Here is a 144,179-nt window from a genome sequence, read left to right as displayed (position 1 = left end):
TTGCAACCTCTGCTTCATCCCGTACAGCAAGCTCACCATAAGAAGTCTCCCGCGCCTGTTTCCCCACTCTCCACATGCTCTGTAAGTTATTCAAATGGCTCCCCGTCAACTCCAGAAGTACCATCACTCAAGCACTATTTTCCAACTGCGCTCTATATAGGAATCACCTTGCACCTCCTGAAGAGACTGCAGACCATACATAATTTGACAGCCAGACTCATCCTCAACCTCCCAAGGGAGACCCACATCACCCCCCACTTCAAGTAGCTCCACTGGCTCCCCATTCAGAGAGATGTTAATTCAAGATACTGATCCACACCCACAAAGCCCAACACAACAAAGGACCAGCATATATGAACCAGCACCTGAACTTCTACTAACCCTCCAAGACACCTGCACTCTGTGTTACTCTACCTTGCTCACACCCACCCATCTGCCAAATCAACCCTGTCATACCTCACTGCAAAGTCCCGGAACAACCTCCCTTTCTCTGGAGCTCATCCTCTCTGCTGGCATTCAGTAGAGTATGTATATACGAAGGGTTCACCCAAATAAAGTCACTGGGACCTGGGTATTCAAGGTACTGAGAAGAGGGGGTCCCAGCAATAAGACAACAAATATATACCATGAGTAACTCAAAGACAATTTTTCACTGAATTCACAACCATTGTTATTTAGTCACAATGTTGTCATGTTTAAATTGCCAAGAAACATACGTTACATAATTCAAAATGTATTTACAGTGCCCCTGGAAAAGGGAGGGAGGTGGTAAGGTGAAGGGTAGTGAAGGTAAAGGATAGTGACATATAAAAACGGCCAAGCGGCTCACTGTACTATGTGTTGTACGTCAAACATAGACAAATACATCATGAATGAAGAAAAAACTTTAGAGAGACATCATGCTCCACATAAAATACAAATTATCAAGTCATGGAGTAGAGCTGAAAAGTACACAGAGCTGTCGACGTTTCGACCCCTATATAGTGACAGGTATTAATTATCTCCTTGTAGCGGGGTCTTCATCAGGACGGGGAAGGCGGGGCAATGACCAGTTTCAATGAGTAATAATGGGTATTACCATAAAATGAACTAATCGATTTTAATCTAAATAAACGGCACATGTTAGTATATGACAAAACATACCAATTGGTTGTTTGTCGGAGGAGAGAGATGAAAGCCCAATCAGGGAACTTCAAAACCTGAAGAGGAAAGTATAGTCTGTAATTACAGAGCCATCCTATACTCAAAGTTGTCACGGGAGTGGGTTTGAAATAATTAAGAAAACTCACATGCATCTGTAGAGATGTGTTACCCCTTGAATCTGAAAAAGGAGCGAAAACAGCATGCCATTACTCAAGTGTTCTCCCCCAAAATTGATGATGTTTATAATACAATTGGGGCATGGGATGCCTAGCTTACTTGAGTGGTAATGATAAAGTTCTAGCGTCCGCCCGTAGGTCGATCTGGTCAGCAAAGAGTAAACCACCATATTCCTGTCACCTTAGAATACCAGAGTTTGCAAGCATAGAGCAATTATCACAATTACATTGAAGCAGTTGTAGCTCTATCGCATATTCCATAGTATAAACCTAAAGCTATTAAAGACACAGAAATGGAAACGGCTGTCGTTTATATTAAGGCCAGATCAAGAATATGGAGTGTAAATTAATGACATGATCAGTAATATCAATTAAGTGAGTGTGGCCAAGTGGGTGAAAGAGCTGTCATTTTCATTAAGGCCAGTGTTGATCGAATCAAAAAAGAACATCCATTTTGATTCACGCACGTTGAGAATGTTGCTGATATTTCCACCACGAGGTCCCAACAATGCTTTCTCAAGGATCACCCATTTGAAACTGTCTGGGGGGTGTTGGGCAGATTTGAAATGTTCCACTAGGGGTGCACTGTGAACTTCACATCGTATTCTGCTGATGTGTTGTAGAATTCTGGCTTTAGCCTTTTGCTGTGTCTGACCAATATAGATCTGGTTGCTGGGGCATACTATTGCATAGGTGATGTTGGTGGTATTGCAATTGGTATGTGATTTAAGCTGGATTTTGCGTTGGTTATGTTGGAATTCTTTTGTTTGAATAGTGTTGACACAAGCCTTACAGTGTGATTTGACACGAATCCAGAGCACACTTCGTATATCAGATTGAATTTCAAACTTTAAGCGGGCAAAATGGTTTAAGCGATGGGATAGATCGAGAACGCATGAGTAAATCAAAACGAATTTTATTGTTCAACAGTGTTCTTTCCTCAGAATCACTGTGAGTATCACTCTAGCCTACACGTGTTTCAACACAGCATGTGGCTGTGAATCTTCAGGGCTAAAAAGGATGTATAAAAGAAATACATAAGGAACAAAAGGAAAAATCAAAATTACAAAAAATAATAAGTGTGGAGGGTGGGGACACCAGTGAAGTGGAAACCAAAAAAGGCGGGGATGGGGAAAAAGAGACAGAGGTGACTTATGGTACGAAAACTCACGAACAGTAATTTCTAAACGGGTCTATATTATTAGCGCGTGTAATAGGTTGTGTGTAGTGACATACGGCCTTACGATAGATTACTATATCTTGTGAACAAATGATTCATGAATTTAGTCAAAAGCATAAAAGTTGTGGCGTGCAGTGACTTCTCACGGTTAAGTATTGTCCATTTGGTGGTCTAAACCTTAAACATTCCTTCATTTGAACTGTTCCAAGCCTCAAAAAAGGCAAACAAATTACATCTGGTGTTAACTACGTATTTCAGTCATTGATTCCAACATTTTAAATCTTTAAATGACAGCGGAAAACCATTAGGTATATGACTGTGTACAGTTGCGAGACATATATCTAGTACCCCCTTGTCTAGACATAACCAACTTTTGTATATTATTGAGCCAAGTGTTCATGCATAACTAAGCGTATAAATTTCAAAAAAGCAGAAAAACCGTCTATCATTAACAAAAATCAACATAGTAGTAAAACTACACATGCTATTAGTCCAGATGTATTCCCTGTTTTACAGCGAGTACTATGCGTAGTTGATATTGTCAACATTCAAAACCCACAGTATTCAACCCAAACATACTGATTGTGCAGACATATTTTCTTTTATAAAAAGGGTGCATAGCGCGTTAGCATTCACCAAAGTACAAAAATGCCTCACTGCTAATCTTACTCATAATCATAAACACCTGAATGCATCATAAAGAATGGACAAAATTGAGATGTTCACTTATAGTTAGTTAGCCCAACAGATTTCTAGGGCATATTCGATTCTTCTAATCAGTGTAAGACGGTCTAAAAGGAAATAAATGACTATAGATTCCGTTCCAATATAGTATGCACTCGATTGGTTGAGAAAGTAAGGGCTAAATGTACCACGTTCTGAGATTAAGCTAAATTCCGGACAAAAATTATAACAGTTGAAGAAGGGGGGATTGGGAAATTACCTGATCTGAATGATCAAGGCGCGTTATCTGTTAAAGGAGGACAAAAATGTAATCAACAAGGATATAAAAAAGGCCGGTGTCAAATACTTCAAAGAGGCTACGAAGGAGAAATCAGGAATTTAATGAGGGAAAGAAACTCACCGGGAGACCGGTGATAATTCCGTCCCGGTCCTAATCGGGATGTTTGTGAGTAGTGGCAGAACGGTACCGTGAATAATCGGTTGCCGTTTCCTCCAACAATATGGATCGTGTGTTTACAGTTCACACAGCGTCGTTGCTAATCGGGCTACACATCGAAAGGAAGGGAAGAATTAATCAATTGACAATGGTTTGGTAAAGAAATGTGGCGCGAAGTGAAAATCTTCCTAAAGAAGCCGTTTACGTGGCTTACCTGTTAGCCCGTGGATTGAGCCGAAATGCAGCTCCTGTTTCCGAAATGCGGGAACAAGCACCACGCGGTTCACGCCCCTAAAGTAGGGTGGTTGCAAAAAAGACTAGACCGCTCAGGTCGATTAGTAGTGGGCAAATAATAGAAGAGTTACTATCTAAAAAAACCAGAATCAACCACAATTTGCACAAAGTGCCCGTGTACCGGTAGGGACCGCGAAAAAAAGTTGAAAAAAGGACCGGGTGAATTCTAAAGCTAATCATAAATACCCCACGGCAAAATGAACAGGGGAATGAGATATTAGTTTATAAACTGTGGATACGAAATGCAACGTATAATACACAGTTTTTAAGGGACCCAATTATAGTCCCAATGGGTACAATAATAGTACAGCGTATTGTCAATATTGAGCCTGTTTACCATTCTCACTCAAATATTTAAATAGTCCATACACCCTTTCACGTGGTGAGACACTCGAGCCATAGACGTGTTAAGGGTTGTTTCGAGGACGGTAAAACGGAGTGAAAACGGCTCTCCTTCGCAGCTAGCATAAAACAAGCTTCATAAGAGGGAATTCTTTTTACGGGGATGTGTTGGAGAATATTAAAAAGACCCAAGAAATACAATGGAGATATGAATCATTATCCTATTCTATAGGATGTTAACCTGCTTATCCTTGTGAACGGCAGAAAAAAGTGGAAAGCAACTCCCAACAGGGAGGAGAAGGAAAACATTACACTTAATGTCTTGGGAAAACTAATGGCTAGTTCCTTAGCGGGTGTACTTGGTGACATTATTTCTAGCAATTAGATACATTATATTCTTGTACAAATAATTATTCATAAATTTCAATCAGAGAAATTACATAAAGACTGTATGAATTCTTCGTGAATTTTGAATGTACAAAAATACTTATATATTACTCCTTGTTACATTTACCACTGCATATTATCCTCATATACAGTAGTGATACCTTATGGCTGTTTGCAAAAGCATTTCGAAAATCCTAGCCTAGGAAGAAATGTAGTTCATCATCTGTGTTTTGGCCTCTGTTGGTAGAATCCAAACGCATGATCCATAGTGCTTCTAGCCTTCTAAGACGAAGTTCCCTGTTTCCCCCTCTTACAGAGGGCTGTATCACATCAATGCCGTAGAACGTGAATGACTTGTTCTCACCTTGTGCAGGACAAGAGGCCATATGTATGGCCATGGGATATCGTGGGTCTTTATTGGCATAGGCTCTAGCATGTTCTCTGATGCGTTCCTTGAGTGCCCTGATCGTACTTCCCACATATCTGCTTTTACAAGCACATTCAATGATATATACAGTGAATTTGGTGTTACAGTTAATGTTGGTGTTGATTGTGTACTGTTTAGATCTGTGATCCTGAAATGTCTTAGTTCCATGTTTAGCCCACCTGCACATTGGACACATGCCGCATTTAAAGAAGCCTTTGGACTTTTGAGTTAGCCAGTCACAAGTTCTCGTAGCTTTGGGCACAGTAGGACTTAGTCTATTCTTAAGATTTCTCCCTTTACGAAAAGTAATTTGAGGATGATTGCCTATGGCCTCAGTCAGTGTTCTGTCAGCCCTAAGGATGCCCCAATGTTTCTGGAAACTTTTTCGTATTACAGGACTTAGTTCATTAAAGTCTGTCACAAGTCTCACTGGTTGTTTTCTGATATCAGTTTTTGGGCGTCTGGCTGCCAATGTTGATTCTCTGCTGGTTTTTATGATTTTTTGGCCAGCTTTCGAAATGATTTGAGGGTTATAGCCTCTATTGGAAAACCTAGACTGCATGTCTTTTATGCAAGTTTCAAATTCCTGATCTTCACTACAGTTCCGCCTCGCTCGTATGAATTCTCCATATGGGATTCCGTTTTTTTGATGGTCAGGATGACAACTTTTGTTGTGAAGTATTGAGTTGCATGCTGTTTCCTTGCGGAATAATCTACTTTGTAGGGTACCATCCTTGATGTATAATTCCAGATCCAAGAAAGAAACACATGTAGAGCTAATGTGTGTGGTGAAGCGCATGTTCATCTCATTGTCATTTAAGTACCTGCAGAATTCTTCAAGTGTAGTGTCCGAACCTGACCAGATTAAGAGGCAATCGTCTATGTAGCGACCCCAATAAACAATGTTATCAATCCATTTACAGCCCTTAATGCTCCAGATCAAGTCTGCCTCCAGAGCACCCATGTATATATTGGCAAAGGAAGGGGAAAACCTCGAGCCCATGGCTACTCCTCTAGTCTGTCTATACCATTTCTTATCGAAAACAAAGAAATTCTGATTTAAAATGATATCCATCATCGTTATCAACATTTTAGTATGTTCAAGCAAAGTAATTGGTCTGGTGTTCAATGCTCTCGTGACCGCCTGTAATCCAAGATCTGGTTCGATGGAAGTATAGAGCGAAACCACATCAAGGGTTGCCATAATCAGTCCAGGTTGCCATGTGATGTCCGTTAAGATACTTAATATATGTTTCGAATCCTGAATATAGGAAGGCAGGTTTTTTACCAGTGGACTCAGGAATTTGTCAACATACTGGGAAAGCCTCTCAGTTAGACCCCCGATCCCAGATACAATTGGTCTACCGGGGGGAAAGGGTGCGGTCTTGTGAACCTTTGGAAGGGTATACAGCCATGGATAAGAAGGACGTGTAACTTTTAGAAACATGTATTCTGCATCATTGATCAGACATGCCTCTTTCCATTCTCTCAGATGGTTATTGATTAATATTGTAACCGGGCCCATGGGATTACTAGGAATGGCTTCATAACAGGAATTGTCTGAGAGTTGAGAGAGGATTTCTGTGTTGTAGTCTACCTTGTTCATGACAACTACGTTACCTCCTTTATCAGCTTCACGAATGATAATGTCCTGGTTATCACTTAGAGTTTTTAGTGCTATTCGCTCTTCCCTAGTTAGATTGTCATTCATCATAGGACCACGTTTAGAGATTTTATCTTCGTACTTGTTAATGTCATCCAATACGAGTTTATAGAAGGTGTCAATGGTGTTGCCACTAGGAAGTGTTGGTGTCCACTTGGATTTATTTTTTAGGCCACTGTCTATTGTGTCATCAGTCTTCAGTTCTAAGTCTGTTAATAGGTCATTAAAAGAATTTGGGGGATCATCAAAATCCGTGATTGACAATAAGAGGTGTGATGCTAGAACCTCCTGTATACTGATGGGGTTAGTAGTGGTATCTTCTAGGTCATCCTCAGCAATTGTATGTTCAGTTGGGGCGCCCCAGAAGTATTTTTTAAGTTTAAGTCCTCTGATATACTTGAACAGATCAATCTTAATCCTACAGGGATCACCTAGGTCCATAGGATTAAAACTGAGACCCTTGCTTAATAATGAGATCATGTCCCTGTCTAGGTTCATCGATGAGAGGTTAATCACCTGTACATCCTGACCAAGTGCATTCTTCACTTCTTGGTGCCCGACCTCAGTTTCTCTCTGTAGTCGTCTCTGTCCTCCTCTCTGGCCTCTGCGGGTTTTACGTGTGTTGGGTTTACTCTTGTTCGGTTGGTAATTTTCATTGTCCTGACCTCCCGAGAAAAAGTTCTGCTGGTTCCAGAGGTTGTTGGGATCATTCTTGGATCTTGATTGGCGGTTGCGTTATCTTCAGGTTCGCTCTCAGTTTCCGGAACACTGCTAAGGGAGGTGTTACTTGAGGATATATTTGATGCCCCAGTTTTGGCAGCTTGTTGGTTGTCAGTTGCTCGTTGGTTGTTGGTAGGTTTGCGTATTTGTTGGTCATATTTCTTGGCAAAAGTGAACACCCTTCCCTCACGGTAGTCCGCTTCATCTCTTCGTATCTGTCTTGCCTTACGGTCTTTGAGATCATTTTGATGTTTGGTCAAGATGTCTTCCAGAATTTTATAGTTTTTCTCAGTCGCATCCTTGAGATTAAGTGCTTCTATTTCCTTCTCTAATTCCACAATTTCTGCCTGTAATTTGATTACTTTTCGGTCTGCATTTTCTATTAGAATTCTCATTAAGTTTGTTGAGTTCATGGTTACTGAATCCTCCCATTTGTCCAGGAGGTCATCATCAAGGTCATCAAAGGTCGGGAAGGTCTGTGATCGAAGACCTCTCGGGATTCTTTGTACTCTTAGATATTGTTTTAAAGTTGCGCCGTCCCACCAGCGCGAATTTTCGGTTTTTTTAAGTCTTTCTAGTTCAAATTACATTAGAGAGAGGTTTCTGAACCTCTTCTCTCACAGAGGTTAAGGTTTTCCTCCGCCAAGAAGCACCTAATTCTATACCACGAGACATTAATACTTACCGTGAGAAGCTGAGCGCCACACTCCTGAACACTTAAAAACCTGATCGCTGACTCCATAAAAACAAGCCTTACAGTGACCACACTTGTAATGGCCCACAATAGGTGGCAAATTCCACATAGTTGTTACAGATTGTTTATCGACAAACTGTAGGAAAGATCTTACAACATGATCTCTCACACTTTTCGCTTTTTAAAAGCATGAAGTGGTGCATTTTCTAGTCCAATATCGTCAGCGATCATTTTCCAATGTCTATTGATAGCCCGCTTGATTTTATTGCTTTTTGTGGAAAAGGTTGTGACGCATACAAGTCTTTGTTCCTGTTGTATCCTTTTCAGATAGCCACGTTGCTGGAGTCGACTGGAAAGGTCTGCAGATTCTTCCATGTAATCCTCCTTATTGGAACAGTTCCTACGAATACGTAGGAACTGCCCAAATGGGACATTGTCCCGCAGAGCTCTGGGGTGTGGCTGTTGTATTGTAACAACGAGTTTCTTTCCGCCTGCTTCCGATATAGTGTAGTCTTTAGACTTCCTTCACTCTCAAAGATGGTGATATCCAGAAAGTCGATTTTCTTACTGTCTGAGTGAATGGTGAATTTAAGATGAGGCGATTGTTGGTTGATGTATGACATGCGTGCCCTGTGGACACATGTTTAAGTTAACCTTAGTATGCATGCATGTGGCAAAAGACCAAGTACTCAACATGATGCATTATATTTTCAGACAAAGTTGTCCCCTGATGAAGAGCAGATGCTTGAAATGCATTGGGACTTAGCATAAAAATATGAAATCAAATGTATAAAATATGGAAAATTAAATATATTGATTGAAAAACTCGCTACAAAGCAAACGTTTGGAAATGATAATAAAATTTACAAACAGAGGTTTGAAACAATGGAGTAATAATTGAATGAAAGTAAAAAAGGAGTGCAAGGCAGGAGTGGTCCCTGTGTCCACAGGGCACGCATGTCATACATTGTATCTGTATACCCTAAAGGCTCAGTAGGGTACCTACCTATGCACCAACGATATATATGAAAAATATTACAAATAGTACTAAAATATACAAAGGATTGAACTGTGAGTGCATTACCACGCCCCTACAAATCAGAAATTTATTGCATACGGAGCATTGTGGTTCTCGCACCAATCTTAAACACCCACAAAAAACAAACATGCAATTTGCTGAAATAGCGCATACAACGGAACATAGAGCAGAAACATTAGTGTTTACAGAAGACGACACAAGCCGCATTTATTCGCTCATAGAGGAAACTGAAGCAATATGTCCGAGTACCGGGTCAAAGGAAGCCACCGTAAAACAACTCTTATACATATCAAAAAGGATCGTAAATCAAAAATTGCACGCAAGCACCCTAATTAAATATCATAAAGCGCAACGTATTCCACGTGGTCTAAGGATTGCTCTCAAATCCACATTATACAAAAACAATGCAAGGTTCACAGAGCGTTGGCAAGCAATATTAAATAAATGCTCATTAGATCTTATATTACCCATAGTTGAAGAGCTAGCGAAATTAATAGAAGATCTAACAAAGGAAATAAACCAACTCAAAGACGATCTACTAAAAACAACCACGAAGGAAGAATGGGATAAAATTCTGGATGACACAAATAAATAAATGCAAGGTTCACAGAGCGTTGGCAAGCAATATTAAATAAATGCTCATTAGATCTTATATTACTCATAGTTGAAGAGCTAGTGAAATTAATAGAAGATCTAACAAAGGAAATAAACCAACTCAAAGACGATCTACTAAAAACAACCACGAAGGAAGAATGGGATAAAATTCTGGATGACACAAATAAAAAACTAGATTAGTACACAAAGGAAATAAAAGATACGAAATTACGCAAGTTCAAAAGGGACACCACAGATTACCGCCTGGTTGAAGTTTATTCTTGGGCAGACATATATGCAAAAAGAAAACCTAATGCATCAACAGATGACACATCATCTGATGAGTCTCAACAAAAACGTCCTACATATGATAGGAGGCCCAAACCAGTTACATCAACTCAACCAAACACTCAAAATTTGGATAATAGACCTGATGCAAGTACATCTACACAATCTCAGGAGATTTTTTCAGGCACAGGCCCGGAACCACAAACAGAACCCGGAGGAGCAAAAAAACAAATAAGCTGAGAAGCGGTAGCTCAAAACACAATGAGTCAGATCCTGAAAATCTAGTAATAAATATATCATTAATTTCATGTCATGACATGTCATTAATTTACACTCCATATTCTTGATCTGGCCTAAGTATAAATGACAGCCGTTTCCATTTCTGTGTCTTTAATAGCTTTAGGTTTATACTATGGAATATGCGATAGAGCTACAACTGCTTCAATGTAATTGTGATATTTGCTCTATGCTTGCAAGGTCTGGTTTTCTAAGGTGACAGGAATATGCTCTGATGAATCATTGGTTGCTCTTTAGGCTTGATGACATAATGTGGCCTTTTGTGCATTGATGATTATTGTTTGGATACAAATGTGCTGTGCTCCATTTTAAAATGGGTTTACTTCTGTATCAGCGCCACTGTCAATGGTCTGTGCAAATTATATATGTATGAATAGGTTAGAACATGTAGGAATATGTCTCCTGCTTTGTTAGTATAACAAAGTTTAGCGTGTGCTAATTATAAACTCAGTTCCTTTTTTTCCGACGTAGTAGGCCGATGGAACATGTATCCAGTTTTGTCAATATAACTTAGCGTGTGCCAAGTAATAACCCCTCGGTCTCATGAAGTGGACCGATCGGCATCTGTAGTCTTTTTACCATCTCTAACCTCGAGATCGCGACCACGTGACACGATCTCCATGGTTACGTATACACCAGGAAGCAGCGGGTCTCCATTGCTGACCGCGCGCTGCGAAACTCAGACGGATTCATTCCCGTTTCTTCTCCGGTAAGCCCAGCCCGTATGCCCCAGGCTTGTAAAGCACTTTAGTCACGCTGACTCCCATATTTATAAAACCGGGTCTGTCGTACTTAGGTTGTACGGATTCCCGGCGACTTTTGCCAGAAGTGGTTTACTATTTGCTGACCAGATCGACCTACGGGCGGCGCTTGAACTTTATCATTACCATTCAAGTAAGCTACGCATCCCATGCCCCAATTGTATTATAAACATCATCAATTTTGGGGGAGAACACTTGAGTAATGGCATGCTGTTTTCGCTCCTTTTTCAGATTCAAGGGGTAACACATCTCCACAGATATATGTGAGTTTTCTAATTATTTCAAACCCCCTCCCTTGAAGACTTTGAGTATTGGATGGCTCTGTAATTACAGACTATACTTTCCTCTTCAGGTTTTGAAGTTCCATGATTGGGCATACATCTCTCTCCTCCGACAAACGACCAATTGGTATGTTTTGTCATATACTAACATGTGCCGTTTATTTAGATTAAAATCAATTGATTCATTTTATGGTAATACCCATTATTACTCATTCAAACAGGTCATTGCCCCGCCTTCCCCGTCCTGATGAAGACCCCGCTACAAGGAGATAATTAATACCTGTCACTATATAGGGGTCGAAACGTCGACAGCTCTGTGTACTTTTCAGCTCTACTCCATGACTTGATAATTTATATTCTATGTGGAGCATGATGTCTCTCTAAAGTTTTTTCTTCATTCATGATGTATATGTCTAGGTTTGACGTACAACACATAGTACAGCGAGGCCGCTTGGCTGTTTTTATATGTCACTATCCTTTACCTTCACTACCCTTCACCTTACCACCTCCCTCCCTTTTCCAGGGGCACTGTAAATACATTTTGAATTATCTAACGTATTGTTCTTGGCAATTTATACATGACAACATGGTGATTAAATAACAATGGTTGTGAATTCAGTGAAAAATTGTCTTTGAGTTACTCATGGTATATATTTGTTGTCTTATTGCTGGGACCCCCCTCTTCTCAGTACCTGCCATTCAGTAAAGGACACAAAACCTGGCTTTTCAACGAACCCCTCTCTGTATGGATTCTCAGCCCCTGGATACCCTCAAAGGTGATTAGCCATGCTTTATAATTCTTGATTGATTGATTGATTGATTGATTGATTGATTGATTGATTGATTGATTTCTGACAATCAGAATACCACTGTTACAGGTAACCTAATGCGTTTAGGAGTGGAATTGCTTTCAGTGTGCAACGGTAAAAGTAGACATACTGGTATTTGGCTTTCATGTATTTGCAAGATTTGCTGCTGATATGTGAATGATTTTGTAATGATAATGTTAGAGAAGTGTGTTAAGGTAAAGCTTGCGGAAGTGCAGTGGCACAGAATGTTAATAAAAGTCTTATTTCATGACCACATGCATTTTTTGAATCAAAAGGGTATTAGTCAGAGTGTGTATACAGATATTATCTGCAGACTATTGCTGCTGCTCAGTCTTCAAGGATTTATCAAGCAGATGTTTCTTAAGATTCTCAACAGAAGATAATTAATGATAATTGACCTTGTCATAGATATATATGATTTTCTTTACATCAAAAAGTACATTACAGTTTGACATTACAAATACCAAGATCTATATAGCTTCACCAGTAGTGATCTTTAGTCTGCTTTCAATACCGAGGGTATCTGAAAAATGCCCCCATGATTATTTGAGATGCATTGCTGCGCTCCAAGGCCACAGATCATAGTTAGCCTTGCACTCTGTCCTCCTTGACCTCTCCATTATGATTGAGACTTAGTGCTTCTCAGCCACTTGGAGTAGTTCTGACAGTGGAAGGTTGACTCTTGCAGTTGTTAATGCCTGTTCTATAGTCTAGTTATCTTTGAGGTCCAGGATGCCCATGATCCTCTTTATCCAATACATGTTATCACTCATGTCATTGACAGTTCCAACAAATTACTATTATATATATGGTGAAGACTTTAATGGACTCAACACAATAGGCCTGTTGTTCCAATAGGGCCTGTAACTAGACTAATTGGAAATCACAAAAGGTGTGGCGTTACTGCACAAAGTATCCCCTGGTGGCAAAAGTAAACTTAACAATTAATTGTTTACAGAGGGGACAAATATTCCGGCCATACCAAGAGGTTTTGACCCCAGTAAAAGAAACAGCGGTTCAACTTGACATGTGAAAATTGTTCCTTAAGCTTCAATTTCTTTATGTTATTTCTTTGCATAGGGGCCTATACAGTATTGCCTTGTGATAAACCTTTTATAAAGGGATCTATTATCACCAATGTCCCATGTATTGGTGATACTGGGTCCGGCATTACCTCCCCTAAACTACAGGTGACTTTTAATAAAAACCTAAGTGGTACAATAGAACTCCGATGCTTATGAGATTTATGGACACTTCACATACCACCTAATATGTGTTAGCTAGCACCCTAAATGTATACACATATAATATTTTTCAAAATGGACTTTTAAATGGTAACCCATCAGTTTTTAGAGTGAAATTAATTAAACAAATTTACACTTTGACATGTAGTTTGTTCCTTGCATGCTGCATTGTGATGTCTTATCTTTTCAGTTGAATTTCAATTCTCTATTCCATTATTTTTCACAGAAAAAACCTGTGGGTACAGTTGTTTTTTCCTGAGTGTCTTAATTCATCAGGGGGTAAAGGTATGAATTTGTATTTTTTATTTATTTATTTAAACTTGTATTGCGCACAGCTACCCTCAATGGGTTTCCCGGCACCAGAGATAGATAGAAGAAAGAAAACAAGCAGAAGACCCAAAACAGAACTGGCTGTGCAGGGAAATTAATTGAACAAAAGAGTCTTCATTTTTTTACGAAAAGGAAGGAGATCAGTATCAGCTTTCAAAGCCGGTGGGAGAGCATTCCACATCTTTGGGCCAAGATAAGAAAACGAGCGGCCGCCCATTTTGGCCAGTTTAATTCTGGGAACAAAAAAATTGCCACTAGTGGAAGATCTTAAAGTCCGACCACCCTTATAGTCTTGAACCAGGTTCTGCAAGTATTTAGGGGCAGAACCCTGCCTGATTTTAAAAAGGAGGCATAAGGTTTTAAATTTTACACGGTTCGGGACTTTAAGCCAATGAAGGTCACGCAGAGCCTGAACTGCGGAGGATCTCCGAGGTACGTTACACAATAAACGGGCTGCCGAGTTTTGCAACACTTGAAGCTTGTTTATAGTGGCCTTGTCGGCCCCAAGATAGAGCACATTCCCGTAATCAATACGGGAAATCACAAGAGCCTGAACGACAGTTCTCCGAGTAGAGCAAGGCAGCATCCACAGGATCTTCTGCAACCATCTTAGGGTGGAAAAACAGATTGCAGCAACCTTTGTTACCTGCTGTCTCATAGAGAGTGTATCGTCTATGAGGAAACCTAGGTTGCGGGCAACGGGGGCTGGCTTCGGCAGAGGACCCATATCTCTGGGCCTATGTCGAGGGCCCCACAGGTCTTTATTCTTGCCCAGGATAACAACCTCGGTCTTGTCACCGTTGAGCTTGAGCAGATGGTCGTGCATCCAAGCAGCAACGCGTGACTGGCCAGATTTCAAGGCCGAGATCTCATGGCCCTCACTGCTGGAAAGAGAGAACACGATCTGCGTGTCGTCGGCATACGAATAGATTGTCAACCCGGCGTCCTCCACGATGGTGGCAAGGGGTCTGATATAGATATTAAACAGCAAAGGGCTGAGAATCGACCCCTGGGGGACGCCGTGTGCCGATGGATAGACAGCAGATTCAGCTTCTGTCGAGAACACCTGAAAGGTGCGCTCACCTAAAAAGGAGGTAATCCAGGCCAGCGCAGATCCAGCAACACCAAGGGAGCGGAGAGAATCAAGAAGAATGGAATGAGGCACGGTATCGAACGCTGCACTCAAATCCAAAAGGATGAGTGCAAAGGTCTCCCCGCGGTCGATACAGTGCCGAAGCCTCTCCGTCACCCCGAGGAGAGCGGACTCAGTGGAATAGTGTGCGCGGAACCCGGATTGGGACGGATGAAGATATCCCACGTTCTCGACAAATGAATTAAGCTGAGTGTTCACATGTCGTTCCAAGATTTTAGAACATGCAGGCAGCAGGGAAATGGGCCTGAAATTGGCTAAATTAGAGCTGTCTGTACCGGTCTTTTTCAGCAGGGGAACAACCATGGCATGCTTCCACTCTTGCACCACCAGAGACTCTGTAAGAGATGAATTTAGGAGTCTCATTAGGACTCTCCGTGGCTCGAGGTCCAACAGTTTTAGAATTTTCATAGGAACAGGGTCCCGAGGGGAGCCTTACCTAATACTGTTCAGGCACGAGAGGAAAGTGCTGTCATCAAACAGAAGCCAGTCGTGAATGTACATTGAAGGGGGAGGGAGAGGACTGCTAAAAGTGGCCACCGGATGGGAGTCAGCAAGTGGCGGGGAAGTATTCAAGAATTCATGAATACGCTCCACCTTAGAGATAAAAAAATCTGCGATGGCATCACACTGTAATTTATCCAATGCCGGAGCAGAAGGTACTGTGTCTGCTCCCGTTAGCTTCTTCACCACAGCAAAAAGAGTCCATGGACAGTTCTGTGCCTGGGTAATCGTAGATGCGGTAAAGGTGGCCTTGGCCAATTTACAGTTAACATGGTAGCTTTTTAATGCAACTTTATAAGCCACCTTACTAGAGGTAGAATAGCAAAGTCTCCATTTTCTTTCCAACGCCTTGCACTTGGCTCGTTGTAGTTTTAGATCTTCAGAGAACCAAGGTGCAGGAGGATGACGGGATCTGTGGTTATTAGATAGAGGAGGAGAGGATGCAATTACAGCATCCATTAACCACTGGGAAACTGCAGCATTAGATTCTGGTCCAGAGCTTTCCAAAGTCTGAATAGATTCAGTAAGATGTTAATTGAATGCCACCATATTAAGCTTGTCCCACCGATAGGAAGGCTTGCTCTTACCAACACAGGGCTTAGGGTTGGGTAAGGAGAAAGGTAACATGAAGTGTACCGCAAAATGGTCAGACCATACTAATGGGCGGGCCCTTTGGGAGCAATCATAAGGCAAATTAGAAATGATTGGATCTAACAGGTGACCGGCCGAGTGAGTAGCCCCTGAGTTACGAAGTAAAAGATTAAAAACATCAAGTTTAGACAATAACGACTGACTGAGAGTACCTTCAACATCTTCAAGATGGATATTTAGATCACCAAGAATGGTGAAATTAGCCGTTTTGAGTAGCACAGGAGATATAGTGTAAGCCAACGATGATATACAAGGGCCAGCATTGCCCGGAGGGCGATATATTAAAAGACCGGAAAGCGTTAATTGAGGGCCAATCATTAATTTGAAGAGTGCGGCCTCACTTCCAGGGAGGGGGAACGACTCCAATTTACATTGGTAGATGGTTTTAAAAATAATAGCAATCCCCCCGCCCTTCCCAGAAACCCTGTCCTGGCGTACCATCGCATAATTGTTGGGAACGGCTATGGCAATGTCAGGTCCAGAGCTTTCGTGGAGCCAGGTCTCAGTCAGAAACAATGCATCTGGCGACTCTTCATTTATAAAGTCAAATAGATTGAATTTATTTTTAGGGAGCGATCTGCAGTTTATACTCCAAAATTGGAGAGGAAGGTAGGCTAAAAGTTTCTTAGTGGGCTTCCTTTTACCCCGGTGATGCGCCTTAGTAATTTGTGTCTTTGAAAGCAACATCTTACCGGTGGAAAAGCCACAGCCAGCACAGGTATAGTAATGGGTAGGCAGAGTGCACGACGTACAAGGGTCGGATATGTGGGGTCGCAAAGATCGTAAAGTAGAAGCGGAATACGTTAAACGATTGGCAGAGAGATCGTGGGGTAACCAACCTGAGCTAGAACACAAGGTGTCAGAGTGCTGCCCGTCCAGCAGCCCGTCCTCAGCGCGGACGGGCGCAGACGGGCTGAACTCAGGCGTAACTCCGGCGAAATTCAGGCGATCCCGCGTCACGTTGCCGCTGCGCGTCAGCATGGCTTGCTTTTATGCTGGTCTAGCCTCCTAGCGACGACTAGACCGCTGGGAGCATGAAGCACCGCCGGGCGTGTACCCCACCGAAGATGGCCGCCACACGAGACAGGGCGAGGGACCCGCGAAATGCGGTGTTTCTTCCCAATTACAGTGCAGGTAAGCGGGACAGAGGTGCAAGTATGCGAGGCCAGTTAAAAGCAGGGGAATAAGAAATAAAATCAAACTAATTAGACAAAAAGAGGTTGTTTTAAAAATATTCACGCGGAGCTGCACGAAGATGCATCGCTAGTCCTGTGATGCACCAGAGCTTGTGTGACTACAATAGGAGCTAAAGAGGTGCATGTACTCTATTGGATGTACTCCAAACTAACTAATCATTTAACTAATCACTAATCACTCGTCACTATGTCCTCCAAACTAACTTATCACTAAGCAGCCATGCTTCTTCTTACATTTCTGACTGCATGAGGGGAGCAGTTTATTAAATGATGTGATTGTGAGACTGCACCATGTGTAGTAAACTCACTACCTGTAGCTGTTGCTCTGAGCAAGTCAGGTTTTATCAAAGGGACTAGTATAAAGCATTAAGAAGTACCACAACAGTTGAATAAGATAGATAAAGATCCAAAATCAATTTATAAAAATAGGTTGTGTTTTTATCCTTCAAATGACACCTCAATGACAGACATCTGCTAGAGGGTTGCAGGGTTAGACATTTTTAAAAGAACAATAAATCATTGTAATGGACCTCGCTCAAGGTCAATCTTTGCAAACTTTGAAAACCGTTTGGGGGGCGTGGCTTGGGTGGCTGCAAGATGGCTGCACTTTAGTGGGCTCTGCCGGCCAAGCTCTTCAATCCGTCAGAATCCTGCAGGCTATCTCCACTTACCTGCACTTCATTATCGTTTCCTGCTTCCCCAGGCGAGGAGAATCGATAGCAGCTGCTCTTGCTTTCCTGCTCGGCCGGATGGCTGTGCTTCGCCGATGTGAGACGGTGCCTGGCCTGCGATCCGGCCCCCGAGTGGGCTGAGACTGCTTCCTCTGGATCGCGCAGCCTCCTTGTGCAGCCCGCTTAAGGCTGTGGAGGGAGACCCGACCGACGAGTCCCCGGTGAGTGGCGCCACCTCAGGGGGGGGCTATTGCTGGCGTGGTTGGGGATCTGCAGGCCACACCACCGGGTCAGGGACCCCGCAGTCTAGTTGCTGCCAGTTCGCCCCGTCTCTCTCTAGCCGTCTGTAATGGCGGCTGCTTCTGTCTGGACCCGGTGACGGGGCGGCAGTCCCCCGTGCTTCCTCGCCTGCTCTGCCCCCTGGGTGCTGCGTGCCCCCCTCCTGCTCGACTTCTGCTGGGGCCCTGCAGGGCTGGTACCTGAGCGTCGCTGCTGCCATGCCACAACCGATCCCTAGCTGCCAGCCCAACTTCTGCCTGAGGCCTGCTTGCTACTTGGGCCCGGGCTGGTGATGCTCTGGCACCTCACCGCTTTGCTCCTGTGACTGGTGGAGAGGCCCAGATGCCCATCTTGCGGGGCCTCCCTATCGTGGTATCTCCGCACCTGTCTTGTGCTGGTTCCTGCATCGGGTCCCCTGAGCCCCACTTCCTGGCTCCTGTGATTTGAAGAGGGGCCCCGGGCTGCATATCCTGCTAGGCCTTGCCCTTTTGGACTTCCGGCACGGGCCCTGTGCTGGTCCTTGCATTAGGCTCTCTGATACCACATCGCCTGGCTTCTGGTATTTGTGGTGGGGCCCCGGGTGCACAGCTTGCGGGGACTTGCCATTGTGGACCCCCGGCGCTGTCCTTGTGTTGGGCCCTGCATCTGGATCCTACTGCCCACTGCTGGATGCTGTGGCTTATGTGGGGGCCCCCCAATGTTGGGCACCTTCCTCCTCCTGTTGCTGGTGTGTGGTGCTTGAGGTACCCCCAGGTCATTGCCTGATTGGAGGGTCCTGCCTGTGCCTTGTCTCCCCTCATGGGGGCTCTCGGGTGAATGCTGCAAACATCGTGGGATCGGGGGAGTCCATGCCCGCCCATCTACTCCTGTGGTGTCTTCCCCTAGACCTGCTCTCCCGCGTCCTTTGTGCCTGGCTGGGGTGCGGGGGCCACCCTTCGAGTTGCTGCCCTCTTTCTACTGCGGGCAGTGGCTGTGGATGTAGATTCGCTGTTCACTGGACAGACCCACGGGCTCTGCTCTTTCCTGTCACCCTGGGGGTCTACCATCTGGGACACCGCTAATTCATTTGTGAGTGCTCTGCTGCACTATACCTCGCCCGTGATACCAGTTACTGGGGGGGCAATCTGCTCCTTTTCCTTCATTTGCGGCTCCCGTTGGCCTTCTTCCTGGTCTTCTGGGCCTCTTCTACATGAGGAAGTCTGACCCAAAGCACCCCAAGTTTGCTCTTGATCTTCGGAAGTCTTCCCGACAGGACGGTGCTGGCTCTGACGGTGCTGACTCTGCTCCCTCGATGGATTCCCCCCCCAGTCACGATGATGATCTCAAAGCCATAATGCTTGATGTCAAGTCGACTGTGACTGGTATTGCAACCCAACTGGACCAACTCTCTGCCCGTCTGGACACAGTTAGGGCCCGTGTTGAATCCCACGACAACCGCTTGCTCCACAGCAAGTCCAGGGTGTCAGACGTCCAGGATGGTACTACTCAAGACCGTCAGAAACTTCTTCAAATGGATAAAATCCTGGCGGTCACCCGGGAGAAGAACGAAGACTTGGAGGCCCGCTCCTGTCGGTGCAACCTCCGTAATACAGGCCTTCTGGAGTCCACCAACATAGCAAGAATGGAGGACTTTGTGGAGCAGCTGATAAAGGAGATTTTCGGGGATGCCCTCTCTCCAGTTTTCGTTGTGGAGCGTGCTCACCGCTCCCTTGGCCCGTGTCCAGGTCCCAGGCTCCCTCCACACCCCATCATTGTCAAAATTCAGAACTTTCGAGATCGGAACGCCATTCTTCCAGCAGCACGAGACAGGGGCACCATGTACCATCAGGGTAACAAACTCTCCTTCTACCCGGATTATACCCTGACTGTGCAGGCGGCCCGGAAGGAGTTCCTCCCGGCCAGGCATATTCTTCAGTAGCATGAGGTCTCTTACTCCCTGGCCTACCCTGCAAAACTGAGAGTTCTACAGGGAGCAACAACACTGGTCTTTCAGAATCCTAGGGAGGCCCTCTCCTTCGCCAAGAAACTTGACAAAGCTACCCACTCCTCTCCTCCCAAGTCTCAGACTGACAGTGTAGATCGCTTAAGTGACAACGATTAAAGTGTGCACATTGTTTCTCATTTATTCTTGTTTTTGTGTGATGCCTAATGCCATCTACGCTTGGCCACCCTGCTTTACTGCAGGGTTGTATGCCTAGCCCTGCCATGCCCTCACAGGATGATTCCCTATTCCAAAGTTGGATTTCCCTCTTCTAGTTGTAGGTTCCCCGGGTGGTGTGGGTGGGTTACTCAGTCTATTTGGGGGGTAGGAGTGGGTGTGGGGTTGAGGGGCATTTGGTTGGTTGGGGTGGGGTGGTGGGCTGTTTGAGTCTTGGTCTCAGATGGTCGGGCTGGGATGGGTTGGGGGGTTTCTTCCAGGGGTTCTCTGTTTCCCCATGGGAGTGGTGGTTTCAATTTGCGGCCATACGTTTGTTATGTACTGTTTTCACTTGTCTTAATTTTGACACTGTACTGTGCTTCCTGCCTCACCTTGTCTCTAGTCATAGGTTATCCCCTGTCCGTGCTCACAGTGTGCCTCTGGTCCTTCCCCTCCCCTCCTCTGCATGTTGCACTCCTGTATCTGGGTTTGTAGGACGCTGACCCTGCTCACCAGCTCGCCCTGCTCTCCAGTGCTGCATCTGCTGGCTCGCTTCCTGCGCTATCTCCCCATGTCCACCTGTGGGTGCTAGTCCCCGCTTGGTTGCTTACACTTGCCTGCGGTGCCTCCTGCCTACGCTGCATGTCACTGAACTTGGGACCACCTTCTCAGTACTGCTGCTTCTGTTGGTGGCCCTCCTGGCCTGTGCTGCGCAGCGTTCCACTCTGGACCACCTCCCCATGACTGACGTTGTCTGCTGGACCTGGAATGTCCTTGGTCTGAATGACCACCGCAAAGTCAGACTGATCCACTCACACTTACAACGACACAGCTGACTCATCTTATGTCCGGATCCCTCTCCAGACTCCAAGCGCGCTACTGGGGGGAATCCCTCTCTTCTACCTACTCGACCTATGCTAGGGGGGTCTCCATTCTGATACGCACACTGACCAGGCACTTATTGATCGTTTAGGCAAAAGGTCCAGAGCACACAATATGCATAAATAGACTGGTTTGTCTTAGAGTAGTGATAGTAGGGATAGACCGGACAAAGTGTATAGTTTTTCAAAGGTTTTATTCACCCACATTGTTCCCCACCTGGGAATCACTGTAAATACAAATCAAGCCGACACGTGTTTCGTCACAACATATGGCTGTGACTCTTCAGGGCTGATATAAATAATCAAGGAGTCCAAAAGCTTTTTTCCAAAAAACAAAAAGTGCCATATGACGCCCATACATGCCCTTAGGGCATGTATGTGCGCCATATGCCCCCAAATGTCTTTTTCAGGGGTGCAGCAGGGTGTTCTTGAGACACCCCTGCACCCTTGAAGAAATTCCTAATTTGCGATTAGCTAATTGCTAATCGCAAATTGCACCTTCATTCCTATGGGCCTCCTGGCCCAGGGAAATGAATGGGTAATTTGCGATTAGCAGTTTGCTAATCGCAAATAAGGAATGGTAAAGAATCGCTATTTAATAGCGATTTTGTACATACATACCGTTTTGCGAATTCCAAATAGCGATTCCTTAAAATCCGCTATTTGGAATTCCCTAAACGGTAGTATGATACATATGGCCCTTTGATACATCTGCCCCTTAATTCGCAAAAATACACCCAGATCCTTATAGATTGAGGCGACTAGAATTTTTTTTAATTAATGCAACATGCATCAGGTAGAAGTAAAGCTCTAATCAAAAGTCACAGTTCTCAGTTGATGGTGACCTAGGTTTGATTCCAAGCCTATTGTGATGGAGTTGAGGTCAGATATACCAAATGTATCATCCCATTCCAAACTATTTTACCTTTTGAAGTAATCTCTGAATGGAAGTGAAAATGTTTCAGCTGGGTAATTTCTAAGGCAGTGGCCAGAGTGGGTCCCTCAAAGCTCTTCTAGAAGTCGTTGGTTTTGGTGCTAGAAGTTCTGAGTTTGATGATCCTGGACTGCGTAGCTACCAATGTTGCTTCATAGATCATATAGATTTGCCACCTTGCCTCTGTCAAGGTTTTATCTGTGAATGTAGCCAATATTTTGGAAGTAAAAATCTCCCAGCGGGACTGAACGTTGTAGCTGGACAGGGCTCAAAGAGGCCATCAACCTTCACTGCAAAGTCCAGAGATATCAATTTTCAGTGCTGTAAAAAGCTCTAAGTGGGGAAAACATCATTTATTTTACTGTGTGGGTGCCATGTACAACCTTCTTTGGTAAGTCTCAGCACCTTGTCCAGTTCCAATGGAGCTGTAAATAACGACTAAGTTACACTTTTCCCCAAAAGTTCCTTCTGGTCTGTTCCTCAGCACCTAGCTCCTCTGGTCGGGCTTCCAGGCACCAGGTCTCTCTCCTTCCAGGTCTCCTGCAGGGTCAGTTCTCTGTGGTGAGCAGTACCCTCTTGGAATTGTTTTTATTTTTTTGTGTCCCTGATGCAAGCAAACTGAAGATTGACCAATTGACCCATGGAGAGCAGTTCCAAGACCTGGGTGACATCAATATATAGAACAGGCTTTCCGTACATGATGAAAGCACTTTAGTCAGCCATATGTCCCTGTGGAGCATTTAAGTCCCATCCCAGCCAGAGCACACAACTGGCATTTTTGTCATAAATGTGGGTGGTGTAAATGCACACTTCAGGCCACATACAACATTTAACTTGGATGCTATAGATACATTTTCAAACACAACAAGATGATGAACGGAGTACTGAAACATTTCAACCACTCACCACCAGTCACAGGTCTGGGCTTAATCCAGTGTTCTTTTGCTCACTATGCCACCCCAGTTTGGCCCCAGCCATATACAAATCATTCTTGACTATGTTCCTCATGGGAACAGTCTAGCCCAAACTGCCAGGCCAGGTCCTTCCTGGATTGAAAACAAGCATCCTGGGACTGGTTTTGGGGTATTACGCCTCATAAGCCAGGCTAGCTTGAACCCAGTGGCACAGCGAGCAAGGGACCCTTGTCTGGACATACCCTTGGCCACTTACGGCGAACGTAGCAAACACAAAAAGATGAAGGACGGAGTGCTGAAACTTTTCAATCACTCACCCCCAGTCACAGATCTATGTTTAATCCATCACTATTTTGTTAACTATGCCACCCCAGTTTGGATCCAGCCATATACAAATCAGTCTTGACCATGTACCTCATGGGAACATTTCAGCCCGAACTGCCAGCACAGGTCTTCCATTTTCTGCACAGTTTGCAATGGTCACGCAGAATAGTTGAGTAGACCAATTGAATGAAACCAATTTTATTAACTCCATTTTAGGGCCAGAGCACAGGCCTTGTGGAATTGATTAGTGGTGGCAGTATAAGACTCTGTCTGGCAAAAATAGGGCCCAGTAATAAGTGAGAAATTGTTGGTGACCATGTAGAAAAGGCTGATTTGCATCACAAGTTGGCTGTCCTTGTGGGCTGTACCTGGCCAAGTATTCTGGTCTTGCACCTCTGAACTCCAGAACAGTTTATAAGTCAGAAGACAAACTACAAGAGTGTGAATAGGTGCTAAAGTGTGCCCAATGATGACATGACCTCAGCAGCTATTATTTCCAAGGTAGTTTCATGTGGAGTTTAATAAAATACATTTCAAGGTTTTGGAATGACCATGATATTAATGATTTTACAAATTACAACTACAAAATATGATAGTGACATTCACAATTTGATTATATGAGAAGTGCATGGGACTTAGGGGAGCAATATCATAGATATTGGCTGGAAAAGTCTGATCCATATCTTCATGACATGGTTCATCATGACTTATCCATCCCACCGTAATATAATACCATGAAGGAGGTTCCCAAAGTCTAAGAGAGGGAGGTTAGAATAAATTATACTTCATAAGCAGATGGCCCAGGGTGTTTTTAAAACGTAATCTATGTAAACCCCAAATAATTTCCTTTATTTAAAGGGTACAAAGGGCAGATTTAAAAATGTACTTGGGTGAAGAGGGGGAGATTATATAGAATTCAACCATTATTTATCATCAGGCCTACATGTTTTGGCCCCTACATAAGCCCTCAATGGTTCTCAGACCTTCATCAGGGCAAGTTGGATTCCTACCCTCCATGCAATGTCTGTGTATGTGATGAAAATACCTTCCAACTACTTGCTTGTTTTAACCCCTGCAGCCAAAGTCATCCCACCATGTTCATAGACCAATGGGTAGCACCAAGAAGACCCCCTTCACTAGATCAGCATCCTTTGAATTAGGACCACTCCATTATAGTCTAAGGCAGTTGGTCCTTAGAGCCTGAAACTGGACTGGAAACTGCTTTGAATGTGAGGTAACTGTTCAACCAAGCCTTTTTGGCCTCTGTGACCTGCTCCCTGCTGGAGCTGGTCAGCTTAAGTGGGAAGGGGTAGTAGTTTGCAACTTCATAAACGTTTTCCATAGTTTTTTTCTCAAAACCTTTATTGAGAAAGTATAAGTCAGACACATTACACAGTGCAACATAGCAGCTAAAATTGACACAGGAGGAATCAAGTCATATAGTCAGAAACCATTAGATTACACAGGAATACGGGAACATGGAAGTCTACGCGACACCACCAGGGGTCCCTTCCCTCATAAGGGAACACATACACAAAAAAAGATCAGTGGAGAGTACCAAGAGGTGAGGGACAGGGGCAGGGGGCAGTCACTGACCAGCACCGGCGGCCGCCGTGGACACAGGGCCGGCGGGTATCGCAGGAGAGTCAGCAACACTGGGGTGGGAATGGAAACGGAGACAAGTCACCAGAGGGCCTCAAATGTCAACTGGTCGGGACTTGGTGGGCAGTAAGTTACAGAACTCCGACAATAGAGTTTGACACCCCGATGCAACCTCCAGCCAGCTATCAGCCTTAGGGGCAGGTCTACGTCCCCAACTCATGGCAAACCTATGCCTAGCCAGAACCAGCAGAATCACTATCAGGCGTCGGGAACCATCAGGACAGTGTTTAACAAAACCAAGGAGGCACATGGGGGGGTCAGGCTGCACTGTGGTGCTAGTTATAGCCGAAATAGTGGAACACACCTCCTGCCAAAATTCAAAGACCTTAGGACTCAGCCACTCCAAATGTGCAAAGTCCACGGCAGGGGCAGCGCAACGCATACAGGTGTCCCGTGGAATGAGCCCAAGCCTGTGGAGCTGGGCAGGGGTGCGGTACAACCTATGTAATTACTTAAAATGTATCAGATGGAGCCGGTAATTGGGAGACAGCTTCTTAGTCTGGTTACAACAATATAGCCAGTCCACCTGCTTAATATCAATACCTAGATCATTACCCCAAGCCACCAGCGCCGGATCCGAAGAAATAGAGGTGGACGCCAGAGTAAGAGCATAATGTTTAGTGACTAAATTTTGTGGAGACGGGGATGCATATATGAAGTCCAGAGCCGGCATGGTAGGCGGTGGCTGAGGGAATGTAGAATGTAGTTTCTGGCATATCGCACGGAGCTGGTAGAATAAAAGAGTATCCAGAGGGCCTGAGGAGTCGGGAGGAGAGTAGAAAGTGTCCCCAGGGTAAAGGTCCGCCACCGTCCGCAGACCCAAACGTGTCACCTGCCTGGACATGCCACATGGCTGTAGTTGGGGGAAATCAGGGTGGTTCACTATTGGCACAGCATTAGCAGAAAGCAGGGGGAGATTGGAAAGCCAAGGCCAAACCAGGCCCAGCGCCGTGTCTCAACTGTATCGAACTCCACCCGTGGGCGCACTGCTGGCGCGAACAAGGCCGTGGACAGGGCCCAGGGGGATACTATATCCATCTTACCAGCTACTTACCAGAAGCCTGTTGCTTCACTTTCCCTCACTCTGAAAACCAAACAGCGTCCTTGTGACGACTGCAACGACCCCCAGCTCGCCTCCCCGGCGACGCACAGGCCACGCCCACTTTCGAGGCCACGCCCTCCCCCGCCCATATCATGTGTTGCAAGCGGAAGCGCAGCGGACGAGCGCAGCGGGAGCGCCGTTTGCGCGCCGAAGGCGCGCCTAAGGCAAGCCCGTCTGCGCCCGTCCGCGGCAGACCGGGGCACGGGGCCAGACCCCCTGGTCCTCACCTCCCAGATAACCGCTACGACAAAGAGGAGCTCCTCAGCCTTCGCACCAAATACCTAAAGGTATGTGAGCACAGTATAGATCTCAGTAGTCCTACTAATTCCTGTGATAACTGTGGCTTCACCCTCAATAAACACCCCAAAGCTAACACGCCCAACGGCAATGCCCAACCAGAGCACAGTAGAAAAATCAGTGGCGCTCTACTTAACTGTCGCTCCCTCAAAAAGCATAAACTCGAAGTATTCGACCTTATAATTGACAACAAATGGGACTTACTATGCCTTACTGAAACTTGGCTCGACGAAGACTCAGACCCTGAAGTCAGGGAGGCCCTGCCCCCTGGATATGCAATTTGCAGGCAGGATAGACCTAAGGGAAGGGGAGGTGGCATTGCCATAATCTATAGAATGAATATGACATGCTCCCTCGAACCTGTTACTATAACAGATAGCGAAACTGGAGCTTTCTCCATCGGTATTGACAAAAATACGGTCATCAAAGGTCTACTGATCTATAGACCCCCTGGAGGTAGCAGAAACTTTACGGAAAGTCTTATCCAGAACGTCACCCCATTGGCTATGAGATACAGGAAGTTCCTTGTATTAGGGGATCTTAATCTCCACATTGAAGACCTTAACAACTCAGCTGCTCAAGAATTGTGCCAAGAGCTGCTAACCTTACAATTAGTAACTGCCTCCCACCTCCCGACTCATCGTCAGGGGCACCTTCTTGACCCCATTTTTAATAACCTGGAGGATCTGAAACAGGATACTCCCATTCCTTTGCTGTGGACAGATCACTTCCTAGTCCCTTTCCACTTCCTAGTCATGACTCATCATATAAAAACTCACCATTGCGCCAATAAACTACAGAGGAAATGGGCCCGGTTTTCCATGGACTCTTTCGAGCATCACTTCCGACTAAATGGTTCCCCCGCAGACTTAGGAGTGGACGTTGACAGAGCTTGCATAGCCCTGGACGGACACATCACTAAAGCCCTGGACATCACTGCCCCTTGGGCCAATAAGGGCCCGGAGCGACAAACTAAAACTGCACCTTGGTTCAGCACAACTCTTAGAGAAACCAAGGCAGCCTGTAAGAGGCTTGAACGAGCCTGGAGGAAGAACTATTCACTAGAGGCAAGAGATGTATACAGAGCTAGCATAAAAGAATACCACCTCCAAATCAGGAAAGCCAAAGCGACCTTCTATGCGGATCGAATAGATAGTGCTAACTGCTCATCCAAGGAACTCTTCAGGATTTATAAAGAGATTACTTCACCTCCCCCCGCTTTAGAGCAGGCCGACACATCAGCACAATCATGTAACGCTATCGCGGAATTTTTTCACAAAAAAGTACGCGACATTTACAACAGTTTCCCAGATGATGCAAGAACTGGCTCTAACCTTCTTCCTCCTCATGAAGAAGCAACTTGGGAGGCAAAGATCGAAGACTGCCTCACACTATACCAAGTTCCGTCAGAGGATCTCCTGATAGCCATCGCTAAAGGCATTAAATCAGGCTCCCCGCACGATCCTGCCCCTGCCAAATTCCTGGCCAGCGCCATGAGTCATCTGGCACCTTATGTTGGCCACATACTATCTACCTCTTTCAACACTGGCAAGGTCCCTCACCGGTGGAAACAGGCAGTCGTACTGCCTCTGAAGAAAAAACCCAACATCAGTGCGTCCCAGCTTAGCAATTTACGCCCCATTTCGCTTCTACCCTTCTTCTCTAAACTGGCGGAAAAGCTGGTTAACCAACAACTATCCGCGCACATAGAGTCCAGAGGCCTCCTGCATACCAACCAATCGGGATTCCGAGCACGCCACTCCACGGAATCAGCCCTCCTTTTTTCGACTGAGGCACTGAGGAAGCACGTAGATGCAGGACATGTGGCAGCACTAGTGCTCCTGGACCTCAGTGGAGCCTTCGACACTGTAGCACATCATACGCTGCTACAGTGTCTGAAGAAAGGAGGGGTGACAGGCATGGCCTGGTCATGGCTGGAATCTTTTCTCACCAACCGGAGCTTCTCGGTAGAGCAAGGAGGAGCACGCTCCGACACCTTCGACCTCGGTCAAGGAGTGCCGCAGGGCTCAAGCCTCAGTCCAACCCTTTTTAATTTATATGTCACCCCCGTGGCTACTACTGCGGAACGATACGGGGTAGAAGTAGTGACATACGCAGACGACACACAGTTGGTGGTCGCTCTGACCCAACCTGCTGAACAAGCCGCCGCTAACTTCTCAGCATGTCTCCAGGATATGGCGGGATGGATGGCGAAGAATTGCCTCCGTCTTAATGGTGACAAGACTGAGGTGCTGATTGTTGGAAAACCCCCCTCAGTAGTAGTTTGCAACTTCATAAACGTTTTCCATAGTTTTTTTCTCAAAACCTTTATTGAGAAAGTATAAGTCAGACACATTACACAGTGCAACATAGCAGCTAAAATTGACACAGGAGGAATCAAGTCATATAGTCAGAAACCATTAGATTACACAGGAATACGGGAACATGGAAGTCTACGCGACACCACCAGGGGTCCCTTCCCTCATAAGGGAACACATACACAAAAAAAGATCAGTGGAGAGTACCAAGAGGTGAGGGACAGGGGCAGGGGGCAGTCACTGACCAGCACCGGCGGCCGCCGTGGACACAGGGCCGGCGGGTATCGCAGGAGAGTCAGCAACACTGGGGTGGGAATGGAAACGGAGACAAGTCACCAGAGGGCCTCAAATGTCAACTGGTCGGGACTTGGTGGGCAGTAAGTTACAGAACTCCGACAATAGAGTTTGACACCCCGATGCAACCTCCAGCCAGCTATCAGCCTTAGGGGCAGGTCTACGTCCCCAACTCATGGCAAACCTATGCCTAGCCAGAACCAGCAGAATCACTATCAGGCGTCGGGAACCATCAGGACAGTGTTTAACAAAACCAAGGAGGCACATGGGGGGGTCAGGCTGCACTGTGGTGCTAGTTATAGCCGAAATAGTGGAACACACCTCCTGCCAAAATTCAAAGACCTTAGGACTCAGCCACTCCAAATGTGCAAAGTCCACGGCAGGGGCAGCGCAACGCATACAAGTGTCCCGTGGAATGAGCCCAAGCCTGTGGAGCTGGGCGGGGGTGCGGTACAACCTATGTAATTACTTAAAATGTATCAGATGGAGCCGGTAATTGGGAGACAGCTTCTTAGTCTGGTTACAACAATATAGCCAGTCCACCTGCTTAATATCAATACCTAGATCATTACCCCAAGCCACCAGCGCCGGATCCGAAGAAATAGAGGTGGACGCCAGAGTAAGAGCATAATGTTTAGTGACTAAATGTTGTGGAGACGGGGATGCATATATGAAGTCCAGAGCCGGCATGGTAGGCGGTGGCTGAGGGAATGTAGAATGTAGTTTCTGGCATATCGCACGGAGCTGGTAGAATAAAAGAGTATCCAGAGGGCCTGAGGAGTCGGGAGGAGAGTAGAAAGTGTCCCTAGGGTAAAGGTCCGCCACCGTCCGCAGACCCAAACGTGTCACCTGCCTGGACATGCCACATGGCTGTAGTTGGGGGAAATCAGGGTGGTTCACTATTGGCACAGCATTAGCAGAAAGCAGGGGGAGATTGGAAAGCCAAGGCCAAACCAGGCCCAGCGCCGTGTCTCAACTGTATCGAACTCCACCCGTGGGCGCACTGCTGGCGCGAACAAGGCCGTGGACAGGGCCCAGGGGGATACTATATCCATCTTACCAGCTACTTACCAGAAGCCTGTTGCTTCACTTTCCCTCACTCTGAAAACCAAACAGCGTCCTTGTGACGACTGCAACGACCCCCAGCTCGCCTCCCCGGCGACGCACAGGCCACGCCCACTTTCGAGGCCACGCCCTCCCCCGCCCATATCATGTGTTGCAAGCGGAAGCGCAGCGGACGAGCGCAGCGGGAGCGCCGTTTGCGCGCCGAAGGCGCGCCTAAGGCAAGCCCGTCTGCGCCCGTCCGCGGCAGACCGGGGCACGGGGCCAGACCCCCTGGTCCTCACCTCCCAGATAACCGCTACGACAAAGAGGAGCTCCTCAGCCTTCGCACCAAATACCTAAAGGTATGTGAGCACAGTATAGATCTCAGTAGTCCTACTAATTCCTGTGATAACTGTGGCTTCACCCTCAATAAACACCCCAAAGCTAACACGCCCAACGGCAATGCCCAACCAGAGCACAGTAGAAAAATCAGTGGCGCTCTACTTAACTGTCGCTCCCTCAAAAAGCATAAACTCGAAGTATTCGACCTTATAATTGACAACAAATGGGACTTACTATGCCTTACTGAAACTTGGCTCGACGAAGACTCAGACCCTGAAGTCAGGGAGGCCCTGCCCCCTGGATATGCAATTTGCAGGCAGGATAGACCTGAGGGAAGGGGAGGTGGCATTGCCATAATCTATAGAATGAATATGACATGCTCCCTCGAACCTGTTACTATAACAGATAGCGAAACTGGAGCTTTCTCCATCGGTATTGACAAAAATACGGTCATCAAAGGTCTACTGATCTATAGACCCCCTGGAGGTAGCAGAAACTTTACGGAAAGTCTTATCCAGAACGTCACCCCATTGGCTATGAGATACAGGAAGTTCCTTGTATTAGGGGATCTTAATCTCCACATTGAAGACCTTAACAACTCAGCTGCTCAAGAATTGTGCCAAGAGCTGCTAACCTTACAATTAGTAACTGCCTCCCACCTCCAGACTCATCGTCAGGGGCACCTTCTTGACCCCATTTTTAATAACCTGGAGGATCTGAAACAGGATACTCCCATTCCTTTGCTGTGGACAGATCACTTCCTAGTCCCTTTCCACTTCCTAGTCATGACTCATCATATAAAAACTCACCATTGCGCCAATAAACTACAGAGGAAATGGGCCCGGTTTTCCATGGACTCTTTCGAGCATCACTTCCGACTAAACGGTTCCCCCGCAGACTTAGGAGTGGACGTTGACAGAGCTTGCATAGCCCTGGACGGACACATCACTAAAGCCCTGGACATCACTGCCCCTTGGGCCAATAAGGGCCCGGAGCGACAAACTAAAACTGCACCTTGGTTCAGCACAACTCTTAGAGAAACCAAGGCAGCCTGTAAGAGGCTTGAACGAGCCTGGAGGAAGAACTATTCACTAGAGGCAAGAGATGTATACAGAGCTAGCATAAAAGAATACCACCTCCAAATCAGGAAAGCCAAAGCGACCTTCTATGCGGATCGAATAGATAGTGCTAACTGCTCATCCAAGGAACTCTTCAGGATTTATAAAGAGATTACTTCACCTCCCCCCGCTTTAGAGCAGGCCGACACATCAGCACAATCATGTAACGCTATCGCGGAATTTTTTCACAAAAAAGTACGCGACATTTACAACAGTTTCCCAGATGATGCAAGAACTGGCTCTAACCTTCTTCCTCCTCATGAAGAAGCAACTTGGGAGGCAAAGATCGAAGACTGCCTCACACTATACCAAGTTCCGTCAGAGGATCTCCTGATAGCCATCGCTAAAGGCATTAAATCAGGCTCCCCGCACGATCCTGCCCCTGCCAAATTCCTGGCCAGCGCCATGAGTCATCTGGCACCTTATGTTGGCCACATACTATCTACCTCTTTCAACACTGGCAAGGTCCCTCACCGGTGGAAACAGGCAGTAGTACTGCCTCTGAAGAAAAAACCCAACATCAGTGCGTCCCAGCTTAGCAATTTACGCCCCATTTCGCTTCTACCCTTCTTCTCTAAACTGGCGGAAAAGCTGGTTAACCAACAACTATCCGCGCACATAGAGTCCAGAGGCCTCCTGCATACCAACCAATCGGGATTCCGAGCACGCCACTCCACGGAATCAGCCCTCCTTTTTTCGACTGAGGCACTGAGGAAGCACGTAGATGCAGGACATGTGGCAGCACTAGTGCTCCTGGACCTCAGTGGAGCCTTCGACACTGTAGCACATCATACGCTGCTACAGTGTCTGAAGAAAGGAGGGGTGACAGGCATGGCCTGGTCATGGCTGGAATCTTTTCTCACCAACCGGAGCTTCTCGGTAGAGCAAGGAGGAGCACGCTCCGACACCTTCGACCTCGGTCAAGGAGTGCCGCAGGGCTCAAGCCTCAGTCCAACCCTTTTTAATTTATATATTCACCCCCGTGGCTACTACTGCGGAACGATACGGGGTAGAAGTAGTGACATACGCAGACGACACACAGTTGGTGGTCGCTCTGACCCAACCTGCTGAACAAGCCGCCGCTAACTTCTCAGCATGTCTCCAGGATATGGCGGGATGGATGGCGAAGAATTGCCTCCGTCTTAATGGTGACAAGACTGAGGTGCTGATTGTTGGAAAACCCCCCTCAGTCTGGACATCTGCTTGGTGGCCGCAGACCCTGGGGCCCCTTCCTACCCCTAGTGATCAGGTCAAGAATCTGGGAGTATGGGTGGACTCAAAGCTGGATTACGACTACCATACTAGACGGGTAGCCGGTACGTGCTTCTCGATTCTACGGAAACTCCGCAAAACCATCGACCTGCTCCCAGAATCATCTAGGAAGACCCTGGTCCACGCCCTTGTCACGTCAAGACTGGACTACGGCAATGCCCTTTATCTGGGAGCCAATGCCACTAGCCGGCGGCGACTGCAGACAATTCAGAATGCTGCCGCTCGCCTGGTCCTCCGGCTGCCCAGAAGAGCCTCTTCAAAAAAATCCCTACAAACTCTACATTGGCTCCCGATCAATGAAAGAATTGATTTCAAAGTCCTTTGTATTGGTCACAGGATCGTACATGGCAGGGGCCCGGCCTTCCTTCGGAACCTTCTTTACCCCTATACGCCCACTCGACAACTCCGCTCGTTAGGAGCAGGCCTCCTCGCGGTCCCCAGACACAAGAAAGCCAGAATGGGAGGAAGATCCTTTCGTACTTTGGCGGCACATAAATGGAACTCTCTCCCCCTGAGCTTAAGAGTGGAAACATCGGAGCTCATCTTCCGTAGAAAGCTCAAAACATTCCTCTTCCCTAAAGATTAACCCGTCTTGTCTGACTGACGGAGCAGATGGCTCTTCTGACAGCGCGGGGACACACTGAAAGTGTAACCATGCGCTTTACAAATTCAGAAATAAATAATAAATAAAATCTCAACAGCAACGTGAGGTTGATAAGGGGTAGGGTGAATCCAAAAGGGCAGGAAGATGGCCTGGGCGCACAGGGCATAAATCTTGAGATCTGGAGCGCCCACTCCTCCAACAGACATGGGGAGGGTGAGGATGTCGTAAGAGACTCTTGGCTGTTTACTCGCCTAGACGAGTGAGATGATGAGGGAGCGTAATTTGCGAAAAAAAAGAGAGGTAAGAGGGATGGGATGTTCTAAAACAGGTAGAGACATTTTGGCAGAACCACCATCTTAGCGATTGCGATCCAGCCTGCCCGGGATAACAGAAGCCGGCCCCAAGATAGAATCCTCGATTCCAGCCAATCAACTGCACGTCCGAAGTTGGATCTCGACAGTTCGTCCAGGTCCCTACTCAACCAGATGCCCAAATAGCACATGGGACCCGTGGCCCACTCAAACGGGAAGTCCGGTGTGAATGGCTTGGTGGCATCAGTCAAGGGGAATAACATGGATTTGCCCCAATTCACCTGGTTTCTGGAAAGTCCACCAAACCGTATACTTTCCCAGACCCATGGGCTGAGGTTTTCTTGAGGATGACGGACGTATAGGGTAACATTGTTCGCATACATAGAGACGAGAACCGTCCAAAAAACCTATTCCTCTGTAGGTGTGGTGCTGCCGGAGCCTAGCGGCCAGGGGCTCCATAGCAATGGCGAAGAGCACGGGCAATAAAGTGCACCCCTTCGGTATGCCACGAGCGATGCTACTGGGGTCGCATACCTGGCCATTGATACGGAGACGGGCCGATGGATGGGTATAGAGGAGCCAGATCTAACGCACAAACACCTTACTAAAGCCAATGTGCAGCAAAATGTAGAACAAAAAGGGCCACTCAAGCGTATCGAACACCTTTGTAGCGTCCAGTAGAGCAGCTACCGCAGGAAGATTTCGATTGATTTGATGTAAAACTGAAAAAATAGTACGGAGATTATGCGACGTGCGCCTGCCGGGAATAAAACCAGATTGGTCCGGAAGGGCGATAAGGGGCATAAGTAACAGGTTGGGAGGCAGGCGGTAGGCGATCAGTTTAGCGAACATTTTGTTATCAATGTTAATTAGGAAAAGGGGGCGGTAGGAAATGCGGCGGTCAGCAGGTTTGTCGGGTTTAAGGAGCAAAGTTATTGTCGCCTCACGGAGCGACTGAGGAAAGAGACCATTAATAAAGGACTCATTATACATAGCTGCCAAGTGTGGTTCAAGGAGATCAGCATACATTTTGTAGAATGAGGCAGGCAGGCCATCCAGGCCCGGTGCCTTTTCCCCGGGTAAACTACTAATGGCAGCAAGTATTTCCTCTCTAGAGAATGGTTCATCTAGAAATTTCCGGTGATGGTCCTCTAGCCAGACCAGCGCGATAGGCTCAAAATATTGATCAAAAGCCTCCCGAGGTGGAGGAGCACCGGCAGAGTAAAGCTGTGAGTAGAAGTCAAGGAAGTGGGACTTAATTTCCTCCAGGGAGGTTGTCCTGCAAGAACCACCGTCACTGAGGGTCGTTATAAGAGAAGCGGCTCGTGGTGGGCGGAGGAGATTGGCAAGAGTGCGTCCAGGGCTGTCGCCCTCACCGAAACGACAGGCCCGACCCTCCCTGCCCAAGAAGGATAATTCGCGGTCAGCTTCCTCAGAGAATTCAGTGTGTTTTTGGCGTATTAATGCCAGCATTTCAGGACTGGGTCGCGCAGCCTGGGTGGCATCCAGGTCTTTGATTTCCGCCTTGAGCTTAGCCAGAGTAGTACGGATGGAACGAAGGACAATGGCCTGTTTAGAAATACATTCATTCCGAAACACGGTCTTAAACCCCTTCCACAGCACCGAAGCCGAATCCACGATCCCGTAATTAAGTCAAAATATTTAGTAATCGCCGTTTGAATTTCCGCACAGAAGACAGTGTCCTGGAAGCATTTGGGGGGAGACGCCATGAGAAGGCGCGTTGTGGAGAGTGGGGAGGACGGAGTCAGATCTGGACCGGTGCATGGTCAGAAAAGGTACGTGCCATGTGAACAGCATCGGTGAGCCAGATCAAGACATCTGGGGATGTCAGCCAGAAGTCTATGCGCGACCAACAGCCCTGTGCCCCAGTAACACAGGTACCCTCACAACCTCAGGTCGAAGGTGGCGCAAAGCATCGTAAAGAGAGTTATCAGTTAAAATGGACGAGAGGGCTGCAGTGGCACGCGGGTGGGACACATAAGAGCCGGACCGATCAAGTGACGCCGATAGGGTAACATTAAAGTCCCCTCCCCAGATTACAGCTGCAGGAGCACTTGTGGAAATGAGGTGCCAAATATGATTAAAGAAGTCTGGATCATCTGAGTTGGGACCGTACGCCGCGGCGAACGTCACAGGCTGGGCCAAAAGTAAGCCGTATAGGATAACGATCAATAAGTGGTGAGAATTCTGCGAATCGGTTTTTTGAGTGTTCAGAAAAATGGCGCACAACTTGTTACAGTAGGGTAATGGTCAATTGGTTCTTGAAAAATATATTTTGGTAGGTGCTTCTTGGCCAGAGGAAAAACCTTAACCTCTGTGAAGAAAGAAGGACAGAGACCTCCTTTTCTGTGAATTTAGGCAAAAGGTCCCGAGCACACAATATGCATAAATAGACTGGTTTGTCTTAGAGTAGTGATAGTAGGGATAGACCGGACAAAGCGTATAGTTTTTCAAAGGTTTTATTCACCCACAGTATTCCCCACCTGGGAATCACTGTAAATACAAATCAAGCCGACACGTGTTTCATCACAACATATGGCTGTGACTCTTCAGGGCTGATATAAATAATCAAGGGCGGGGTCGGTGAACCGGTGATAATTCCAACCCGGTCCTAATCGGGTGGTTTTAAAATGTGAACGGGCGGCACCAATCGGTTTGCCGGTGCCGATCTGTCGGTTAAGAACTTGTTAAATCTACAAATTCTGGGGAGCTGAGGCTGTGTTGTGCCTGAGTAGTGGAGTCGACGAATATCGGTTTCCGAACGCACTCAGAAACCGATATTCGTTGATTCCTTAATGGCATTTTTTGAATATTTTTTGTTTGATACATTGCATTTAAGGAATCGCAAAATTTGCGATTCCTTAAGTGCAAACGCAAAATAAGGAATTGCAAATTTTGCTATTCCTTATTTTGCATCAAACATGTTTGATACATACCATTTGTCAAATTAGCATTCGCAAAGGCCGAAATTCGCAGAATTTCGGCCTTTGCGAATGCTAATTAGCTTGATACATATGGCCCAAAATACCTATTTGGAATTCTCAAATAGCGATTTTTTGAGAATCGCTATTTGAGAATTGCAAAATGGTATGTATCTAAAAAAATCGCAATTTGTTAGCGATTTCTTATTATTCCTTATTTGCGAATAGCAAATTGCAAATTCGCAATTAAGGAATAATTTCCCATTCATTTCTATGGGCCAGGAGGCCCATAGGAATCAATAGGAAGTTGTTCTCAATTTGCGATTCGGAATTTGAGAATAATTTCAAGGGTGCAAGGACACCCTGCTGCACCCCTGAAATTCACATGTGTGCGCATATGGCGCACATACATGCCCTAAGGGCATGTATGTGCGCCACATGGCACCTTCACAAATGCAAAAAAGTGCATTTGTGTAAGAATTCACAAATTACCACCAACTTGAAGTTGGTGGTAATTTGCGATTTCTTAACGAAAAATTGCAAAATTGAAATGCTTGATGCATAGCATTTAAGGAATCGCAATTTGCGATTCCTTAAATGCTTACGCAAAATGAAGGAATCGCAAATGTTGCGATTCCTTAATTTTGCTATACATTTTTCTTCATACATTCCATTTAGCGAATTTGTAGTCGTAAACGCTGCTTTTTTGCGAATCGCAGCGTTTGCGACTAAAAATTCCCTTGATACATCTGCCCCTAAATTTCCATCTGGTGGAATTTTAATTTGGTGACCCCTTTTGGAGAAAAGGGAAATGGAGGTTTAGTCCTAGTATACTGAAGAACATGCTATATCACTGTCTCATGTGAAAGCAAATTCAGGAATATTTTTAAAATAATGAACTTGGAGAAGTATCAACATTGAAGACCTAGCATGCGCTTAACATGGGGATTCGCTGAAAATGCATTACCATCTAGACAAACTAGAGATGCAAATGGGTGCTAACACAAGAAAGGCTGGAAAAAAGACATCAAAAAAGCAGAGCACAATACATTGCTTTATTGTGAGAGCTAATAACAATTAGTGGAAAAGTCAATCTGTTACTTTCAGAACATTCAGAGAGGAATTTAGCTAATGTTTTTCCCAACCAATGTTTGTGGGACTGTATTTGAATAGCAAATATGCCCTCATTTAAATTTCACATTTTAGGTTTTTTAATAACGTTTTACAGTGAGGTTAGTAAGATTACTAAGAATGGGCTATTCACAAAGGCATTTTGGAGTACATAAAGTAGTACTCATGGGAGAATGTTTTTATACACACTTGCTCGACATTGTGCATTGGCCCCAAAACATCCACAATAGCAACAAAATGGGGATATTCAGGAAATATTCATGTACAGTTAGTAGAAGTAGAAAGGACTGTGCCCTCTTTGCATTTTTACTTATAGGGATTTGGATGTTTTGGATTTACAATCCTGAGTTCAAGGTTTGACAATGGATAAGTACTCACAAAGCATGTGCTGGAATAACGCCGCTTTTCAACAAGAATACCTACATATGCACGTGAGCAGGTACAAGAACCCTGGAGAATACTGAGAAGTACTGTAAGTGCAGCCCTTTCTAAAGCTGGTCCCATTAAGCTCAGAATAGATAGGAGATCCTAGTTTGAAGTAATGCCCTTAAGTGTTTCACTGCAAAGCGATGGGTTAATAGCGTGGGGAAGATTTGTAGGTTCCCGGTAAGTGATATGTTAATGCTATAGGAAGGATGTAAACATGGAGGCATATAGGGTAACACTATTAAGAGAGCAGTACACAAACGATGATACTCTTAGGAGTTTTGTTAATAAGTCTTTTGAATTGAATCTCTTTCCAGACCTCTACGTTTGTAAGCCTCGCGTGTATCTAGCACACAACAGAGTTTCATTGTGAAAGGCCTGAAATAGCAGACATGAACTGAATACAGCCATTGTTGTTGACATAGTTGCATTTATGAGAAATAAGTGGCCAGATGTACAAAGACATTTTGCAGTCACAGACACTGCATTTCCCAAAATCACAGGGTAACAAAAGGGCTCCTCAAAATGTACTATAACCCTTATGTGACATGGACGTTTTTGAGACTCGTATAATGGTTTTTGCTGCCCCTCCTGAACTGCACATAGAAAGGGGCATGAAAGGGACATTGATTTCCTATTTTTGATTCGCAACGAGATGTATCACTGGTTTGTGACTAGAACTGAGTTCTCAAAGAATTGATAAAACACCGACCCGAAGACGTTGTTGCAGTGGGGGTCACAAATTACAACCTGAATAAATCATATTCATTAAGCAAGTAATTCTGCAACCCCCTGCAAGAGTACAATTTGTCAATACTTTTATCAGTAAACAGGCCCCATTGCAAATTGTATTTCCATTTGCAAGCTGTACATACTTGGCCCATAAACTGCTACATCTCTGGACTACATCTGGTTCATGTTTCCTTCTTGTGAAACGGCTCTGGCTCCTCCATTTGTCATGCAAAGTTTCTCTCACATCCCTTTCCCATTTTGTTTTTTTTCTGTTGCTAGTACATGACTTTTGTGACCATGTCTTGACACCAAAAAAGATGTACTGCAGTGGCACAATCACATGTCTGACTGATTTGTGTACAAGTGTAACCGAGAGAAGCAGTAGACAATGTTGTAATTTTCAGTTACAGAAGATCCAATTCGGGTCTTCGTGCCTTTTGGGCATTGAACTATTCATCCAGCAAAAGAAGCAAGTGACTTTATCCTCGCAAAATGAAATAACCAACTCAAAGTGACAGACATCATATTAAACCAACAATCAAGTAAGTTCATGGTACTTACAGCCTGATTCATGAAGGAGAATTGCGCTCGCAAAGGGCCAGATTCTCATAATCTGGCCCTTTGCGAGTGCATTTTTTGCATTTGGGATTCATCCCAAATGCAAAAATCGGTAATAGCGAATTCACAAATTTGCGAGGAATTACATTTAAGGAATCTCTATTTGAGATTCCTTAAATGCAATTCATCATCCATTTTCAAATTGCGAAATCGCAATTTCGGGCCGCTATTTACCGCGAGGTCAAACCTCGTGGTAAATAGTGAAAACTTAGAAAAATGCTTTTAAAAGCATTTTTCTAAGTTGCATGCTACACACACACATGTCTTTTGGACATGTGTGTGTGTAACATCTGTGTAATTTGACATTTCAGGGGTGTTACAGGGTGTCCTTTGGATACCCCTGGCACCATTGAAATCGCAATCTCATTTGCGATTAGCTAATTGCTAATCACAAATAAGGAATGACTCCCCATGCATTCCTATGGGCCTTTGGGCCCATAGGAATGCATGGGGAGTTATTCCTTATTTGCGATTAGCAATTAGCTAATCGCAAATAAGGAATCTGTAGGAATCGCAAAAAGTATTTCTATTCCTACATGAATCCCGTTTTGCGAGTCTGGAATAGCGATTCCTTATGATTCGCTATTTCAGACTCGCAAAACTTCCCTATGATGAATTAGGCTGAAAGTCCCGTATGGCAAGAATCCGTTTAAGTGGAGACCATTTCTCTTGGGTCAATGTGAATTTCCATCCGGTAAGCATTAGTAACCCTCAACATTTTAATTAAGGAATCAAGAAGGGTAATGATAATATATCCATGAGATAAAGTCTAACATTAGACCTAAAGTACAAAGGTAAAATTGCGAGTTTGTGTAAATTAACATTTTTTTCGTGTTAGCAAAATGCATTGTAAGGTTTACATCTTAGTATTAATTTTTAACATTTCCACATACACTCACCTACATCCATAGGCAAGTGAGGTACATAAATAGAGGAGGTTAAAAGGGGGCGAAAGGCAGGTGAGAAGGGAAGGGAGCTGGCTCGACAACCAAAGACCGAGGAAAAAACAGCATTTTAATGGTAAGGTTACGTCGGCGGAGTCTCAGCTGTCGTAATTTACCATTAAAATGCAGTTTTGTGAATGCCAAAAGGTTTAAACTTAAATACACGTGCAAGTTTACTTTTGTGAATTAGGCCCAGTATATCTAAACTTATAAAGTGTGTGAAACTTATATTACAATAGGTCTCTCCCGAGAAATGTAATGACTTTGCAAATGAATATTTTTTTCCCATGATGACGCCTGTGTGAAGCAGTAGCCATGTAGGAAAAACATGGATTTTCTTTAAGCCTAAGCAGAAAAAAAATATGTTGGTCACGGGGAATACACACTCTTCCGTAGTGACCATATTTGAAATAATTTTCTTAAATATAAGGAAATTTAGGCAGCATGGTTGTCTTCGGTTTGCACTCATCCGCAGGGTGCAACATTGAATGGATTTCTTAAAGCATGAGAAAATGCAATGAAATACAGTCACTCACGAGGGTACACACTGACATCTTAGTACTGTAAGTTAAAAAATGAAGTATTCATGGAATGTTGCACAGTGTTAGAAAAGTGAGCGACCTGGAGCAGTGTGCAGCTGCTTGGGCTTAACAAAAACAAATACTACAAAGAAACCAGGAAGGAGGTGAGGTTTGATAAAAGAATGGAGCACAGGCCCAAAAGCTAGCAACGGAGCAGCAGTGTGCAGCTCTAAAAAATGAAAAATTATTTTAAAAAAATAAGAAAATGAGGGACGAGTTTAAGGAAAGTGATGTACTCCCATGAAGTACTGCAGGAAAAAGTAGCCCACACAAGTCAGTAGGGGAAGTGGAAGGACACCAGTCAACCAATGGAAGAAATGGAGATTAAAATATTCAGTCGAAGACAGAGAACATTTTGTCACTGCGAGTAGAGATTACAAAAAAGCTATCTCGACCACTAAATCTGCCTACTTCTCCACAGTATTACTTAACGCCCACAACAAATCCAAAGAAATCTTCAAAATTGTAAATGATTTATGTAACAACACTAGAACCTCGCCGATGCAGATCCCCACCCAAGAACTCTGTAATTCTTTAAATCACTTTTTCCTTGATAAAATCTCCGCCATTAAAGCTAGCAACTACCAATACTACCAACTGGGAACCACCAGAAGACATCTCTAAAAACCAAAGCATTCTAGACACTCTTCAAACCATATGCACTAAAACCCTATCAGCACTCATGACCCCTGTCAAATCGGGTTCTCCCGACGACTGCTGCCCCCGCATGTCTCTAAAGAGATATTTACTGTCCTGCCTCAAAACGTGCTTCCTTTTCTCAATGAGTCACTGACCCAAGACAAGGTCCCCAGCCCCTTTTAGCATACCACAGTAGTTCCCCTAATAAAAAAGTCAGGTGCGGATTCCAGCAACCCTGCTAACTACCGTCCTATTTCCCTCCTCCCTTTCCTGGCAAAGATCTTGGAGGCCCACGTAGCCAGCTGCGTATCTAATTTCATCGAATGCTCGGACTACCTAGAACCAAACCAAGTCGGTTTCCGTCTGGGGCATTCTACGGAGGCTGTGATTTTGGCAGTTCTAGACACTTTCAGAACTAACGCAGACAGGGGCAACCATCAAGCTCTGGTGCTCCTGGATTTGTCGGCTGCATTCGACGCGGTCGACCATACCATGTTACTGAACCGTGTCGAGTAAGCTGGCCTGCGAGGCCCCGCACTGGAATGTATCAAATCTTTCCTCGCCGACCGCACTCAGGCAGTCAGGCTTGGAAAATTCACTTCCCCTAAACTCACATCCACCTGTGGGGTCCCACAGGGCTCCTCTCTCTCCCCGCTGCTCTTCAATCTCTACATGAGACCACTGATTCGCTCACTAAAAAACAGAAACATTACTGTATTCAATTACGCTGATGATCTCCAGATCATTTTCCCTCTCAGCTCCCCCAACGCCGTGAGCGAGCTTCAATCCACCATGCTTCACATACAGCATTGGATGGACGTGAACCATCTGAAACTCAACCCAGGCAAGACAGAGCTGGTCCTGCCTGGGAACAGCAAGAATAGCTGGGGCACGCAATTCTGGCCACCAGAACTCGGGCCCCCTCCCACCCCCTCTCCCTCCATGAAAAGCCTGGGGGTTACCATCAACACCGACCTCTCGCTTTGCGGGCAGGTGAGCGCCGTGATCTCTTCCAGTGTCCATCAACTACGGAAAATAAAGAAAATCGCACACTTGCTGACCCACTCTGCTTTAATTCAGGTGGTGATAGCACTACTACTCTCATGGCTCGATTTCTCAAATTCCATCTATCTCGGCCACCTGTCGGTCTGCAAAAAAGGCTTCAAATGGTCCAGAACCAGACAGCCAGATTGATTTATAAACAACCTAAGTGGTTGTCAGCCAGACCTTGCTTAGCACAACTTCACTGGCTCCCGATAGCTCACCGAGTATCCTTCAAGACTGGCTGTTTAGCCTTTAAGGCTCTGCACAGCAAAAGTCCCAGATTCATCAGCTGCATGCTCACCAAATACACCCCGCGGCGCAGTCTCCGTTCAGCCCACCACTTTCTGCTCACCACCTCGTCTTTTAGACAGAAATGTCAGGGAGGCTGCTGCTTCTCCCACATGGCCCCCAGATTTTGGAACTCCCTTCCTCTGGCTCTTCTCAGCTTCAGAAAGTCTTTGAAGACATGGCTATTTGAGCAAGCATATGTCTAGTAACTCTGCCGCAATAGCCTTCAGTCTCCAGCGCCATGAAACCTAAGGGTGTACGCACGCTGAATAAGTACCTGCTAACATAACATAACATAACATAACCAATCAAAAACACTGAGAATGTTAGAAATTACAGTCTTTTGTATCGTACTGTCCCAGGTTTTGTCCTTGACTGATTTTGCTGTCTGTAGAGCTCTGTGCACTTTACCATTGCTAACAAGTGGCAAATTGCATGTGTTCCCCCTTTTAACATGATGAAATCGGAATATCCTACTTGACATATGTAACTTATCTATACATGGTTTCACAATGTATCCCAGGCCTTTAAGTTAAATGTCACAAATGGTCTGCAGTAGTCATTGTGCCATCCACTGTAGTGGCATTCTAAATATGACTGCAGGCCTACCATTTGTGACCTAGTGGTGCAAGTGTAAACTGGTAATGCAATCTGTAATGATAATCCCTTTTGATAGGTCTAAATTTAAAAATTTATAAATCATCACTATGTTACCTTTATATTCCCTTAAGGCAGGGTGGATGGTATGTAAAAGTAGGATGTGTATAGTTTTAATGTTCAATATGTCCTTACAGTGAAAAAGTCCTCACAGAGCTAATTTCACTCTAGCAGGGGTCGCTGTTCCATAAGAAAGCATGAGGATACAATATTAACTTTAATAATTGCTATTTCTGCTTCTAAACAGCTACAGATTCAATTGTTTTACTTTTTTTAAAATATTTGTTAGAAGCCCAGTTCATTGGTAAAGTCAGATATGTAATAAATAATTCAGAGCAGGTACTTTTAAAAACATGCCTGGTAGCTGCCTAAAGCCTCTAGCCTCTAGAAACCCATTCGCACAAGCTTTCATCTGTCGTCCAGAAGCTGGATTGCACCCTGAATGAGGTGTGAACTTGCTCCTAGTACTGAAACAAAAGCCTTGCATGTGGGAACATGTTCAGTTTCTCTGGCAGGCTGAGCATCTGGGCTGTGCCCTGGAACTTAATTAACCTCCCAGTGTCACAGGCTGATGTAGCTAGTACCTGGGCCTTCCTTTTCCTTTGTCTAATTAGCCAATAAGGGACCATGCACAATGGGAGAGGAGCTGCAGCCAAACCTGGTTTCGAGTGACCACAAAGGATGGGTTCCTCATTTCCCTAACCACAACTCTAGTATGGGCAATGGAGCTCTTCACAGGGGAGAAAGGTTCTTCCATGTTGGATTTGGGAAGAGAAGAGCACTGTTTTATTGATTCTATTAAGACACACAGGAAGTGCTGCAAAACTTGGTAGGGTAGGGGTACTTTTACGCCATTGGTTAGGGAGTTGTCTGGAGCTTCAGACGCTGACAGGCTGGCACTGGGAATATATGTGGCATCCATAGTAGCCTCCTCAGATCACTTCTGGACCTGTGGAAGCACAGAAGAGGACTGGACCTTCTGTCTGTGACCTGAGAAGAGCCTAGAATACTACTAATCTCCCTCGTATACTCCATGCATCATAAGGTTGATCTCCTGTTGGTGCTACAGTGATACAAAAAAATTCAAGAGGATTCTTCCTGCATTTCAAGATGATAGATTTCATCTGGACTTGCCCTGGCTCCTTCTGCTGGCCTCTGCTGGCCTCTGCTGGAGTGAGTCTTAACCATCAAGTGCTGTCTCCAAGGTCTCGTATCCTTGAATGGTTGCAAAGTGTCCTCCTCCCAAAAACTCCTGAAACCTGGGACTTAAAAACTTTTTGCCAATTTGTTCGCATTAGGAACCAATGGGGGAAAGGGGCCAGCCCACCAATCTGATCCCGTGAAGGTGCAACGCCACTGGGCCAAAGATTCAGGTTGCTTCTGCTACATTCTTTTCTGCAAGAGCAAATCCAAATCAGCTGTACCGTGTGAAGAAGGTATCTGGCCTCATGGAGCTCTCTTTGGCTACAGCCTTCAGTCTACAGTCTTGCCCCGCTGGAACAATCAGAACTCCAAAAAGGTGACTCAGTCTTAAGGTAGAAATTATCAGCGGGAAAAGGCATAAATTATACATAAATTTCTACCGTGAGACTAAGTCACTTTTTTGGAGTTCTGATTATGTGTGCAGTATTCAAATGTTGTCTGCTCTGAGCTTCCCTGCCAAAAGTCAACAGTTCCAGCAGCTATCTGATGATGTGCAGCTCTCTTTAGCCACAGTCTGCCGGCATGTTTTTTGACTTCCTTCCAGAGTCAAAGTCTAAAGGTTAAAACTTTTCACTGGGAAGAACCGGGTCACTGTATCCAAACCATGCTTCATCACAGTAGGCCCTAACATTTAAGTCAACAGCAACCAGATGACCACTGCAAGGAGGAGCCCCTTTTTTGCATGTTCGCCCCTCAGTTTTTTGGCAGATGCTGCTGGTGTATGGATTTTTGATACAATGGGACACTGCCGTGCAGCATGCACTGTATGTGCTCTGACCCCTAAAAGCATGTAGCATTTGTTAATTCCTGACTGGCATATTTAACTTGCCTCTAAGGGCCATATGTATCAACATTCCGTTTTGCGATTCCTAAACAGCGATTTTTAAGGAATCGCTATTTAGAAATCGCAAAATGGTATGTATGTAGAAAATCGCTTCTTTTTAGCGATTCCTTAAAATTCCATAATTGCGATTAGGAAATTGCTAATCGCAATTAAGGAATAATTTCCCATTCATTTCTATGGGCCAGGAGGCCCATAGGAATGAAGAGGAAATTGTGAATCGCAATTTGCTAATTGCAAATTGTGAATATTTTCATGTATGAGCGACATATGGCACATTTTGATTTTAAAAAAAAATGTTTTTTTAAAAGAATTCACAACTTACCACCAACTAGAAGTTGGTGGTAATTTGCGATTCCTTAATGGCATTTTGGAATGTGTTTTTCCTTGATACATTGCATTTAAGGAATCGCAAAATGTGCAATTCCTTAAATGCAATCGCAAAATAAGGAATGGCAAATTTAGCGATTCCTTATTTTGCACCTAAAATGTTTCATACATACTATTTAGAGAAAATGGGTTAGCAAACGCCGGAATTCTGTGAATTTCGGCATTTGCAAACCCATTTTGCCTTGATACATATGGCCCTAAGTCCCAAGTATATGGTACTCTGAGAACTGAGGGGCCTATAAGTTAAATGCCACTAATGGACTGAAGCCACCACTGAAGTGGCAATGCAAAGCAATTCTTAAGCCTGCCCCTTCAGCCTCAGTGTGCAGTTTTGAAGCTACAAATTCAACCTGGTAAAATAAACCGTTTTGACAAGCATAAACCTTTCTTTTAATACTTATAAGTCACCCTTAAGGTAGCCCCTAAATCCTCTTTGGGCATGGTACCTAATATATACAAAATAGGACATGTGTACTTAGGTTTTACATGTCCTGAAAGTTAAAAATCTCCAAAATAATTTTTCAAAGTGGTGAGGCTAGCTCTCTCATAGAAAAGTACTGGGTTACATTATAGCACCATATAATGTATAACATCAGTTTGGAAATAGCTAGAACTATAATTTAAGGACTCAAATAAATAGGAATTTAAAATACAATCTGATGATGAAGTCCGATTTTAAATTAATATTTCGAAAATGCTACTTTTAGAAAGTTGAAATTTTCCTGCCTAAAAGCTTCTAGTAGCTCTTTCAGAGATAATCCCCAACTGTCACCAGAGGTGCGAATTGCTCTCAGGAAAGTGCACAACAGAACCTTGCCTGGGAGGAGGTGTGCACTTCTTCTGACAAAATGGCATGGGGATGTGGCCACCAGCTGTATAAGCTTCATATGGACAGCCCCTGTTAGGCAGATGTAACACACATTTAGGCCTGCCCCTGCCCGAATAGTGAGAGCGGTACCAGTCCCAGTTGGGGCAAAACCTGCCCCACAACTGGTTTTGCCGGGGGAATTCCTGTTTTCCTTAGGCACACATTAGGGGTGTCCGCTAAGCTGTGACCAAAGGAAGAAAGATCTGCCATTTTGTATTTTGGCAGGGCAGTTTGCTGTGGAATTGTTTGGTGCATGCCTCCCAGGAATCGAAGTAAAAGTGGGTAAGATTGCCCCCGGGAACTTTTCCCCTATTGTTTAGGGAGTCAAACCCATCCACAAGCTACCGTTGAATACCTTCCTCAGAACACTGTTGGACCTGGAGAAAACAAAAGAAGGACCCTGCTGCAACCCTGACTTCAGAAATAATTTTTAACCAACCCAAGGGGTTGCACCTTCTCCTATGTGAAACCAGAACACAAGAGTAGACTCCAAGGGCTAGTTGACTAGCCTCCTGTTAAGCTCCAGGGACACAGAAGCTGCAAGAAGACCCCCTTCCGGAAGCTCCCAGCTGACCATTTCCAATGGACTTGAAGTAGACCCTGCTGGTGGCTTTCCATGGGGGGAGTTCTTACCCACAAGTGGTATCCCTTTTGTCATGGGGCTCTTGGATGATTTTCAGAGTGTACTCATCCTGCCTAACTCTAGAGGGTGAGACTTAAAAACATTTCCAAGGATTTTTGCAAAACAAAAACACAAGGGGTGCCTCCAGATCACAGCTGAGCTGCTGCCACCAACATTGCATTGCCATTTGAATTTTACTTGTGGATTGTCCCACTGAAAGAAGTTTGACTTCCAAAAACGTTTCTAAGTCTGAATGTAGAAATCTTCACTGGAAGAAGGCACTGAAAGTATTCAGCAAGTGAGGGACTTTCCCTGGGAGTGAAATTCAAATTTGCCCCACTCTGAGCTTTCCTGCCACAAGTCAACAGCTTCACCGGGGCCTTTTACGACAGCTATCCGGCGTTGTGCAACCTTTCTCTGCCATAGCCTGCTGCCTTGCCTGCTGAGGATCTTCAACTTTCCAAAAAGTTTCTAAATCAGAAGGTAAAATTTTCACTGGGCCAAACATGGGCCATCTGACTGGTGCTCTGGGCCATAACTTTTAACTTTGACCTGTCTTGTCCAGATACCTTTCATTATCGCTTTGCGCTTTTTGTTGCTAGAAAAAACAAAAGTATTGAAAAATAATTTCTTATAACTGAATTTTGTAGTTTTTATGTCTATTTGCTCACTGCATTTTCTCTATTTTTATAAATTAGAATGGGATTTTTACTGTGCTGTGTTTTTTACTTTTTACTGTTTTGGTACTGATAAATGTTTTACACATTTCTACTAAGTTATTCCTGTCTGCTCTGTACTACAGCTATCATGGATTGAGTCAGGTTTAAATTGTTGAGACCTAACTAGTACAAGAAACAATGCCCTTACTACTTGTAGATGACTAACATCCACTTCGACTAATAATCCATTTCTCAAACCGCAGTTGTCGCTTTGTTCTTTTTGGTGCGATTTTGAACTGGTTCTACTGATTGGATTTATTGTCATTTTGGGGTCATTTTATTTGCTAACATTAACTCCATTGTTCTTCATTGGTTTGGAATTTTTCTTCTGTTGTGTTTTAATGTTATTACCATTTGAAAACTTCATAAATACTTAATACATTTCCTCTAAGTTACGACCTTCTGCTCTGTGCAATAGCTACCACGGGCTGAACTCAGGTTAATGTAGTGACTTTAGGGGTTCACATTGACAAGGATTGTGGTTATTGTTTGAGGTGGGTATTCACCCCCTCAACTTATATTGCTATTCCTCTCATTAGTGTTCAGTTGTGGCATACAGGACTTCTGTTTTTGCAGCGCTACTTAGTAATTTAGGTTAAAACCAAAAGTCACTTTCTAATCTAACATCAAATGTAACTTTTATTTTTTATATTGTCCTTTTATTTTTAATTACCATTTTCGATTTTCCTTCTTTTCACTCCTACCATATGACTTTTCACACCTATGATTTGTAAGAGAATAGAAGTGGATCTGATCAACACTGAGCCTCAAGATACAGATCTGAAGAAGCTGTGCAAAGATAGAGGGCTGAATCTAGCAAAAGGGACCAAAAGTGTGGAATACCAAATAATGATTAAAGCCTGGGAGGAGGATTGTCTGCTACAGGCCCACACACAGGAGCATGAGGATGCAGGAGCAGGGGAGGAAGATGAAATTGAGAAAGAGGAGGAGGAGGAGGGCCCTGAAGAGGCTTCAGTGGCAGGAGAGGAGGCACCTTAAGGAGCCACATCCCCTGTCTTGTCCAGAACAGGGAACCTAGCATCTTCCTTCAGCCAGACTCTATCACAGTTGAAGAACAGACAGGGAGAGATGGACCTGAAGCAACAACTGTCAACCTTTGCATTGTAGTAGAAAAGTTTGGCATTGGCCTTGGAGAAGAAGAAGGCCATGTTGACCCATGAGAGGGGCCAGAGAGAACTGAACCTAAGAGCCAAGAGGCTTATGGGTCCAATGAAGATGGTGGCTGTAACAGTAACATGCATAGGAGAGGCACAAAAGTTAACATCCTGAAAGACCGGGAGCCTAGCTGGTAGGGGATAATATTGATAAGTGGTGTGCAGCATATGAGGTGGCTATAAATATGCATTGAGTCCCAGAGAAGGGCATGCAAAATGTTGTGAGGGATATCTTGTTGGCACTAGAGGTAGCTGTCCAGATTAGCTATTCCACCCTGAAAAAAGCCCTTATTACCAAGTTTGTTCTGACCCATGAGAAGTATCACTTGAAGTTCAGGAATAGCCAGAAGCTGTCACACCAGTCATGGGTAGAGTTTGTGGACTCATCAAATAAGGCACTGGGTGGTTGGGTATAGGGCAGCAAAGTGAGTGATTACAATAGTATGGTAGTGAGGAGCGTAATACTTAGTAGACTGGACTACTGCAATGCTCTGTATTTGTGTGCCCCAGAATACATCCTACAGAGCTTGCAGAGAGTCCAGTCTATGGCACCTAAGCGGGCGCTAAATAGGCAACGAAGGTCTTCTACAAGTCTAGTCTTAAGGGACCTACACTGATTGCCCATCAAAGAGCGAATCTGCTTTAAATCTCTCTGCATTGTGTATAAAGCGGCACATGAGGAGGGCCCTATTCCACTGCAGGAGAGGTTTATATGGCATAATCCAAAAAGACAGCTTCGCTCTTTGAACGCAAACCTGATCAAGATCTCTAGGTTTAGGAAAACCAGAATGGTGGCAGAGCCTTTGGGGTGGCTGCTGCACGATTATGGAATGATCTGGCCCAGCCCATCAGACAGGCCAGTTCATGGACCTGTTTCAGAAAGAATCTAAAAACCTGGTTGTTTCCTTGGATGGAAAACTAGTTCTCTCACTGCCTAACAGGCTGGTAACGTGCTGACCATCACCATTTCTAAAAGCGCCAGGATACCCTTAGGGTGACAGTTTTTGCGCTATATAAGTGATTTTTACATTACATTACATTACATTAGGCTTTTTATTCTGATCATGAAGAAGCACACAGTAAATTATTTTTCTACAGATTTTTTTACAGATTTACACCAGCATCTTTTTCATGTAAATTTTTCAATTGCCATAATTACATATTATTAGAAAAATAAGTCTGACATATAGAATGTCATTCCCCCATCATACATACAGTCCAAACATACTATCTCTCATACAGCAGGTTCACTTTCGAACCCTTTTCCATAAAAAAACAATCATTGGTATTTCGCAGGTCCACAATAGAAATAGGTCTTATATATATGAATAGTTAATAATCTTAAATCACACTTAGTTCTACTGTTAAAGACACAAATTTGTGTTTATGTGCCTCTGGCATAAATGTTTCGGATGCCTAATACAGCTTTAATTAATCAATATATTTTGCTTATGGCTTATGTATGTTGTCCTTTTATTTCCTCTCGTATGTGGCTTATGCTTATTATCCTTTGTTTCCTCTTTACGCTTGTTTCATTCACCAAGCCCCTACTTCAGGAAATCCACTTCAAAACCATAACTTGTGGATTAACCAAAGCTAAGAACCATGGATCTTCAAATCAGAAGAGCTCACAATGTGTTGAGTAGGTACTTCAATCCAAAACCCAGTACAAACTACCTGAATGCTCAGACACACAGGGAATTATTTGTTTATGATGAGAAATGTACGGGATGAGTAATCTGTGATGAAACTCTCAAAATTCTTACCAATCAATAATTCATGGTTAATAATGTGAAATTCTGATCTTTGAAAGATTTATGTGTATATACAGAGAAGAGATGTTTCTATGTGTTGAATGTTAACTAAAATATCAATTCCAAGAAATTTTGCATTCTCTGAGACTCATATTGTTGATCAATTCCTAAATGAATGAGTGAAGTTGCTGGGGTTTCTACTTGACATATATATTAAACCATTGGTATTGCCAGTGTAGTGTTTGAGGAGGAGGTGGCCCCTTTTAATTTTGGGGGATGAGGAAGTTTCCCATGTATACCTGTGTGGCAGAGAGACAGTGACTGGAGTTCACATGCCTAACAACAGTAAAAAGTACAGACAGCAGCTCACCATCAATGGGCAGAGGTGTGAAGCTCTGAGAGACACAGGAGCCACCATGACTACTGTTAGGTGTCATCCGGTGTGTTTAGTGCAGCTTAACCCTAATGTATTCCACCAGTTTGTGACAGATGAAAAGAAGGTAAGACATTACCATGTGGCTTTGGTTCAGCCGGAGTGGGTGATGGATTCAGATACACTGAAAGCAGCTGTAATTTCAGCAATGGATGTTGATCGTCTAGTGAGGGATGACCTAGAGTGCACTATCTGTAAAGAAGTGGAGCTCAGGTCTCATTTGAAGTTGTTAGGACTGCCCGAGTGGGTGCTTATGACCACAAGGTCCATGGGAGCCCGTATGGGGCATCAGAAGGACCTGAAGCATGAATCAGTGTCCCAGGTGCATACTAGTGTGGGAAACCCACCCTAGAAATTCCCACAGTCTGGGAGGAGGCTTAGGGCAAATATGACACCCCGGAACCTATGGAGGAAAGCTTTGTTGCCCTAGGAGATTTGCCTGAGGTAACTGAGTGGTAAACTGAAGGAGGACAATCCCAGGCAGAGTTCTGCAAGGTGTAATGGGAGTGCCTCACTCTTGAGGGCCTTTGGTGACAGGCTGAAGCCTTTGCCAATAGCAATACCTCTGGTGATCACTTTATATATTGGGAGAATAGTAACCTGTATAGCAAGCCTAAGGTGTCTGAGCTTAGCCTGGAGCATGCCATGTGTTGGTGGTCCGTCAGTGTTACAGAGTCTTCCTACTGCAGTTGGCTCAGTATATCCCCTGGCAAGACATCTGGGCCTGTCCAAAAACTTTGACTGACTGGTCACCAACTTTTATTAGCCTTGGATGAGCTTTCAGTATGGTGCATTCTGCAGATTCTTTGTGAACTGCCAGGCAATTGGAAATCAGGGACAAAGCACAATGACCCCTCTGATTCCATTCCCCATAGTGGGAAAGCCCTTTGAGAGGTTGGGTATAGACCTAATTGGTCATCTGGACCATAAGGCAGCCTTAAGCAACAGGTTCATCCTGGTACTGGTGGACTATTCCACAGGGTACCCTGAGGCCATTCCTCTAAGAATGGTGGCTGCGTCCATAGTGACCAGGGCACTGATACAGTTATTTACCCATGTGGGTTTCCCCAAGAAGCTTTTGTCTGACAGGAACACCAACTTTATGTCTACCTACACAAAGTCCATGTGAGAGGAGTGTGGGGTAATATACAAGTTCACCACTCCATGCCACCCCCAGACTAATGGGCTTGTTGAAAGATTCAACATGACTCTGAAAGGCAGGAACATGGGTCTGCCAGAACCCATGAGGTGTAAGTGGGAGGTCTTCTGACTATGCTTTTTCTTTCACTGACAGGGAATTGCCTCATAAGTGTTTGTGGTTCAGCCCCTTTGAGCTTCTGTTTAGTTACCCGGTATGTGGACTTCTCAATCTTATCAAGGAAGGGTTGGAGCAAGCTCCCAAGAAACCACCTCAGGATGAGTGCTGCATACATACTTTGCACAGTGCCTCAAAGGTAACCCTGACTCTTTGTGTCAAGCTATCGGAGGGTTAAGCACAGGTTACCTTGACAAGGATTGTGGTTGTTGCTTGAGTGGGGCTTTCACCCCACTCAACTAGAAACGAGGTTCACTGACAAAATATTGATGTAAAAAATATAGAAATAAAAAATATTGATGAAAAAATGTCGACTACCTATACTTAAACAGGTAAGGGCAAAAATATAGAAAATAAATATTGATGTTAAAAATAAAGTTGTAGAAAATATTGATATATATATATATATATATATATATATATATATATATATATATATATATATATATATATATATATATATATATATATATATATATATATATATATATATATATATAATAAATAAATTAAATATTAAATAATAAAATTCATAAAAAATTAAAATAAAGTGGATTTGATATACATTTTAACAAATAAATGCAATTAAAAAATATTTAAACACATACATAATATTCAATATATATATTATATATATATATATATACATATTTACTTTAAAACAATGAATAAACTATTAATTTGTATTTATAAACATATATATATATTATGTATATATATATATATATATAAATTATGTATATATACTAATAACATACAATCTATTACAAAAAACATTCTATTTTAGGTTAAAACATTAAACTATTTAAAAATCTTTAAACTTTAATTTGCCACTCCAGGCACTGCAACTGTAGGGAAAGTGTTCGATGGCGGAGGGATAAAAATTACTATTCCCTCTCCAGTAAGTGCAACAGTAGGGAAAGTGTTGGATAGTGGAGGGGTACAACTTACTATTCCAACTCCAGTGTGTGTAACAGTAGGGAAAGTGCTGGATAGCAGAGGGGTAAAAATTACTAGTCCCTTTCCAATGAGTGCAACAGTAGGAAAATTGTTGTATAGCGGAGAGGTAAAACTTACTATTCTCACTCCAGTGAGTGCAACAGTAGGGAAAGTGGTGGATTGCGTAGGGGTAAAAATTACTATTCCCACTCTAGTGAGTGCAACGGTAGGGAAAATGTTGAATAGTGGCAGGATAAAATGTACTATTCCCACTCCACAGCGGTATTCGTACAAGCACCTTGAGACCCCTGCCGATGAGTAGTGCACTATACAAGTATCAATTTACATTTACTCCAATCAGTGCAACAGTACGGAAACTGTTGGATTGCAATTGGGTAACAATTAATATGCTCACTCCAGTCAGTTCAAAAGTAAAAACGAACAAAATATTAACAACACAAATAATTAAAAAACAAAATACATATTTTTTTAACTATTAAAAACTAAAATACCAATGTATTTAATATGACAAATAAAAAACATGTTATAATGTTAAATGCATATGAGGAATACCTACACATATCATATGAAATCAAATAAAAACGAATTTTCAAACAAATAAATATTTTTTATTAGAAATTATTTAGAATCAAAAACATTAAATATTATATACATTTACTTGTTTTATTTCCTACCCTATAAGACCACACAATTCACAACCCACCTCTAAAAGTTATTTTAAAAATGTACTTACATAATTAACATCATTAATTATAAATTAAATTAATATTATTAAATAATAACTGTAAAACTCATAAAAATTCAAAAAACTTCCCACACCTTACTCCTATAATTTCCACAAACCACTGGTAAAATGAAACCTAAAACAAATTAATTACACAATTAAAACTTAATTTCAATAATAAAACTAATATATAAAAACTAATTATAAAGTAATTAAAATGTATTTACTTCCCACCCTTTACCCCTGAAAAAGCAAAACACGTACACAAAAAAATAAAAACTACCCTAATTAAATAATATTTATTATTATTAATTACCATTAATGGTCAACCAATTATTAATTCATTTCACATAAATTACTTCCCGTACTTTACCCCTATAAACCCCATAACTCACACCTAAAATTAATTACAGAAATCCCATATTTAATTTTCAATTAATGAATCAATATTATTAATTAAGAACTAATTATTGATTAATTCAAAATAGATTTTTTCCCACCCTTTATCCCATAAACCCCACAACCCACACCTAAAAAATCACATAATTACCATAATTAATTATCAATTAATCAGTTAATATAAATCAAAAACTAATTACGAATTAATTAAACATAAATTACCTCCCACCCTTTACTCCTGTAAACCCCACAACACGCACCTAAAATTAATTACACAATTTACATAATTAATTTTCAAGCAATTAATTAATATAAATTAACAACTAAATATTAATTAACCAAAAATAAATTACTTCCCACCCTTTACCCCTATAAACCCCACAAGCCGCACAAAGTACAGAGGTGCCCTAATTAATTATCAATTAATTATATAATATTAAATAAATAAGAAATAATCATTAATGTATTTTAATGAAATTGCTTCCAACCCTATTCCCCTATAAACCTACAAGCCGGTACAGAACTAAAAATTGCAAAATGTAAATTTAAATAAAACTGATAACTACAAAACATTTAACACATATATTAAAAAACATAAACAACACTTATACAAAAAAACATACATCACATGCATATAAACTAAAATACATAACACTAATTAAAAAATCAATATTTTAAACAACTATATTTTTGCAAACAATATTATTGACTTCTATATGTTTACAAACAATACTTCTTACCCTAAATTCGATATATACTTGACTACAATAGTCTTGCGGTCAATATTTCTGAATAACGATATTTCCAACTCGATATTTGTATAATTCAACATTTCCTACTCAATATTCTGTCTCAACACCAAGGGGCCGTTTCCGATTCGGATCAGAAGGGCTCCGAACCATGTTCGGAGCCCTTCCGACCTAATCGGTCAGTGCCGGCCGGATTCCATTCCGACCGAGCCATTCCTATGGGCTCGGTCGGAATGGAGTCCGACTCGGATTTCCGGATGGCCTACGACGGGCTCGCAGAGCCCATCTGCCATCCGGAAATCCTCCAGTACTCCCTCGGTCGCCTCTTTATGACCGAGGGAGTACCCTGGCAGTTTTTCACTGCCTTTTCGTGCCGGTCTGTCCGGCACGAAAAGGCAGTCGGAAACTGTCTTTGGGGGCCCCAGCAGGGCCCCCATGGGTGCAAGGCTGCTGCATGGCAGCCTAGGGGCACCTACGGTGCCCCTCTGTTGATCCCTGCACCTGGTGGCAGGCACCTTGGGGTGCCGGCCACAGTGTGCAGGGATGAACTGCACCCCTGCTTTCAACAATACAGGCATGCATTCCACTCGGAATGCATGCTTGTATTGTGAAGTATACGAATGTGACCGAACCCTGTTTGGTTGCATCGTACTAGCAGCGCTGTAACCGACAACAGCAGATTGGTCGGTTACATCTCCCGGCCGCTGTCGGACAGACTCAGGTCTGTCCGACATCGAAATCGGCCCCCAAGTGGAATAGTTGCAATTCAAGTACAAGTATTAGACTATGCAACAGTGGAATCAGGTTTCAATTTTCACTTAATGTCAAGGAGAGAAGAGATGCCTGAGGAATTATTAGAGCTATTGAACCAACTTTGGGCTGCAAGATAAAATTAAAGGTAAAGACCTGACGAGAAGGTCATTTGACCATTGTCAATCTACCAAAGCAATGAGCCACGTGGGGAAAAGAGGGTGGAGTATTTAATCTAGTTCTATATATGAAGAAGATTAAAAGATTAAAGAATAAATAATCAATAAGACAGGTCTCAGTTACAAGTACAAAACCAAAGGGAGAGGTGTTCCTCAGCCCACATTGAGCAATTTGAAACATAGGGAAACAACCAAGAAGTAGTCGCGCAATGTTCCGGTGTCAATGTGTAAGATGATGGAGCACTCCAACTGTTAAATCACAGTTCAATGCAGCAAGGCAGATTTAAGTAAGCCTTTTGACAATTTGGGTATCCTACTATCCTACACAAGAGCCACTTCCACCTTTAGAATGCTGATTGATAAAATAAAGGGTAATAAAGGGTAATTATAGTAGGTGAGAAATTCGCGCCCAGGTCCCTCATGTTTTAGCTGACAAAAACCAATAAAATATTTTGGGTGTTGCCCAACATGAGTTAATTTTCTGTGGTAGTACAGCATGTTAGTAGTACAAAGGATGACAGCATTAGTGAGCTTTGGGCATGATAGGGCACTTACAGCCAGGACAGAAAGCCCCAAGTGTGAGAGGATGAATAAAAAATGCCAAAAATTGGGTAATAAAGAACAAATCCTAAACCCAGGATAAAGTTCAGTTAGGGTTAATATCAAGGTTGCTCAAAGTCAATCAGCTACTATAATACATTAGTAAGCAATGGCAACAAAGTAACCGGGGAACCACATAAGTTTGTCAAGAATAAAAGACCAAATGCCATGGTTATGAAGACTGGCCGTGATGAATTCTGGCTTAGAGATAGGACAGACCCTCACAATTGTAGGTAGTTGGGCCTCAAACCCTTTTATTTATCAAGAGGGCCAAACAAAGTCCTGAATTGAGGTAATATTGTGAAGATCTTAAAAGTATATAATTGAGTAAAAGATGCAGCTCAATGTAACAGAATAAAAAAAATAAGGGTAAGAGCTCATAAATACCTGTAAGGCAGCTCAGAAGGATAAAGGTGGGAGATATTGTGATTCAGTCCAGTTGAAGAATAATAGTGGGCCAAGAGAGATTATTCCAGGACATCGCCTAGGGCGAATGAGACAGAGAATCAGTGTGATGGGAACATTGTAAATGTGTTAACAGGATCTGCAACTCTTGGAAAATATCTTGGACAGCAGGGAGTCTTTGGCCTTGAAATATTATCATGAAAGTTACTTGCACGAAAAGAATTCTGAAATTGGATTACATGATCAGTTTGATATAGTATGCATGCAGGAGACAATTGCCACGAATTGGTGCGGTAATGTTAAATTATATTACTCCCCTGCAGAATGTGAAGAGGGGGTTCTTAAATTTCCATACCTCACAGATATTCATTGGCTTTGGGCTGAGTAGGGGCTCTTTAAGGGTTGTGGGGCAGCGGAAGGGTGCTCTCTTCCCACACCACAGGGGCTGCAGAGGTCTTCGGTATGCCCTTTGATACCAAAGAAGGGTTTTACCAACTTTTATACTTCAGCCACTGAACAAACTTCTGTACTCGAGCCACTCAACAAATGTTTATACTGCAGCCACTCATCACCCTTAACACTGGTGGAGCAGCATATTTATGGCTCCACCTTTTTCTTTGGGCAGGCCACATATAGGTTTACGTATGGCCTTAGGCATTCATTATTCAAATTATTAACGTATTGTAGTGTACTTGAATAGATGCAGAAAGCACATGTGAAATCTTGACATATTAATGTGTGTGCATATTAATGTTTTCTTTACAGTAACAACGAATTGCAGTTCTCACATATATCTGCATTTTTGTGGTTTGAATAATATTGTTACTTCTTATATATTCACGTCCTAGTTTGAATAATACTCTGCATTTATTTTGTAACTGAAAAAGTGTCCATTTGAATAGTACTCTATATTATAACTATATATGTATCTGTAATAATGAACATGGCTTGAGATGCTTGCCACACTAACTTGACCAAAGACCTTAGGGGCCTCATTTATGAGGCTGTGCGTCACTTTTACACCGCCAGTGCCTCACTTTTTGTGACGCATCGGCGGCGTAAAACATTTCTCCTGTTGCGCACTATTTACAAAGTGATGCATCTAAGTAGATGCGTCACTTTGCAAACCCCTGCGCTACATTATACCTGCGTCAGGTATAATGTATGCAGAGGGGGCGTTCCCCCGCAAAAGGCCTCGTAATAGTGACGCAGTGAAATCTATGAGATTTCACTGCGTCACTTTTAGGACGCTGTTGCGTCAAAATCTTGCGCCTGCCTCACAGCAGCCCTTTCACATGGGGCTTTCCCCATGTGAAAGGACGCTTTTGTGACACACTCCAGCAATGCGTCACTTTTGCGCTTACAGATACGTCAGAAATATTGATGTATCTGTAATTCCTTGCGCAATGATGCGTCATATTGTAAATATGACGCATCATTGGGGTCGCAAGGAGGTCGCAATGAAAAGTGACGCATCGCTGTTTTCTCGCAGCGATGTGTCACTTTTCATAAATGAGGCCCTAGGTTTTTGGATTTCTTAGTGTTTAAACTTCAACATGACAGTTTGGTTTCCATGCAATGTGTTTCTCTCCTCTGCAGGTGCAGTTGTGTAACGTACAGAGTAGAATAAGACACTATGGGCCTCATTAGGATAGCGGGTGGAAAATCACACCGACTGCCAACGAGGTGAAAAACAACCGCCCGCCAGGGCCGTGGATAAACCGGCGGCCAAATTAGGATGAACCGCCACAAAAGACCGACTGTGGCGGTAGCAGCACTACCAAAACCGCCCGACGCAGGCAGTGAGGTCTAAAATACCGACCGTAGCGGTCGGAAAGCAGCGGAAAAGCAACAACCCGCCGCAAGGAAAGCGGAGACACCGCACGGAATATTAGGATATCCCCGAGGGTCCCGTGGTCGGAACCGCTGTTCCTGACTGCCACGGTCGCACACAGGAGTGAATGGGAGAAATAGCAGAAGAGCGGCAGCATAGCCACCGCAGAGGACTGAACATGAAAACATGGCAGACGATTCCAAAACACCGCAGTGATTCAAAACATTGCACAAATCAAAGTAGCCATGCCCCCCCAAAAAAACATACAATTACAATTAAATAATGCAAATAAAAATATAAAAGCACAGGACTAGTCCAACAACACACCTGACAGCCAAATTCCACTTGGACATACCCACACAGCTGAGTATAAAACCACCACCTTCACTGACCACAATCCTTTGCAACACTCCAGAAGAGAAGGCATACACCACATCTGACAGGAGAGGCAAAAGAGCACAACACACACACACGTCCACCAGCACTATCACTAACACCATAACACCAGCACCAACAATCCCACAGCACAGAACACATCTCACTCACCAACACCACAACCCCCACCCACACACCTGCACCCACAAACACTTCAACCACCACACACCATGACATCACGGAAAATGCCCAAATTCACAGAAAGTGAGTTGACAGTCATGGTCAATGAGATAGTGAGAGTAGAGCCACAACTGTTTGGTAGCCTGGTCCAACAGACACCATTAGCCACAAGGACACAAATGTGGGAAAGGATAGTTCAAAGGGTCAATGCTGTAGGGACCAACTCAAGATCCAAGAAGGAGATCATGAAGCGGTGGCATGATCTCAAGAGGGTGGTCAAAGAGAAGAGGAGCAAGAACTGGCATCTGGCGAACGTGACTGGCAGTGGCCCTCCCATCCCACCAAAAACATTCACACCATGGGAGGAGAAGGTGCTTGCCATACTGCATCCCGAGAGTCTCACAGGAGTAGTCGGGGGAACAGAGGCTGGTAAATACAAACAAATGGCAACCAACACACTGAAAAGTACTCCCTTGCACAACCCATAAACCATTACATTGTCCACCCTCACCCAACAGGTAGCTAGCCATCTTGCATAGGAGACCTGTATGGGAGAGGGAGGTCTGTACAACAACTCACACCATACCCCCTCTACCACAGCCTACCAAGATGTATAACCCCCCCCCCCCCCAACAACACCCAGAAGCATGTGTCAGCCATTGCACTGCTCAACAAACAGACTTAAAGGTAGGTAGCCATCTTGTATTGGAGGAGTGTTTGGGGGTGGGAGGCCTGTAGCACTACTCCCAGCATGCCCCCTGTCCCACACTCCAGCAGCATGGAGGCCTCCACCACCCAGGAGCATGTGTCAGCAATTGTAGTGTTCAACAAACAGACTTACAGGTAGGTAGCCATCTCGTATTGAAGGAGTGTTTGGGGTAGGAGGCCTGTATCAATACTCCCAGCATGCCCCCTGTCCCACACTCCAGCAGCATGGAGGACTCCTCCACCCAGGAGCATGTGTCAGCCATTTTACTGTTCAACAAACAGACTTACAGGTAGGTAGCCATCTTGTATTGGAGGAGTGTTTGGGGGTGGGAGACCTGTATCACTACTCCCAGCATGCCCCCTGTCCCACACTCCAGCAGCATGGAGCCCTCCCCCACCCAGGAGCATGTGTCAGCCATCGCACTGTTCTCCCTCAGCTAACAGGTAGGTAGCCATCTTAACTCTTCCTGATGTGTGTGTGTGAGACCAGCATCCCTACACAAAGCAACAATTTCATGCAATGCATCGGCACCTGACATGTATGAGTTAATGATGGTCCTCTGCACTATGAAATTACACACAGTGTTGCCATCAATAATACTAGTGGAGACTTCATAATTGTGTATTGTACAGACAGTTAATGAAACGCAGATGATACAATACTTGCACAGTGCACAACACTGACCATTCCCCATCTAATCCTCAGGTGATGAAGAACTCACTGCTGAGGACCAGAACATCGACCAGCAGAGCCAGTCTCCACCCCCGGTACATGGACTCTCAGATGTTGACTCCCAGGACGGCTTGGACGATGAGCTCCAGCCCAGCCCATCTGGTGTGCCACAGACCCAGAGGGCCCAGGACCCCATCCTCCCCACTACCACGTCTGCTGCACCAACAACAGCACAGCAGACCCCTGCAGTCACGGCCTCTGCCTCCACCACCCCCACCACTACCACCACCACCACTACCACCAGTACCACCTGCAGCACCCCCCCTGTCCCAGGGATGACCAGGCCACACCAGCAACTTTGGAGGGCAGGGAGAGTGTGCGTGGACCCAGAGTGGTGAGGCAACAGGACCGTGGCAGCAGGGCAGGTGGGAGGGCCAGGGTCACCACCAGACCTCGGGAGGAGTGGACACCATCCCTGGATCACTTCACCAGAGTTGTGGAGGCATACCAAGAGGTCCAGGGACAAAGTGGCCGGTCTGATGAACTATTAACCCCTTCGATGCTGGGGACAAAGCCAGCTCGTCATGGGCGTTACCTGCGCTGCACGCTTGACGAGCTGGCTTTGTGACGTAACGCGGGTTTTTAGAAATTTCAGCGCGCAGCAGGAAAACCCGCTAGCGTGCATGCGGTTAAGGGAGCTCATCCTGCTGATGAGGTCCATCGACAACAGCCTTGGACAGATGGTGGACCTCATGGGCCAGCAAGTGGCGTTGCAGAGTGACAGGCCTGTGTCCCAAACAACACCACAGCCCTCTCCTGTTGTACCGCAGGATGACAGTGCACCATCCTCCCCTGCGCCAACAGAGAAGGACGAGTCCCCTGACGCCGCTGGCTAGTCAGCAGACCCCCCACCGCCAAAAAGATCAAAGGGGCATCCAAAGAAGAGCCTGGGAGTCTCCGGAGGCAAAGCACACGCCGGTCACAGAGCCAGCCTTGATAGCAACCCTCTTCCCCACTGCTTTCACTGTTTGGACTGTCTTTCCCCACATTTCCTTGGCAATGGCACTTGTCTGTTGGACTGGGTCACCACATCCATGTGGTGTCTACTCTTGCATCTATCGACCATGACTGTCAACTCACTGCTCCCTCCCCACCTTCATGTAAATATTCATGCACAAATCACATGTCCACTTTACTAATAAAATACCTGAAGCACCAGATTTTGTGCAGCATCTTTTTAGTACAACATTTTCAGTGCTGACAATGTCCATGATGTGTCCAAATGATGTACTGTATGTAGGTCAGGATTATTCTGAAGCACCTAGGGAGACACAACAGAACCACAGTCACAGGTGTCATTGTGGCATCACAGACAGAACACTACACAAAACATACATAAGACACTACTGGCATACAAGACAATGGGCTGCAGGTGTGACCAAATAGAGGCCAGCATACGTCCCCATATGGAATGTCAATGTCACTTTAACCACACACAGGTGACTGTACGTGTGCCTGTCTGTTACATCTGTGCATGGCCATTCACAACAACAGCAACCACACCAGACAATGTACACTTCGTACTTCGTCACCCACCTTCAAGTGAAGTAGCGGTCGATGAGCTGTTGGCGCAGGTCAACTCCTTCCTCCTCTCTACTGTCCTCATCACTGGACTCAGGTCCTTGAGCAGGTGGTGGCCTTGGTTCCTCACCATCGTCCAGGAGCAGGGGGATCCCCATGTGGATGGCCAGGTTGTGCAGCATACAGCATGCCACAATGATCTTGCATACCTTTCGAGGCGAGTATGCCAGTGCACCTCCTGTCCTGTCAAGGCAGCGGAATCTTGACTTCAGCACGCCAAAGTCCACTCAATTACACGTCGGGTCCTGCCAAGGGCCTCATTTTACCGGATGTCAGCTGGGGTCTTGGGATTCCTTAGAGGGCTCAACAGCCATGGCCTACTGGGTTATGCAGAGTCACCTGTGAAACACCCATTGCAATGTTGCACAGCCAGAGTGCATCAGGTAACCCACAGCACGGAACATCTGTAGACATACTCACCCACAATCCAAGCACGCTCTGGATGCTGATTTTCCATCATCCGGGGCACCATGCTATTCCTCATGACGTACGAATAATGTGCAGAGCCAGGAAATCTTGCACACACATGGGAAATGGTCATGTACGCAAGGCACACCACCTGCACATTGATAGAATGATAATATTTACGGTTTCTATAAATGTGGTCTGTTGCCTGTGGTGGCACCAGATCTACATGGGTGCAATCAATGGCACCAACAACATGTAGGATGCGCCCAAAGGGATAGAAGTCACCCTTCACACCGGCCAATTCTGCTCCCCTAGGAAAATGAATGTAGCGATTCCTATGGAGCATCATGGCTGCAAGAACATCCCTCAGCACCTGGCTGAACATGGGCTGCGACATCCCTCCAGCGCTAGCCACGGTCTCCTGGAAGGAACCAGTTGTAAAAAAGTGGAGGGCTGCCATCACCTTGTATGTGGGTGTGAATCCAGTTGGATAAAGTCGCTGAGGCTGCAGGTGGGGCTCCAAAAGATCACACAGGATCTTCAGTGTTGGTCTGTCCAGGGGGAATTTCCGAATTATTGCAACATTCTCCATGTCCTCCAGCACTGTCAGGTGATGTAGGAGATTTGTCATCCTCCTAGTTGAGATGTAAATTAGAAAATGTCAGTGACAGCCATCATGAGATGGCCACAGCACATACCATCAACGATGTCATGGAAATACAAAGACTGCCTGAGAGATGCATAGCACACTAGGGGCCAGATGTAGGTAAAAGGGATTTTCCGATTTCAGAATACCGAGGCGGGCCGATTCGGTATTCTGAAATCGGAAAACGAGATGTAGGAAACAAACAGCAAAATAATACCGAATCGGGCGGCATCGGTAATGTGATTCGCTACGTACCGAATCGGCACGGACCGAATCGGAAATTACCGATTCGGCTGCCACCGATTCGGAAGTAGCCGAATCGGCTACCACCGAATCGGAAATAGCCGAATCGGTAAAATCCGATTCGGCAATTACCGAATTGAAGGTATAAAAACACACCCATGGCCAAAAAGCCCATAGGAATGCATTGCACAAACCGAATCGGTGAAATCCGATTCGGCTCTTACCGATTCGGTAAAATCCGATTCGGTGTTTACCGATTCGGTAAGAGCCGATTCGGTAAAAGCCGATTCAGCCAATGAGGTGGATCCCCCCTCACCCACCCAAACAGGGAGTGGCAACCCTGGCAGGTGCAGCTAATTAAGAACTTTCTGGAGAGCAGGCCTGAGCTGAACACTCACAGTTAGCAGCAGTGGGAGTAGGAGGTAGAGAACTGTTCAGATCAAGATGGCAAACCCCAGTGACAGCCAGAAGGCCAGCCAGAAGAGGAAGCCAAAGTTTAGCAGCACCGAGCTGCAGGTGTTGGTGGAGGAGGTGGTGAGGGTGCACAGGCAGCTATTCGGGAAGCTGTCCCTTAGTGTGCCGGACAGCACTAAGAGGAGGCTGTGGAGTGAAATTGCAGAAAGGGTCAGTGCTGTAGGTGTCACCCCAGGACCCTTGACGAGCTGAAAAAGCGCTTCTATGACATCCGCAGCCTGACCAAACGTAAGATGGCTGAGATCCAGAGGCAAGCAGAAGCAACAGGTGGAGGCAGGAACCCGGCGCCTCCCCTCACAGAGCTGGAGGAACTGGTGTCCAGCACCATCGAGAGGGAGAGCGTGACCGGAATCGGGACCCTGGACAGCTCAGCCAGAGCTACAGCTACAGGTAAGAAGCATGCGCATCATGACACACCCTACCAGACACCTCCCCATTAGACACAATGCACGGCCAAACCCCAGCCCAGTACTGTAAGCAACATACAAGAGTAAAGCATCATGGTATATGTAGTCAGCAGAAGGTAGCAAAAAATGGCAGTGCAGAATGACAAGATAGTAAACAGTGGAACACATTCGAAGGAGATGCAAGGACATGTGCAATGCTTTATTTGTACTGACTGTAATACATCGGCACTTCATTTACAAATGCTTCTTTATACCTAGGGGCACCATCAGGCGGAGGACCACAGGCAACAGAGGCAGCTGCAGCAACTACCAGTGCTGTCGCAGGGCCAAGCACGAGTCAGGCTGCCGAGGAGGAGGAGGAAAACACCATCGGGCTGGGTAGTGAGGGAGACCTGGCTATCGACTATGACCTATTGCACTCCCCACAAATGCCAAGCACACCACCCTTGATGTTCTCCCCAGAGAACTCCCCGACAAGGGACCACCATGCACCTACACCACCTCCTGCCACGATTATGGCTGTGGCTCCAGGAAACCCAATCATGGGAGCAGGGGCTCAGGCCCCGGCCAGCACCACACCCACACCAGTGGCACCCCAGCCCACTCAGCAGGCCGGCAGCAGCAGTACCCGTCGCCGTGCCATTCCCAGCACTGCAGCGCCAGCACCGGAGGGCAGTGTCTTCCTGGGCCTTGAAGGGAAGATGGTGAAGATCCAAAGGCAGCAGACGAAGTCCATCATGGCCTGCCAACGCCAGCTCAGGCAGCACAACCTGCAGATGGGGGAGATGGCGACAGGATTCAAGGCCTTTGTAGATAGCAACAAGGAGGTAGCAGCAGGTCTAGGCAGGCTAACCACTGCCATTACCCAGTTATGCGGGAGGCTAGAGGAGCATGAGCTCTCGCGCAGGCGGGATGCCCGCGTGCTAAACCGCTCCATGAGCCGCCTTGCAGCTGCAACGGCGCAACTCTGTCAGCGCAGTGCCAACATGGAGTCAAGTCTCACCCAAAATACCGCGGAGTTAACAAGGGGAATGGCCCGCATCACTACGGCAATGGAGGCCATGATTATCTCTAACACTGCCGCAAATCCTGCCCTGGACCTGGGGGATGCTGGGGACAGCAGCAGCCGCAGCAGCCCGGTCAGCGCTGCGTCAGAGCCACGCAGGAGCACCAGGCGCTCCGCAGAAGCCGCTGGCCATCCTGAAGGGGGTGAGGGACACCCCAGTGGGGCTGCCAAGCGCTCAAAGAAGTAGGCTTGCAAGGGCGGGTGAGGCTACCTGGACCTTAGACTTTTGTTTTCCGAGCTGTTACACTATTTTGTTTTGTTGCACATCAGTGAAGTAACTGTGTTGCAACAGTATTAAAATTTGCTTTTCACCACAACCATTTACCTGTCTGTGCATCTGTACTCACTCAGAAATAGTTTTCTGTAATCTCCTCACGTCTGTATCTGCCATCACTTGGCGTAGACACCCCAGCTGGCTGTGTTAGTGGCACAGCTTCGTCGTCGTCATGGTCCTCGTAGTCAGACAACTCCACCTCAGTGCCCTTCTTCACCGCAAGGTTGTGTTACATTGCACATACAGCTATGATCTTGCAGCAGGTGATGGGGGTATACTGCCTTGCACCTCCACTCTTGTGCAGGCATCTGAATCGACTTTTCCAGATGCCAAAGGTCCATTCGACAACATTCCTTGTGCTTTTGTGGGCCCGGTTATACCTCCTTTGGCTGGGTGTGGAGGGGTTGAGGTAGGGGGTGAGTATGAATGAGCGGAGGGCATATGCACTGTCGCCTGGAAGGGAAAGGAGTAACATTACACACATGCATACATGTATTACACCTAGCTACTTTGTGTTATGGGGGTCTGATGATGTGTCTCACCTAGGAGGTATCCTTCACCAAATTCGCCAGCCATCAGCCGTGCATAGATGCCGCTCTGTTGGAAAATATAGGAGTCGTGGGTACTCCCTGGAAATTTTGCTACCAGGTCTGTGATGGTGCACTTCGCATTGCAGATCACCTGCACGTTGATGGTGTGCGTAGATTTCCGATTGCGGTATATGTATTCTGTGTCCGCTGGTGGGCATATCGGAATGTGCGTGCCATCTATGCAGCCAATGATTTGGGGAAATTGTGCCATCTGGTAGAAGTCAGCTTCAGTTTGTAGCAGTTCTGCGTGGGTTGCAGGGAACAAGATGTATTGGTCCATCCTGTGTATCATGGCGTCAAGGAATGTGTGGAAGAACCTTGACAGGCTGCTCTGGGTCACTCCTCCTGCCGCTGCAACTCCACTTTGATAGCTGCCAGACGCCAGCAGGTGTAGGCTGCATAGCACCTGGACGTGTGCTGGGATGGCGTGTGCCCTTGGGGTGGGGTGGTCCAACAATGGTTTGAGGTCCCTGATGAGCTCAAGTATGGTGTCAGAGTCCAGCCTGTATCTCTGTAGGATCTCAGCCTCTGTGAGCATGAACAGGGTTATCCTCTGTCTGTAGACCTGTTCATTTCTTTGCCATTCCCTCTGTCCTTCCTGCTGTAGCCGTAGCCGCCTCGCAATGACATAAAAAGCTGCCATCCTGCAAGTTGCAATGCATTTTGGGGCTGTTTTTATGGGTTGGAGTTGGTTACCACCTGATTGTAATCCATGGTAAATACCGAGTGAATTCTACCGATTTTGAGCCGAAATCGGTGTTTCTGTGCCTCCCTACATCTCCCCGAATCGGGGAATTTCCCGATCGGTGATTCTACCGAATCGGTAGGTTCTCCGATTCGGCTTATGTCCGAATCGGTGTCACTACCGATTCGGTACATGGACCGAATCGGATAATTTCCGAATCGGTTCTTCTACCGATTCGGTACATGGACCGAATCGGATAATTTCCGAATCGGTGTCACTACCGATTCGGTACATGGACCGAATCGGATAATTTCCGAATCGGTGTCACTACCGATTCGGTACATGGACCGAATCGGATAATTTCCGATTCGGTGTCACTACCGATTCGGTACATGGACCAAATCGGTATTTGCATCCGATTCGGTGTATTACCGATTCGTTACATATCTGATTTTCGGTATGTACGTATCGGATTCTTTCCCATTCGGTACTCATTCCGAATCGGTTTTCGCTCCGATTTTGAGTTTTTTCTTTGCCCTACATCTCGATGGCTGTTTACCGATCGGTAAGGGCCCAAAATCGGGATTTTCGGCCGTTACCGATCGGTAACGGCCTACCTACATCTGGCCCTAGGTTACATGGGTGGCATTTTGACACACACAGAGGGCACACCTCTCCACTAACAATACACGAGTGCCACAAACAGATTGGTGAATGTGAATGCACACATACTGAACCATACATGTCACATGTACACGCTAATGTGTCTGAAACTACCATGACTGTATCATACCCATATGCTGTACCTGTCACACCTTAATGCATCATGTAAAGTATGCACACATCCATCCACACATTCATCACAGTAGAAGGAAAAATTTCAGTTGTGTGCATGAGCTGATGTGAAAGCACCAGACTGGTACGAAACCATACAGTGACACAAGCCTTGTCAAGGTCAGCACTGACCCACAACACATGGATTTCTTCAACATCATTGACACCAGCTCAAGAGTGTCAAGCATCATCAACCATCGAATGCATAACTAACATGGCAGGGACCACAGACCAAAGTGTGTCACACAGAACGTGCGTCCACCTGTGGATGACATGGAAGAATGGCATTGTGTGTATAAGGATGTGCCCTTCACCATGTTGCTGCTGGGTACTGATACAGTGTGCACGATGGATATAGCCATTTAATGTTATGAAAATGGCGGTACCTACCGCCTGGCCCTGGCTGTGTGACACCAGCACCCCCCCTTCACAAGTGCGGTAGCCATTGGCATGGAGACATGTGTAGATGGCGGTGGGCATGCTCCGTTGCATGAATCGTGGTAGCTACCGCTTGGCCCCGGCGGTGTGACACCAGCACCACCCCTTCACAAGTGCGGTAGCCATTGGCATGGAGACATGTGCAGATGGCAGTGGGCATGCTCCGCCACCACAGAGGTGGTCAATATATACTTTTGAATGATGCACCATTGCCGTAGGGCACCCGCGGTGCGTCACCGCCATGGAGCATTGCCTACAACCAATGGCAGCGATGATCGTGGAGGCATGATGCAGATTTGAAAATTACGGAAGGTGTGCACCACCAGCGCGGAGGTGGTCATTGTATACTTTTGAATGATGCACCATTGCGGTAGCTCACCCCAGGCACCCGCGGTGCGTCACTGCCATGGAGCATTGCCTACAGCCAATGACAGCGATGATGGCTGTGGCATGATGCAGATTTGAAAATCACGGACGGTGTGAACCGCCACCGCGGAGGGGGGATACTTTTGAATGATGCACCATCGCGGTAGCGCACCATGGTCACCCGCGGTGCGTCACTGTCATGGAGCATTGCCTACAGCCAATGGCAGCGATGATCACGGTGGCATGATGCAGATTTGAAAATCGCAGCAGGTGTGCACCGCCACCGCGGAGGCGGTCATTGGATACTTTTGAATGATGCACCATTGCGGTAGCGCACCCCAGGCACCCGCGGTGCGTCACCGCCATGGAGCATTGCCTACAGCCAATGACAGCGATGATGACGGTGGCATGATGCGGACGGTGTGAACCGCCACCGCGGAGGGGGTCATGGGATACTTTTGAAAGAGGCAGACCTGGACAACCAATAGTAGCAGCATTTCAGCTTCCAAACAACCCCAGGGGTCTATAAATCTGTGGGAGTGAGCCTCACATTTCCACTGCCTGAAGAGCCTGCTCCTGGGACCCTCTCCTGCTGCTGTCTGAAGAGCCTGCTGCCTGGGACCCTCTTCTGCTGCTGCCTGAAGAGCCTGCTGCCTGGGACCCTCTCCTGCTGCTGCCTGAAGAGCCTGCTGCCTGGGACCCCTCACCACTCACTTCCACCACAGGTGTTCCATGTCCACAGGGATGGCAAGGACAGAGAAGATCCATGCCAGTCCATTCACAAGTGAGGAGCTGGAGGTCCTTGTGGATGAGGTGCTGGCACAGTATCCAAGGCTGTTTGGTGGTCCCAATGTAGTGGTAAGTCTCCTTGAAGGTAGCTGTAGGGCAGGAGGGTGTCAGACATGTAGTTGTGCAGCAGCAGTATATGCCTGAGGGTGTGGGGTTGTGTACGACACCAACAGACAAGCTGTCTCTAGGGCAAGGGAGTGTGTGTGTGTGTGTCCCAATGTCACTCTTTTCGATGCCTGTACTTGTATGTGTGAGTGGAGTGTGTTACATTGTCAGCCACACAGAGCCAACGCATATTAGCCTTGTAGGTACCAGGACAGTAATTGCTTGTGTGAATGTTTCAGTGTGCCCCTGTAGTCTGAGTCAGTGTGACCCACAGAGTAGGTTCAGTAGCTGCCCACCCAAACGATAAAATATCACCAGACTCACATGCTCCTGTTCCTTCACACTGAATAGTAGATTTGCCCCATCCGTGCCCTGTATAATGTCAGACTCAAACACTTCTGTTGATGCATATTGTGTTGAGGCATCCTGCATTTGTGAGATTATCATGGAGCCTATATGCCCCAATGTGTGCCTGCAATCACAAACGTTTGGGCCATGCAGGGTGCCCTTGTGAGGGGTCACCCAGTTTTGGAGGGAGGGGGGTTACAATGAGTCCTGAGTCTGTGTATTGACACTGTACTGATAGATGTTGTTATCTGACATCGTGTAACTGTTCGTTTACCCTTCTTTTTTCTCATACCTGCAGCTCAAAGTACACCAGCATAAGGCCCTGTGAAGGGCCATTGCAGTAAAGGTGCGAGCCCTGGGGGTTTCCAACAGACAACGCACCCACTGTCACAAGAGGTGGGACAACATCAGCCGGCTGGCAAAGCAAGTGGCAGAGATGACCTTGGGGATGCTACCACTCACAGGGCGATTGGCACGGCACAGCATGACTCAACTGATGGGCTGCATACTGGCAGTGACTCATCCAGACCTGGATGCATGTCTGAAGGAGCATCGACAGCAAGGCAGGGGTGGTGAGTATCTGGGGTGGGTGACTTTAGCTGGGAGTGGATGCATGTGTCCAGGGCCCGTGGCAGCGGTGACCCATGTGATGTGCGTGTGTTGCTATGCTGTGCTGTGTGATGTGAGTGGCAACTGTGATGTGTGCTTGTATGAGGCATTGGCCCACCCTGGCCTTACTGAGTTGATCATTCCTGCTGTTCTTTCGCATTGCCAGATGTGTTAGGCTCCACATGGTCATTCATCATTGGGATAGTGTGGGGAACCTATATTGTGTTGAACTGTAGTGTCAACTTTATGAGTGTGACTTCATGTATGCCTACTTTGCATGCACCATGATGGTTGAGACCTACACATCTGACAACAATGTGACCGAGATTACCACATGGTGCTTGCTATGGCCTACTTGGCATTGTGGCATGTAATGTCATAATAGGTGTGTGTGTTGTCCCCTCCTGTTCCCTGAAGGTCTGTCAATGGTAATAAGTGTTGTACCCATATCATGTCGATAGGGCAGGTCAAGTTGGGGGGGCACTCCATCTAGGGGAAGGGTGTAGCGCTGTGTGGCATCAACATGCCTCACACCTGGCAATTATTCTGCGTTACAGGCACTGTTGTGGTCTATGTTGTGTGTTGCGGCACAGTGATTGCAGGGTGTGGTGGTTACCATGTAGATTTTGGCCTCTCCTGTACTGCATTGATTACAATTCGTATGACCAGATGATGACACTTACACAACCCTGTATCTCTCTCTAATGCAGATTCGCAAGAGACCACGGAGGAACATGAGCCAGAAACCAGTGGTGGCGAGAGTAGCACTACAGCTGCAGCAGAGGCAAGTGACACTGAGCCCACCAGTGCATCTGAGGGGGACAGAAGTATGCAGGAGGAATCAGTGGCTGCAACACAGAGTAGCACATCATCTGATGCCAGCGGGGATGCATTCATGTTGGCAGCCACAGGGGATGGCGAGCCTGCATCATCATCTACCACCCAGCGGCCAGTGCCCAGCCTCCCATCCACTTCCTCTGGGGCTACCTGTATCCGTGTCACTAAGAGGGGACGAGTCACATTCACACCTGGCACTGCTGCCCCTGCACCGGTCCCCCCTGCTGCAATCAGTGCAGAGTGTGTTTAGCTCCTGCGCCAGCTTTGTGTGGGCCAAACCGCCCTGCTCAATGCCTTCAGTGACCATGACAAGAAATTAGGCCAGGTGAGTGCATACATGGAGGGCATACACTCTGACGTGGGTGGGCTACACCGTACAGTCCAGGCGTTGTCATCCACAGTGACGTCTGCCCTTCAACAGGAACATGCTTCCATTTCAGCTCAGGTGCCTTTGTCTACCCCCCTGTCAGTGGCCACATCAGATGACAGTGACCACAGTTTGCCTGCGTCAACGTAACGATGCAGCACAAGGAGCACACAACAGACACAAGCCAAACACTCCCGCCCACAGACACCATCCCCACTGAAGAGCATGTCCACCCCAGAATGCACAGACAAGAGCCAGTTAGGGAAGAGCAAGGCCAGAAGAGCAATCAGGCAGACATCAGGTTCACATGCCGCAGAGCCATCATCAGCAATAGACTTTCCTGTCACTAACATTTCAGACAAACCTACCCATGCAGTGTCTGTGCCCACTGAGGAGGTGTTCCATATCAGAAGTACACCGAGGAAGAGCACAGGGACACATCCACCCACCACATCTACCCCAATTCCATGAGTATTGCTGCAGGTGAAGGAGGGTACTGTGGAGACCACCTCTGGCAAGAAATCAAAGGAGGGCACTGTAGGGAGTATACCTAGCAAGAAGGCAAAGGAGGGCACTAAGGAGACCACCCCTGACAAGAATTCAAAGGATGGCACTGTAGGAGGTACACCTGGCAAGAAGGCAATAGAGGGCACTGTAGGGGATACACCTAGCAAGATGGCAAAGGAGGGCACTGTAGGGGATACACCTAGCAAGAAGGCAAGGGAGGGCACTGTGGAGACCACCCCTGGCAAGAAGTCGAAGGAGGGCACTGTAGGGGACCATCTGGCAAAGAGGTGAAGGTGGTCCAGAGGCGTAGCCAGAACAAGCGTTCCGGGGGATCCAGCACATCTCCAGAGGTGGTGCCAGTATCTGCACCTGATGTGGGACAGTTGGGGTGTGTGCCAGTTGTGTCATCACCACCTCCCATCAACCCCAAGACAGGGAAGCCATTTCATATTCTCAAAAAGTGGAAGGGCACCCCTCCCACCTCTCCCACCCTCACTGTGTCAGAGGTCTGCATGACTCCACCTCCACGTGCCATTATGCCACCTGGTCCACACAGCCCTCCAGCTTGCAAAGACACTCTTAGGGCCACATCACCTGGGGCTCTGTCAACACGGTCAAGTAGGCCTGCTGTCCCCAACACACAGCCAGGTACAAGTCTGCATGACAGCCAGGACTGAGTTGACATCCCCCTCATACGCCTGTGCCTCATACAGGTGTGCTAGTCCTGAACATTGTTTTGTATATGGGTGTGTTGCTGGCCCTGTTGCTCTGCTGTGTTGGGCTCTCACCTGACATGGACACTGGCCCTGTTGCTCTGCTGTGTTGGCCTCTCACCTGCCATGGACACTGGCCCTCTTGCTCTGCTGTGTAGGCCTCTCACCTGCCATGGACACTGGCCCTGTTGTTCTGCTGTGCTGTACTCTCCCCTGTGCAGCCTCTCATGTACTTGCTGGCTCACCTGCCATGGACACTGGCCATGTTGCTTTGCTGTGTTGGCCTCTCACCTGCCATGGACACTGGCCCTGTTGCTCTGCTGTGTTTGCCTCTCACCTGCCATGGACACTGGCGCTGTTGCTCTGCTGTGCTGTACTCTCCCCTATGCTATGGACACTGGCCTTCCTATTTGTGTTTCACCTGTGCATAGTATCTTGACTGTGTACATCATTTTGTGCCTTGCTGTTGTCTACTATTGTTCTACTGCTACATCTGTGTAATATGTGAACAAATACAGTTACTTCTGCTGTGTGTTTTGTCAGTGTCCTTGCTGATTAAAGTTATTTTTGTGTTTGCATTTGATTGGCTGTGCCCCATGCTCTATGTATCACTTCAACATTGCAAGGCTCTTTGCAGGCATCAGATTTTTAGACAGGGGTGAAAGAATCTTCAGTCCATTATGACCCTGATTATGGTGTAATCTGTGATGGCTATTTTACCTGCCATGCAGTTATCTTCTTAGTGATTTGCTCTTGTTGGATACTGTTGTAAATGAAGTGTAGACTCCACGAGCAGGTAAGTGAAGTAATAGCTTTAATGCAGCACAGGTATAGGTAGGTCAGCCCCTCGTCCAACCAGAGCTCCAACTGCCAACAGGGCGAAGGAGAACTCCAGAACCAAGAACACAGAGAGAGATCTAGAGTGCTGGCCCAAGGAAGAAGCAAAGCACTGTACAACATATCTTCCCCCTTTGCAAGGAAAGAAAACACAGGAAAGAAAAGGAAACGTTAATGCACATAGTCATTCAAGTACATGGGTGGGCGACGGGAGCGAGAGCTCCTCAATCTGACATCAACCAAAGAAGAGGAAGGAGAAACAGGAGCACGAGGTACAGAAGCAGGAACAAGAGAGACAGGAGCGGAATCAACCAAAGAACCACTATGATATGTACATAAAGATGTGGAGGCATCGCCACCACCCACCTCCCCCCGTCCAGTTGGCAAGGGGATGGGAGAAGGAGGACCGCCAGAGGACATCAAATAACCATTACAACCATCAAGCCCAGTAGTAGACAGGTCATCAGAAGAAGAATCTTTACACTTTTGGTAGAGCGCTACCCTCCGATAATTCCAACTTTCGCCATTGGCCAAGACAATGAAGTGTGGGAAAACCTTCTTGACTCTGTAGGGACCCCTAAACTTGCTAAGACCTTTAGCAAGTCTACCCGGCTTAACCTTAACAAGGTCACCCACAGAGATGGGCAAGGGGGCACCGTCATGAACTAAAGGCACATCACCACCAGAGCCCTTCAACCAAGCAGGGGTCAATTTAGTTACTGGTGTGCGTCCACGCATTAGTTCAAAAGGAGACTTTTCACCACTCTTATGTGGTGTGGAGCGGTAAGCCCAGACCAGTTCCTGGACACGTTCATCTGAAAAGCAACCAGTCTCTACAAACATCTGAATCACACCCTTTACAAGGCGATTGACTCTTTCACAAAGGCCATTACCCTGTGGGTTGTAAAGACTAGTCTTCTGATGCCTGATGCCACATTCATTTACAAAAGAAGTCATTTTCGAGGACGTGAGTTGAGTCCCATTATCTGAAATGAGAACAGAAGGATAACCCTCGTTATAAAAATACCCTTCAAAAACTTAATGGTGGTGTCAGTATTGATCTCTTTTACAAATTGTACACAAAGCCATTTCGAAAAACAATTGATTAGGACAATTGCAAAACGGTGATCAGTAGGTAATTCACTCATGGGGCCTATGAAGTCTATGCAGACACTATGCCAGGGAGCATTCTCAAAAACAATCTTATGTGTAGACTGAGAGCCCAAAACTTTGAGACGCTTCTCGCCTTCTTTGCAGAAACTACACTTCAATACACAATCAACTGCATCATTATCAATAGAGGGCCACCAAAAGTTCTGTTTGACACGACGTTGAGTGAGACTTTGACCCAAGTGTCCTTCATGGGCTAAGTCTAGAATTCTCCTTCTTAATTGGCTAGGAGGGACAAAGCGATCACCACGCATCAAAACATCTTTCCCCTCTAAAGAAAGCTCATCCAAAATTTTCAGGAAGGGTCTGACTAAAGGACTAACGGTACTTTCTCTTCTTGTTCCTTTAGAAACAAGACTGATAACAGCCTTCAAAGTCAGATCTTCCTCCATGCCTTTGGACCACTCATCACGAGAGAATGAACCACCTCCCACCAACAAAACATCCTCCATCACAGCAACAGCAAGGTCATCAGACGTGATCTCAGAACCACAACAAGTGGAAGGAATAGGAAGCCTAGACAGACAGTCTGCCTGGATATTCTTCCACCCATGAACAAATTCTATCTCACACTGATAGTCCTGTAAGCGAGAGGCCAGTCTCGCCAACCTTGGAGAACCCTTTCCAGCCCCACCAGGAGCTAGGACATTTAAAAGGGGTTTGTGGTCTGTACGCAAAACGAACTTGTAACCCCACAAGTAGGTTCGAAAGTAACTTGTGCCCCAGACTGCGGCAAGAACTTCACGCTCTATTACAGAGTAGTTAGACTCTGAGGTAGATAGAGGCCTAGACGCAAATGCTATGGTTTTCTCAACACTCCCATGTTTTTGTAAGAGAACTGCACCAAGGCCAATGGCACTGGCGTCAACCATCAGAATGGAGGACCGAGCAGTGTCAAAAGGGGTGAGGACATTTGCAGATTTAAGTTCCCCTTTGATCAACTTAAAACAGGATTCGTGCTCAGTAGTCCAACAAAACTTAACACCTTCTTTTAGCAAGGATCTCAGGGAAGCAGTCTTAGATGAAAAATCCCTTACAAATTTCGAGTAAAACTCGATCAAGCCCATAAAGGACCGAAGTTGATCCTTATCAACCGGGGAAGGTGCTAGCTCAATGGCTTCAAGTAAGTTTTTCTTTGGTTTAATGCCTTCTTCAGACAAACAAAATCCTAAATACTCTATTTCTCTCAACAGAAAGGCACACTTCTCTTTTCTCAAGGTTAAACCAGCTTCATCCACCCTAAGTAACACATCCTGTAAAATTTTATTGTGTTCTTGTAAAGAATCACCATATATCAAGATATCGTCTTGAAAATACAGCACCTTATCAAGACCCTTAAAAACCTCAGAGACAAGTCTCTGGAATACGCTAGCGGCTGAGACTAGCCCAAAGGGTAGCCTAGTGAATTGAAATGTGCCTTCGCTGGTGATAAAAGCAGTTAAGTGCTTGGAGCTATCATCTAGGCAAATTTGATGGTACGCATGTTTAAGGTCCAACTTACTGAAGAACCTTGCCCCTTTAAGAGTCAATACCAATTCACCAATGTTTGGTAGAGGGAACACATCAGCTACAACACACTTATTTAGGGAACGAAGATCTACACAGAATCTGATCTTGTTATCCGGTTTCTGCGAGATCACTACAGGCGAAACCCAAGGAGATGCTTCAATGGTTTCGATAATTCCCCCTTGGAGCATTTCCTCTAGGGTAGCCTTAACCTCATTCCGTAAAGCAAAGGGCACCCTCCTCACTTTGTGTTGAACAGGTGAACTTCTCTCCTTGAGAATTATGCGATGTGAGTAGCCTATAAGTTCACCTAACTGGTCCCTAAAAACATTTCTATATTTGGCTAATATGTCCTCCAAGGATGAGGTCTCAACAAAAGAAATTGGATTATCAGATCTAGGATCAACGACAATGTGCAGATCATATTGATGGTGACGACCTAAGATTGCTGGTCCATCCGTTGATATATATATTTTACCATAAGCTGATCTGCCTTTGAAGTCGATTTTAGCTTCAAAGAAACCTAGCATTTCAATTTTCTCACCTTGGTAGCCAGACGGGAAGATGTCACACGTCTTCAGTGCCCTTTCGCCCCACACACTCTTCATTAAAGAAGTGGGAATTATGGTCCATTTTGAACCTGTGTCAACCATGAGAGAAATAATTTTCCCATCAATAACAAAGTCATCCTTAAATGGATTACCTCTCTGGTTCTTACACGAGCATACAGTGTCAGTCAAGACCAACATTTTGTTAACATCACGTCTCAAATCATCACATTCATTAATGACTGTAATTCTTGAATTATTCTTATTTCTACACATTTTTGCGAAGTGTCCCGCCTTACCACAACGTAGACACTCTTTGTTATTTGCAAAACAAAATTTCCCATCAGAAGTATGGGAAAAACTACCACACCTAGAACACATCTTTTGACTATTTTTACTAAAAGATGACTGTTGCACATTCTTTTTCTGAAGGACATATCCTTTTTTCCTAACAATTGCAATGGCTGCAGCTTCATCATCACTGTTTTCACTAAGAGTACTCTTATTGGAGACTTCTGCCACTTTAGTCTCTAGGCCACTTTTCTGTAGTTCCCTCATACACTTTTCACTTTCTTCCACGACTTTAGCTAGTTCTATGGCATCTTTCAATGTTGGATTCTTCGCCGCCCACAAACGTTCTTGGACTTTTCTATTGTTGGCTTGAACAACTAGCTGGTCTCTAATTAATTCGTCCGCCATCTGGCCGAAGTTACACTTAATCGATAATTCGCGCAGTCTTGCTACAAACTCATCAATGCTTTCATCAGCCAATTGTTTATTTTTATAAAATGTATATCTTTGAAGGATAAGATTCTCTTCTTTGCCAAATCGAGTTTCTAATCTTGTTACTGCCTCTTTAAATTCATCTAAGTCAACTTGTGACCCTGCAGGTAGTACTTGTGGTAAATATCTGAAAAGGCGCTGTCCCTCTTTACCCAAAGTGGTCATTAATAGCGCTTTTTTGCGTTTGGGTGAATAGTCCTCACCATCTAGGGCTTCAATATAGTTGTTGAACATGACTATCCAGTCCTCCCACGCTATTGGTGGATTGCCTGGCTCTGACAAGAATTGAGGAGGAAGGGCAACGTTAATTGATTGAGCCATGAGTAGGGAAAAACCTTTAAAGACCACAAATAGAGTAAAGAGTAACATAAAGTTCACCAAACAGTAAGTAAGTGATAAGTTTTAAAATATGCGCTTACTCCAACAAGTAGTGAAGATCCAATGGCAGGTAACGATGTTTTACGCTTCGCGCCGAGCGTATCCTTGGAAACTGTCAACACGAGAGAGAAATACTTTTAAAATGGCCGATTACGTCGTGCGTGTAATTGACTACACGTCAGACGTTCTAGACAGCGAGAGTCTACGCGCAAGAAAGACGCGCTCCAGAAACGCTACTCACGTTGCTGCGCGCTTCTGTGACGCTAGTCGTGTTGGAGTGGGATTGGTGACGCTGGTGACGCTGCCGCCTGAGATGATGATGACGCTGCCGCCTGTGTTGTTTATGCGGCCGCGCGCTCGCGTTAGTAAGCAGCTCACCAGGATTCTCGGACGTTAAAGTGCATGACGTCAATCACTGCTTCGAAGAGGAAATCCTTTGAAACCGGAAACTCCACGAAAGGCTATTTTTGGGTAAAATAGTCACCGCCAACACTGAAGATCACCGCCAACACTGAAGACGATGTCTGCATCCTCGCTGTTTACCACACGGGGTTCTTGAGGGGTGAAGCTCTACCACACCGTGTAACTTTCTTTGGCTGCAGCAACACACGGAGAACAATGGTCGGACACTTCACCAGTCCAAGTCGCCAAATGTTGTAAATGAAGTGTAGACTCCACGAGCAGGTAAGTGAAGTAATAGCTTTAATGCAGCACAGGTATAGGTAGGTCAGCCCCTCGTCCAACCAGAGCTCCAACTGCCAACAGGGCGAAGGAGAACTCCAGAACCAAGAACACAGAGAGAGATCTAGAGTGCTGGCCCAAGGAAGAAGCAAAGCACTGTACAACAGATACGCTGTTCACATGTCAGGTTGTGGAACACTGCCAGCACAGGGTGTGATGCTGTGCTAAGGTTTTGGAGCAGGTTGGGATATGTCATGATGTATGTGTGTGGATTCCTTATGTGTGCCCAGTCGTGTATGTGTATGGTCATCTTGTGTTGGCCCTTAGTCCTGGTACCATGGCCTACATGCAATGCGTGGTCTTGGGTGTAGCAGAGGTGTGCAGTGTGAAGGGTGTAAGTTTGTAGTGGATGTATGTGTGCCCCTGTATTGTGAGAGACACACATCCGTCCCCCAGGAGTTGTATGCCTGTTGTTTGTTTTGTCTTGCCCTGTGTAGAAGATTGTATGCAATTGTGTGAGCTTTTTGTAGTGCACTGTGCTGGGTGTTGGTGTGTCCATGCAGTTGTGTGTGACTCCTCCTAGTTGTTTTTGTAAGTTTGAAGTGTGCAAAGTGTGTGAGTTGCACATCAGTGTTGTGTTTGATTGATTCTCAATGTGTCTTGGGTGTGTTTGGGTAGACTGTGTGACCCAGCTGCTCCACTCTGGCATTGTGTTTGTGTTTGTGATGCATTACAGGCACATGGTGGTTTTTCGCCTCCTGTATGGCATGGTGTGTAGTGATACGCCATCCTCTAGGTGTGCCATTTGTGCATTGCCATTGTGTGTCTTCCCTCCCTCAATTTGTGTGTGGGACACCCATTACATGCCTGCTACTGACATGCAGGGCATTTCACTTTGATGTCAGCTGTCCCCTTGGTTTCCATGTGTGTGTGCCTCCCCATCACTTAATTTGTGAGCTTGTGCTTTGTGGTGCAGTTCTTGGCCAATACGTGTTGTTCCACTCTGGGCATTGCCAAAATGGTGTATGTGTGCTGTCCTTGTGCTATTAGTCATTATGTGGTGGTCATGGGCACTTCAGCTGTGTGTGCTGCCCAGTGCTCTGGTGGAGATGGATTGGCTCTTGTGTCACAGAGTGGTGCATGTGTAGTTGTTGTGTTGGATGTGTTGGTGTTGGATGTGGTATTGGTTCAGTTCCTGGGAGTGCTGTAGTATTTGTGCAATGCTGAATTGTGGTGTGTGTGATGTGGTTGTGTTGATCATGTGTGTGTGTGGCTGTTGTGCTTGTGATGCACACACTGCTTGTTGAGCATGCAGTGCTGTGTGTATGTGGCCTGGGCATTGCCTGATGTGCATACCCTGATGCCTTGTGGTGTTTGTTGATTGGTGTTTGATGTGCATCTGTGGTAGGTTTGATGTGGCAGTGTGTGTTTGTCCAGATGCACTTTTTGTGTGATTTGTGTTATGGTGTATGTGTTTTTGTGAGTGATGATGTTGTGTACTCCTGTTGTGTCTGTGCTCCCATTGCTTTTCCCCCATTGTGAGTACAGGGTATGTCTGTTCCTGTTGGAGTTCAGTATGTGTTCCTGTAGTGTTTGTGTGTTGTTCTTGTGCAGACACTTGTTGAGGCATCCCTGTGTGTGTGTTGTGTTTGTGGCTACACCCAGGGTGTGTGTTTTGTGTGTGTATGTGCTGAATAGGATTGTGAGCCTTCACTGTGTGTGGCACTGGTGTTGTGTGTTCCTCGTCAGCCACTGTTGCAGTGGCTGCCTCCCTGGTTGTGTGTTGTGTGGTTCAGGGTGTTTATTGTGCTTGCATGTTGCAGTGCTTGTTGGAGTGCATGGGAGTGCGCAGGATGGGCACCTGGCCTGTGACTTGATGGGGTGTGTTGCAGTGTGGTTTGTGGTGGTGTGGCCCTGTAGTGTTTGTGCCCTGCCCATGCCTTGCGGTGGCCCTGCCTTCTGCATAGTGCACATGTGTTGACCGCGGCGGTGACGTGACCGGGAGCGGGACGTTGCTGCTGGTTGGCGGACGATGTGTGTCCCGGATGTGGAGGGGTACCATGTTCTCAGGTGGGTGATGTGTGGGTGCCCTTGCGGATGTGTTGTGTCCCCCAGCAGGGTGTCTGTGTGGTGATTGGACCCTGTGTCGATCTGTGAGTTGTGTGTTGCATTTGTGTAGTTGCGTACCTGCGGTGGCCCATCTGACGATAGTGTTGTAGGAGCAACATCACCAGGTGCATATGGAGGGCTGGGTTCATGGCGTTCAGGTCCGGGTCTCGGCTATCTCGCTCCGCTGTCGAGTTTCCACCTGCTTAAACTGGGCAGTGTCTCTGCTGCGGTGTGTCGATTTGTTTGGGCCATCCTAATTTGTTGAGCGGGTGGATGTCATTCTGCAAGGCGGAGAGTCTGGATTGGCTCACACCGCTGCGGTGGCGGGGGCACTTTGATGGCCGTGCGCGGCGCTCCGGGGCGGACGGGAAATGACCTATGTTTTGCTATCTTAATGTGGCGGACGTGAGTATCGCTGCTCGCGGGCAGAAAAAGCTGTTTTTCCGCCCCGCCACCACCGCAGTGGTGCCACCGCCCGACATCCTAATGGGCCCCATTGTGTGAGAGAGATAGTGAGGCTCGAAAGGAGTATCATTTGGCAAAGACGAGAATCCTTAATGAATAAGGGAGGACTATTGTTTGTACGGAATTGGAAGATGGGAGGACTAAAGGAAAGGATTTTCAAGTGTATTTGCTAAGCTTTACTGTCTGAAGGTGGAAAATAATGTGCCATGTGACATGGTATTCTTGAAGATTCTTTTGTGGGTATAATTGATGATCACACTTCAGTTTATTCAGATTTCCTTTCAGACTTGGAGATGTACAGACCTCTTTGTGACATCTCTGCTGTGTGGCTTAATGCTATACAATATTCTTCCTTTAGAGAACTTCTATATAGGTTCTGCTATGCTGTTGCCTTTCTCCTTTGATCGATTTAATTAGGGTTTGCCCATCCAGCACCATTTAGAACAGTTTTAGGTCAGGATATTTAGATTATCCTCATGTATAACAGACATGAAGACCACAAATCTTATATAGATCATCAGATTAACTTTTTTATATTGTGATTTGCAATCACTGAATTTCTTGTGTGTTTCATGTTGTGGAGGCTAAACTTTATTCACAGTTTTGGACTGCCTGTAGTAATCCTGTATTGTTGCAATATATTCCGGATACTTGTGTATATCAGTCTGGCTTTGAAATTGTAATAAATCCATTAATCCCATTTTACGATTCAGAGTTTTATTGTGTGGTCAAATGGGTTACACTACAATTCTGATATTGTAGTTGATCCTAACTCTTTTTATTCCTCAGGCACCTTGGAAAGTTCCATTGCAGAGAACAAGGAAAAAGGGGCCCAAATACAGTACATTAGAACTGGCATCCTTGTGAAGGAGGAATAGTCCCAGCTTATGCCTTTATCTAACTGGAACTACACAATAAAACGACTGCAACTTTATTGTTAGTGAAATTCTAAATCATTCTCAACCCAAGGGAAAAAAGACAACAAGCCTGTTTTATGAGCATCATTCAATTGTGGATGTGTGAGCAATTGCATCAATGTATAATAATCACTAGAGAAGTCAATATTTTTCGGTCAGGCCTAGTTCTAGTAACATTTGAAAGGGATATAGATTTGTAGAGTCTCCAAAGCCTCTGAGCCAATTCAGACATCTGAATCAGGTGGGGAAGACTCTGACAGAGCTACAGGCATTGTATTAAGAGTACTTAATAGGAGATCCCATAATCACACCATTATAGCCTACACTCACTTTGCACCCATCTGCAATCCAGCTCTAGATTATGTTCATGCCAATTTCACTCTGTTCCCAACAGTGCGATTGTAGAGGCATAGATTCTAGAATTGCGAGGTGCCCTTCTGCAGGCTATCATCTTTGACAGGGTCACTTGCAGGTAGAAATTTGATCCTGTCCTGGTTATGTAAGAATGTCTGAGGCAATTAAAATTATTCATTTGGACCTTAATACAAAAAAAGTTAAAAGAGTACAATATTTTTTATGCTGGTCTTGTACTGCAGAGGAACAAGACTGTTTGTGTACAAGTGGACAGAAGTAGTCACAACCTGACATAGGGGGTCATTACGGTCTCAAAGTCCAACCGCCATGCCTCCATCACTGGCAATCGTACTGATTGCCTTGAGGAGCGGTCAGCATGCCTAAAATGGTGGCGGTGCCTAGCAGGCACCGTCCGCCAGATTAGGATGCTTGCCGCAGCCAGCCTTTCCTTGGCGGGTAAAATGCCACTGAAAAGCTGCCAGAGATTGGATTGGGGGGACAATTACGGGCCCCCTTTGTGTTGGCGTGAGGTGGTTGTACACTGGGGGGTACCCATGGTACCCCCTACATTTCCCTGCACTGAGTACCAGGCACTGCGTGGTGCCTGCCACATAGTGCAGGGAAATGCACAACATGCATTTTTACTATTGCAGCAGGTGCTACAGCCAGCAACACCCGCCGCAATCAGTAGCACCCGCCGCAATGGTAAACATGCAACATGTGACCGCAACGGTAGTGGTCGGATAGTAATTTCACATGCGGACCCCCGCCATACATGCAGGCGCTCCCAATCACCACCTCGATGACGGGCGGACTCAAGTCCGCCCGCCATCGAAATCAGGCCCATAGTTGTTTCCTAATTCACGTTTTTACTATAGGAGCTAATAAGTGAAATAAAATAAGTTTGAAATGGAAAGTATATGGGGGATGGTGTAAAAGTGGTCTACGTCACCTGAGAGGTAAGTTAAATAAATCAATTAGAGAATTGATGAAATCACAGGTATTAGAATTAAGCTTTCAGAAGTTAAAAAACGTAAAGAAAAGAGTACAGGGTGGCAGTTTGGGAAAGAAAATGAGAAAAACAAAATGAGCAATGATTACAAATCCGCTCAATGTGTGACTCAAGAGATTTACACAGATTTTAGAATAATATAATAAACCTTCAACTGAAAGTAAACATTAATTATATTCTCCCTGGTTACTGAATTGTTTTTTCTAAACAGTTATGTGTAACATAAGTGTCAATTCATTTAAATTCCAAGTGACATCATATACCCTGCAACATTAATAACATAACAGGAAGTCACAAAGAGGAATGTACCACTCCATGTGACCCTTGACCCTGATTTTTATTCACTGGGTTGCCATCACAGTAATTCATATTGCTGGAGATCCATAATTACGAATCACTGACATATCATCGATGTAAAAAATATCGATGTTAAAAATATTGAGTAAAAAATATAGGCAACAACAATATCGACTCCTGTTATTAAACAGGTAAGTACAAAAATATTGACAAAAAATATTGCTGTAAAAATACAGATGTATAAAACATCAACTTTTACATAAATATAAACTAAAATAATATGTGTTATATATATTAAATATTAAATATAATTTTAACAGAATAAAATACATTGAATATACATTTGAATGAATATTACAAATAAACTTAATGAAAAAATAAATACAGAAATGTAATAGTTTATATATTTATTTACTTTAAAACAATTAATCAACTATTATTTTTATTTTATTTTAGAAGTTTAAAACAATATAGAAAATACAAATATATATTAATTATTTAAAATTTCAAACACAATCTATAAAAAATTAAAACATTAAACTATTAAAAAATATTTTAACTTACATTTCGCAATACAATCAGTGCACCAGCAGGGTAAGTGTTGGATAGCAAAGGAATTAAATTTACTATTCCAACTTCAATTAGTGCAACAGTAGAGAAAGTGTTGGATAGGGGGAGGGATAAAAATTACTAATCCTACTCCAGTGAGAGCAACAGTAGGGAAAGTGTTAGATAGCAGAGGGGTACAAATTACGATTCCCACTCCAAAGAGAGCAACAGTAGGGCAACAGTAGGGAAAGTGTTGGATAGCGAAGGGGTAAAAGTGACTATTCCCACTCCACTGAGTGCAACAGTAGGGAAAGTGCTGGATAGCAAAAGGGTGAACATTACTATTCCAACTCCAGTGAGTGCAACAATAGGGAAAATGTTGGATAGCAGAGGGGCAAAAATGACTCTTCCTACTCCAAAGACGGTAACAATAGGGAAAATGTTTGATAGCGGAGAGGTAAAAATTACTATTCCCGCTCCACTGAATGCAGCAGTGGGATAAGTGTTGGATAGCGGAGGGTTAAAATTAACTATTCCCACTCCAGGGAGTGCAACAGTAGGGAAAGTGCTTCATAGCAGATGGGTAAAAATTACTATTCCAACTTCAGTGAGTGCAACAGTAGGGAAACTGTTGGATAGCAGAGGGGTAAAAATTACTATTCCTAATCTAGTGAGTGCAACATTAGGGAAAGTCTTGCATAGCAGAGAAAGTAAAATTCCTATTCATACTTAAACAGTAAAAACAAATATAACTCTAAAAATAAATCATAGGAATAAATAAACAATATTTAAAAATGAAAAATCAAATATATTAAATATATGAAAAGAAAACATATTAGAATATTAATTACATATAACACAAACCTACAAATATTATATAAAATAAAATAATGAATAGATTAAAAAAAACTAAACTAGAAAATTACAAACAAACAAATGTATACACACATACATGTATTTATTTTATTTCCCACTGTTCAACACCACACCAACAATGAAACACTTCAATATTGTGCATTACATTTGCTTCCATAATTAACATAATTAAAATGTATACCCACTCTTTACTCCTTTAAAAGTAAAAACAACACACAAAAAAATTAACAATTACCCAAAATAAATAGCAAATAATTAACAATAATTAACTATATATTAAATATTCAAACACAAATTACTTCCCACCCTTTACTCCTATAAACTTCACAACACACGCCTGAAATTAATTACACAATTACCATAATAACATTTTAATTAATTTATGTATTATTAATTGACAAACAATTTATAATGAAAAGTAAATAAACTTCTTACCACCCTTTTCCCATATAAGCCCCACAACACACACCTAAATTTAATTACACAATTACCATAATTATTTACCAAATAATTAATTAAAATCAATTAACAATCAATCATTAATTCATAAATTAAACATAAATGACTTCCCACCTATTACACCTATAAACACCACAACACACACCTAAAATTAATTACACAATTAACATGATTAAATACCAATAATAAAATACTTTACACATTTAAAACTATAAAATCGCAATGAAACAAATATCAATAATAAAAAATAATCATTTAATTTAATATAATTAAATTACTTCCCACCCTATTCTTCTATAAACCCAATAACTGCTACAGAACTAAAAACGCAAAATTCAAATAGAAAAAATTAATAAGTACTAAAAATGTAACACATGTATTAAAAATACAAACAATTCTTATACAAAAACATACATCACATACATATACAATATATACTAAAATACAGAACATTAGTTAAAGAAAACTATATTTTTTACAACTATATTCCTGCAAATGATATTAAACACTTCAATATTTTTAAAATCATTTTTACTTACCTTAAGTCGATATTCTTGACAACAATATTCTTGCTGTCAATATTTCTGAACCACGCTATTTATTACTTAATATTTGTGCAGCTCGATATTTTTTTCTTGATATCCTGTCTGCACACCCCTAATAACAGCATGATAAATATAACACAACACAGACAAACATGTATTTTAGATACCACCTATATGATAGTGCTCACTTGATGTTTGAAAGTTTGAGGACATAATACTTGCTCTGTTTTGTAGTGTGTGTGTGCGAAGCAAAAAATCCAGACCTCTACTAGGGGGTTTCTCTCTCTGAGAACATTTTGGAAAAGATGTGGTCATATAGTGCATTTTCAGCACAATTTTCACATACATTTGCTAAAACGTCATAGGCTATGAAATTGCTCTCATTCAATTGTCAAATCCTTTCCTGGTGTGTCAGACCCATGAAACCTGATGCTACTTAAGAGTTGACCCATTTTTTCAAAATGTGCTATTGGTGTCACCATAAATGTAGACAATATATGAAGAAAATTCCTAGACAATCAGTAAAAACATGAGATCAATATCACAGTCGTGCCCAAATAGTCAAAGTAAGGCTAATTATAAATATATTCGTATTCCAGCTTTTCACTTTACGATTTTGCCACAGCACTATTTACCGTTAATAGCATTGTATTTTTTTAAACAAAGTATTGCTGTTTTTAATATATGTATGTAAAATGAATTATGCATTATATATTTGTATTATGTTTGTTTTTTAATGAAATGAACATTTTGATAAATAAAACTACCTTAATATTTTTTTTATATTATTTATTCTTGACCTTTCTTAGCTATTTTTATATATATAATTAGCCTTACATTGACTATTTGGACACAACTGTGATATTGATTTCATGTGTTACTGATTGTCTAGGAATTTTCTTCACATATTGTTTTACCCTGTACTATAAATTGGAATTTACCAGGGGGTCCTTGTTACTTGCAAAGAACATAACCGTAGACTCCACAGTCGGGGGCGAAGATCTCCACATATAAAGCGATAGGCAGGTTGTATCTTTTTATGAACCAAATTTTCCTCCCTGACTGCGGAGTCTCTGCGGTCATAACTTGCTATTAAAACGGAGTTTGTGAATTGTAAAAAAGTAGTAAATGTACACAAAAACGTATATTTCGTTTGGGAATCAGACCCAGACTCTTTAGCAACAGTTTAAGGCGAATGGAAAGCCCACTCTGCTTATTCCTTTGTGTTGATGACTTTATGTCTGGTATGCATATATAAGTGTCTGTAACTAGGTGTAAAAGACTCTCCTGCTGTAGCAGAGATAAAACATTTGGTGCAATGGTAATGCGCATTTATCCACCATGGCATGATTGTTCCCAGTATAGCCTTTTGATATATATACATCACAATTTGCTTGCCCCACACCTTGTGATCTATGTACATATCACTATTTATCCCTGCCCAGGCCTTGTGATTTTTTATTTTGGTTTTTTTTCCCACATGAGGGATAACACCCTTTCATGCAAGGGCTAATCTAAAAGAGTCTGCTTACTTCTGAACCACCTCATTAATATGCATGTGGCCCTATAAATCACATCACATTCATATTGAAGGACTGGAGACATGACTTATTTAATTTCTATCCCAAGATCAGACTGGAGGTAAGGTTATATGAGCAGCTAAAGGCAGCTTCAAATACCTCCAGCTCCCCTCTAGTCATGCCCACCCTCTCTCTTTGGAGGTGGAGAACAAGGAAGGTGGGAGATAGAGTGAGAGTAGCCGCTCAGATCAGGGCACAGTCACACGGTTATGTGTCTCAGCAAGGAGCCAGATTCTATTGGGATCTTTCTTGGGTTAAGAAGAATTCAAAAATAGTTTCCTCCTTTCTGGGGCACAGGCCAACCATACTGTGCCCAATTACTGAGCTGGACGCCCTTTGGACATGTTTCTCAGGCAATGAAGAGGGTGGATCACAGCTCAAACTAATTGAAAACTTACACATGCCAACCAGTCTGGAAAAAGGAGATCTGGCTTACACCAAAGAATATCTGAGATTTCACATAATCAGGTGCTTTATATTTATTACTCCAGGTTTGCTATTGGTCATTAATTAACAGTGCAACATAAACCATGATTCTGCCACAATTGAGTGATCTGTAGTATTATTACATAATTAATTGTGCATATCACATCCTCTAGGAAAACCCACATGTAGTTAGTATTTTATGACTTCTAACATTTCAACAGCATTTCCTTGACTTATGTTCTGATATGTATATTTGTTCATTTGTAAGGCAATAAACCATTGAGCAAATGTGTTGACAAATAAAAGTAGTCCAAATGTCCAATAATATCATCAGGGACATGACATATTGATGTGGAGGTTGCTCCATTGATGCTTAGGAGAAACCGTTCTGGACAGGAGATGGTTGCACCTTGCCTTCTCCACAGTGTCACCCACAAACTTTTAGCCTTCACCTCTTCTGTTTTGGTGAATTGGTTTGTGTTGGCTTTAGGACTCAACTACTGCAATGTACAACTTTCAACCAGTGCTAAAGTGCTTGTGCTCACTTCCTAAAACATTATACAATTGGCTTACACCTGTTTGGCACATTTAGTTTAATTTTAAGTCTCTAGTAAGTGGTACTGTATGTACCCAGGGCCTATAAGTTAAATACTACTAGTGGGTCCAAAGCAATCATTGTGCCACACACTATAGTGGCCTTTTAAAACATGTCTCAGGCCTGCCACTGCAGCCTGTAGTACAGTTTGAAACTGTCATTTCAACCCGGCAGAACAAACCTTTTGCCAGGTCTAAAACTTCCTTTATAATACATATAATCTACCCCTAAGAAAGGTCTTAAATGCTTCTAGGGCAGGGTGCATTGTATTTAAAAAGCAGGACATGTGGATTTTAATTTCACATGCTCTGGTAGTGAAAACTGCTAAAGTCGTTTTTCACTATTGCATGGCCTACCTCTCCCATAGGATAACATTGTGTTACCTTATTACATTTAATAAGTGATGATGTTTGCTTTGGAGCAGGAATAAATGTCATTTTTAGTCGCCAGAGAGTTGCAATTTTAAATCCTCTCACATGACTAGGTGTATGTGGCAGTTGGCCCTTGTGTATTCCTCACAAACTGTGTCACAAAGAGGGAGTTAGTGTTGGCAGCATGAGCCATCCTGACATGATGGGTAAGGGTGGAGTTGTCACCTACCATGTTTACATTTTAAAGTAGTTGTCTCAGCACACTCACAGAGAACTTCACATTAGCCTTTTGTTACCCCAGTTTTCTCGGGACTGGGGCAGGTGGGAAGTAACTTTCCAGGACCATTTGTGGGAGGAAACCTCTAGGTTCTAGAAGTTTCTCCCCATTTCTAGAGCTGGCACCAGGTATAAATATTGGACCTCTTTAACATCTCATCAGAACACAAACTCCTGGACCTGTGGACTCTACAAGAAGAAAGACTGTCCAGCTGTTTGAGGACTGCCCTGCTGCCTGAGGACTGCCCAGCTGTTTGCAGACTGCACTACTGCCAGAGGCCTGCCTTGTTGCTTGAACTCAGGGCTACCAGAGTGATTTCAAGGGTCACTTGGCTGACCTCCTGTTCGGAGCTACAGGTATACAACAGGCTCCTGGTTGGCGGCTTCTATGGAACCGATACAGCATGACACATTTTGACGCAGGTCCTGGCATCACCAGCTCCAGCTCCAGCCCAATGGCTTAATCAAACCGGACACAGCACAATGCACCTTGACACAAAGGCGATTTTCATTCCACGTGAGCGAGTTACTTGTACTTTCGATTACTCAGTCTTCAGCGCCGAAACAGGGATCCCAGTAGCCACGCAGTTCATTTTCCTAACCAGTTGTCGATCTTCATGCCATTTAGATCAGCGATTATTTGAACACAGCGACCCTGAGGAAGGGACGTCCGTCCCGAAATGCATCGGGCCCAATAGCTTACAGCTGTTGCTCATGTTTCATATTAAAAAAAACTGTTACGAACAATAGATTACTGTGTAATTGTGGACTTAAAAAAATGCATTAAGAAATATTGTTATCAATGAGAAATAACAGTAACATGTACAGATAACTTGGAAAAAGTTTATAATTATGATCTACAATACCTGAAAATCTAATGAAAAGCTGTGTATTGGATATTTGTTGAGTAATAGACATAAGCTTAAAAGAATCAGATAAGAAGTGAGATAGAAATCAACAAAGTCTGTGCACTTGGTTAGGCCGTGATAGTGGGTCACGTACCTTTATTCTTAGATACAAGTCTTTGCCTTGCCAACTTCAGCCCGGTGCCATGGTTGGAACCTATGTTGTACACTGCACCATGATGCCAGCTCCTGTTCAGTGGCTACACTTGCGCCAACCCAGTGCGACGCACATCAATTCAAGTTTCTGCAGTCCAGCCCCAGTGGCTTCATCAACCCTACCCAGTGCGATGCATCTCGATGCCCACAACGCAGCTTCAGTTTGTCACATTACAGCTCCTGTTTAATTGCCCCTCGATGCACCGCAGCACAGATTCCTCATAAATCTTTGAAGTTCAATATCTCCATTTCTACTGATTGGATTTTTATCATTTTGCTATCATCTTATTTATTAAAATGTTCCCTATTTGTGTAGATGGCTGTGGGATTTTTCTTGTGTTATGTTTTCACTTTTTTTCCGTTTGAGTGCTGCATAAATACTTTACACATTGCCTCTAAGTTAACCTCCTTGCTTTTGTACCAAGCTGCCAGAGTGTTATGCAGAGATAAATGTAGTGACTTTTTTGTGGTTAACCCCGATACGTTTTGTGGCTGTTTATTGAGAAGGGCTTACTCCTCCTTCAACCCACAACCCACTTTCTCACAGAGAGAATCCACCCACTCAAGCTTCTCATCAACGTTTAGCTGAAAGTGTGAGGTAGATTCCTTTGTTGAGTGACCACCCCTGCAGCCTATGGCATTCCGTATTCATTTTCGTCTATTTTTCCCGTGATAACTTGGGCTGTTCACTTTCTCTTCATAGTGAACTATGATCTTAGCACTTTCTGTATTTGCTTTCAAAAAGTTCAGCTGGTGGTACCATTGCTCAGGAAGATGTGGGGTGGAAAAATAAAGGTACAGGATGCTGTCTTTTGCTAACGTGTTCAATTGCTTCGGGATCTGCTCGCTAATATGGCTCAGTGAGTAACAACCTTGGGCCTTATTTATGAAGGCCTTGCGCCGCCGGTGCGTCACTTTTTCCCATTTTAAAAGTGGCGCACCGGCGGCGCAAGGCCTTCATAAATAAGGCCCCTTGTTTCTGACATCTGCTGTCTCCACAGTTCATGATTACAAAGGTCAACTGATTCCTTCATCGTTCAGAGGTGAGTGCATTGCGCCTCGTTACAATAGGTAATAGCAGCACGTGTTACTTAAAAATGACAAACACTGTGGTACAAAGTGCTATATAAAAAGCACGTTTTTATTATGATTATTATAATCATGTTTGCGTGTCAATGCAGAAAATCCGGCACATTGGTTAATTCCATTAGCGCGCGCGCAAGCGATATCCAAACGTGACACGTGAAGAGTGCTGCACACTGACTAAATATACAATTCCCTTAAGTGTTTATTGATTTAAAATATTCGAGTAATGTTTCGTGTTGAAATACCCATCTCAGACTACTTTACAAAAGATGAAGCGGGGAAAAATATATTATGAAAAGCAAAATACACACATTAAACTCTATTACTTTAGTTCCATCACGGGTAATTGCTCGGTTTCTATTTTGGCAACTCACTTCCAAGAAAGCTTCCTACAGAAACGAATTAGCAGTTAGAAAGGGAGCGATCTTCAGTCACTAGGACCATAGCCGTAGGGGAGGTTTCGAAGCACAATCGCTGTTCTGATTGAAAAAAGATGCGCACGGGCTCGGGAGTGCCCGTGGATTTGACCACAGTTGGTTCTTCGGTTCTGTTCCTCTGTTTAAATTTAAAAATTGAAAACATCAGTCGAAAAATCTGAATGATAGAAGAGCGCATGCACAACTTGGGGTCTTGATGGCCGTTATAGAGCAGTTTCGCTAAAAAGAAACATTACTAAAATGGAAATATTAAGACAAACAACTAAAGAATTGTAAAGGGGAACCCAGAGACGCATGCGGAGTCACTTGTCAAAAAGTGAATAAAACTTACGTATTTAAATGGGTAATTTTGTAACTGAAGTACTTGAGTACAATAAAATAAAGAAATCCTTTTTAGGTATTTCATTTGTTTTCTTTATTTAAGTGCTGCTAAATCACAGAATACCATATATTAGGCGGCCCGATGTAGGTAATTCCGATTTACCTACTCTTAAATATCGAATCAGTATGATTCGGTATTTAAGAGTAGGTAAATTGGAAGTAGGCAGATGTAGGTAATTTTTTTTTTTACAATTACCGATTCTGTAAGATTCGGTATTTACCGATTCGGTAAATACCAAATCGGTATTTCCCATTGATTCCTATGGGCCTTGAAGCCCATAGGAATCAATGGGAAATACCGATTCGGTATTTACCAAATCGGTAAATACCGAATCCTGGCAGGGGGAAAGGGGTGTCACTTTGACACCCTGTAGCACCCCAATTGCAGGCTTGTGTGCCATGTGGCACACATACATGCCCTAAGGGCCTGTCTGTGTGTCACATGGCATATGTGTGCATGCACAGATGTGCATGTAGACTGGAATTCGGTATTTTACCACCCAATAGGATTGGGTGGTAAATACCGACTCCTAAAGGGCCTGTGGCACTCTTTGAAGTGCCAGCTACATCTGGATTTACCGAATCAGTAAATATACCGATTCGGTAAATTTACCGAATCAGTAAAAATTAGGCCCCCTACATTTGAAAACCCTAATACCGGTCGGTAACGGCCGAATTCGGCCATTACCGACCGGTATTAGGGCTCCTACATTTAGCCCATTACCTTCCTGCAAGTGTTTTATGTTGGCGAGGACAGCAAAGCAGTTCTTGTAGTTGTTGGTGTTGCAATGTTATCAGACTATTCATTTGCTTCTTCGTTGGTGTTCAAGTTCAAAGGCTCAATAGCCTTGTGGCCAGAACGCACAGGTTTCCCGAAGTTTTGGCAGGTGCCTTACATCTGGGACTATGTTACGAGAGTCCCCCGGGGCACAACTGGCATTTGCGCCCGCTTTGCGTGCCCCAGGGAAACTTTGGCATTACAGAAGGAGCCGCGACTCTTGTCTTGTGCATCCCCTTCTGTAATACCGATAGCGACGGCACACATAAAGTGCCAGTGCTGTCTTCAGAGGGTGCTCCCTCATTTGCACGGGGCTTTTGACCCCATGCAAATGAGGGAATCCCTTTGCCGCTGCACCCACGCCATACTATGGATGCGGGCACAGAGGCAAAGAAGCTGTTAGGAGGTGCCCTGACAGTGCAGCAACTAAAAGGTGGCAGACTGTCAGTACACCCCCTTATTGCAGCTCTCTGTAGGGGGGAAAAGGAGTCCCATGGAACCCCCAGACATCCCCTTGCAGGCAGGTGCTGTCACTCACTGGAAATGCCTGCAAGGGGATTTCTAATCTCTCTTCAAAGTGTAGGTCTGACTCCTACACAGGGAAACAGGGAACGGCTTCAAAACAGCCGCTCTGTTTTTTGCCTGAATGAACTGCCCCTGGGAGCATCCCGAGATCTTGGCTGCCCTTGGAGTAGCGCATTCACTATAATGCAGTGCATATTATTGGTTAGCGCTGGGCGCCCTGAGGGCTAATCAGAAAAATGCACCGCATACGGTTCCTGATGAGCAGGCTGCCCATTCAGTGGCATAACAAAACTTAAGAGGGCCCCTCCTGCAAAGAACATGGAGGCTGAGACGTTTTAAGGCCAGGACAAAGTGGTACTGGCCCAGGGCCCCAGCCTTTCAGGGGGGGGTGGGCTGATAGAGTCAGCCCGGTTCAGCAGAGTCTTGTTCTGATGGCCTTGAATAATTCTTGAACAGATTGTTGCAAATGGCATTTTCCTTTCATTTATTCTTAATCTGGCTAATGGGTGAGAGTCAATTACAGACATTTTGTAGACAAAAGTTGTGTTTTTATTTCATGCAACATCCCCAAAAAATGTTTCTTTTAGATCCAAACAGGTTCTCACATATGAGAAATGGTGGGATATTAAAGTGATTATTTGCAGTAGTATTAGCGAGCTACTGCTGTGTTACAATATTGAAAACAGACATCACTATCCCTGAATATTAGCTATAAACACATTTAGAATGTGAATCAGTGTGTCTGTGCACTGTTTGTGATATGGCCCAAGAGGGCACGAGGGAGCTGAAACTGGATGATAAATTCAAAGCTGATCCATGCAGGGGTCCCCAAAATACGTTTGGCCCAGGGCCTCCAAAATCCTTAAGATGTTCCTGCATGGAGGGTCCCTGCCTCACACTTTATCCAGTCAGGAGCTCTCAGGTCAGGAGTCCGCCGCTCATGCACAGTGCCGAAGGAGGCCCCCTTGAGCTGCGGGACCCCCCATCACAGCGGGGGCTAATGTTGCCACTGTGCTAATTGGTTTGAAGGCAGCAGAATAAACAAAGGACATTCTTGAACTTAGCAGGGCACATCCTCCTGACGGTAGATAGCAGAGAAGAGGTAAGTTTTCATATTTATTCCTCTGTAAAAACCTAAAATTCCAGAAGGTGAAGCCCTATATGCAAGAACCGAACTGTTCACTGACACTTTTACAATTGGCAGACCAATCTTGGGAGTAGCGGAGTGGCAGTCTAGTCTCCCATGACCTCCCAGGACTCACAGATACAAAAGCGGACGCTGGCGCGAGTGCGCAGCGTGTGAGGGCAGTTCGAAGGTGGGAGGCTGCTGGTAAAGATCTAACGGATGTGGCTCTTGCCTTTTTAAAATGTATCTGCTACTGTGGTATTTTACTTTGTGGCATTTCTGTCTACTTGCCTGACCTTTTTAAAAAAATATACACCTGGACACTTTTAAATTTATATAATTTCTCTCTGCACTTACTTGTGAGCACAGGGGGTCCAGGCTAACGGCGTCTTCCTTCTCCTGCTCTCCCGACTTGGGGGTCCGTCTGTGCGAGCGGGCCAGCCATCTTGGTAGTAGCGGAGTGGCGGTCTAGTCTCCCATGACCTCCCAGGACTCACGGACACAAAAGCGGACGCTGGCACGAGCACGCAGCGGATGCGCGCAGCGGGTGTGCCGATGGCGCGCCAAAGGCAAGCCCGTCTGCTCCTGTCCGCGCCAAGGACGCACCCAGCGCCAGTTACGCTGGCCCTTCTGGGATAGGACAGGTACCAGGTATTGGGGGTGATCCTAGATGTTACACCAGTAAAGAACTAAACATCATTGGTGAGTGGGGTTGTAATAGAGGGACCCTTATGTTGTCCAACACTGCTTTTCCTGTGTCGGATATTCTGAGTAGTGACACTATTGCCGCTGGGCTTTTGAATGTGAGACCTCTCCCTAAACACAGTGTTGAGATACAACTGTTGTTGGAGGCTCACGAGCTGGACTTCTTGTGTATGACCGAAACATGGACTGCGCCTGAGTGCAAAGTTGATGCTGGGAATGCTTGTCCTCCAGGGTTTAAAATCCGTCACAGGCCTAGAACTAGTGGGAGAGGGGGTGGGGTGGGTGTGATTTTTAGAGATATGATGGACCTGAATGTGATTGAAATTGATGCGTGTAACGGCTGTGAACTATTTGGATTTTCTCTTAAGAATGCACAGAGGCCCTTTTTAACGGGCATTATCTGTTATAGACCCCCTGGGGTCTTTACTTTATCCCAGCAGCAGTTGTTATTAGAACTGCTCACCAATATGGCAGCTACTCACAGCCAATTGGTGATTCTTGGAGATTTAAGTTTGTAGTTGAATGGCACTATGAACACAGGCTTTCTTAATATGATTCGCTCATGTCAGGCCCTTGGCCTCTCTCAGCGAGTCTCTCAGGCCACCCACACAGGTGGTCATCGGTTGGATCTGATTTTCTCTGAGACCAACCTTCTTACTGTTGGGGACGTTTTACCTATGGCCTGGACTGACCATTCCTTGATTACATTTTTTGTGAAGTCAGGTACACTTACTGCAGGGACATCTAGTCAAGTGAGGGAGTATGTTAGCAGGGATTGGAAGTCTCTTACTCTGAAAAAAGGTGCCTCACCCATGTTCATGGTCGAGGAGTGCTTCGCCCCTGACACGCAGATAGAGGTGAATTATGCTGCCCTTTACTCGAAGATTACTTCGGTTTTGGATACCTCTGCTCCACTAAAACATCACAGGAGTAGGGGGAGACCCTCAGCTCCCTGGTTTACGGACAGCCTCAAAAATTTGAGGCTGGAATGTAAACAAGCGGAGAGGAGGTGGAGGCACGCATACCTGGATAGAGACAGGCTTGCTTGGAAAGCTAAGCGGGTGGATTATAAGAAGGAGATCCATAGAGTTAAGGCAGCGCACTTCTCTAGGGTGATTCTCGATGCCCCGAATAGCTCCCGTAGCATTTTAAATATTTTGAATAGCCTTATTAGTCCGGACTGTGCCAAGAATGAGTCCCCCCCCCCTCCCAGGAACTCTGTGAGAACCTAGCCAGGTTCTTCCAGGGTAAAATCAAACTGATCATTGATGATCTGGGGTGGAGCAGCAACAAACTTTAGCATTGGCTGATTGTAACAGCCCGCTGACTCTTGGGGCCGTTCATAAACAGGGGGGAGATAAGTCCCTCGTAGAATTTGCGCAGCTGTCTGCAGAGGAGTTCAGGGGAGTGGCCTCTGGTATCACATCTGGGTCTCCGCTTGACCCGATTCCACAAAAAATCTGGAAGGAGTTTGAGGCTGAGCTCTTCCCCACTCTTCGGCTAGTCTGCAAACAGTCGCTTACTACTGGAGTGGTTCTACCTCAGTGGAAACAAGCAGTGGTGACCCCTTTATTGAAAAAGCCCACCCTTGATCCTGAGTACCTCAAGAACTTTAGGCCCATATCGCTTCTACCTTAGCCAGCAAAAATTGTAGAGTGGGTGGTGGCAGGCACTCTCTCTAGACACTTAGAACAGCATAAGCTCCGTAGGAAGTCCAGTTTGGCTTTCGGCCAGCCCATGGCACCGAGACAGCCTTGGTGACCGTGCTGTATGAGCTTCATTGGAGGGCAGACAGAAGACCGGCAGGGGTTTTGATCCTGCTTGACCTGTCTGCCGCCTTCGACACAGTGAACCATGGAATTTTGCTGGACAGGCTGAGAGAGGTGGGGGTTGCAGGTAGTGCCCTTGGGTGGTTTGAGTCCTTTCTTCAGGGCAGAGAAGAAGCTGTGTCCCTCCCTCCCTTCCAATCCGCCTTTTACACCATCTCGCATGGCGTTCCACAAGGCTCTGCAGTTATTCCGATATTATTTAACATCTACATGAAGCCTTTAATTGCGGTTATCAAACAATATAATATTGAAACTGTTAACTACGCTGATGATACGCAGCTGATTCTCTCCTTGGAGGGAGATGAGTCAACCTCCTTGGAAGTATTTCACACCTGCCTGCGAGATACAGCGGGCTGGTTGAAGTCCAATTCGTTGCAATTCAACACAGGAAAGACGGAGGTGTTATACTGCCCAAGGCCTAGGGTACAATATTTTCACCGAGCAACTTCTGGCCTGTGGATTTCACTCCACTGGTGCAGCCAATGAAGGTAGTGCGGAACCTGGGTGTGATGTTTAACAGCGACCTTACCCTGGAGGCGCAGGTTTCAAAGATAGTAGCTGGCTGTTTGGCCATTATCCGCCTCCTGAGGAAAATCCTTCCTCTGTTTCCGCCCCTTGCCCAGGTAGAGGTGGTACTGTGTACCGTGCTCAGTAGGTTAGACTACTGTAACTCCCTGTTGTTGGAGTCTCCAAGCTATCTTATGGATAGACTCCAGAGAATTCAGCCTGCAGTGGCAAAATTAGCCCTGGGGTGGCCAACAAGATCTTCTTCTTCAAGGGCTTTATCTCAGCTACACTGGCTCCCAGTGAGACAGAGGGTGCAATTCAAGTCTCTCTGTCTGGCCTTAAAAGCTCTCCATGGGTTGGGCCCTGTTCGTTTACAAAGGAAGTTCTCCTGGCATGCGCCGGCCAGCAATCTACGTTCCTCCTTGGCCAGGTTGGTGACCATACCTAGGTTTAAGAAATCTAAAGCAGGAGGTAGATCGTTCGGCGTGGTCGCGGCAAAACTATGGAATACCCTTCCAGCTGAACTTAGGCATGCCTCCGACCTCCTCGCGTTTAGTAGGCACTTAAAAACATGGCTTTTCCCGAACCCCTAGCTTGCTACCAGTTGTCCCCCCTCCGATATGAGTCTGTCAGCGCCAGGATGCCTTTTTTTAGGTGATAGTGCGCTTTAGAAGTGAAGTAAATAAATAAATAAATAATGACAGATACTCCCAAAAAAGTCTGTAAACACCATGAAGGCTGGAAGAGCATGGTTAAATGCTAAAGGTGTCATGCACCAGTATGCGTAAGTAGATCCTCCCATCATAACTTTGCCTCCCCCATCCAAATGATTACTTCCAAATTCTTATTTCTAGGGCAAAACAGGGAATAAGAGGTTGGTAATGGTGAAATACGCTCATTGAACTGTTATCTCTTCTAGACAGGTCTGGAGCCTGTTACATAATAATGAAAGTTATGACAAGAAAATAAATAAATGTACCAATTCAATTCAATTACTGCTTTATTCGATTTTGATTAAAAACCATAAAAGCACAGTAAAAATCAACTCATATTATAAAAAGTTTACCACTAAAAAAGTACATTAAACATTACTATAATTCATGATAGTACAGTAAAAGAAAAAGCAGCTCATATTGGATACATAAGAATTTTACACTAACTCAGATGGATTATTATAAATCAATTAATTGTAATCCTGTATCTAATTATAGCTTTTAAAAAAGACAACATAAGGAACATGATCAATTCATCCTCCAGCATTTGTAGCCTCAGAAGTGCTGTTCTACATTGTCTAAGTCCCCATTTTCTCAAGATGAAAATTAAAAATCTTATCCTTGGCAAATCATAACATTTACAAAAACGCATGCAGTGTAACATTGATTGGGCAGAAATATCGTCACATGGACATAATGACAAGTTTTTAGACCAAGAGTTACCTCTGGAAATGTAACCAGTCTAAAAAAAGTCCCCCCACGAAAGCGTGTAAGTAGCATACGTGAATAACAACTTTGCGTCTGTAGCAGATATGGCTCAATTCCCTGGCCTTTGAACATCAGATGGTTCTCCATAACTGAGGTATAACACTTGTCTGTCAGCCATGTACCAATAAATACAGGAAAATTTAAGTATAGTGAAATCTCGCCACTGCAAGGTATATATGTGCACTTCACTTTTTTCAACTGACCTGGCATGTATTTTTAGCAGGGCAATAGAAATAATTGCAAAAAGATGTTAATTTGATATTTTTTTCATTGTGCAAAGAAACCTAAAACAACAAGGGCCCGATGTAGGTGGCCAATACCGGTCGGAAACGGCCGAATTCGGCCGTTTCCGACCGGTATTTGGCCTTTTGAGATGTAGGGGACCTTTTTTTCTCCGATTCGGTATTTTACTGATTCGGTAAAATTACCGAATCGGAAAAATACCGAATCAGTAAGTTTACCGATTTTAAAAAATCGGGATGTAGGTGGGACTACTTTCAGTCCCACAGGCCCTTCAGATTCGGTATTTTAACACCCAATCCAATTGGGTGTTAAAATACCGAATCCAGGTGTGCACACCTATGCTTAGGGCATGTCTGTGTGCCACATGGCACACAAGCCAGTATTGGGGGTGCTAGAGGGTGCTAGAGGGTGTCAAAGTGACACCCCCTGCACCCTTGCAGAAATCGGTAATTACCGAATCGGTAAATACCGAATCTTACAGATTCTGTATTTACCGATTCTGAAATACCCACATCTCCCCCCCTCCAATTTACCACTTCTTAAATACCGAATCGGTATGATTCGGTATTTAAGAAGTGGTAAATTGGAGTTTACCTACATCGGGCCCTGAATGTATAAAGAATTTAGGGCTTGATTTATATATTGGTGATAATCAGACTCTGCTGTAACAGAGACAGAGTATGTTTATCGCCAATATGATAGTCCACCCGCTGAATTTACATGCAGGAAGACCATAGTTTGACAATGGTGGACCATACTCCGTCTCCACCATGGCCAAACTTCTCCGATGGCCAGACAGAGTAAGGGAGTAAGGGGTCTTTAGAGAAATGGCAATATATCCACCAAAACAATTTAGATGGGCGAATAAAGAGCTATTTACCGGGTGGTAAGGGGCAGTAAAACACTAAAAATGCCTCACACCGATTATTTTTATTTTCAAATACAGAAACCTACTTTGCGGTTGTGTTTTTAAGAAAAAGAAGATTTGAAACTTTGGCAAAGTTCAAATACATTCACAAGAAACATCTTGACAGCAGTTACTGGAAATAGTAGAAATGTCTGTAGGGCTGATGGACATTTCTAAATTTGGCAAGCAAATATTCCATCATGGCGAGTAATTTACTACGTCACCCTGAAGGTGTACAAACCATCTGCCAATTTATAAATCAGCCTCTAAGTTAAGAAGTATTTGAGAGCTGTCTAAATCATTTCAGAATGATTATCGGAGCATACAGAGGGACAATTGCTGTGTAATAAAACAGTCCTGACAATTTTGCAAAAATTAGTTTTAGTCAATCAGCTTTGGCTGTTCCAGAATAGCAAAATGTGAAGAAATGGATAGTGTTTTTTCTGAGAAAGAATGCAATCCTAGAGGGACACCTAAATCCTATTTGACTCCAGAAGATCTGTAAAATTAGAAGATGTAATGATATGGAAAGGCAGAAGAAATGGAGCACTCCCAAATGAATGTATTCTGGAGTAGCAGGCTGCAGGAGAGGTACCCACTGAAGGGACACAATAATAAAACAAGTGAAACACGATGGGAGGTCAGGTGCAAACTTGGATAATTAGGAGGAAACCCACCAACCTGCCAGTTGCCATAATAGGCTCAAGTGGTTAGCATTCTTAACTTGTGCTGCTGCCTTTCTTGACATGGAAGTGAAGGTCATTACCCATGGCACCATTTTTGAGCAGTAGATCTGCAATAAGATTGTCTATTGATGCTGTCATTATAGGATGTGAAAGCTTATTTAATGCAAATGCCTTGTCCAGACACCATGCTTGCTCTGGCTTCCACAGACTCCATGGGTGCTTTCCACCCGTCAAGAATCTGTACCGCCAGGTCTCTGTCGATAGACCCTAACCCTAGAGCTGTCTAAGCTAATCAGACAATAGTAAGTGACAGTATTTAGTTTTCCAGTATTGTAATCAACCAGCTTCCAAAACATGCATTCTATGCAAAGATGCCCCTTGTCCTCTAAAAACAAAGGGGCTTATTTACAAGCCCCTGTGCAGCGGCAGCCCTTTTTGTGATGTTACTGTGTCACACAGGGCTTAGCCATACCTATAAGACCACATAAAGCCACCCTGCATGGCTTTTCATGGCCTTGCAATATGGAGAAAGGCAAAGCAGCGCAAGTAGCTGACTTGCCTTATTCTGCTTTATAGAGACGTTCCTCGGGTGTTGCTGTGAGTGTTCCCACGCAACATCCATGGACTTTGACACTGCCCCAGATTTACAATATCTCGTAACCTTATGCCTCCTATTTCCATCTGTGCTGCATTCTGTAGCACACATAGAATGAGGAAAACGCTTCTCATGATTGTTTTTGTTCAGGAAAGTGTCCCGTCCTGCACAAAAACAATCATGCCAACAATACAGAAACTTAGGGTGCCTGCATTGGCTCAAGGCTGCTAATTGTCTGCGGACGCTGGCTGAAACGATAGGAATGTTCTCTATCTTGTAAATATGGTGCGTTCCTGTCCTTTTGAAATTGGTGCAGGGCAGCACAGCAAAATGACTTACAGTACTGCCCTATGCCAATTCATTATAAATATGCTCCAAAGATTCCATATCTAAGGCAATCGGAGCGGCCACAACAAGGCTCTGGTCATATAGTACTTCTTTTAGAAGAGCGGACACTGGAGAGGCTCCATGAACATTTTTGTGGTTTTAATTTTTTTCTGAATACCTGTGAATGGAACAGAATAATTGAGTAATAACATTTCACTGAATAGGGTTGTGATGTTAGCGAGAAGGATTAACTCATTGAATATAACACAGGAAATATCTTCGGAATTTTTTATGATTTTCTAATTTTTTCTTTTCAGCAGCTGGTATGTCTCCCTACATTTGTAAAATTAGGTTTCGGCAATATTTTTACTTGCTTTTCTTGCTGCTGATTTCACAAAGACGGAGATGTAACTTTTTGTGCAACTTGGCAGGTGAAATTGTCACTAGAAGGCCTATTAGGATGGTGGACGGACCTGCGTCCGTCTGCCACCCAGAGGTGGAGGGACCGTCCGCAGGGGCAGCGGCGGTCCCTCCATACCAATTAGGATGTGACTGCCACCCTGGCGGTCACATCCCATATCTTTAACCTTGCGGCATGTGCTGCTTGAAGCAGCACCTGCCGCAAGCTTAAAAATGCATGCTTTGCATTTACATGCACAAAGCGGCAGGCACCGCGCAGTGCCTGCCGCTTTGCGCATGTAAATGCAGGGGGTATGGTACCCCCCATGTGCACCCCCGACACCCTGGGGGCACGCAACAGACCCCCAAACACAAAAGACCATATGCTTTTCCATGGCGGAAAAGCTGCCGTGGAAAAGCATGTTTACGCCTGCAACCTAATATTGCAGACCCCGCCACCATATTTGCGTGCATTCACCGCGGATCAGCGGCGGACGGACTTGCCATCCGCCGCTGATCCCACCGGCATCCTAATGTCATGGTGGGTGCTTGCAATGTCCGCGGCGGTGAATCCGCATCCTCCGGGCCGTCAGTGGCTTCCACCGGCCCAGAGGATGCGGATTCACCGCCAACATAATCGACCCCTAAGTTGGCAGATATGCCTTTGCTTGGCATAACTGACACCCTAGATAATGCTTTTGAAAGCACTAAGGAGGCTGAAAGCAAGGAGGCTGAGGCAGGAGATGCAGTCTAGTGTTTCCATATTCCCCTGCGTCGAATCATCTCCAGTGGTAGTTGCAGTTGAGATTCTCAGATGCAGCAGTATAAAAGCTGCACCCGAGAGTCCCCTGTTGCCTGCAATTGTGTTAAAAGAAGATTACTTATTATTTTGTGGTAGGCCATGCTCCTGCAGACACATTGCGACCATTGTTGGAAATCTGTATGCTTATGTATTTCTGCACTTCCTGATTACTCTCCTCATGCTCCTCTATCTCAGGTGTTTGGTTCTCTTGCTCTTGATTGGGAAGCTCTGGACTGAAAGGGTACAGTAGGGTTTACCAACAGCTTCTTGCTCTTCTGTAAGATGCATGATTACAATGCATTTTTGGATATGTACTCACTGTCCACTGCTGTGATTTCCTGAACTTTTGTGGATGGTAATTATTTGCTCTAAAATAGAAAAAAATAATGTTATTTTTTGGATTACACTTCTAAATCACAGTGATTGAAGATTAAAGACTATTTGTTTCTGAGACCCTTCTGGATACCCATGGAACATTTCTCAATCACTACACTTGTGGATATCTTTGTGAGACATTGAAGGAATTAATTAAATTCGATTTGCACGGGTCTAAATTTGACATCTATTTCTAATATTTTAGGTACAGAAAAAAAAGAAAAAACAAAGTGTAACAATGGGTCAACAGAGAAGAAAAGCAGCTATCTAGACAACTGTATGTGAATTTTTTTAAAAAGAGAAACACAATCCCAGAATCCAAAGTATTCTTGGTGAAAAGTTGTTCCCATCAGATACCCGTCCTGTACCGCCCTACATCACTTGGGATCCTTCACCAGAAGGAAGTGGAACAAACCACTTAGGATTAGGTGGATTGTGACCTAATCGAAGTGTGAAGGAATGTAGGGTGTGTGGATAAACTATTATGATGGTATCAGGGGGCATAAGAAAATCAAAAGGCAGTGCATTGAGTGCTCGCAGTGACGTGTGGAAGTGAGAAAGTTAATATTGGGTTGAGGGAGTGGAGAAAGAATTTATTATGTTCCTACCCTCACCCAAGGTTAAAAAAACAGTGCAAGTAGTAATAACAAATAACTACTGAGATTTTATATTGGTCGACATGTTTCTGCAGTATTAGGTTCAAAGGATACCAGTCTGCTTCATCAGGACCTAGTTGTTAAAGAAGTGCTACTGCTCATCTTAAAGTGTATGGTGTGTATAAAAAATCATATCACCTGAAGAACACCAATGGAACAGATCCAGTCAGTCAACAGTAGACAAACACATATGTGAATACAAAAAACATACAGTTAGTGGCGAAAGCTGCGAATGCACAGAGATAATCTCGTGATATTTAAATGTATGCCAAACATTTCAAGGTCATAAGTTGTACCAATAATCAACTCGTTCAACCAGGTACCTATATCCTGGGTTTATGCAAAGTTTTAAACACTCACCCATGTTCTGGGGAATGGACTCTCCACCTCACCCGGCAACAGCTCAGGTACAAATGGAGCACCGCTCTGGTGGATGTGAACAAAAAAGAAATGAAGGAGGAAGAGCTCACTAGAACTCAGTCTGCAAAACACATTCCCTCTGTCACTGAGGGTTTATAACCAAGAATCAAGGCACATTTTTTAATGTTTTTTGTGCCCTGTATGTATTCAACCATAGGCCAAAGGAAGATCTTATGAATACTTTTTATTTAGTTATGTAGTTACTCTAGTAGGGTTATTTGTAGTACTCTGTATGTATTCAACCATGGGCCAAAAGAAAATCTTGTGAATACTCTTTATGTAGATAATCTAGCAAGGCTTGTTGTATCACTAGATGGGTCAAAGCTACTTAGCGCGGTGTGCAGGCGATTCTATACCAAGGTTTGCCCGCTTGTCAACCAACATGTAACAGGCACTCCAAAATGGCCATAGTGCTTGTCCTGCCTCAGTTATTGGGTCCCTGGGACAGTTTTAATCATGCACCTTCTGTTTTTTGCACTCTGCCCCTCACTCACCTTTGTGCTCATTGGCATTCCCTACCTAAAACACCTCACTCCTCTCCACCTACACTTCACTGGTGGGGAGTTGTAGCCGATGTGGGGATGGAACCCAATGATGAAGCATGTCACCCTTAGGTGAGTGAGGGTCCTCATCCTAAAATAGGATCACTCTTTCTCCAGCCTGCTTCTTCTTTCACACATGACCCTTGTTAACAAAGGGGACGTATCTTTTGTGAGGTCCAGCTACATGGTCAATACCACTGGCAGAAAGGGGCAATTCAGTCTTATATAATTATACAGACTTTAAAGGTTGAAATGAGGAAACAAATTGTTTGATAAACATACGTTTATGAAATCCATAGCCAACAAATTACTAAATCTAAGACAGGGGAACTTACCCGACCACAATTATTAGACTTGTTGTTGAGTCTGGATGGCCTAGGGAGAAGAGAGCTTATTTATTCTATAGGTGATTCAAAGTGGATTTGAAGGATGTACTGGCTCAGGTGGTGAATCCACCAGAAGACTGTGATGACCTTATTGACCTGGTTGCCAGGTTGGACCACAGGTTGGTAGAAAGAAAATCTGATTGGGGAAAAGTAGAACGAAGAATATGCAAAGCACAAAAGAAAAAGGTTAACATCAAGGTGGTAGATGGACAGAAACTATGCAAATTAGGGGTATTTGTGGTCCTATTTCCAATGAGGAAAGACAAAGACGTAGAGATAAGAAACGTTTCTTGTATTGTGGAAGGTCTGGACATTTTCTTAAAAAAACAGTAAACCCAAGGAGAGGTCTAAAATCGTATCTATAGTTTCAAAAGAGGCAAGAAATGCTTAAGCCCAGTTATTGTAGAGACCTAATTACCAGGCAGTTTAGACACAAGGGTCTCTTCTGATTTAAGTAATAATAGCTGTGAACATTCCATTAAAGACTTTCACGTATCTGCATGTTTAAATTGGGAACTTAACAAAAGTGATTCTGGTGCCACTGCTAACTTTATGTATTCACCCTTTGCTAAGGAATTGGGTATCCCTAAAGTGCCCAGGGACAAGGTTGAGAATATTTGCAGTATAGATGGTACAGAAATTGTGTCAGGTCCAGTAGTCTCTGAAACTATACAGATGATGTTGGTAATGCCTTATGATCATCAGGAGTCTATATGTTTTGATTTAGTTGTTGATCCTCAATTCCAAGGTCTCTTAGGGGTAGTTTGACTATACCGGCATAATTCTTTGATTAACTGGGCATCTGGGACAGCAAATTTTCCAACTCTCCTCTGTCAACAAAATTGTTTACAGAAGACTCCTTTAAGTCAGGAACCTACACAGGGCACCCTTGGGGTGAACGATTCAGGCATCCCCATGGAATACCATAGTTTCACAGGTGTATTCAATAAATTGTAACCAAATGTTTTCCCCACTCGCAGACCTTTTGACTGTAAGATTGACCTCTGGCCTGGGCGTCAATTAACTTGTAGAAGAATTTATGCCCTAACAGTGCGGGAAAATCTACATTTAAGGGGTATTAAATGTAGACAAAATCTTAGAAATTGAGTTCATTTTGGCTTGCAGAGACTATAAAGCCATTATTCACATCATGATAAAGATAAGGCACCCTCTTCTGCTGATTTCATCTTTGCTAGATGAAGTCAAAAAGGCTACTATCTTTCAGTAAATTGGATCATGCGGGGGCTTACCACCCTGTGCGGGTGTGGGAGGGCGATGAATGGAAGACTTCCTTCTATACTTGGTCTCCACAATTACCCCCAGGTCCCTCCTGTCCTCTTCCCCTTCATACTTACAAGTGAGATTAACTATCTCATCAACAGAAAAAAGAAAAGCAGGAATGCTGGTACGCCCCTCCCTCTCCCTTTAGGGAGTACATAAGGGTACAGTACCCAGCATGCCTCCTGTTCTTTTTTCTGTCTTCAACTGTTTTTCTGCATTTCCAGGAGCCGGTTGGCTCCTGGAGCCTACCTGTTGATGGGCTTCAGGTGGGGCTGGTGTCTTCCGGGTTTCCCCTCCTGCCGGGCTCGAGGGGTTCCCTGGATTCTCTTCCTGGCTGCCGTTTTTCTTGCTGCTGTTTTGGACCTGCGGTGGCTCTGGGAGTGTTCGGCCGCGTCTCTGTCCTGCTTGGCTTGCTTGGAGACGCGGCGCTGTTTCCTGTGGCTCCTGTGGTGCGTCGGCCCGTGCGGCTGGGGCGCTTCCTGCCGGGGCGTACCTGACTTCCTTTGTGTGGGGCAGGGAGTCAGGTGTTTCAATGGAGGGCCGGTGGAGGTGTTTGTTTGGAGGCTTGCCGGTAGCGTGTTTTTTCGTTTTTTCCCCCTTTATTTATGTGAGTTCACCCGTGGTGCCTGCATTCTTTTGTCTCTTGGGGCGAGTGGTGCTGCTGCTAAGTTGCCACTGTGTGGGAAGGATCCTGTTCGTTTTCTGCTGTTCCTGGTGTTTCTCGAGGCACTTCTTGCTGTGGGCTGGTGCTTCAGGGTTTTTTTAGCTGGCCTTTGGCTGTCTTTGGTGGCTGTCTGGTTCTGCTGAGTTCATCATGGGGAAGCACTCGAAGAAGAGCAGGCATATTGAGGAGTCCTCCTCTTCTTCTTCTTCATCCTCTCCTTCTCCTGCGAGGTCCAGGCGTTGTACCCATGGTGGTGATGCCAGATTGAAGGCGCTGATACGGGAGACCTTATTGGAGATGGGGGGTCCCAGGTCTAAGGGGTCACGGTCCAAGTCCAGGTCCGGTGGTGTTCCGCGCCCTTCTTCTTCTTCTTCCTCTGGATCGGAGGATGGTGATCTGGAGAATGATGATGTCAAAGGCAAATATATAGATAAGGATATGCTGCCGGATTTGTTGTCCCATGTGAAGGCGAATATGGGATTTCCTGCTGACGATGTCCCAGGTTCTTCTGGTGGGTCCTTGCTTCGTCAATTCCAGTGCGCTGCGCCTGCGGTTTTGCCTGTCCATCCTTGTGTCAGGGAGGTTTTGGATCGGGAGTGGAAGGATCCTGATCGTATTCTGCTTCCTCGCTTTATGGTGAAACTCTATCCTCTTCAGGATGTGGCGAAGGGTTTGCCGGACCCTGTTTCTGTGGATTCTTTCGTGGCCAGTCTGGTGGGGCGCACTTCTTTGGCCGAGGATGCTGTTGTGCGTGACCCGGTGGACAAGAGGGTGGACGCTTCGCTGCGTAAGGCTTATTCTGGTTCCCATCTGGCTCTAAGGGCGGGCATCCACGGGACTTATGCTGCTCAGCCCCTACTTTCGGACTTGAAGACTTTGTATGGGTCCAGGGATAATGCTACTGACTGTTCTGATGCCCTGGCCCACATTGAGCATCAGGTGGAGTTTCTCTCTGATGTATCCTTCGATGTGGTGCGTGCTTCTGCCCTCTTGGGGGGTGCTTGCGTGGCTGCTGGTAGGAACTTGGTCTTCAAGGATTGGAAAACTGATTCGGCCCAGAAGTGTGCTGCGCTGAGGTTGCCCTTTCAAGGTTCCATGTTGTTTGGGGCTGAGTTGGAGGGGAAGCTTCATCAGCTTTTTCAAGGAGAAGAAACATTCCTCCTCTTTCAAGCTGCCCTCGGCTGCTCCGGCGTTTTCTAAGCCAAAGCCTATCTTTCGACCCTCTTCTCACAGGCAGTTTTCCAGGGGTGGTGGTCGTTTTCAGCCTGGTCGGGGTCGGGACAAGAAGGCGAAGTCCCCTCCTGCGAAGCCTCGTTCCTGACTATCTGGGGTCCGAGGTCGGATCCTTGGTAGGAGGTCGGCTTCGGTTGTTTCTTCCGGCCTGGATGTCCTCCTGTTCAGACTTATGGGTCCTGGACGTGATCCGTTTGGGGTACCATGTGGAGTTCTCCAGCCTGCCTCCGGACTCGGGGGTCCGTCCGACTCCTTGGCCGTCCTGCCCGTCCAAACGTGCGGAACTGTCTCTGGGTGTTCAGTCTCTGTTGGACAAGGGGGCGGTTTGGGTGGTTCCTCCAGGGGGGCTGGGTCGGGGGTTTTACATTTTTCTGGTGCCCAAGGTGACTGAGGGGTTTTGCCTTGTTCTAGACCCCAAGGCCCTGAACAAGTTTGTGATGCGGATTCCATTCAAGATGAAGACTCTTCAGAGGGTGATTCCCCTGGTTCTCCGGGGTCATTACATGTGCACTCTGGACCTTCAGGATGCCTATTATCACGTGCCTGTCCATCCTCTCTCCAGTCCCTTCCTTCGCTTTTGTCTTCTGGGGGTCCATTACCAGTTTGTTGTTCTTCCTTTCGGCCTGAGGTCGGCTCCCAGAGTGTTTACCAAGGTGGTGGCTCCCTTGGTGGCTTTCTTTCACCTACAGGGGATGATGGTTTATCCATATCTGGACGACTGGCTCCTGCTGGTTCTCTCCGCGGAGCAGTTGTTGGTGGATACGAGGTTGGTGTGTGCGGCCTTGGGGGACCATGGGTTCCTGTTAAACCTCCCCAAGCGTCAGCTTCTCCCCTCTCAGGACTTGCAGTTCCTAGGGGCCCGTTTCCTCACGGATTTGAATCGGGTGTTCCTGCCGATGGCTCGTGCTGTAACCCTGTGTACCCTGGCTCAGCGGTTTCTGGTGGGTCGGTCCTTTCAGGTCCGTCTTTGGTTGCGCCTTCTGGGGTTGATGGAGGCCACGGTGTTCACGGTGCCTTGGGCGCGTTTCCATCTTCGTCCTCTATGGTCCTACCTGTTGGCTCGGTGGAATCTCTTGTCGGGGGACTTGTCCCTTTGGGTCCCTGTGTCTCTGTCCATCCTTCCGGCCCTGCGCTGGTGGACTCTGTCGTCCAATCTGGACAGGGGTTTGCCTCTGCAGTGTCCTCCTCCGGTGGTCCTTACGACGGATGCCAGCACTCTGGGCTGGGGGGCGAATTTGGGGTCGGAGTGCCTTTAGGGTCGGTGGTCCCTTCTGGAGGGTCGTCGGTCTTCGAACTGGCGGGAGTTGTCTGCTGTGTGTCGGGCTGTCTGGGGGTTTCGGCTCCTTCTGGTGGGCCAGCATGTGTTGGTTCGGTCAGACAACTCGGTAACGGTGGTCTATTTGAATCACCAGGGCGGTATCCGTTCTCGGTCCCTGAACGCGGTGGTGTCCCCCTTGTTTTGCTGGGCGGAGTGCCATCTTTTGTCCCTGGCGGCTGTTCATGTCCAGGGAGTGAACAATGGGGTGGCGGATGCCCTCAGTCGTTTTTTTCCTGCCTCCCTAGAGTTGGCCTTGACTCCGGCGGCCTTTTGTCTGGTGTGCGGGAGGTTTGGTCTTCCATTTCTGGACCTCTTTGCTTCCCGGCTCAATGAGCAGCTTCCCCGGTTCTTCTCCCGGATTCCTCAGGAGGGGTCTTGGGGGGGTGGATGCCCTGTCCCTTCCGTGGCCTGCTCGCCAGCTTTACGCATTTCCCCCTCTGGTTCTGATTTCTCGCTTCCTGTCTCGCCTACTGATGGAGGATCGGGAGGTGGTGGTGCCTTTCTGGCCGCAGGTCGTGGTTTCCCACTCTGAAGCTGTTGGCTGTTCGGGATCCATGGTTCTTCCCCTTCCCTCTGTCCCTGTTGCGGTCCTCTCCGATGTTGCCTCTGCGTCGGCTTCGGCTGTTGGTTTGGCGGTTAAGAGGCAGGGGTGGTGGCATAGGGGCCTCCCTGAACATTTAGCCTTGGCTATTCAATGGTCTCGGAAGCCTTCTACCCTTCAGTCCTATAGTAGGCATTGCGGTAACTTTAAGCATTGGTGTCTTGGCCTGGCGTTGTTGCCCTTGGTTTGTCCTTTGCCGGATGTTCTTCAGTTCCTTTGGGATGGGTTCGAGAAGCATTTGTCTGTCTCTACTCTCCGGGCTCAATGGGCTGCTATACGGGCTTTTCGGGCGCCTTGGGGGAACCTGCCTGATGTTGATGGTTTGGTTTCTCGCTTGTTGAGCAGTTTCGCGATTTCTTACCCTGTGGTGTGTCCTTCTTTTCCTCTCTGGGATCTTCCCTTGGTTTTGAGGTTTTTGGTGGCTGCTCCCTTTGAGCCTTTGGAGGAGGTTGATATGAAATTTGTCACCCTGAAGGTTGTTTTTTTGGTGGCTACCACCTCGGCTCATCGCCTGGGGGAGCTGGGTGCCTTGATGGCTCGGGAGCCTTTTCTGTCCTTCTCTGCTGATGGGGTGGTTCTTCGTTTGGATTCCTCCTTCGTGCCTAAGGTCTCCTCCCAATTTCATCGCTCTCAGGAGTTGGTCCTGCCGGCTTTGGATTCGGCTCAGGTGGACGTGGATGATCTTCCTTGGTCCTTGCTGGATGTTTGCCGGGCTTTGAGGGTCTATGTTAACCGGCCCTGTGCCTTCCGACTTTCTGACTCCCTATTTGTCTCTTTTGGTGCTGTCTCCAGGGGTCGCCGTGCTTCTTCTTCTTCCATTGGGCGTTGGTTGAAGCAGGTTATTGTGCTGGCCTATTCTCTTTCGGGTTCTCCTCCCCCGGCTGGGGTTCAGGGGCGTTCAAATCGGGGGATGGCTGCTTCCTGGGCGGAGGTTCGCGGGGTGTCCCTTTCTGAGATTTGTCGGGCCTCCACTTGGGCGTTTGCTAATACCTTTGTTAGGCATTACCGTATCCAGAATGTTCTGGGGGTTGACACTAACTTTGGTTTGGGGGTTCTTAGGGCTGTGTGTTTCTGATTCCCCTTGTTTTCTTTCTCCTGTGCTGTTGTTTTCAATAAATTGCTGGTTTTTGCTGTGCTGCTGTGTCCTGGTGGTTTGTTGTTTGATGATGGCCAGTTGCTGCTTGGGTATTTTCACTTGTAAGTATGAACGGGACGAGGACAGGAGGGACCTGGGGGTAATGTCCTATTACTTACCAGTAATCTTCATTACTCCGGGTCCTGTTGTCTTCGTCCCCTTCATACAATCTCTCCGTCCCTCCCAGGCTTTCCGGCCCTCATCTTGGGCTTCGTGGTTCAGGAGGCATGCTGGGTACTCTACCCTTATGTACTCCCTATAGGGAGAGGGAGGTGCGTACCAGCATTCCTGCTTTTCTTTTTTCTGTCGATGAGATAGTTAATCTCACTTGTAAGTATGAAGGGGACGAGGACAACTGGACCCAGAGTAATAAAGATTACCGGTAAGTAATAGGACAATACTTGATGATGCCATTCAGGCTTTGTAATGCACCTGCCATGTTTCAATACTTCCTAATGAGATATTACAATAGTCCATAGATATCAGCGCAGTTGTATATATTGATGATATACAATTTAATTTCAGTTTCAATTCCTTAGAACACGTTAAGCGTGTTAAAATTGTCTTGAGGAAGTTGAGGAAACATGATTTGTTTGCAAAATTGGAAAAATATATATTAGATTTTGAAGAGATTGAATTCCTGGGCTTTATCATCACTTTGAAAGAAATCCAAATGGACAAGAAGAAGGTTGGGGCTCTTAAGGTGTCGATGTCCCCTCCAGTCTGTGAAGGAAGTGTAACGTAACGTAATTTTTTAAAAATTGTTTTTAGGTTAATAAAAACCGTTACAAAAAATGCATTGAAAACAAGTCTCCACAAGAGAAATTAAAAGAAAACTTTAAAAGCAGGAATTTTGGTTAAAAAGAATGACAAATGTAAAAAACAGTAAAAATGCGGGTGGGGCATATTGTTCATGGCAGCTTGATCTAGCCTGAGGTTTCCTCTTAACCAAGGGCCTGGATTGTTTGTTTCTGTTCTGCTAGTTTCAGGAATTTCACCAGCTTCCAGTTCTCCTAGTTCGTTGAAGGCTGTTTTCAACAGGGCTGCTCTTTCCTCATTCATCCTCGAACAAGTGCATAGTAGATGTTCTAAGTCTTCTAACCCTGTACCGCAAAGCCAGCATTTGGTCCCGTAGTTCAGTCTCAGCCACGGTGGTAGGTGAGGGATGGCAGGTAGGATCCCTAGCCTATGTTTTAAAAAGGCTTCTTTAGTTTTCCGGCCATACCCCAGATCAAAATATGCTTGGAGCCCCGGTGTTATATATGTGCACAGGATCATCCAGGCATGGTGCCTATGAGAAAACGAGGCTTTGCCCTCGACATGCAAGTGTCTCTTTAAGCTCTTGTTCACTGTGTGCTTGAATTGCGTGTGCGATAGAGGAGTCTCCCATAGCTCTTTCTGTCCTGTGATCGTCAGGGACTCCTCTAAGTATTTTTTCGCCGGCATTCTAGATGAACTAATCATGTCTTGCCAGAGCTGTTGGTTCAAGGTGTTTTCTGGAGAGTTCTTTAATTTATGCCAGCACTTAATGTATGACCCTCTTTGTGCAAGCATTTGGCATGTCAAGCCAAATTCTAGCCGAATCTGGGCTCGCTAAATATAGGATGGTAAATTGAAGAGAAGTTTATAGGCCTTTGAGATAGTTGTGTCCAGAAGTTTTGCGTCAGTTCCTCTTAGGGCCTCGCTGCCGTACGTAATTGATGACTCTATTTTGATTTTAGCTACTCGAAGTAGTGGCAGTAGAGTCTCACCACTCAAGTTGGATTTAGCTGTTTCAGTGTTAGCATGCCTTTCCTCTTGATGGCCTCTAGTTGGTTTAGGTAGCGGCCGCCTTTGTCGACTAGGATCCCAAGATATTTACTTTTGTGCAAAGCGACCAAGTGTGCGACTTTTTGTTCCCAGTTATGGACAGAACTTTTGTCTTGCTGATATTCACTTCTAGTAAGTTTTCGGCGGCATAACCATGAAGCGTATTAATAAGATTTTGAAGACATACTTTTGTGTGGCTGAACAGGACCACATCGTCAGCGAAGGATATGCTGGGGATCGCTTTGCCCCCTAACAGAGGGGCGTGGGAATTGCAAGCCTCTAGGGCGGGTGGCAGGTCAGCTCTGAATAGATTGAAAAGTGTTGGAGCTAACACGCACCCCTGCTTTAGGCCCTTTGTGGTAGGAATACGCCTAGAGAGGTGCGAGCCGTTCCCAAGCTTTACCTGGACCCACGTGTTCGTGTGCAATTCAATCAAGAGTCTTAGTAGAGGCGAGGGAATCCCCCAGGAGGCCAATTTTCACCAGAGGATTCCTCGATTGACATTGTCAGAAGTCGCCTTGAAGTCCACAAAGCAGAGGTGCAGAGCCTGTTTGGTCACCCTAGCCTTGTTGATGAGTAACAAAATGGCCATCAGTTTAATTGTTGTTCCCATGTCTTTGCAAAATCCTGTTTGGCTGGATGGTATTAACCTTTGGTTTGCAGCCCATTCTCGCAGCTGGGTCAATAGGAGGCCAGCAAAGTATTTAGCCTCAATGTCAAGCAGTGCAATCAGGCGGTAGTTTTTTGGGAGTATTCTATCCCCCGCCTTGTAAATCAGTGAAATGATTGAGCCCCTCCATGTGGCAGGAAGGCGCCCAGAGTTATTGACGGCCGAATAGAGGGGGATCAACATGTCAGCCCAGTATTCCGGTTCGAGTTTAAAGAGGGCCAGCGGAATACCACTGGGCCCAGCTGCGCCGTCTTTCCTACCTTTGGAAATTAATTTTCTAATTTGGGCCGCAGAAGGTACAAGTTTGACATCTTCAGGTGGTGAGCATATTTGAGGTTGTCGGCCATCCCAAAGATTATAAGGCTCACTTGATTTGCCGTCCTGTTGATTGAAGTGTTCGTCGAGAAATGATTCCCAAGACGATTTCGTTATATAAGATGTTATGCCATTGTTTTTCGGATTTAGCAAATTGTTTATAATCGACCAGAACTGGGCGCTGTTGTTGCATGGTGGAGTTTGGCCCAGAAGTCTTCTTCATTAGTTCTTTTGATTGCCCATTTCAGCTTTTTGAGATCCGCACGATGCTTATGGAGCTGTGCTAGAAGAGGTCCATCCCCCGGGCTTTTTTTTAACAGTCTTAAAGATTTATTAATCGCTTTTTTGTGGGATTTCATGGCCAGTTTCTGTATATTAGAGATCTTCCTTGTGACACCAAGTGCAAGAGCTGGAAAATGCCGTACAGTTGTTGAATAGTTTTTTGCAAACTCAGGGCCAGATGTAGGTGGCCATTTACCGGCCAGTAACAGCCGATTTCGGCCGTTACCGACCGAACATTTGGGATGTAGGGGTCCAATTTTACAGAATCTGTAAATTTACTGAATCGGTAAATTTACCGATTCGGTAAAATACTGAATCGGTATTTTTACCGATTCAGTAACTTCTAGATGTAGGTGGGACTCTTCTGAGTCCCAAAGGCCTTTCAGATTCGGTATTTTACCACCCAATCCAATTGGGTGGTAAAATACTGAATCCAGGTGTGCATGCACACCTACACCATGTGACAGACAGACATGCCCTTAGGGTATGTCTGTGTGCCACATGGCACACATGCCTGTATTTGGGGTGCTAGAGGGTGTCAAAGTGACACCCCCTGCACCCTTGCTGGAATCTATATTTACCGAATCGGTAAATACCGATTCGGTAATGCCTATTGATTCCTATGGGCTTCAATGCCCATAGGAATCAATGGGCATTACCGAATCGGTATTTACAGAATCGGTAAATACCGAAACTTAACAATTCGGTATTTACAGATTCTGTAATACCTACATCCCCCCCCTCTATTTTACCACTCCTTAAATACCGAATCGGTAAAATTCGGTATTTAAGAAGTGGTAAAATTAAAATGACCTACATCTAGGTCTCAGTTGTGAATTGTTCCCAAGCTGCTACTGTGTTGCCCAAAGCATAGTTTAAGGAGTTCAGCTTGAAATACCTCCACAGTGTTTGCTACTGAAGTTTTGATTCGTTTAAGGTTGATGGTGTGACTATCCTGCGGACCTGTTGCGTTTGGAAGAATAGCATCAGGAAGAGCACCTAGACTGACTTCTTGAGGGCGATGGTCGCTGTCGCTCTTATCCCCTAAATTGAAGCCCAAAACGTGATGAAAAAGCGTGAGGGAGACTAACGTGAAATCGACTGAAAAGATTGTCTTGCCTGAGGTGAATGTGGCCACAGATGGTGAATCATCCGAATATCTTCCATTTAAAACCCTTAGGCCCATGTGTTCCAGATCTTCCAGTAGCTCCTTTGCAGACTTGGATGCCTTGGATTGGCTGCTAAATGATTGGGATGGTATGTTCCAGTAGTATGACTGGGCCTGAATGTCATTGTTAACGGAAGACCCTAAGATGCATTGATTAAAGTCTCCAGACAAAATTAGATTTGGTGATGTTCTAGTTGTCATAACATAATGTAAGTGTTCCATTAGGAGTTTCCCCTCCTGCCTCTTGTTTTTAGGGTTGATGTAGGTGTTGGTCAGCTGAAACTCTTCATTCTTGCCCCCGAAGTTAAGTGATAACTCTACTGTGTTTATGGCTGAGGAATTTGTGGTGAGTGCCCGCGCATAGCCAAAAGTTGATATTTTAAGGTAAGTTGCTAGGCCTCCTGACAGCCGACCAAACTTGCTTTTCCCTATAGCTGGGGAATGATGGCATGTGTAGCCCTCTAGATGAATCGTCTCTTCCAGCCATGTTTGTTAAGGAAGTGTAACATTTTCAGGGCTTTGCTAACTTCTATTGGTGTTTCATAAATCAATTTTCTACTTTGTACTCTCCCATTACAAGACTTCTAAAAAGGGGGGGTTCAATGATGTGTGGAGGCAGAAAGTCTTTTGACTCCCTAAAAGAAAGATTTGTTACAGCCCCTATTCTTAGGTCCCCAGATTTGGCACAGCCTCTTGTAGTGGAGGCAAATGTGTCTCAAATTGTGCTGAGTGGAGTTTTGTTTCAAAGTCATCAGGTCACTCTGAAATTGCATCCAGTTGCTTACCACTCACATAAACTCAGTCCAGCTGAAAACAATTCTACATTGGCTGATAGAGAGCTATTGGTGATCCAGTTTGCATTAGAAGAGTTGACCTCATTACCTCCTGAGGGCCAAACACATGGTAACAATACTTACTGATCATCACCATTTACAGTTCTTAAAATCTGCTTGGGCCCTGTCTGCTTGACAATTAAGATGGACACAGTTATTTTCCAATCATGATTTTTTTATCACTTTCCAACCCAGGAAGAGAAACGGTAAAGTAGATGTGCTCTTTCTCGATATGGTTATGAACCATTTGAACTTCCAAATGATCAGCCACATATAACACCTGCTTAAACAAAATTTGGGATTGTAACAATCCCAGACTTTCTGACCTTAGTTTAGCAAGAACAAACCATAAAAGAAAGTAACAGAGTTCTGGCAGTTCTAGAGCAACATGCCAGTTTAGAAAAAGATCATTTACACTACATAAATGGGGTCTATGCTTACCTACTCTCAGTCTACATGGATGTGCTCTTGATTGGAGTCATTTGAGTAAACTAGCTGATCATCCAGCGGAAAATAGAACCCTAGACATTTTAGGTAGACATTTCTGGTGGCCCACCATAGTCAAATACTGTCAAAGATTTGTGAAAACTTGTGCCATGTGTGCTCTGAGAAAACTTGCATACACAGCTAGAGTGGGATAAAGTGTGCCCATTCCTGTCCAGCCACTGCCTTAGCATACAGCGACATTGGATTTTATTGTGGAACTACTAAGCACACTCAATAGAGTTCTTGTAACTGTTGATTATTGGACAAAAATGGTGCATTTTGGTGCCTTGAAAGGTCTCCCAACAGCTAAAAGATTGCCAGAGGTATTTACACAGGCCATAATCCAATTATATTGTGCACCATCTGTAATTTTTTCTGATCATGGCTCATAGTTCTTCTCTTATTTCTGGAGAACCTTGTGTGACGTGATGGGCATTGAAGTAAGAATTTCCTCTAGCCATCACCCACAAACAGATTATCAAACTGAGAGAGCCAATCAGTGTCTGGAACGGTATATCAAGTGCCAACCTTACACGACAGCTCGAGTTGGGGAAAATCATTGTGGGCTTCTGAATTCACATATTACAATTCCAAAAATGAGTCTCTGCGTTTCCCCCAGTTTTTTGTACATATGGCCTTCACCCGAAAATCATGAACAGAGAAATACAAACACCTCAATTGGTACCTGCTATATACAATTTTCGAACGTGTATTAATAAAAGACATCAAAGAGCTCAGGAGAATTTACAACAAGCAAAACAAAGATATAACAAGTATGCTGGCAGGCAAAGAACACCAGAAAAGGTATATTCAGTTGCGGATCAGGTGTGGTTATCCACAAAACATTTGAGCCTTTAGGGGTGAAATAAATTCCAGCCCAAATTTGTGGGGCCTTTTAAGGTTAGCAAAATAATCAATCCTATAGCCTTTAAATAGAAACTGCCTAATACTTTAACAGCACATCCAGTTTTTCTTGTGTCTTTGGACAAACTATTTACATATGGCATGCGTTTGCATATTATACCATCACCAGTGGAGATTAAGGACAGACCAGAATAGAAAAGGAAAGCAATTTTGGATTAAAAGAGAGTGAGAGGGCATATTTTCTATCTCATTGATTGTAAAGGTATAGTTCACAGAGTAGATCCTTGGAGCCTGAAGGTCATGTGCCACAGTTAGTTAGATGGTTTCATGTGCAATATCCAACCACACCCACGCCAGTGAGAAGGGTCTTGGGAGGAGTGTGCAGTCAATGCTGTGGCCGCGTGTCCCTGCTGGGGGCATGTGGTGAAACCAAACCAAAAAGTGAAGCAGATACAAAGGACGTGGTCTATTTTTTTGCATTCCCCTCCATCAGACTGCCACCAAGAAGTCTGTGCTAGTCGCGTTTGAGATTCTCGGGTGCAGCAGTTTAAAAGCTGTATCAGAGAGTCCCCTCTTGCCTGCCATTGTTCTTAAAAGTGAAATACTTCCTGTTTTGTGGAAGGTCGTGCTCCTGCAGACTCCTCGCGACTGCTGCTGGGAATCTTCATTTTTATGGATTCCTGCACTTCCTGATTCCTCTCCTTGTGCTTCTGTATCCCCGGTGTTTGGTTCTGTTGCTCTTATTTGGGAACCTGCAGAGACAAAAAGCATTAAAAAAAGTTTTACTAACAGCTGACTGCTCTTCTGAGTTGGTAAGATGCATGATTAGAATACATTGCTAGATATGTGCTCATTGTCCAGGTTCTGTGAGCTCCTGAACGCTTGTGAATAATGATTATTAACTCTGAAAAAGAAAGAAAAGACTGGTTGTTTTGGAGTACACTTCTAAAGCACAGTGATTAAGAAATAAAGATTATTTATTTTTTAGTCTCTTCTGGAGACCAATGGAACATTTCTCAGTCACTACTTTTACGGATATTTGTGCAAGAAATTGAAGGAATGTATTAATTCCATTCGTATCTGGTCTAAATTCGACAACTATTTCTTATTGTGTAGGTAACCTTAGGTACTATAGTAATGTCCTAGTTAGATAATGTGCTAAAGGTACTCAATTTGCCTATATTCAGTTTTTGTTTGTTTCCTTTAGGATTTACACTGCATAATCAGGGTTCCAGCTGATAGATTCAAGTAGGAAAGTGGGCGATATTAGGTAAGAACATACATTACATACACTTACCAATGTAAGCTCCAAGCATGGCTAAATTTATGCCTTAGAAGTGCAGGTCCTAAAAACATATTGTATTCTTGTAGACACATGGCTATACTTGAAAACTGAAGGAAGCTGCAGCATAGAGACCTGATGCAATCACCTTGAATGTGACCTAAGGACACCATCTTTTGATTTTCTCATCTTTCCCTTTCCCCTGGGTGCTGTTCTCATCTGGAATTATATTTACTTCTCACCTGGTTGCAGAGCTCTGGTGGTATAGGGAATCAACTTCTGGCATTACCATCTTGCCCCCACAAGACTGCACAGCCAAATCAGAATTGGCTGTTTGCAGACGTTACAAAGTGACAATTTATCAAGTGGGCCTGTGATCCAAGTATTAACTACTAAGTTGACAAGGCTAGGAGTGGCTATAGCTAAAGAGTTGCAAAAGTGGTAGGGTGAGAGTTTCGACCATTATCTAGTCAGTGGGGGTGGGAGAGATGTGTGACTGCAAGATTCTGGCCTAAATATGAGCAATGGAATAGCGTAATGATCTGACCCGGCTAATAAGATAGGTGCAATAAATTGTACTGGCCCACCACAGATCATCTAAGCCTTTCCTAGTTCCGAGGTTTAATCACCTCTGCTTCATGCAAAACCTAGATTGCCTTAGAATTCCCTGGGCCTGTACTTCCTGGCCTTTCTGGTTGGCATTCCCATGTACACCAGCCACTGGTCCTCTGGACCCTGGATCTTAAGTCTGGAAACTTTTCATCCTCCTCACCCAAATCCTTTCCCATCAGCCCTCCTTGCCATGCTCCTTTGGTTTGCCCAGTGGTGCCTTGCAGTGCTGTGGGTGTTGGGGCAGGGTGGCGAGGCACCGAGCACAAGGAAAATGGTTGTATTTACTTATTTACTTACTTTACTCGCGGACGTCATATGTCTGACTCTACTACCACCCACCCTGCCCCTCCCCCACCCCACCGCCCTGCAGCACTCCCACTGCGAGACGCCATTGGGTTTGCCCATTCCTTATACGTGCACTTGGATCCCCTGGTTTAAATTATTGCCGGTCTTCCTAATGTTATCCCTTTTTTTGGTCCTCCAATATCATGTCTTCTGGTACTAGTCCCACTGGCCTTGGTTTTTCTAACCCTCCTAGTCTCCTGGTCGTCATGCACCATCCTAGTCCTACAAGTCCTCCTGGACTCCAGGTTTGTCTGTTCCACCTTCTTCTTGTCCATCTGACCCTGGTTCTCTTTAGGATGGTCATTCTAGTAATGATTAACCTGGGACTGATCTTCCTCATCCCCGTGGCACAGGTACTCCTAGCTCCCATGTTGCAGGTTACCCTGGTTCATTTAGTCCATTTCACCCTACTTTAGGGTCCCATGAGTCTGACCCTCATGGACCTTCTGGTCCTGCTCTTACTGGGTCTGGACCTCCTGGTACTTAATAATACTGCTTATCCAGGGTCTCCTGGTCCTGCTTGTCCGATCTTGGTCTTCTCCGTCCTGGCCCATTCACTTATGACTCCTTGGCCCTCCTTGAACTGATTTCAGTGGTCTTAGTCCTTCTGTTTCTTGTCCTTCTTTCCATTGGTCTTCTAGTACTGGTCCTACTTGGTCTGCCCACCTGGATCAGCTACTTTTGGCCCTGGTCGTCCTAACCCCTACTGGTCCTGGTTGATGTGCAAAAACCCTCCTAGTCCTCCCCTTCGATATAGTCCAGGTCCTTCTGTTCTTTCTACTCCTGGTCCTTCTGTTCATTCCGACCCTTGTTCACTGGGTCCCGATCCACATGTTCCACAGCAACCTAGCCCTCCTCAACCCTGGTCCCCATACCCTTAGTCCTGTTTTTCCCCATACTGTTCCTCCTTGCTAATTTGTTTCTGAAACCCTCGGGCATTGATATTCTTGATCCTTGTGAATTAGGTCAGCCTGGGCCTAGTTTTTCCTGTCCTGGTCCTCCTGGCTTTGGTTGTCCTAGCCCTTCTGACCTATGTCCTCCTACAGGTTGTCATCACCCTCTTTTAAATTAAAATTCGTCAGGCACTTAGCATGACATTGCTACGTGTTCCCAAACATAAGTTATCACTTATTACATGTAATAAGGTAACCCAGTGTTCTCCTATGGGGTAGCTAGGCCTCCCGTTAGTAAAAAAAAACCATATGTTTTTCACTACTAGGACATGTATTTGTCCGACATTTTAAATACAATACACCCTACCAGAGGAGCTGTTTGGAGCATAGCTTAGAGGATAGCTCATATATATTAAAATGGATGTTTTAGGCCTGACAAGGGTTTATTTTTTTGCCAGGTCGAATTGACAGTTTAAAACTCCGCACAAGCTGCAAAGGCAGGCCTGGGACATGTTTTAAGGTGTATGTAAGTGGATGGCACAATAAGTGCTGCAGCCCTACTGGTACCAATTAATTTACCAGCCCTGGGTATTTACTAGAAACGTATAAGTAAATTAAGTGTGCCAATTGGGTGTAAACTAATTTTAGCTTGTTTTAGGGAGTGAACATAAGCACTTTAGCACTGTTTAGCAGTAGTGAAGTGCACAGTGCACTAACATCAACAAAAATATATATTTAGTGAAACTGGAGATGAGATGGCAAATGTTTGAGGGAAGAGCACACTAAGGTTAACAGGTCTAAAATGTGTCACTCCCATGTGAAAGTGGGGAGAACTACACAGCCTCCTGGGAGTTCTCATCACTAGGGTGGAACAACGGAACAAACTATCAGCACTGGAAAGGTCTAACCTAGGGCATTGGTCCACAGTAAAGTTAATTCGCTGTAGGAAGATGGACTGATGGAGTAAGGATTTGCACGTAAAGCGACTTGCTCTCTCTCATGAACCTCGTTAACTTGTAATAGTATTAACCAATCCTGTTTGTCATTAATATTACACTTTTACAGTACACGCGGGTGTCCCAGAGACGCTTGCTTATGTGTCTATTAATCCTAACTCCGCTTGCATACTACAGAATGGCCGCTTCGCAGAAATTCAGTCTGCGCATGCGTCGGTCATACCCATGTGACGTGACGCACTCGCAGTTTTGGAGGGAGAGTTCGCTCATGCGCATTGTAGCTAATATGGCCGCTTGTCTGTATCCACGCGTTCTGCTTGCCCATGCTGCTTTGCATTCCTATAAATTTCCGCTTAACCTTTAATCGCTATAGTTATTATGTAGTAAGGGGTGCAGAGTAGATTATCATGGTGTACAGTGTATTCATTTTTTCTGTGTTTCTAATTTGTTTTCGCTTACTTTTCATGTACCGCGTATCTGGGGGCCTGGGAGTTGGGGAGCTTCTCCATCTTAGAAGTCTATGTGGACCCGATCACGTGATATGAGGACCGGGCCTTGCATCAGTGGAACTCAGCCAGCTGGCTACCGAAGCTAAGACGCTCCTGGGAAGATCACCTCTACCCCGGGAGAAGATGCTGAATTTCACCTAAAACTGTTACATTGTTTCTTTCCACTGTGTACTCTATTGTCCTCTTCTACACGTATGCCTGGGAACAGGAATGTAAGGGGTGGGTACTGTCATTTGAATATTAAATATGGGAACCCAGAATTTTAGGTGGTGACTATGACCTAACCACCTCTCCTGACCAATTGTAAGTTGGGACCTTGTCACTTGCAACATTTGTGGGTGTTCTGGGGACCCAAAAAGAGTATATCTAGCCTAGTTTAGTTAGGGAAAATTGTCCGAATTGTCCGAATAGCTGACCTGTCACCGACTCCACGACTCTATAGGTGATTGATACAGAGAGCTGCGGAGCCCTCTGTCCGAATTTTCCACAAACTCCAAGGGGTGGAAATAGTCTTAAGTGCTGGCGAAGCACTTTGCTGGGAGATTCGAGAACCCAATCAGGGTTATTGGCGGATTCCGTGCGGTGAGGGGGTAGCGCAGGCGTTGCATCCGAAGCTGCAGGTGTTGGTCGTGCCCTTTGGTGAGCCCAGTCCTGACCCAAAGTCCTGAGGGGTATCCTGTCCTGATTTTCCGTGAGCTGTACCTGCTCACCTACTGGCGTCCTAAATCCTTGAGGGTCCTTGTCCTCGTCTTTTCCCGAAGCTGACCCGTGGCCAGGTTAGTCCTCATTCCTGTCCTAGGTAAATATATCAGTGGGTGTCCGTTTACTGTCCCTTTTCCTTCCTGCTCTTTAATAAAGCCTCTATGCCCATGATATTCTCTCTGTTCTTTTAATGTCGCATATGCAAACTGTTTATTAGTATGTTCCATTTTTCCCCTTTCCTGTAGGGCATATTGAAACTGTTTTTGCTTCAGTAAAGTGTGATGACCATTATTGTTGTTTAGGATTAAGTTAGACAGACTAAGATTAGGGTTTGAATCACTTGTAGGCTTTAGGAATTCACTGGCTAATGTGTTTTAACTTGTCGTCCTTAGTATAAGCCTGAAATTTAATAGCATGTTCCCTGTTACCCTTACCCAATAGAGTTCCCTTCGTACCCAATGGTGCTTGCCCTTATCCATAGTTACATCATTCTGGTAATCCTGATTATTGATATTTCGATCTGCATTAGCCTTATACTTTTGTCACTTTTAATTTTACTTCTTATATAAAAACCCTTAAAACCCTTCAGGTGTCTGTGGTCATTTTAAGACTTACAAAGTGTTATTAAATGAAAAGAATAAATGTTTAGAATTATCTTGTCACCTATCCTCTGATAGCTCCTGATCTGTCAGGAAGAGTAAGTACCCGTGGTAAGTCAGGTACCATGGTAATAGGGTTTCAGAATACACCCTCAAAGTACTGATAGTAGTGCGTAAACTTGCCCGACTCGCAAAATATAGTACTTCAATCACGTCATGGGCCCAAGTGCGTGAAAATCTGGAAAACTCAGAGCCGGGTGACCTGCGCGCTCTATCAGTATTTTTCTGGTAGCAGAGGTATGGTTAGGACTAGTTAAGATAGGTAGATAAGATAGTTGCTGTTGAACTGTGAAAGATAAAATGTGCTGCTGAATATTTTTGCTGCTATAAAAAGGATTATTATTTCATTTAAATGTCATAGAATAAGTTCATTATATTTCATGAAATATTGAGTATATTACTAACCAATTGTGAGTAAATTGTTTTCATGTTGTGGGGATCCCCGGGGAAAAGAAATAGCAGGTGGTGAGTAGAATCCACCTGGCTGTGAGGTCACTGGCTAGGAGGGAGATTAGTGCATGGTTAGGCAGAACTGGAAGCGCTAATTAGGACTTTCATAAATTCATTGATGTGTAAATGTTAGTTACCAATACCGTGGTGAAACTCCCGTTGTGATATCACCTAGTAAGGGTCACAGACGGCAGGAGTAATAGGTTCTTTGGAGCTTGGATGCAAGGGAGGACATTGGTGAAAATTGACTTAGTATATATCCAAGAAAGAAGTGGATTAGTCAAAAGAGTAGCAGGTCCTCTATTGCTTGTGTGAAAAGGATAGGCAGAAGGGATCTATCCGTAGTGAATGAAAAGTAGACAAAAGTGGTTTACTTGCAGTAAAAGAAAAACCCTCTTGCTTTTTAAAACCCTCAAGCACAGCGGCGAACGTTATACGTTGTTAACTAAAATCCGCATTTGCACTTTAAGGAGAATTCAAAGTTTCCATTACCTTGTGAAGGAGGGAGTCGGTCGCAAGGCTGCACTGACGTCACTCCGTGCCGCGCTGGTATTGGTTAAGCCAGCGGGTGTGTAGCGAAGCCAGAATTGTAAGGGAGGGGTGAGTCCCGAAGAGTGAGACCGCGTCTCACAAAAGGGCCGCGCACCCATTGGTCAACAGGTTTTGCAACCTCAGTGCTGATTGGTTGCTGTGAGTTGAAAGACGCGTTAGCATTGGAAGCCCATACGTAAACAAAATTAATCAATCCGAGCTTGAGGATAGTTTAAAGAGATGTATATGGTATCCCGAATTCTTACCTAATCCGCAAAACTTAGGTTTTCATAAGGAACAGATGCTAAGAGGTAGACCTTACAATATGTACGGAGGAAAGAGAAAATTGACTCTTGCCGAAAAGATCAAGAATTATTTCAAGAAAGACAAACCCATTAGAACTAGGGAGGGTGTGATCATTCCACCTCCTAATACTCCCGCATCCTTTATGATGTTTGACAAAGGGTATCATACTTGTGTGTGGTTAGAAAATTGGGTAAAGTACACTGAAGATGACGGAGTCCTAGCATTTCCCCTCGATGGTACTTTTAATGGTAGAATCCTGTTTAACTTGAGAACCCGAATGAATGAATTACACCCCGACCCAGATTAACGCAGTATGAAGCTCTAGAGGAATGGGAGATTGAGGCTCTAGAGCGAGACAGACCGCGAATGGATAAGGGAGTGAGCAAATGGTATCCAAAATTACAGCGGGAAACAAAAGAACAGAAGATGAAGCAGTGGAGACAGAATATGATGGTTGAGGGACTATTTCCGATGTTTGGGGTAAACGAACAAGCAGGAGGAAAAAAGACCGAGAAAACTCGACACCTAATGACCGTGGGGGATTCAGACTCCTTATGCTGAAGCGTCAGGAACCCTAAGTTCGAAAAATCCCTTTTTCCACCATCCCAGAAGTAGAAGGGCCAGCGAGACATATGTAACTGGTACTGGTAGCAGACCCAGTAATAGCGATGACTTTTGCAGACCTAGTACAGCAGTCCCAAATTACCGACCTTTTGGTGAAGATAGACCAGGGTCAGCCATCTCCACTGCCCCGAATATATACCCTCCTTTGGTGCCCCAAATAATGCATGATAACTCGTCAGAAAGAGTTTTACAGTAACGAGAAAGAGATGCCCTGATTAAGCAGCGAAATGATCTAATTCAGACTATAGCTCAGATACATCCCAGTCCTGACGCCCTGACTATCCCTGTGACTATTGGTCCTGCTATACCACTTTACGGGGATAGGCAGGCTAGTCCAAAAACTCCAGTCATAACTCCAATCCCAGCACCCCTAAGAAAAGAGCCACTCGTCATTGATGACCAGGCGAGTGAATGTGAGTCTGTAATCTCCCTAATGGATCTGCCCATAAGGAAACCTGGGAACAGTGAATCTCGGGCAGGGAGTCAGGCTAAGGCAAGGGAAGTCCTAATCGAAACAACATCAGGAATCCGGAGTGCCACAGTGGTGACTCCAGAGGAACTAGATAGATCGACTAAAGAAATGGACTGAGAAACTTCCCCGCCCAAACCTTTGGATATTTACAGGCTAAGGATAGAAATGGAGGAATTAATGGCCGGAAATGTAGGATTAGACAGATTAAATACTCTTAACGAAGAAGAGTTGCTGTTTATCTGCAAGAGCCTTACCCGGAATACTAGAGTGCTCCATGAAAAACTAATGGACACTGCTGCAGACATGGAATTGATGTAAGTCGATCAAAAGTCTTGCAGAAACCCTATAGAGCCGAATTCTCAGACAAAGATTTAGAGAACATGAATGTGTCAGGGAAGAAAACTCAGATAAAGGAATTGCTGAACATACTGCAGAATGCGGAGATCTAGATAAATGGAAAGCCAGGTGGGCAAAGAAAAAGGAAGATAGTAGGGTAAAACCAAAAGCTTCTGAATACGTGTTAAAAGAAGTAGGTCAAGCAGAAAAACGGTATCCCATGAGAGAAGTGCCAGGTGGGAAATATGTACATGTCCCGTGGTCCCGACAAGACATTGTGTCTTTTACAAATGACTTCCCAAAATTGAGAGAGAAGCCAGTGGAGTGGTATAGGCAGGTGGAGCGATTTGTGAAAGTCCAAAAATGTCTCCTAAAGGACCTGTATGGGTTCTTTGACATTGTAGTTCCTGTAGATTTATGGACTGACTGCAAAATAGCAATTGATTGGCCCAGTGATGAATATACAAGGGACTCCCGAACTGGAGCTCCTTCCCCAGATGTAATGAGAAAATATGACCAAGTCATACAATACCTAAAAGGAAAGGTACCAGCGAAAGAAACTGATTGGACCCGAATAGATAGAACTACCCAGGATCATAATGAAACGGTGCATTCTTATTATGAAAGACTATTGCAGGTATTCAAAACCTACAGTGGCATCGATAATATTGAAATGAAGGATATGACTCATTTCATTTATCGATTCGTGTTGGGTTTGAGACCGGAAATATCCCAGTGGATTAGAGACAATAAAATCTGTTGGCAGGGAAAGCCCATAGATGATGTCCTTAAGTACGCTAAGTACTGCGAGGATGAAATGGAGAACAAAAAGAAGGCCCTGAAGGAAAAGGTGATGTGGGCACAAGTAAAATTGGCCGAGCAACAAGAGAAACAGTTAAGCAAATTGAATAGTAATGCTCCAAACACTAACTCTGGGGGGGGGGGGAAACTTTGAGTAAAAATGAGTAAAGAAGAGGCCAAGAAGAAGTTCCCCTGTCACGGGTGCAGGCAGATAGGGCACTGGAGAGACGAGTGTCCACATTTGCAGGCTGGTAATGCCCCCATAAATGGTTTAAATCCACAGGTGCAGAAAGAGGGGCCACGAAAGAATCAGCAACAGGTAAATCCGCCTCCATTGCCTCGGGCGCCTAGACCTAACTACAAGAATCAGGCACAACAGAATGAGAGGGTTGAAGTATGGGAAGGACAGAATGAGAGAAATCCAGCAACTTCACAATTCCTGTTAAATGATACATTCCTCTGTGATGAACCATACTGACGGGGCCTGAGGGGGGAGGAAGGGGAGTGCGTGCTTGGCGCCTCCCTACCGGTAGACCAGACAGGGCCATACATTGAAGGAAAGGTTGAAGGAAATGATGTCACCTTTCTGTTGGACACTGGTGCTACCCGTTTGACTGTGAGAACAGCGGATGTTCCGAACCTACCCCTCTCGGGAGAAGCAATCCAAGTAGTGGGCGTATCCAATCAGATAATTAGTACTCCTGTAACTGAACCAATGGAGATTTCCATAGGAAATTTCAAAGAAATGCACAGATTTGTTGTTTGCGACTCCAGTCCAGTAAACCTAATGGGACGAGATTTGTTGTGCAAAATGAACTGTACCATCTTTTGCACACCGAAAGGCGTCGAAATTCAGACCCCAGATGAAGATGGCCTGTACAAATTAATGTTGTTAAGGCCCGATGCAGCAGGTAAAGCTCTGACCATTCATGACTTACCTGAAGAACTCCAACGAAAGGTGATACCAGAGGTATGGGATTTCACCGGGAGAGATGTAGGATTGATGGCAAATGTGGACCCAGTTAAAATAGCCATTAAACCCAATGCTACCTACCCGAAAACTAGACAGTATAAAATGAGTGCAGAAGTAAAAGCTGGAGTCGCCCTGGAGGTAAACCAGTTGCTGGAAGCAGACATTATACAGGAAGTAATGAGCAGTCCTTGTAATTCACCCATAATTGGAATTAAATTAAATTAAAAATTAAAAAGCCTAGCGGAAAGTACAGGGTAGTGCAGGACCTGCGAAAGGTAAACCAGATTGTTGTACCTTGCTGTCCGATTGTGCCAAACCCTGCAGTGATCCTGTACCAGATCCCATGGAATGTGGAATGGTGTCATAGATTTGTGCCATGCGTTCTTTTCCATCCCATTGCACCCAGACAGCAAATTTCTTTTCTCGTTTGAGTTTGACAGTCATGTCTACGTCTGGAATCGTGTCCCCCAGGGGTACACAGAAAGCCCCTCAATATTCAATCAGATTCTAAAAAGATGCCTTGAATCTCTAGTTCTACCAAAAGAGTCTGTATTGGTTCAGTACATAGATGACCTTCTAGTGGCGTCTAAAAGTCAAAGCGACTGTGTTACTGATACCATTGCCCTGCTGAATCATTTGGGCAAAGGAGGACATAAAGTGTCGCCTGACAAATTGCAGTACTGTAAAAAGTCAGTGAAATATCTGGGGCACCAGATAGAAAAAGGTGTCAGGAAAGTCACTTCCGAAAGAGTTACAATAATTTGAGATATGGAATTACCCAGAACCCAGAAGGAAGTCAGAATGTTCCTAGGAGTTGTGGGATACTGCAGACAGTGGATTGTGGGATTTGCTGTTCCCTGCACTGGGAATGCCTGATTACTCCAAGAACTTTGAATTGTTCTGTGATACCCGAGACAATTGTGCACTCTCAGTCCTAACACAAGAACATGGTCTGACTAGACGTCCAGTGGCCTACTTTTCAGCCACTCTGGACCCAGTGGCTGCTGGGTTACCCGGGTGTCTGAAAGCAGTGGCTGCTACTTGCACGAGTCTGGAACAGAGTGAAAACATTGTCATGGGACATCCTGTAACGGTTTATGTTCCACATTCAGTTGTGATTCTTATTGGTGCAGAGAATGTGATAATTTCCTGATGCAATATTTTAAACCCCGCAACCCTGTTGCCCCTCACCCAAAATGCAGAAGTGGAAGGCGAAATTGAGCATAATTGCATTGACTTAACTGAGTTTAGCACCAAACCACGTCATGATATAAAAGAAATGGCCCTTCCCATAGAGGATCTTGTGATGTTTGTGGATGGCTCCTGTTTGAGACATGAGGATGGCGGGTTGAGTGCTGCCTATGCTGTAGTCACACTGGAAACGACCCTAGAGGCATCCTATCTAAGTGAAATAAAATCTGCCCAAGTAGCCGAGTTAATAGCATTAGCCAGAGCTTGCAAACAAGGGAAATATAAAAGAGTAACCGTATACACTGACAGTCAATATGGTTACGGGGTTGTTCATGACTTCGGCCAGCTATGGTTGCAAAGAGAATTCATGACTTCCTCAGGTACCCCTATCAGAAATGGAAAAGTGGTACAAAACCTACTGGAAGCAATCCAGTTACCCAAAGAATTGGCGGTAGTCAAATGTGCTGCTCACAAATCTGGAAATGATGATGTGACAGCCGGTAATAGATATGCTGACCAAATTGCTCAGTACTGGGCCCGATACAAAATGTCCCTAAAAATCAAATTATGGGGACACGGAAAATGCTGCCAACTTATGGTGTTTGAGAATGTATCTACTTGGAGGGAACTGAAAGAGTTGCAGCAAGCAGCAGAGGATGAGGAGAAGCAAAGATGGGAGACTGAGGAATGTCAGCTCAGGGAAAGAGATGGTGTTGTGGTTGATAAGACGGGTGTGCCTGTGTTACCAGATAGCATGGCTGCCCCAATGGCCAGGATGATTCATGGAGATACCCATATTGGGAGGGATGCAATGTGCCGAATGTTTCACCAAGTGTTCTATAACTCAAGGTTCAGGAACATTGCGGATGGGCTTTGCCAGAGGTGCCTGGTGTGTCAGCAGTTCAACGCAGGAAAGAGGACTGTAGTAGAGCAAAGTACAATTGGAAAGGCAGAAGGTCCCTTTGTCAGACTACAGGCAGACTTTATTCAGTTGCCTATGTGTAAAGGATACAAATATGTCTTGGTAATAGTTTGCCTATTCTCAAGGTGGGTGGAAGCATACCCCGCAAAGAAAAATTATGCCCTTACTGTAGCCAAATTGTTACTAAGGGAGCTAATACCTAGGTACTGTTTTCCAGAGACAATTGAAACAGACAGAGGTGGGCACTTTGCCAACGAAATCCTAAAAGAGCTCTATACAGCATTCAAGATTGAGCCTAAGCTACACTGTGCATACCGTCCAGAGGCTTCTGGAATAGTCGAACAAGTGAATGGCACTATAAAGTCAAGATTGGCCAAGATGTGTAATTCCACAAAATTGAACTGGATAGAAGCTTTGCCCCTTGTCTTGATGGGATTGAGGAGCATTCCAAACCGAAAGACAGGCCTGAGCCCCCATGAAGTACTAATGGGAAGAGTGATGCGACAGGCATGGGTACCTGGACACAAACTGCTGAGTATTTCTGATGATTTGGTGCTAGAATACTGCAGGCAGCTGGGTGGCCAAGTGCGTTCTATCTCTCACCAGATTGGGGAGACTGCTGTCGAATGGCCAACCACTCCAGCCCATAAACTGAAACCTGGAGATTGGGTGGTGTTGAAGAAGCACACTCGGAAGAGTTGCCTTGGACCAAAGTGGGGAAAACCGAGGCAAGTGATCCTTGTAACTACCACTGCTGTAAAGTGCGCCGGCGTGCCGAAGTGGATTCATGCCAGTCATACCAAGAAGGTAACCGAAGAAGAGGCGGCTGAGGCTGAAGGTGGCGCAGCTGAGGAGACTCCAGACGAGGGTCCGGATCTAGCTGACGTAATACTACCGAGCACCAGTCAAGACGAATGGTTCCCAGCCCTCGACCTGATTCTTGATCCAATAAGAACCAGAAAATATTCCTACCTAGATAGAGAGTGGGATAGTGAGGACGAGACAGGGCTAGAAGAAGAAGGTCAGGTTATCGAGATTCACGTCAGACCTGATCAGGAAATAGGTCAAGTAGGGACAGATCAAGTCATCGACACTCCTCCAAAGACTCCTGAGACTGAAAAGGGACAGATAGTAATTAAAGCTGAAGTTCATGCGGAAGAAAAATAAGGGTTCGAAGTGCATGAACAGGAACAGATAGACATAGACGAACGTGTTCAGGAAACAGAGTCCAAATCTGTTGAAACCCAAAGTCAAATACAAAATATACCTGAACAAGGCCAGCTTAGAAACCAGGCAGAAGAAACTGATGAAAGACCTGGAACTAGTTAGATAGGAAGGGAAAAGGACACTGCCAAAACAATAGTGCCACAACAGAGCGAAAATAAAAGAGTTCACGAAGAGGGTCAAGTTTCCTCGACCACTAAAAGGCTCAAGAAGAAAAATGAACCCCGATACATAAAGAGACTGAAACTAAGATTGAAAACAGTAGATGAGAAAATAGAGGACCGAAAAAAAAACTGCTAGTGAAAGACAGAAAGCCGGAACTCAGCAAAACAGACGCAGTACCAGAGTGAAAAGACTAAATAAAAACTATCGGAGTCCTGAATGGACCTATTTGGTGTTGGAAGAGATTGATGACCCTGAAGTGAGTGACAGAAGCGATCAAGATTCGATCGAGGATCAAAGTTCTGAGGTAGAAGACCCGCCTTGAAAAGTGAAACTGCGTAAGCCTCTTGTGTTAAGAAACAAAGAGTGGTTGGAAAGCCACCTATAAGCTAAAATGTCTGATTCAAATGCAAATGGAAGACCTAGAGGAAATTGATGTAAAACTTTGTTTTTTTTTTGTGTTTTTTTTTGGCGTAAGATGTTTATTTTATAGAGAAAGCATAACAGGTACACTGCGTCACGCCAACAACCCGGAGGCATGCCGCTATGGTGTTCACATCATATGACAGCAATTGAAGCAATAGGGTGGATCCTGCCCAACGGGCTGTGGGGCCATCAATAACAATGTACAAAAAAGGAAGGTCATGTGAATTAGCAGTGTAACATTTGCACGGTAATGATCTTACATTTTGTCAGTGCGGTATTCGAAAAGATGAGACTGAGGTTTTCAGGCCTGCCACAAGTCCAGCAGCAGGACACAGCCTGTTGACATGGCAGATTGAAAGGATACGTCTACCAGCACTGTTTTCACCCAACTTGTCCCAGCAGACAACAGGACAACATGAACAACAAACAACGGTGCAGTCGAGAAACATCAAGTACGCATCATCTACTCACATCTAGGGCCATGCGCATGTGTGCTGTGCAGCTGCCTACAAGCATTTATTAGCGGTATGGGCTGTAACAGTGCATGTGTCAGGTCCTAATCGCTAAGTTAAGGGGGGGGGGGGGCGGGGGGGATGGGGGGGGTGCCAAGGCAGGTCGATCTATAGGATCTCATGGCCTTAGGGGTGGAATGGGGCGGTCCCGGAGGGCCGCATGTAGGGAACAAGAAGGGCAGTAGAATCGGGACATGTTCTATCCCCAAGGAAGACTACACCAGTACCGCGCACCAGGACAACTATCGCGCGCCCCCATCACAGAGTTCTCATCCCATATCATCCGACACACCCACATCAGGTGAACCATCGGAAGCGTCCGAGCCCGCACGCTCCCTAGTCCACTGTAGGAAGGGTTCCCAGATATCATTGGGTCTGGAAGCTGTTGGCATCGTTTCCCAATAAGTTGTCAGTTGCGTGTGTCCATATGTCACATCTCTAATCCAGTCTGTGTACAATGGAAGAGCTCTCCGGCCCCAGTGTAGTGATATTTGACGTTTGGCATAGAGGAGGAGCATTGCATGCAATTTTCTATCGCAAGGTTCTGTGTCCTTGACGTATCCCAACAAACCCAGTAGCGGTGATGGGGCATCAGTTCTGTGGAGAATTTGGTTAATAGCTGCGAAGACGTCCGACCAGTATTCGCCTAGTTTGGGACAGCTCCACACCACATGAATGAAGGACGCATCTGCTCCTCCACACTTCCAGCAAGCAGCATCCTCACGGACGCCCATTCGGTGTAACAGAACCGGCGTGCGATAATATCGCTGTAGAAATTTAAAGTGGATGAGCCTTAAACGATAATTCGGGGACAGTGCCGTGAGTTGTTTGCAGCAGTATTCCCACATGTCATCTGTCATCGGATCAGTAAGGTCAGCATCCCAAGCCTGCCTGGCCGTGGATACCGTTACCGGGGCCTGCTCCTGCATACAGTTATATAGTCTTGACACCAGTTTTTTGGGGGATGGTCTGGAAAGTAGGTTCTGAAGGGCATCAAGTGTCGGCGGCTCTTCAGGGAATTGGGGCCCCAACCCCTTACAGGATTCTCTAAGGCAGTGGTACAGCAGCGCGTCCGCGAAAGACTCAGGTTGGTCTTCCGTACCTGCTTGCAATTCCCCAAAGGTGCCCTCGGGATAGATATCAGCAAATGTATGCAGTCTCCGTCCGCGGAGCGTGAGGGTATCCCCTCTGGTACTCAAGCAAGGCAGCATCGGATTGCCCCGTAGGGGGATAGCTGGTGCATATAACAGGGAGATACCCGCTCTGTTTTGTAACTCGCGCCAAGACCAGCGAATCATCTCCACCGTGTCCACATCCTTCGAAGGACGTTTGACTTTGCCATAAAGCGCCACACGCAATGGTAACGGGGCAACAGCGGCGATCTCCACCGCCACATGTGGTTGGTAAGGAGTGGGGAAGGCCCAGAAATGTAGAAACTGCGCCTGTGCGCATAGAGAGTATAGCTTGAGGTCAGGAGCCCCGAGGCCACCTTGCCTCAGTGGGAGTGTGAGCAGATTCCAGGACACCTTCGCTTGTTTTCCCGCCCAGACAAGATTCAATAGCAAAGAACGGACACGTGCATGGAAGTTTGCCGTCATGGGCAGTGGAATATTCACGAACAGGTATAGGAATTTGGGCAGAACCACCATTTTCACCAGCGCTATTCGTGCCACCAGGGAAAGGGGCAGTTTGTTCCAGACCTCGATTTTCCTCTCCAGCCAGTCCACCGCTCTGCCAAAATTAAGTGACCACAACTCCTGAATGTCTCGGCTGATCCAGATACCCAGATACTTAACTGCGTCAGTCTCCCAACGCAGGGGGTACTCCGGTGATGGCTGGCTCGTCTCCTCAGTAAGGGGAAACGCGACCGACTTAGTCCAATTCACGGACACCCCCGCGAGTCCCTCAAACCGCACGAATTCACGGAGAAACGGGTTCATGTTGTCTTTGGGGTTGACGATGTACAAGGTGACATCATCTGCGTACAATGAAATCAGCAAACTCCGGGAGCTGAACCCGATCCCCCGTGCGGTGTGGTGTTGCCGTATCCTGGCCGCAAGCGGCGCCATAGCTATAGCAAACAGGAGCGGAGACAACGGGCATCCCTGTCTGGTTCCTCTAGATATCTCAAATGGCTTGGAGACTAGGCCATTTACGCTCACTCTAGCTCTGGGCGCGTTGTATAGTAATTTGATCAGGGTTATGAAATTACGACGGAATCCCATCCTCCCCAAAATCCGGAAGAGATAAGGCCACTCCAAGGAGTCGAACGCCTTGGTAGCGTCAAGGAACACCACTGCCACCTGCACAGAAGGGTGTAAGTAGTGCAGGACAGAGAAGATTGTTCTGAGGTTGTGCGATGTAGCTTGCCCAGGAATAAATCCAGATTGGTCAGGGAGTGCGATGATCGGCAACATTGGTTGCAGTTTATCCGCGATGATTTTGGCATAGATTTTAGCATCTACATTAATCAGGTTTCAATAGTGTAATAATTAAGGCTTCATGCATGGAGTCCGGGAGGGAGTTCAATTCGAGGGCTTCTACGAACACCGCATGCAGTTTCGGCGGCAGTTCGTCTGCATATGCCTTGTAAAAGGACGTCGTCAGACCGTCAGGGCCCGGAGCCTTGTTGGCCGGCATGCTTTTGATGACCTGAATAATATCCTGTACTGTCACCGGGAGGTCCATATATTGCCTGTGGTTGTCGTTAAACCACACTAGGGCGATGGAGTCCAGAAAGTTCTCCAAGGAGGCTGGAGCCACAGGCTGTCTGGAGGTGTAAAGGGATGTGTAAAAGTCAGTGAAGGTGCGCAGTACCGCATCTTGTCCCACAACCAGGGATCCACTCTCGTCGTGGATGGCATGTATGTAGTGTGATTGTGTACGGGGAGTTATTAATCTAGCTAGGGTTCTGCTTGGCCTGTCCCCTTCCCCGTATCTACGAGCCTCTGCTTGTTTCCCTAGAAATCTAACTTCGCGTTCTGCCTCTTCAGTAAATGCAAGCAGCTTGGTTTTGAACATACCGGCAGTCTCCAAGGACGGATCTCGGCTAAAGGCCTCATCCAGTTCTCGCAACTCCCTTTCTAATTGGGCTAGTGTTCTGCGTATGGTTTTCAGCACACCCGCCTGTCGTGCTATGCACTGGCCTCTGATCACCGCCTTAAAGGCATCCCATTCTATGGCCTCTGATGAAACGGACCCAGCATTTTCTGCAAAGTATGTAATAATATCTTTCCTGATCTCCTCTACAAATACCGGGTCCGTGAGAGCATGTGGGGGCAGACGCCACGTGAATTCCCTATGAATCATATCAGGCATGCATAACTCCAACATACACGGGGCATGATCCGACAGCGATCTGGCCTGTATGTCAACTTCTTTCACCCACATCGCCACCTCAGGCGACACCAGCCAGAAATCCAACCGGGACCAGGCAGACTGATGGCATGAGAAGCAAGTGCCCATCTTTTCCCCGGGGTGTCGAATTCTCCACACGTCTGAAAGTAGACCCTCCCCCATTATATCAAATACAGCTTGACGCGCGTTAGCATGTGTTGGTCTACCTGCACCTCTCCGATCCATAGCATTGTCCAGCACAACATTGAAGTCCCCCCCAATAATAATCGATTGGCAATCAAGCAGTTCAATTCGTGCCCATAGAGTCCTAAAGAAGTCTGGGTCGTCCACGTTCAGACCATAGATGGCAGCTAGCACAACCGGTTTTCCCTGCAATGAACCATGTAAGATAACATATCTCCCATCTGTGTCCTGCACACATGCATGTTCCCGCCAGTCCAACCCTCTGCGTACAAGTATAGCCACCCCTCTCGCATAATTAGAAAATATGGCAGAATATACATTAGACCATCTGGAATTCCGCAGTCTGGGTGAAGGGATAGTGTTAATGTGAGTTTCTTGCAGAAAGCAAATGTCCACATTGTGTCTGGCCAGCATACCATGCATCAACCGGGCTTTCTTGTAGTCCCCGAGGCCGCTAATGTTCCAGGTCCACAGTTTAACCCCCCCATCTTGGAAGTACAGTAGAAGCAACAGATTCCCCGACAGCACCCGACCCCCCGGAGCGCCAGACCCCGCCCACAGCACATGCATTGCCCCTGTGCCCAGAATTAAAAGCAAAAGATATCTCTCAGTGCACCAGTCTAAAACTGCAAACAACTTCTCCAACTCCCCCCGCACCCCGCCTCCCTCACCAACCCCCCAATCAGGTGGTGACATACCCCATAGAAACCCACGCATAGCGTGGTATACAACCAACATTAGAAACAGTGGGATACACCCCATGGGGGCGTGGTGCACCCAGCCTACACCCCCGTGTTAGCGGGGTGGCTACATTCAGAAAAAAAAATAAAGTTGCAGGGCCCCAACGGCGCCCCCGCCCCAGGGTCGACTAGTTCCACCTCAGCCATTGTCACATATGGTCCAGGTCCGGATAGCCACAAATTTGCCACTCGTACAACAGCAGTGTCTTACCCCACTCGTGATCAGAGTAAGTGTATCATCAGTAGGTGCGTGGGGGCCCCCAAGCTCCGGTTCAAGACTTGGAGGGATCAGGTAATCAGCGGCGCCTCGCCGATACTGGCAGCCCATCTAGTCATTATCGCTCAGTTGATCAGTAGTATCTTCTAGCCTGGGCGATTTTCTTCTGGCCCCCGGGCCGGCGATGTGTTTGGCAAACTTAAGTGCGGACTTTGCATCTGTGAAGAAGTGCGCCTCGTTGTCATGGAGCACCTTCAGCTTCGCCGGATATAACAAGGAATATTGCACTCCAGCTTGTATCAGTACTTTCTTAGCCGGCAGAAATTACTTGCGGGCCGCTTGTACCAAGGGGGTGAAATCCGGGTAAAAGGAAATATTATTTCCTTTATGCGTTATCTTGCCTTTTTCTCTAGCCAGCCGTAGAATGAGGTCTCTGTCCTGGTAATTGAGCAACTTAGCGAGTATAGGACGTGGTGGCGCGCCCAGCGGCGGTTTTTTCCCAAGTGACCTATGCGCCCTCTCGACCGTAAAGACTGGTGACAGAGCCGGGTCAAAGAGCTCATGTAGCAGATTGGTCACAAACACCTCCATCTTTCCAGTGTTCGTTGTCTCTGGAATGCCCATGATGCGAACATTAGATCTTCGGGAACGCGCTTCCAAATCATCCGACTTGGCACGTAGGTTTTCCAGCTCTTTCTCCAGGTTCGTGATGTGTTTTTTGGCCTGCTGTTGGAATTCGCAGCATTCAGTTTGTCTATTCTCTAAACAGTCCAGCCTGGTCTCATGAGCGCCCACCTTGGCCTTCACTGACTCCAGTTGCTCGGACATGGCATCCAGTTTGCTATCAATACTCTTCAGGCTGGACCTCACCTCCATTATTAGTGCCCCAAAATCTATGTCCGCCGGTGCACCATGCGACGAAGATTCTCCGCCGTCCGTTTCAGCTTGCGAGTGTTTTGGCGTTTTTTTATTATCAAAGCTGATTTTGGGCTGTCTGGCCTCGTTTTTCCCCATGATGGAGGCGGTCGACGGGCAGCAAGACACTCGTGCAGATAGCCCCAGCAACTGGGCCGTGTTCGTCTTAGCATATGAAGCGCCAGAAACAATGTGTGCATAAAACAGAGATTGCAGACTCGTCAACCAGCCTCCCAGGCCGGAAGTATACCGTACCACTAGGTTTGCGCCTTCAGCCGCACACAGCTCCAAGCACGCACCAGTCTCAAAATGGCGGCAATGCCAATCCCAGCCCTTCGGCTGTCCAGCGCCGAGTCCGGCCCAGTATATCGCCCAGATATAGGGTAGGGGCTTCAATAGCTCACGGGTTCAGTAATCCCCACCAGCTGATTAGCCCCGTCTCAGGAGGTCGGAGTCGCCACTTTGGCGGGTCAGCGCGCGTGTGAGGCAGCACGGCCGTCCCACACCCCACACTCGCAATTTCCTCGCCTCACCTTATGAGATGTAGTTGGTCGCCGCTCAGGGTCAGGCTCCTTCCCCCGCCGAAGTATAGCAGTGCCGGTCAGCATGCGCCAGATGTACGAAAATGGCCGGCCGTCTGTAGGAGTGTTGCAGGCCTTGCCCCCATGGAGGGGTATTGTCTACCCCACACGCCCCTCGGATCGGACGTGTCCAGGTCTTCTCTCCGGGCAGTGGGGGCGTATTGGTGCGTATTGACGGAGCGGCGCCACAGCCGTCGGGGTCCCGCGTCCGCCCTCTCAGGATCTCCAATGGCCTTCAAAGCAGCGGTCCACAGTAGCTCGTAGCTTCCAGATCACAGCTCCACAGCCTCGGGTCGCCGCAGGCGCGCAGGTCGGCAATATTGCAGATCACGTTTGCTCCACCATCCGGGGAGCGCCGCGTCCCAAACTTCGGCAGCAGGCTTTGCTGGGTGTCCGTCACCAAACCCTAGGTGTGACGGGGGTCCGCAGGGACCCGAACAAGGATTAAGTCAGGATTTCAGAACGTAGCCGGCGGAGCTCGCTCACAGAGCGGCCATTACGCTGCTCGGCTAGCCACGCCCCTGAATTGTTGTAAAACTTGCTGTAAAATATGCTTATGCAGTGTAGCAATAGTAATAGTAGTATGGATAGGACTAACAGTCTTTTATGATAAGTAAAGATACTAACCTGTACCCTACTAAACCCATGACCCCAGACACAGAAGTTGTACATACGGAAGAAACACCACGAAATGTAGAAAGACGTGACAATTCAGTCAGCCTGAGACAAACACGACCTGACTTAGAAGCACCAGATGAGGAAGGACTACATTTTCACAAAATGAGAAACAGATCACATTTAAATGTCTTTGCTAATCTTTTAGTGCATTACCTAGAAGCTATGGAAATAGAAGATTGTTATGTTTGCATAAAGCTACCTACTTCAGTAGCTGAGGGCGTGACCTATCACCATTGACCCCTGACCTATGGAATTTCCTGTAGTATATTAGCAAGCTTGTTTTATAGAAGCACTTTGCAGTACTACTATTCAAACCCTGACGTGATTTTTTCTGAACTGCATATTCGGGGACACCTGAATATTGTGCATGTCAGAAGTGAAGTGACTCGTTACATGGGAGAATACTTTCTGACTATAGGTGACATAGATTTGAATGAAGCTCGAAGAGATAATCTGACTTGTTCATTACATGAGCAAGAGAAAATGTTTTTAAAATGGCAGAAAAGAGAGGGGAGAGTTTCCAAAGAAAGGCCAATGATAAGAAACAGAAAACTCCTAAATGGGCTGAAAACATGGAAGGCACCTCAAATGGCGAAGCAAACCCTGCACTGTTGTTGGATTTTGAACGAAAAGGGAAACTCTGTCTTCATAGAGAAAAGACTAGTTATTATAACAATGTATTCATCGGTTCCAGTGAATGCGAACATAATTACAAGGTAATTGGAGGTTGGGGTTTCAAAAATGGGTCAGAACCTGTGTTTCCTGGAATTTATTATATATGTGGAAACAAGGCTTATTTCAAATTGCCGGATCACTGGTATGGAAGCTGCTATTTTGGCATTGTCTTCCCGAAAATATACCATGTGAACAACGCCGCTGGAAGCAATGAAAATACTAATGGTTTAGTGCGTAGTAGACGTGAAAGTGTAGGAGAAATTATAGGTGATATATTTAGTGCACTGATACCTGGAGTGGGAGTGGTTCTGAATACTCACTGTATCTGCAAATTGTCTACAGTAGTGGATCGGTTGTCAACTGACACTGCTGCTGGATTCCTGCTGGTCAATACTGAAATGGTTGCGATTAGATCAATGGTTTTACAGAATCGCCTTGCTCTTGATACCTTATTGGCAAAAGAGGGCGGAGTCTGCAGAATGCTGAAGGCGCAACATTGTTGCACTTACATTCCTGATAAGAATGTAGAAATTAAGAAATATGTACAAAACATAACTAATTTGGAAAAAGAACTCAAACCACTGGAGGTTGATAGTGCCTGGAAGAGACTAACTGATGGTCTCTCCTCTGTAGGTAGTTGGTTTTCTAACATAGGTCATAGTATTGTAGGGAAAATACTGATGCCAATAGCTGGAATAAGTTTGATTGTGTTCATAATAATAATTTGCTGCAAATGTCAAAAATGTAGAAAGAAGTATACAGTAAATAAGAGAGGAGTCAAGAGAAATATTGACGAACTTGAATTAGAAGAGTTAAGAAACCAGATTTATAAAAAGGCATAAGGTTTCCATCCTAATAAGGATGCTGAAAAGAGGCTCAACAACAAATTTGTTGAAATCGAAATGAGTGAGATGTGAGAGAGACGAAGTTGGCATCTGTGTCCATTAATAGTGATGATAGTAAATATCATCAAAGAGGGGATTGATGGAGTAAGGATTCACACGTAAAGCGACTTGCTCTTCCTCATGAACCTCGTTAACTTGTAATAGTATTAACCAATCGTGTTTGTCATTAATATTACACTTTTACAGTACACGCGGGTGTCCCAAAGAACCTTGCTTATGTGTCTATTAATCCTAACTCCGCTTGCATACTACAGAATGGCCGCTTCGCAGAAATTCAGTCTGCGCATGCGTCGGTCATACCCATGTGACGTGACGCACTCGCAGTTTTGGAGGGAGAGTTCTCTCATTCGCATTGTAGCTAATATGGCCGCTTGTCTGTAACCAAGCGTTCTGCTTGCCCATGCTGCTTTGCATTCCTATTAATTTCCGCTTAACCTTTAATCGCTACAGTTATCATGAAGTAAGGGGTGCAGAGTAGATTATCATGGTGTACAGTGTATTCATTTTTTCTGTGTTTCTAATTTGTTTTCGCTTACTTTTCATGTACCGCGTATCTGGGGGCCTGGGAGTTGGGGAGCTTCTCCATCTTAGAAGTCTATGTGGACCCGATCACGTGATATGAGGACCGGGCCTTGCATCAGTGGAACTCAGCCCGCTGGCTACCGAAGCTAAGACGCTCCTGGGAAGATCACCTCTACCCCGGGAGAAGATGCTGAATTTCCCCTAAAACTGTTACATTGTTTCTTTCCACTGTGTACTCTATTGTACTCTTCTACACGTATGCCTGGGAACAGGAATGTAAGGGGTGGGTACTGTCATTTGAATATTAAATATGGGAACCCAGAATTTTAGGTGGTGACTATGACCTAACCACCTCTCCTGACCAATCGTAAGTTGGGACCTTGTCACTTGCAACATTTGTGTGTGGTCTGGGGCCCAAAAAGAGTATATCTAGCCTAGTTTAGTTAGGGAAAATTGTCCGACTTGTCCGAATAGCTGACCTGTCACCGACCCCACGACTCTATAGGTGATTGATACAGAGAGCTGCGGAGCCCTCTGTCCGAATTTTCCACAAACTCCAACGGGTGGAAATAGTCTTAAGTGCTGGCGAAGCACTTTGTTGGGAGATTCGAGAACCCAATCGGGGTTATTGGCGGATTCCGTGCGGTGAGGGGGTAGCGCAGGCGTTGCATCCGAAGCTGCAGGTGTTGGTCGTGCCCTTTGGTGAGCCCAGTCCTGACCCAAAGTCCTGAGGGGTATCCTGTCCTGATTTTCTGTGAGCTGTACCTGCTCACCTACTGGCGTCCTAAATCCTTGAGGGTCCTTGTCCTCGTCTTTTCCCGAAGCTGACCCATGGCCAGGGTTAGTCCTCA

The sequence above is a fragment of the Lissotriton vulgaris genome, chromosome 4_1, assembly GCF_964263255.1.
Source record: "Lissotriton vulgaris chromosome 4_1, aLisVul1.2, whole genome shotgun sequence".
In the NCBI taxonomy this organism is placed as follows: Eukaryota; Metazoa; Chordata; class Amphibia; order Caudata; family Salamandridae; genus Lissotriton; species Lissotriton vulgaris.
This window is presented reverse-complemented; position numbering follows the sequence as displayed.